The sequence below is a fragment of the Gopherus evgoodei genome, chromosome 1, assembly GCF_007399415.2.
Source record: "Gopherus evgoodei ecotype Sinaloan lineage chromosome 1, rGopEvg1_v1.p, whole genome shotgun sequence".
Taxonomy (NCBI): domain Eukaryota; kingdom Metazoa; phylum Chordata; order Testudines; family Testudinidae; genus Gopherus; species Gopherus evgoodei.
The window spans coordinates 120,472,655-120,616,833 of NC_044322.1; the positions used below are offsets into that span (position 1 = coordinate 120,472,655).

The 144,179-nt window shown below is 42.7% G+C and overlaps 1 protein-coding gene across 9 annotated transcripts; it reads right to left on the reverse strand.

The window, feature by feature from the left end:
* Positions 1–6,217: 6,217 nt before the first annotated feature.
* Positions 6,218–94,795, reverse strand: UBE3A (ubiquitin protein ligase E3A). 9 transcript variants are annotated; one of them, XM_030571001.1, is made up of 15 exons: positions 94,706–94,795; positions 70,720–70,787; positions 60,728–60,874; positions 59,968–60,021; positions 59,409–59,474; positions 56,184–56,228; positions 40,974–41,284; positions 31,654–32,909; positions 20,673–20,817; positions 15,784–15,989; positions 13,604–13,768; positions 10,386–10,541; positions 10,218–10,291; positions 8,229–8,372; positions 6,218–7,912 (listed from the first exon to the last, which is right to left on the reverse strand). In XM_030571001.1, coding segments are annotated over exons 6-15 (2,580 nt in total). In that variant the 5' UTR covers positions 56,186–56,228; positions 59,409–59,474; positions 59,968–60,021; positions 60,728–60,874; positions 70,720–70,787; positions 94,706–94,795; the 3' UTR covers positions 6,218–7,791. The 9 variants fall into 9 exon arrangements, with proteins under 9 accessions (XP_030426861.1, XP_030426853.1, XP_030426836.1 ...); XM_030570993.1 differs by having other exon boundaries at positions 59,968–60,082; XM_030570976.1 differs by lacking the exon at positions 59,409–59,474.
* Positions 94,796–144,179: the final 49,384 nt, after the last annotated feature.

The window sequence follows — 144,179 nt, forward strand, 5'->3', positions numbered from 1 at the left end:
ATCCAGAGAGGCCTGGAGGGAGGTTCTCGCTGCCTTTTTACCCTCCTCAAGTAGGGCCGTGAATTCTTGATGGGACTTCTGGGGAAGAAGCTCCGTAAACTTCCCCAAGGACACCCAAGTGTTAAAGTTATACCTGCTTAGGAGGGCTTGTTGGTTCGCCACCCTAAGCTGAAGGCCCCCGGCTGAGTATATTTTGCGACCTAGTAGGTTCATACGCCTAGCCTCCTTTGACTTAGGAGCCGGGGCTTGCTGGCCATGAGGCTCCCGTTCGTTCACCGATTGGACAACTAGAGAGCAAGGAGGTGGGTGAGTGTAGAGATATTCATACTCCTTTGAGGGGACCATATATTTTCTCTCTACTCCCCTTGCTGTAGGTGGAATTAAAGCTGGGGATTGCCAAATGGTGTCCGCATTAGCCTGTATGGTGCGGATGAACGGAAGAGCGACTCTAGTAGGTGCATCAGCTGATAGGATGTCCACGACCGGGTCCTCTATTTCAGGGACCTCTTCCACCTGTAAGTTCATATTCTGAGCCACTCGCCACAAAAGGTTCTAATCGGCCCTGAGGTCACTTGGTGGAGGGCCTGAAGAGGATGTCCCCGCCACCGCCTCATCAGGCGAGGAGGAGGAGGAGAGGCCTGGGACCAAAGGGTCCTGTGGTGGCTTCTGTACTTGATGGGTGTCATCTGCATCCGGTGGAACCTTGGCGACTGCAGATGGTATTGGCGCCTCATCCGTGCCTGTGTGTGTGTGGGGGGGCTTACTGTCACCTCTGGTACCCAGTGTTTTGACGGGGCCGACCGTTGAGCCACTGATGGTGCACCTTGGCTTTGGTGGTATGCCCACGGTGTCCAGAAGGACCAGTGATGAGGTCCTTGCTTGTGGCTCTCTCTCTCTGAGCATGTATGTCTGGGGACGTCAGAGTCATGCTCCTGATGATAGGATGCACTACCAGACTGCGATGACACCGATGTGTGTCTGGAAGGCCACGGTGGTGCCGATAGGCCCTGGGAGGACACCACTGGTTCTTGACACTCGGGCCCGGGGCGGTACCAGGGAGAGGTACCAGGAGCTATAATGGCACCGCGAGTGAGACCGGGACCTTCTACCATATCGGTGCTGGGAGGTCGACCGAGATCTCGAGTATCTTCATCTGGAGCGACTGCGGGATACATGGTGCTGAGATTGGTGCCGTGAGCCGGATCGGTACTAGGAGTATCTGTCTGGCGAACGAGATGTCGAACAGTGCTGTGAGTGTGACCGGTACCGCGATGGAGAGTGGTGCCGGGACTGCGAGCGGTGCCGGGAGTGGGAACGGCGCAATCGAGAGCGTCTGTGAGACTGGAATCCAGAACAACGTCTTTCTGGTGAACCAACAGAAGGATGCATTAACAGGTGTGTTGTAAACAAGACACGAGAAGTCATTCTTCCGCTTTACTCTGCGCTGGTTAGGCCTCAACTGGAGTATTGTGTCCAGTTCTGGGCACCGCATTTCAAGAAAGATGTGGAGAAATTGGAGAGGGTCCAGAGAAGAGCAACAAGAATGATTAAAGGTCTTGAGAACATGACCTATGAAGGAAGGCTGAAGGAATTGGGTTTGTTTAGTTTGGAAAAGAGAAGACTGAGAGGGGACATGATAGCAGTTTTCAGGTATCTAAAAGGGTGTCATCAGGAGGAGGGAGAAAACTTGTTCACCTTAGCCTCCAATGATAGAACAAGAAGCAATGGGCTTAAACTGCAGCAAGGGAGATTTAGGTTGGACATTAGGAAAAAGTTCCTAACTATCAGGGTAGTTAAACACTGGAATAGATTGCCTAGGGAAGTTGTGGAATCTCCATCTCTGGAGATATTTAAGAGTAGGTTAGATAAATGTCTATTAGGGATGGTCTAGACAGTATTTGGTCCTGCCATGAGGGCAGGGGACTGGACTCGATGACCTCTCGAGGTCCCTTCCAGTCCTAGAGTCTATGAGTCTACCATGGCTGGCTTGCCGATGGATTGTATGACCCACACCGGCGGTGCCAGGGGTTGAGGCCATGTTGACTCCATCACTGCGATGAGCTTCCTTGCCATGGAGAAGGTCTCTGGCGTAGAAGGGAGGGCAAGCTCAACCACAGCATGAGCTGGGGAGCTGTCGGGCACCGAACTCAACAGCCTTTGTGGGATCAGAATCGACGGTGCCGAGCTTGGCGGAGCCGCAATCTGCGGTGTCACAGTTGACGGTGTCGCGGCAGATGACGGTGCCGGACGAACCGTCTTGGAAGAGCGCTCCTTCCGTGGAGCTGAAGTTGAGGCACTATGTTGCTTCCCAGGTCTCGGGGACAGGGAGTGGTGCCGAGCACGTCGGTGCCGGTAGGGGTTGGTGCTGGGACTCCTCCTTGGTACTGGAGCGGTCCGGTGCCGAAGGGGCGCTCCTTACCGAAGTAGTCTGTTGGGCGCTCAGTGCCGACGCTGCAGGACTAAGTGCCGACTACATGAGGAGCTGTTTCAATCTAAAGTCTCGCTCCTTCTTCGTCCTTGGTTTAAAGGACTTGCAGATGCGGCACTTATCAGCAAGGTGGGATTTCACTAGGCACTTGAGGCAGGAGTTGTGGGGATCCCCTATTGGCATCGGCTTTTGACATGCCAAGCACGGTTTGAATCCCGGTGCCTTGGGCATAGGCCCACACCGGGGTGGAGGAAAGGGCCTAATCCCCAATCCCCCCTTAAACTATATACACTAACTATAAAGACAAGAACTAATACTAACTATAACTACAAGAACTCGAACTACAGACACAGTAACAGTAAAGAACTACGAGTAGCTAGGGATGTGGAGATCAGCAAAGCCGCGCTCCACAGTTCCAACAACCGTCATGGGCGGTAAGAGGGAACTGAAGGGCCATTGGGTCAGCAGGAGTATCTATCCGGCGCCATAACTGCGCCACTCCAGGGGGCGCCCGGCCGACCCAGCGAGTGTTGCTAGGGTAAAAATCTTCCGACGAGCGTGCACGTGGCATGCACACACCTAATTGGAATTGATATGAGCAAGCACTCGAAGAACAACGCTGATAATGGCAAGCTGGCAAAGCTATGGAATCCCCAAATACTCTATATTTGCAAGTACCAAAATTAGCAGTGTCAGAGGCCTGAGTATTGAGGCACTGAGTGAAGCCAAAGCTTTTCTTGTGTTGGAAGCGCTGACTCAGAATGTGTAAACTTGCTGCACTGATATCATAGCCCTGCTGACCTCATAGAAGACGAATGACTCAAAGTTGATACTAAGGGCTTCATGGTGTCCTTGCAGAGGACTAGGAATGACTGCATGTCACTTACTATAGAGTGATATGGGGAATGGGTATCATCTCTCTCCTCCTTTGTATTCACTGCTTTGAAGCAGTCAGGAAACTTCAATACGAGCTGCTTTGAGTTAGGAGTACTTCAGGGAGCTGCTAGCCCTCTTGGTGCCTGCCTTCTGTATATGTGATGAGGTAAAGGTCAGTGTGATACTGTCCCCCATATTCTTCATAGATTTTATTGTATGACAATTATTTTATGCAATATACATTATGTATCATTGGAAAGGGTATGATTTACTGAATATGATTATCCTATTTGTATGCATGTATCATTTTTGTATCTGAAGTTGTGAATATTGATTATGTATCTGTTACAAATGTGTTTACATATGGGGAACACCCACTAGACAAAAGATTCCCAGCCAGCCATTTACACTGAGAAAGTCTCATTCAAATTAATGAACCATTAGGGAGAACAACAGCCCATAGAAGCAGTTTATTGCTCCCCTGGGGGCCTTCCTGAGGATGCTACAAACAGGCTCCACTCCTCTGCTGTAGCCAGGGACATGTGATCAGGTCACCTGGTACTGGATTCCATCTTGGAATACCAGTGTTTTTCCATTGACTGGTGTGGGAACCAAGCTTTGAGATAAATGGTTCCTGTCATACACAAAAGCTATAAAAGGCAGGGGAATGACCTCCTCATGGTTCCTCACTGACTCCCCCACCCAAGAAGACTCCTGGAAACACCTGAGGAACAAAGATTGAACTGGGGTGTGTGTGTGTGTGTGTGTGTCTCCTGGATCCAGGTTAAAGGGATTTTTAGCCTGTGAATGGAACTGGTTTTTCTAAGCTGCAAGCCAGTGCAGCTTGCCCCTTAAAAGTATGCTTTATAATCATTTAGTGTGAGAATTTGCTATTCATATCCAACCTCTTTAGTATATTAAGCTTAGTTTGCAAGTTTTGTTCATTTGCTAGGTAATCTGCTCTGATGTTTGCTATCCCTTACAATCACTTAAAACCAATCTTTTGTAGTTAATAACTTGTTTTTGCTTTGTTTAAACCAGTGTGTGAAAATCATAACTCATGGCAGAAAGCTATTGTATATTTTCTCTCCACATTGAGGGAAGGGGGTGAACTTCATGAGCTTAAGCTGTGCGGTGCAAGATAGTATAAATTTTGGGTTTATATTATACCCCAGAGGCCTTTCCATCCACAGCTAAGCACAGCATCCGTATGTAACTGCAGCTGGGTGTGTCCCTACCTGTGCATGCTGGTAAAAACCCGTCACAGTTAGGGCTCTATGTTCCCAAATGTTGAGTGCCCACTTGGCAAATGTTTGAAGCACCTGAGCAACCTTCTTTCCTCTCTCAATCCCATGCCTGAAATCAATGGCCCATAGATACCTGGGCACTGAAGGAAGTGCTGGATGTTGAACCAAATAACTGATGAGCACCAAACAAGGCACTGAACCAGGACAGGTGTATCACTGTAAGATGTTCGAGTGCCTAGGATATTATGGTGTCAGTGTGCCAAGGACAATGGCAATGGTAGAGCTCTGTGAATCTAGTAACAACACCAAGGTGCTGGCAAAAAAAGAAGAGATTCCAAAATGCCCCCCACACCTTCACCTTGGGGGGAAAAAAAAAAGAAAAAGGTGTGCGCTAAAATACCTAGGAACAGGCATCAAAGTGCTGCACACGTGTACCCAAGTTCCCAAGCTAAATTTTGTAGGTCTTTACTGTACCAGACCAGCCTGGGAGTTAAGTAATGGTGAAGGATATTCAGTCAGTGTTCTTGAAATCCTGAATAGCTGAAGACAGAAAAGTCAGTCCTCCGAGGGAAATGCTTTCTTCTTGATAAGGTCAGTAAATGAAACTGAATGGAACATTTTAGGGAAGTATTTACAGTGGGCAGCTGCCAGTAAGGGTTCTGGCTTACTACCGCTACTTCTACTCCTCAAGGGTAAAAAAGCCTTTATATCTAGAGAATTCCATCAGTGCTGTGCTAAGAGAGAAAACTCAGGCCGAATGATCCGGTATAGGTGGTATCTTTAACATGGTATCTTTAAATGAGAAGTCTAGTAATTCTATGAAGTTCATATGTATCTGATAATGCCCCCTCAAAAGCAATTCATGCTTTTTGAAAGCTAGTACAATTATACATTATTTTAATGTTACTTTTTCTTCTGTAGTATAAAGTTCTCATCCATTTAGAATGTAATCAATTCAGAGCAAGAACTGTGTATATTTACCTGACTGTGAAATGCCTAGCACTTTTGGAGCTATATAAAAATAACCATCACCACAAATCTTACACCGAGAGAAACGGACATAAATATCATTCAGAACATTTCCTGGACAAATCACATTAAAGGGATATGATTTGAACAGCTCTAGAACAAACATGTGGTATCAAGAACTTTTCATACTCACAAACTGCAGCAAGGCAATCATGAACAGTGTCTATGCTCACCATCTAAAGCACAGGAAGATGGCGAGGTGCCCAAATAATTCAGTAAGGCAGTGTTGTAGTGAGAGATTTGCAATAGTTGATTTTTTTTTTAAAAGCCCTGGCTTCTGCAGATGTGATTAGGTGAGAATCTCAGCTTTTATTTAAACAAAAACAGTTTCCAGCCCACATGGTGGTAGAGAAAACCTTGAAAATGTATTCTAAGTACACCCTAAAGGCTCAAAACCAGATAAAAAGAATCAATTTTTTCAAATCTCATTAAAAAAAATCAATTTTTAAAGCAATCTTGATGGTTTGGGGCCTGACTCATGATTTTTGAACACTTAGGGTTGGCAACACTGTGTTATGTCATTTCTGGAGAGCTTAACGTTTGTCTCATCCTCGGCATATAATATATTTTAAAGGTTTCAAAATAAATAGTTTAATGATGCTCCATGTTAACTTATAAAAATAAGGAAATCACTGTCTTCTTTTTCACTGAACCATGGTGAAAAACGTCACTGTTTTATTCAGCATTATAGGTACATAACATTTGTCTGTTTCTATTACTAGAAAGAATTTATTAAAATAATCCTGAAAAGACATCTTTTCTCCCTCCAATGATTTCAAAACTATGCCTTTCAATGCCAATTTCACACAAATCATCAAATGGATTTGATCTGTAGGAGTCAGTTATAGCAATTGTCAAGGCACAAGCTCAGCTCTGCACATCAGCTGCTGCTTGCAGTGAAACGACATATGCCAATTATGTCGTCTTAGTTAAAAATGCGTAATCCCTTTATTTTACATTGCAACAGGAGAAGTTAACATTACATGTACAGATTACGAAAGGTAAAGAATTTACTTCTGATATGATTTGTAGATTTAAATTCAAATCCTATTGTATATTTTATGTAGCGGATGAAAGTAACCTTAGTATTTCCTTTCTAACAGAATATTAAATAGTTGGGAATAAACAATATAAAGTAAGCCTTAAAAGTTTTACTCATTTTCAATTTCTGTCTATTGTCAGATGAAAAATATTCCGTACAGTAGCCATCGCTTTTGATTACATTGCAACACTGATCATGTGCCTTGATAAGGGAACAACAGTTCACTAAATAAGGATGATGACATAACATGTAGGGAAGACTTTGGATTGTCTATTTAAAATGTCAATGTAATAGGCAATTAATAGTAAAACTTCAAAAATTTTAAGTGCACTTCCACATGCTTTTTGTTTATAATATAGCAACTTCCTATCCTTTTTTCAAACAAACTTCACTCTCTAGTCTAAAGCTGTTTGGCTGAAAATGCACTTTCCCCAGTAAACTTTTTTTTTTTTAAACAACGTAACTAAAAAGCCTACCCTTTCATAGACTAAGAAATATGTTTTGCTAATTAAAAGACAATATATTACAAGACATGTGAAGACAACACATAGTGAAATGAGTTTTAATTGTTGTGCTGTGGCTAAAGTAAAGTTCTCAAGGCTGCATTTTAACATTCCAAGTTCTCCCTTCCATCTTTATTGATTAAGATTTTGAACAGAAACTCTTTGGGGGCTAGAACAGCAGTAATTGCATCACACTGTTTTCCAAGACTTCAAGTTTCAAAAGCAAACTCTTCAAAAAAGTACAGTTCCTGATTTGATTAGATACAGGGACAAAAATATAGCACATACTTGAAGGTTACATGGTCTACAAATGATGGCAATATTTTCCTTGGGAGAGTACACTTTGTTTTCTTGTAAATACTCAAAAAGGCTCAACTTCAAGCAGTAATAAACACAAGCAAAAGTGATTTAACCCTTAAAATAAATATTCAGGAAAACCTCTCTGTACATACAAGTGAAAGAATATGTAATACTTTCACGCTAAAAGAAAAAATAAAGAATTTGTTCATATAAGCAGCTGAAATCTGCTGTTCCAGCCCAGTGTCCCCAGTAAAGAAGGGAGGCACAAACACAGGTGACTACTATAGCTCACTATCTTATGGCCTTTTTTGGACAGGGACATCACCACCACCAATTTTAATCCCTTTTGTTATATTTATTTATTTATTACAGCATGCCAAATCCTTTGGCATATGTGATGGCCTTCAACAATCTCTCTTTAAGCTTTTCTTTGTTTGAGTATTCCGGAAGCAAAAGGACATTAAAGCATGTGTGAGATGTAGGCAATCTGAGGAGAAACAGAAAAGGAAGAATTCAGTCATCAGAATGCACAGTGCATGCACATAAGCATCATCATCTTTGAGAAACACCCTGCTATTTCATCTGCTTACATATGCAAGAACAATATTCCAGTTTTGCTTTACAATTTATACCAGTTGTTTTCATGTAACCCTGAGGTCACAGTGTTATAAAATATTATGAAAATGCTATTAAAAATCCTCAATGTTAAGGTTTGACTGCGGGTATTTTCACTTTGCAGAATTCATCTTAATTTTTAGTAAGTCAAAATAAAATTTTTACCAAACGGAAGGTCAATATTTTACCTCTCTGTGTCTGGGCCATTTTTGGCTATAATCATTTTTAATTTTCCAAGCCCTCCCACAGGTGCTCTGTCCGTGCCTGTTGTAAACTGCAAAAATAGTCTTTTCTGCTCATCTGTAAATGAATGGACTATTTCCCAGAATTCCCTATTGAGGGGAAATTAAAAACAAAAAGTTGAGAAAGCAAGAGAAAAATATTGTTAAGAATATTTGAGACAAACAAGACCTCTCCCTAATTGTATGTAACTTTCCCAACTGCCAGAATTATGCAATTTGCAGCTGTTAATTGACACATTATCAAATATGGAACCATATTTGATCCTCTTAACACATCAGCATACAAACCGAGCATACAGAAGTTGAACAAAATTGCATTCAAACATCTGCTAACCACTGAAGTTTTGAAGCTACATCTGAAGTATTTCAAAATCCTTGAAGGTTAAAGTGTTAACTTTTTAAAACTGTTTCAGACTACTCTAAAATTAGCAAATAATTTGCAGATGCTGTCCATTTGTTTTCTATACTGTTCATATTTTCTATATTTTTCAATTATCCTTATTGCAATGCATTGTCTATTCTCTGATAATCTTGTTTCTCTCTTCCTCGTATTGTATTACCAAACATATCAATATTAGTTTGACTAAATAGTTCAAGTCACGTGTCAATTACCAACTGTGAGTTAAGATCAAAACGGAGGTGAAAATAAAGATCAGAAAAGGTGGCTTCTACAATATTAGAGGAATAAAAACAGTAATTCATCAAAAAAGTGTCAGTCTGATTACATGTAAAATAATCAGAGCAGGAGTTTTTGTAGCCCCTACATTTGTCTATAATCGTAACTATGGTAAATACAATATTTTGCACATCCTTATTCTTGACATATGGCATGGTTTGGAGGCCTTTTGTTTCGATAATATGTGATAATGAATGTACTCACTAATGGCCCATCAGAACAAATTATGACACTTCCACCCATCACAAAATCCTATTAGGATAATTCATCATTGAGCAAAAATCATTGCCATCTCTTTTTTCATGGTCCTGAAGATCATTTGAATATATTCTAGACTTATAAGAGAGACTACACACAGACTATTTCATTCAGAACTGGGAACCTCAATACAAGAATGATGTAGACAGACTGAAGAGGGATTAGAAGAGAAAGACAACCATGGCCTGGAGGAGAAGCAGACAGCCAAAGATGACAAGAACTATACCATCTTCTCCCAGAGAAGGATAGGAAAACCCTCCATAGCATTATTCCACTTTTGACCCCACAGGAAACCTTCTGTGCAACATGGGCTCTGTGAGTGAGAAGGATGTAGTTGAACACACATCCCCTAAGGGCAACCCCAAAGGACTCTGAACATTAATCTACCTGCTTCCCCTACTGTGTACTAAGGAACTTCTCCCTTGAAGGGTTGGGTAGTAAATTACAGGGGAACTTTATCAGCATGGCTCCTACAGATTCTCTCACACTAAGAGAAGGATTAATTGGAAATTCTGCAAGCAACAAGATGTGGAATTTCCTTTACCGTATGTGGGAGTAATCCAGGTCATTTCTTAGAGACGTATTTTACTAAACTAAGCAAGTAATAGGTAGCATAGTGTAAGAAATAATCCTGCCCAGTTGGGGGTTACCTAATGAGTCCCTTCCATCTCTCAACAAGAAAGCACACAAGTAAAAAAGAGCAAGTGCAAAGTAACCATCATTTTTACCCTTCAGTTTCTTCAACAGCTTTTGATAACTTTTCATTTGTTTAAAGAGTTTATTCTATAACTGCATATTAAGCATCTTATTTGCTGACTTTATTCAAATACTCATAGTGAAAATGATAGATAATGCAGTACCAATAATAAATGATGATATTTAGCTCTTGCTGGACTTCAGTTGTACTTCAAAACCACAAACCTCACAGATGCTGCCTCTTCATCATAAATTTGGTAAAATACAGTTTTCTTGTATATCCCTTGAAAAGTTAAAGAACTTACCTAATAATAAGAGAGTCTCTGCTATAGCCACCATCATATTCTGTAGTTTCTTCTAGTGCTTGAAAGTCTAGATTCTGTAAATGTAAGACATTTTATCACCACCCATAATTGTATCTTTGGGATAAGAAAACCAGCAATTTATTTTGTTGCACATTCCAGATTTCTTACCCTACTTCCACAAATAAGTAATTCAATTTCCTCTGGTCTAAATAAATATTTCAGTGGAGACTCATTGGTCACCATATGGAATCCTCTCCGAAAGGCTTTGAACTGCTTTTCTACTGATTTGTTGAGAATGTAGTCTGCATACAGATTGACAAATTCCTGTAAGAAAACAACCCCAAAACTTATTTAATAGTTAAAAGCCAAACCCAACCCTTCAAAAAGCCAGATACACCCAAACAAGACATTTTGGTCTAAAGTTTTAATTAGGGAAAGCAAGTACTTCATGGCATTTGTCTAAATTTGCTTTCTCATAACTGGAACCAAGCCAGAGTGTACCACTGGACTTTGCCCACCTACAATCAATCATAGAATATCAGGGTTGGAAGGGACCTCAGGAGGTCATCTAGTCCAACCCGCTGCTCAAAGCAGGTCAATCCCCAGACACATTTTTGCCCCAGATCCCTAAATGGCCCCCTCAAGGCTTGAACTCACAACCCTGATTTTAGCAGGCCAATGCTCAAACCACTGACCTATCCCTCTCCCCAATTTCAGAGGCAGCTGAGCTATGACTGGACACTTCTGTCAACTTCACATGTACTGAAATTTTTAAACAGAAATTATCCACATGCACACACAAAATAGTCGGTGGATTCCTTCCAGTTGGTGGACAACTTCATTTGAGAAACCAAGTTTATGGGCAAGAAAAAATTCTCTCTTTCTCCTACACAAACATCCACCAATCTGGAGGAATCTGGTAGGACACAGCAAGCAGTAAATAAAGTTTATGCCATCACAAACAATGGTAGGATTCAAAATCTAACACAAAAGCTTACTTCTACACAAAAGTATCAGAGAGGTAGCCGTGTTAGTCTGGATCTGTAAAAGCAGCAAAGAGTCCTGTGGCACCTTATAGACTAACAGACGTTTTGGAGCATGAGCTTTCGTGGGCGAATCTGACGAAGTGGGTATTCACCCATGAAAGCTCATGCTCCCAAAAGGTCTGTTAGTCTATAAGGTGCCACAGGATTCTTTGCTGCTTCTACACAAAAGCTTACTTCTACATGTATCAAAATTTTGTGTAGTCTATATTTGTATTAAACCTAAGCCCATTCAGCAGCAAGTTACAACTAAAGGAGACAGTAGATGATCTTTTGGTCTGTCACATTTTCCTATAAGATTATGCTCCGATGCTGAGTCCAAAATGTGTTTGGGGAGACAGACAATGTGAAGTCTGGTATGCACATTTCAATTTACTAGTTTTATAGCCAGTTTACTCAGCAATCTGCATATACATAGCTTAAATATCTATTCAGGATTCTGTTAACAGTTGCTTGTAACACTGGTCTACAATTTTTGAGACGTCGTCGGCTTCAGAGATAAAATGTGATATTTATTATGTATTTTGATGTGCTGAATTCAAATATGACAATTAAAACAACTGATTGGCTGCTGTTTCTAAGATATTTAAGTTTTTACATTTTATGTCTATGTATATTGTGTAGACAGTAGAGTTTTAATCATAAATTGTAAACGTAGGTCTTTTCATGTGTTTATGGTTGCTTTACATGATAATATTTCACCTGTCCTGTTTATGTAACACTTTAAAAATCAGCAAAAGGGTTATATCAATAAAATTTATTATGAAACAAAAGGCAAAAAACTATGATGTACATAGTTTAGTCCTATTCAGTGTCTACTCGGCGCTTCTTGACTTGTCTCTTGTATTCATTAAATGGAGCATCTCTTGTCACTGTCCAGCAATAGTCTGCAAGCATTGATGGGCTCCATTTGCCCTGATAGCCTGCCAGGAGATTCCACTGCTGTAGTCTGGAGCCCAACAGCTCTGCCTTACTCTTGGGTAGTTCCAAATCCCTGACAAGGTCATTCAGTTCACCTTGTGTTAGGATGTGTGGTTCAGAGGAGGAGGATGGGAGAAAATGTGGGTCCTGTGACACTGATGGTTCAGGACCAGAAGTTTCATCCTCTTCCTCGTCTGACTCAAGGGAGAATGATTCTGGTGCATCAGGAACCGGCAGTCCTTCTCCGTGGGATACTGGGCGTATAGCTGATGGAATGTTTGGATAATGCACAGTCCACTTTTCCTTCTTTGACACACCTTTCCCAACTGGAGGCACCATGCAGAAATAACAATTGCTGGTACGATCTGTTGGCTGTCTCCAAATCATTGGCACTGCAAAAGGCATAGATTTCCTTTTCCTGTTCAACCACTGGCGAAGATTTGTTGCACAAGTGTTGCAGCATATGTGTGGGGCCCACCTCTTGTCCTGATCTCCAATTTTGCAGCCAAAAGAAAGGTGATAGGCTTTCTTAACCATAGTGATTAGACTGAGCTTTTGTGATGCAAAAGTCACTTCACCACAAACATAGCAGAAATTATCTGCACTGTTCACACAAGTACGAGGCATCTCTGCTCACTTTGGCTAAACAGAAATGTGTCCCTTTGCAAAATCAAACACTGACAAATAAGAGAGCATGACACTGTATGATTTCTAGAGCTGATATAGGGCAATTTGTTCAGCAGAGTGATGTAAGCTTCGTTATGATTGCATCATCCATGACTTCTAGGAATAACATGATGCAATTCATATAATGTATGACGCAATACCAGCTTCAGATTGCATCATTCATTGTTTTGCCTCAAAGGCAAGTACTGTCCAAACCCAGTCATAGATTTATTCATAGATCCAGTCAAAGATGTATTTTAGTAATTTCTGGTTTAAACTGAGATCCTTTCCCTTTATAACTCACTTATCCTCCGCCATTCCCAAGTCAAGGGTCGTATATACTGACCTAATAGTATATCTTGAAAACTAGAGCCAATCAACAATTTTAAGCATCATTTTTGTTCTCAGTGACCCAGAATTTGTAAAGTTGGACTACATTTATTTCAGAAGCATTTTGGCTGTAGAGTAGTGTAAACAGCAAACATTAAAAAGGAGTCAAATATTTCTGACTTGTTATACATAAACATGTATGTTACAGCAAATGTATCTTTAACTGGTGTTCTCAAAGTCATACATGCAAGAGAATTATAGAAAAGTGTTTTCTTCTGCTTCTTAACCAAATTGGACTATTAGAATTTTAAATTTAACTATTTCTTTATCGCTAGCTGAAATTAATGTTTTAGTTACATGCCTGAAATTCTGAGATACATAGTAATGACAAAGATCATTCCACCGTTAGAATGCCATGTGAATTACCTTTCTGTTTTCATTTGTAATAGGGATTTTATCTCCATTTTCCTTTAAATCATGCATCATTGGATTGCCGAAGAGATCCGTATGAGATATTTGGAAAGTTATCATCATATCATCTTCCACACTTCCCTCATACTGTAACAAGTCTCTTAAACTCTGATAAAGAACCTAATAAAATAAAAACATTTGATGATAGAGTTGTAAAATATAAGTTCCACTATATATAACCAATGTTAATCAGAGTACGGCTTTAGATACTGACTGTCCAAAAACATACTTGGATTGGTCAGCTATATCTTTTGGGTGAGGTCACAACTTTGTACCAAATCCCAATTGTTTATTATTGGGACAAAATCACCAGAAGTGCCAGGAAAATATTTGTGCACATAATGTGAAGAGGAGGAAGTTAAAGTGTTGCTAAATATTTGACCCTCACTTTGAAAAATAAGCACAAGTTAGGGTCAGTAACTGTGCAGTATAGGTGGAATTTTAAAAAATGAATGCAAGTTGTCTGAAGGGCTTTAGGGAGCCCTCTGAGTCCCTGTACTCAAGCAGTAATAAGCCCCACACTTCTGAGGAATCCCCTAGTAATACCGCCCAGAAGCAGCAGATGATGTGCAGGCAGCAGCAGTTTAAGGGCTCCCACTAGGGGACAGAGGTATGAGCCGCTCAGGGACACAAACTGAAGGTCAGAGAAAGTCAGAGTGCTCTTTAATTAGAGAAAGTATAGTGAACTTTCCTTATATACTTCTTGTAAGTTTTAGCTGCAATCCTCATCCTCTCACCAGTTGTCTTCCTCCTATGCCCCACAAACACTTTCAAAAGGTACCATGTTAGTAAACACTGATTTAGGAACCACTACCTTTTAAACAAGATCTGGGTCTCCTGCCCTCTGAATTCTGGCCGTGGTACTCAACAATATCTTGTGTGGCCTGACTACTTTGAATTTTATACAGTTTTAAGACTCTCAATCAGCATTTAAATAACTTGGTCCGTTTAATGGAGTCTATGAAGGGTGATTTTAAAGTAGAGGTGAGAGTAAGACAACAGTGGAAGAGGAATGGAGCTAAGAGGTAAATTGAACTTTTAAATCCACTCGTTCCCTTCCCACAAAAATGAGATTGGTTGCCCCACATTTTGTAGCCTCTTGACAAGTTTGAATTCACTTGTTACTAAAAATAAAACTAAACTGGGAATCTGAAACAGCTCAATTTTGTTATTACAATAAAAAATGACTTTAAAGTAGCTATTAGGTCTCAAACTACAGCTGAAAGAGTGGCCTGAGTTGGCATACTGTTGTCATGAAAAACAATTTAAACAGACCAGGGAGTCTATAAAAAATTAAGTTTTTTTTTCTAATATAGTAAAATAAAAGGCATTTATAATAACCTTTATCCTATTCACTTTCTCTTTTCTTTCTTTGAACCATTTGTGATAGTGGAAGGATTTACTGCATAGCTCTTACAAATAAAAATGGAAAAAATACCCCAAATTAATTTAAATAAATCATACTAACAGCAATAAAACACACTAGGTTGCATGTTAGAAAGCTATTGGTGTTCTTTGGATGGTGGAAGGCACAGGACCAAAATACATGAGATGTGCTTTAACTGTTAACTCACACACATTTATTGTGGCTTATTGCTATTTTACAGCCCTCAGCAAAAGAACCCTCCCCCTCCACTTTCTCTTTCTAGTTTTTAAGGTGAGACAATAAAAAGCATGTGAGAAAACTCATAATTGCTTCAAGAATTTGTGAATAATCTCCACCTGCCACAACTGCCTTTCACTTAATAGAGTCACTACACCATAGCACTTCCATGAGAATTTTTAAAAAGCGTTTTACTAAAGATTGGTCAATAATATTCTCATTTTACAGACTGGTTTGTTGTGGCACAGAAGGTTAAGTGACTTGCCCACATTCATGCAGTGAGGCAGAAATAGGACCCACATACTATTGCTAGCCAATGCATATTCCTCCAAATTAGATGTAGTGGTAGCATCATGTACCAGTCCACACATTTTAACAAACAAATAACCCTATAATGTTTCGACTAACCTAACAGGGCATTTCACTTTCACCTATTCTGACAGTAAGCTTGTGTTGAAATCAAATCTTAATTAAATGAACACACATTTTCCACAACCTGTAGTAATAAATTCAAGGTACACAATGAACTTACAGGGTGAGAATCTGCCAGATCACGGAAAGTTCCTTTTTTGCCCATTAGCTTCCTGTAGACAACCATGGGAAAATGCACATCCAGTATACAGTTATTGTAAATAGCCAGACCCAGTACTATGCCAATCAGTGTAAACTGACCCTCAGTTTCAAAAGAGGATGGGTTAAACCAAAACAGTTTTGTAGACTCATCGTATGTGAACATACCTATAAGAAATTAATTTAAATGATTACTTTTATATTTAGAAAAACAACAAAAATGTAGAGCAAACAAAGTTTAAAAATTCACCTTCTAAATCCATCTGTACCAGATATACATATAAAATTACATTTTAAATTTAGAATTATATACTTTACCAAAATATTACATATTCATAGCATGAATTAATGTTTCGGGTTTCATAAATTGTGATGCTCACGCCTATAGGAACACGTACATCAGTTATAAAGCCACACATTTATAACCAATCTCCCAAAGTTTCCCTGCAATGGGATGGCACCCACCTCTCGTGAGTGCCTCCTGGTTGAGTACGTGTGCCTGCAGACTCTCAATTTGTGCTGACCTTTGTCAGTGGTTTCTCAGGAGAATTTTCAACAACTCAGCCCCGAAGCCAACTCTCTCACACAGTCTGTATGTCAAACAGAACAGACCTCTTCCAGGGTATACAGTCTAACAGGTGCCTATCCCAGTACCCATCTGTTGGTATCTCTGTAGTCGTCCCCAGACCTAGTCCTTAAATAATCCCAGGCCTGGTATGTGGCCATACCCCCAGGGCTTGCTCCCTGGACACACAGTCTTCCTGCAGCCCTCACTGGGCTCAGTCCTTATTCAGTCCCAGCAGGCAACCAGGAGCTCCTTCTTACTCCTCTAGTCCCTGCCAGCAACTGATCTGTCTGTGGTCCTGCTGCTCCTTCAGTCAGCCAGCCAGGAACACAGCCGCAGGCAGCAACAGACTAACTCTCGCCCTGCAGTTCCTTTCATGTGAGTCTGCTGGGCTCTGACTGGCTGCTTCCCCACAACCACTCTAGGCTGCGTAGAGGACTTCTCTTCTGCTCCTCTCTGGGACGGGGTACGATAGGACCCTGAGGCATCCAGCAGGAGCCTCTGGGCCTAGTGGACCCCATTACATTCCCCAAATCACAACATAAGATATCACACTCAAGCAACCTCCTGCTGACAAAAGCTGTAGGCCAACAAATTCTAGCTCACTTGGGCCAACAGGGTAAGTGAATTCCAAATCTAGGGTTGAGGCCCATTCACAAAAGTTGACCTGTCTGCAGGAATTTAGGGTTATAAAAGTGTTTTAGTAGATCTCAACTAGTGGAATGGTGAAGAGAGAGAAAAGCAGTTTTTAAGGGACTGTCTATATGTGGAATTACTCCAGAACTGCTATTCAGGAATAACTCCATATGTGGACTCTCCTTAATCCAAATTAACTTTGAAGATTTTCGCCTCTCTACTCTTGAATCTAATGTATAAGTCAGTGGTCCCCAATGTGGCGCCCACCTGGGCATTTATGTGTGCCCGCCTAGTGCCCAGCAGGGGACCTGCCGGGGACAGAGAACTCAGGCGGCGGGCGCAGTGTTCTCTGTTCCCAGCAGGGGCGGGGCCTGCCTAGTTCCCAGCAGGGGAGAGAAGCTGAGGCCCCATGCCTGCCAGGGACAGAGAACTCTCGGACTGCAGGCTGCGGGAACCGGTGTTCTCGGTCTCTGGCAGGTGTGGGGCCGCGGCTTAAGCTGGAGAAAAGCTGTGGCCCCACGCCTGATGGGAACAGAGAACTCTGGCGCTGGTGTTCTTGGTCCCCAGCAGGTGCAGGGCCCACCTAAGTGCCCAGCAGAGAAGAGAATCTGGGGCTTCATGCCAGCTGGGGACAGAGTACTCCAGAGCTGTAGGCACCAGTGTTCTCTGTCCTTGCATCTTTTCTCCGGCTTCTCTCTTGATTCATATATTATGTAATATTAATTTTTTTTGGTATTATTTAATGTACAAATACAAAATAAGCCTTGTAAAATTGTTGGCGCCTGCCACACTCTTCTGAAAACATGAACGTGCTATTTGCCACAAAAAGGTTGGGGACCACTGGTATACGTGCTGGTAATATGAATGCGATCCTTTTTGGTTGCTGTAGTTTTATTGTATGTACAACATGGAATATGACATATTAATTGAAAACATATTTCACTTAGTGGTGGGCGGGCCAGGCTGACACCTCTAAAAAAAAGGGAAAGCTAGATATCTCACTGTCAGCTCTGATGCCTGCCAAAGCCAAATGCTCCCCAACAGCAGTGTGCTCTCTGCCCTTCTGACTTGGCTAGTAACGATTTAGAGATGCATTCTTCCCTCCTTGAGGTTCCTTTAGGGTTGCTGCTGGTACTGGAAGCTTGTTTTCAGGCAGTTTAGCTGCTGACCTCACCAACGCTGACTGTGTAGACAACTGCCTAACTAAATGGCAGGGACATTTTTTCCATTTAAGGGGTGGGGGGGAAGGGAGGGAACAGTTGGATTTCAAAACAAGCTCTATTTACTTTTCAAAAGTGTGAATTTAAGGAAACAAAACATCCTTTCAGAGGAAGATTTTTAACACTCAAATATGTATCTTCACTGAATGGGTCATAAAGGGCATGAAAAGTCCACTGAAATGTGCAAGCTAGTGAAAGACTTCCTGAAATGTTTTAATTTTAAAACTTTGTGCACAATAGGTGTAAAAAAGTAGTTACGTACCAACAGTTCAAATTGTAATTGGTATGTTGAGACATTTTAATTCCTTTACTACATTATGCACTATAATAGTGAAACTGAAAGCACTCAAAAAACTTTTATTTTCTATTTATGTTGTCTACATATTTCATTGTTCTGACCTTTGCCAATGAAAACAGACTAGCCAATTTCATGTTTGTTTCTATTCAATTTCACTTTCAAGTTCTTATACTGTAGCACAATGATGCAATGATTCATTACCCAAATATTCTCCTGTTACAGCACAAATTATTTTGATTACAATTTTTAGAAGATTTTGGGAAAGTCTCTAGGGATCTTTTAAGTTTTGTATAAGCTTTTTTCTAAAAGACTAAATTTGGGGACAAACTGGACCAAAGTATCCCTTTAACATTTCTTCCTCCTCCTCATCCCTACATAACAATGTCCTTCTGTTATACTCAATTTTAAAGGGGAATGGTCAACTTGATAAATCATACCTGTCTGAATTTTTAAAAAGTTATAATTATAAGAAACTAGAGACTTTTTTCAAGTTCATTTTATGTTTTCAGCATAGAACTGTGTATCACTGGTTTCATTGTATTCCCTATAGTCAGTTCTCTTATCTGAGTGGCTCTTTCACACAGCAGTGGAAAGTGAAGGGAGAACAGGACAGAAAAAACATTTTAAAAAACCCACACACAAGGAAAATGTGATTGCTAAACCACAAAAACTGGTAGGGGAACTCAGGAATAGGTGTAATACCAGAAACGACTGCTAACTTTTGTTTGTAATTGATTTGCATTTGACAGTATTTCTAAACTTTCAACCAAAATTTAAATCAGCATCACTACTTGAGAACAAAGTTAACTCTTTTTCATATTGCCATTTTTGAAAACCTGAAAAAACCCCCACCACTTTATACAGGTTTGCCTTGGACACTTAGGCCATGTCTACACTTACAGTTTTGCAGCGCTGGTAGTTACAGCTGTGTTCGTACAGCTGTGTAGGGCCAGCGCTGCAGTGTGGCCACACTGACAGCTACCAGCGCTGCAGTGTGGCCACATTTGCAGCACTTGCAGCGCTGTTGGGAGTGGTGCATTGTGGGCAGCTATCCCAGCATTCAAGTGGCTGCAACGTGCTTTTCAAAAGAGGGGGGTGGGGTGGAGTGTGACAGGGAGCGTGGAGGAGACAGACAGAATGGATTTTTGGAGTTGACACTGTTCTCAGCTCCCTGCCTTGCAAGTTCTAAGGACTGGAAGACACACAGTGCCTACCTTCAATCATTTTAAAAGTTCTAACTCCCTTCCCCCACTCCTCTCTCATTCACTAAATGCAAATTATGTACTGCTAAATACCCATCAGACCAGATCAGCAACTGCTCATCACGGACTTCCCCCTGCCGTGTGAGAGTGCTGTTTCTCTCTTCAAGCAAACAGCTGTGAACATTCCAAAGTAATTCCCCTGCCTGCCTCCGCTCGCTCAGCAAACAGGAGCTGTGTTTGTTTTTTAAATAAGCAGTTTGGCTGAACTCCGAGCTCTCCCTTTCTTCCGGTTTGTTGTGGACAGGAATTCTGGGATACCTCCTTATACCCCGGAGGTCAATAAAAGCGCTGGTGGGCGTCCACACTTGCTGACCAGCGCTGGATCACCAGCGCTGGAATCCCTACACCCGAGGCTCGACCGGGTGTACAGCCAGCGCTGAAACCAGGGAGCTGCAGCGCTGGCCGTGCTTTGCAAGTGTGGCCACATCCTAAGTTGCAGCACTGTAACCTCCTCACCAGTGCTGCAACTCTCTAGTGTAGCCATGGCCTTAGTAAGAGAGATTTTTATTTCTCAGGTTTGATTACTAGCCCTAGAAGCAAAACTTGAAGCCAAGGGGAAAGCCGAGAGAAGGTTTAGATTCAAATTTTCAGAAGCGAGTAAAAATAAAAATATTGCGTTACTTGTCAGTGATCTAAATGTATAAGTGGTAACATTCACTTGTGGCAAAAAGTACTGCAGTCATTCCAGTTGTCCTTGGGATGGTGGCTCTGTCAGATGCAGGATCCCAGACTGAATCAGATGCCCTTTTAGCTCAACAAAGGATACAGAGGACCCTCAGAAAAAGAGTACCTATAATTAGGAAGTAGATATGGGGAGAAACTGTGTGTACATGCACTTCATAGAGATGAGAGAGTTATTAAATTGCATACCAATATCAGGGTTGAAAATTTCCTCCACAACCAGTTGAAAAAACTCTTTGGAAACACCTCCTTCGTCTACCCCTTGCTCTCCTTCAAATTCCACGTATAACTGCTTCTTCAAGTCTGCAGGATTTTCCATGGCAATCATCTCTAGCTATTGGGTCAATACAAACATGTCATTAGTATACCCATTTTACTAGAAAAAATGATGCATACAGAACAAATACAAGAAAAATTGAGAAACAGAAAGGCTGGTAGATGTCACCCACAAGTGTAAATATGGGAAGGTAATGAAAATCCAGAATCTGACTAAATGCATTCTGTAAGCCATGAATTTGGGGGCAAACGGGCAGAGGTATCTAGTGAGGACTATCATATCTTATCAATAGCACAAATGCTTTAGTGCCCTGTCTTTTACTTTCAGAATTTTTATTAAAGTTTTTGTTTTTGAGAAAGATAAAAAGACAGTGTAAATAGAAAACAGAATAAAATACAAATAAACTACAAAATTTATCAACGGAATAACTAAAAATTGGGATTATCATTAGAGTCAACTGAATATCATTTATGACTTTATATCATTTATGTGTTTGAATAGGAGTAACTCATTGTTCTTCACAATAAAAGAGTTTGGTGAAAGAATTATTTAAACAAATGTCCTTAACACTTTTCCCCCTTTAGATCAGTTTTCAGTTAAAGGAATCATTATATTCAATAGTCTGACATACCTATGTCTAGCTGCATGAAAACTGAAAAAAAGGAAAATAAAGGCAAAACCAGAAAGGGAAGAACTGAGAGTATCAGGCTCACCAGCTTCTCCAATCAACCTACCAGAGCACCCTTAGAAATCCCTTGGACTAATTTCTTTAACAAAACTAATGCATTGCTTTCATACATGTGTGAATTCATTAATCCTATAATTGGCTCTTTGTGAAATGTCCAGTCATTTCTACACAAGAATATTTGATAGGATGGTAAAAAGCGACAAACAGTCCTGTGGCACTTTATAGACTAACAGATGTATTGGAGCATGAGCTTTTGTGGGTGAATACCCACTTCGTCAGACACGTAGTGGAAATTTCCAGAGGCAGGTATAAATATGCAGGCAAGAATCAGTCCGATTCTTATGTCTGTTAGTTTATAAGGTGCCACAGGACTCTCTTGCTTTTTACAGATCCAAACTAACATGGCTACCCCTCTGATATTTGATGGGATTGCATCACTTTTCTGTCTAATCAGGAGTACTCTTTTGGCATAAAAAATAAACAATATTTAGTCTTCTGGATTACCTACACTGGAGTTTTTTGCACAGGGGATGCACACCATTATGCAGACACATGAAAGTAAGCAGTAGCTTGCTGTGGTACATCTTAGTGTATTTCCCACACCTGCATAAATCACTGTTTACACTGGGGGGGTTTGCATCAGTGCAACTATATTGAGTTTTTCAATGCTGTTACAAAAAGCTCAGCATAGACAAGCCCTTACTTTAATTTTTCTGGTTGTATCCATTGCCATACAACAGAAATATGTATGCCAGTAATACTTGCCTATAATCCCAGATATTCCAAATTACACCATTCATTCAGTTTGCTGATCAACCACAGGAAAAAATCCTAAATTTAATTATTATTGAAATTATTTACATTGTAGTAGTGCCTAGAGGTCCTAGCCCAACTGTGCTAGCCTCCCCTCCCTGATGCCAATCACCTCGCCCCAAACATACCCAAGACCACCTTCCCAGTCCCTATAAACTTACATAAAGATGAGGGGGCAGGACTAGGTAACAGTGAGAAAATTACAAGTGTACTGTGATCACAGCTTAAGAACTGCCTGGCCATTGTCAAATGTTTTCCAGGCATCACAGAAGAGATGAATGTTACTCCTGGGGGAATTCTGCACCAAAAAAATTAAATTTCTGCCCACAATATTTTAAAATTCTGCAAACTTATTTGTGAAAACAACAATGTAATCATGTCAGTTTCAATTATTTTGGTCATTTATTTCAAAATACTTGTCAACAAGTATGTCTGTAACAATACTGACAACAAAAAAGATTGAGGAAATGTTTTTGACAAATAGATTCATTAGTAGGCATATTAATACAGAACTTTGAATAATAATTCATTTAAGCTACAATATAGAACCGTAATCCCTGCACCCCTCAGAAGCAGTGCAAAGGCTTGGGGGGAAAAGTCAGGATTAACAGAGGAGCTGAGGGAGAGGGAAGTAATTGCTGGGAAGAAGCCTGGGTGTGAACCTTGAGGGTTGTTGTGTGTGGGTGGGAGAAGTATGGAACAGTTTTTTGGGATAGGGGAAAGGGACTGTTGGGGAGCCTCCACCATGCAGATCCCTAGTCTCTCCCATTCAGTCAGGCACCTCTGCCTCTGTCCCCATGTGTGCCTGCACCCACCTCCTGCCATCCCCATGTGTCCCTGCACCCCTACTCAGTCACCCTGTTCTTGGTGTCTCTGCACTCCCACTCCCATTAAGCCTCCCACCCCAGTCTGCCCCCCCACATACCCTTCTGAACCCCAGTCTATGTGACCCCTGTATACTCTACTCTCTGTCCATCCCCCGAGTATCCTGTGCCTCCTCACCTGGCCTAATGGACAGGGCGCTGTGAGGAACGCAGCCTCTCCTCTTCCCTATCAGCTGCTGGCTACTATGGCCGCTGAGCCGGCTGCCCTCTGTTCTGGTGCCACAGCAGCCCTTGGTGGGCAAAAATCGTAACTGCAGCTCCTCTCCAACAGAATGTATTTTCTGCAGAGAAAAAAAATCTGCGGGGACATGAATTCTGCACGTGCGCAGTGGTGCAGAATTTCCCCAGGAGTACAATGTGGAGGAGCATAATGTAGTGGCTTCGAGGATTTTTATGGAGAATTCCTCTCATGCAAAAGGGGCAGCATGAAAGTATGTAGATGTTTTCTGGATAATTTGACTAACTGGCAATGAAGGCAAGCATCATTGGTGGAGCAATGATGGGTACTGGTGGCTCCATACCATATATAAGAGGGGGGAGAGGGGGAAGAGTTAAGGCATGAAGGGTCCTAAAAGTGAAGCAAAGAGGTTAATGGAACTAAAAGAGGAATGATCAAATTTTATATAAAATTTACAGGACCCCAGGGTACACATAGTTGTGGTTTAGCTGAAAAGGACTGCCCATTTGGCTTCCCATATCTTCAGTAAAAATTAATTCATATTTAGTCTCAAAGGATCGAAATATTCTTGAAAGAAATATACTATCTTTTTTAAGTACTTGTGCAGCAAAATCCCATAGAGTTATATTAGTTTTATATTGGTTCTCCCCACAACTACACTATATCTACCTGTTGTGTCTCAGTTCAAATTTAGGACTCTAAACTTTTCACAAAAGAAAATCTTTTTTTTGATGTGTATAAGGGGTCCTGATCTGGGATCATATATGCTACTGCAATACATAGCAAGAATAAATATTTAAACCAAGTATGAAGTGTATGCAGCAATGATTTTCATAATATTATATTAAGAACACTAGAGAGTCAATATCACAGATGCTACTTTGTTACTCTGAAAAGGTCATAGCTGTGTTAATGAAGGTTTTGTCACAGATCTTCACATTGGGTAGATGGGAGTCCTCTTGCCTACTCCCTTTCCGTTTACAGTTGGCTTTAGTACTACCCACCTCATCTCTTTGTTGCCCAATCCTTTTTCTCACTGACAGCTAATCATGATGTATTGTTGGCTTTGGAGTAAACTGTTGCTGGCAATAAATACTGTATTGTAAGTTTTATAATTCACAGAAGTTACGAGGAACAATGCACAGTTTCCAAATAATTTCCTTCAAAACACTATCTTTTCACAGGCATGGTGCTGGGATTTTCTTGTCATATTAATGGATTTTATATTAAATGAGGGATTAAATCTGCTGATATGAAAGTTAAATGTTATTTCAGATTGGCCTTCTCAACAAGCCTGATTTTTAAGGAGACTGCAGACTGAGGTAGTAATTAAAACTACACTGTAAGAGTGAAGTTGGCTGGATAGCAATGGATAAAGTAGATTGGAAGTCCTCAGTGAGTATGTTTACACTTCAATGTAAGTCTGTGCTTGAGCCAAGGCTCAAGCCTAACTCCCCCTTGTGTCTATACTGCAATTGTCCAAGGTTTGGAATCAGGGTCTTGCATGGCGGGAGGGTCAGAGGTCGAGTTAAGCCAGGACCCAGGATGTGAGCTCTATTCTGTGTTCCCTGTAAGCTGTGTGCTTGGCGGCCGCACAGGAGAGATTTAAATGCTGCCCAGCTGATAGCAGAGTGTGCACAGCCAGCAGCATGTGTTCAGGTGCTCCTCCCCCCATGTTGCTTTGTCCTGAAGCTGCTCCTGGGACCCTCCTGCTGGCTGTGCAGAGCAGGAGGTGGGGGGGAGGGTGCTGATGTCAGGGTGTCCCTGTCCCCCGCAGAGGATTTAGGTCATAGAATGTCAGGGTTGGAAGGGACCTCAGGAGGTCATATAGTTCAACCCCCTGCTCAAAGCAGGACCAATCCCCAGACAGATTTTTGCCCCAGACCCCTAAATGGCCACTTCAAGGATTGAACCCACAACCCTGGGTTTAACCGGCCAATGCTCAAACCACTGAACTATCCCTCCCACCTATGCAGAGCAGGGCAGAGGGGACAGCCTGACTCAGGAGGACTCGAAGCTGCTGCAGTCTGAATGGTGAATGGCTCTCAGCTGAGTGCCTTTCTTAAAGAGACAGTGCACTGTTTCTGAGATATCCCCAGAAGCCAGCTCACACAATCTCTCTCTCTCAAACACAAACACACACACACACAGTCTCTGTCTCTCTCTCTCTCTCACACACACACACAGTCTGTCACCTCCCAACACATACACTTTTACCTTGATATAACGCTGTCCTTGGGAGCCAAAAAATCTTACTGCGTTATAGGTGAAACCGCATTATATCGAACTTGCTATGATCCACCGGAATGCGCAGCCCCTCTCCCCCGAGCACTGCTTTACCGCATTATAGACGAATTTGTGTTATATCAGGCTGCGTTATCTCAAGGTAGAGGTGTACTTGTATTACTGTTGTTGTTACTAGTTGGTACTTCCTGCAATGCACATATATTCTCTGTAATTTTATTATTCCAAAATGTTATTTTAGTGTTTAGACTGATCTATGCATTTTATAATTTTTATTTCGCTTACACTTACGTTTAATTCTTTGAGTAGTGTGTTCTAAAATCCCGAACCTGTCCTGGCTTGAGTAATTATCCCTATGGTAACTTTTAAATATTATATATTATATCTAGGTTTTTTGTTTCTACTGGTGGCGCACATACCTCAGTGCACATAAGAAAATTTATTCCATGCATGGATGGAAAAAATTAGAGGGAACATTGGCCCTATTGCTCTGCAGTGTAGACACAGCCTCTCTTGACTCGGGTCCCAGGAGTTAGCTGGAAGTAGCCTACAATTCCATGTGACAACTTCCTTAGTCCTCTCTATCCCAATAATATGTAATGCACTCTCCTGAAAATGGAAGTCACCCCTACATTGTGAACAGCAGCAGCTCAGGTCAGCATTAACTCATTCTTTTCAGATCAATGATCTGCAAGCACACTGTCATTGACTCCTAGGTTTGCAATGCAGAGAGAACCAATCAAGCCTTTTACAAATCGAGCTGCTTTCTGGTAACATGAAGGGCAGGCAGTACAGTTTTCCACAATGCCCCATGGTCCTAGGACTAGAGCAGCCACATTTTGGTGAGGAAGGGGATAGGGCTAGGAACTCTGGGATACGGTTACTTTGACTCAGGCCTGTGCACTGCAGGTTCGAGCACATTTTAGAAAAGCCTTAACAGAGTTAAAATATAATGGAGATGCTTAAGACCAGGGTTCCCTAACATGGGCCAGAGGACTTGAGTCCCAGAAACCCTGGGCTTACATTGCAGTTTAGACATATCCAGTGAAGGTCCATGAGGAGGTCAGCTGTAGAAGTGCCAAAAAAGGTGGGCTCATCTGAGTCACTGACCTGATTCCACGATATGCTCTAGGTTAGAGCAAGGTTAGGTTGAGTTAGGTTTAGGCAAGGTTCCTGGGGCAGCTCAATTCAAGTCTGCAGGGTTATTTGCTTCTAGGGTCAACCTTGTCCCTCAGACAACTGCTGTTTAGCAGGAAAAACAGCTCTTAGTAGAAAGCATGGATAACAGACCACGGCAGTCACTAACAGCAGTCAGTGAACTATATCTAAACTGCAATGGAGGCAAAGGAAAAACTATTTGACATGCAATAGCAAAAGAACATTTTGTGCTCTCAGATGCACAATTTATACGCTAGTCCTGTATTTTTTATAACATAGAAATTATTCAAATCCTTAATTTTGGAAACAGAAAATTCAGTATGTTTACAATTAGTTTTATTTTAATAACTATTACTTTTAGATTTTTTTAAAAATCAAAATGGTTTGTCAGAAGAAAATTCAGAATCTTGGAACAGAATATCAATATTCTCTGCCGAATGATTGTGGGAACACATCCAGCATAAGGAGGAAGTTGCACAATCACAGTAGGTCTAGAGTTTGAAGGAAAAGTAGAATCAGAGTCTGGAGGCATAGGTATTCTTAAGTATTACTTGCACTCCAAAAACGACCGTGTCACTGCATACTTTCATAGTTATCCCTTAATGACTCCAGACAAATTTGCTCTATTTACAAATAAGGACAGTTTTCTTAATGGCCAGTCCTCCAAATTTAGCCTGGAATTAGTCAAGCTGAGTTCTTTCTTGGTGTGGAACCATCAGCAATAAAGATTCTGCAAGTGGAACTTAATTCCATTCAAGGAGTATAAACTGGAGAGAAATTAAGGTTGCTCATTCATAGTTGTAATGACTCTGAGGCGGTCCATTCTAATCCAACAGATGAAAAAAGTGGAAGAGCTTCTCTACAGGTAAAAGGAAGTAGACTGAGCAAAGAGATGGAACCTTAATAAAATTTTGTATAAAAGGTATGTCTAATCAACAACAATCACTACCACCTTTCCATCCTTCCACGAAGAAGCAAATTAAAGCAGCTATCTAGGAAGTATTTCAACTACTAGTTTAATATATTAAAATACAATAGTGGGTCGGAAAAGTTTTATTTTTACACTACTTGACAGTACTCAAGTAGTGTGATCATGGAGTGGCTAGCAGTCTGTTTTTTCAAATGTGTAACAAAGTTATTTATGCTACTTATTAATAAATGATGCAGGAGATTTTTTCAGGTAACTAATTCTATGTACTTAAGCGGACATACTCCTCCTAACTCAATTTTAATCTAATCAATAAAACCACAGGCAATACATTTGGGGATGATTACTGCATGTCTCAACTGATGTTATGAGGCACCTGGTTGATGGAACTAATTATTCAAATGCAGTTATTCCATATAAGTGAATCATCATATGGAACTGAATTAATAAAGAAGAAATTAACTAAACCTGTATATTTATTGACTGTTGAGTATGTAATGACTTACTGTTGCTCAGACACTTAGTGTTCATAGCAATAAAAGTTTCATAATATGCAAAAATTCCAAGATAAATTAACTTGAAAGTTGCAAATTTGAATGTATAAAAGTCAAAGTATTAAAAACATTCTTACAGCAGCATTAACTCACCCATGAACTAAACACTATATATAAAGTATTTAACAAATTAACTATTAATCTAATCAGATCTGAAAATTTTCGTTTGAAAATCAGGGAAGCGATCCTACATAAGAACGGCCGTACTGGGTCAGACCAAAGGTCCATCTAGCCCAGTATCTGTCTACCGACAGTGGCCAATGCCGGGTGGCCCAGATGGAGTGAACCTAACAGGCAATGATCAAGTGATCGCTCTCCTGCCATCCATCTCCATCCTCTGACAAAACAGAGGCTAGGAACACCATTCCTTACCCATCCTGGCTAACAGCCATTTATGGACTTAACCATCATGAATTTATCCAGTTCTCTTTTAAACGCTGTTATAAGCCTAGCCTTCACAACCTCCTCAGGCAAGGAGTTCCACAAGTTGACTGTGCACTGTGTGAAGAACTTTTTATTTGTTTTAAACAATATCCATTTACTAATACTTTCAATCACACTCAAGCTTGTATGTGCCTAAGTCACTTTTGAAAATGGGGCTCAGAAGCCTACATCATTCAAGTGCTTTTAAAATTTCACCCCTAGTCTTACATTACAAATTTCCCTGATCATTATGGAAGTTAAGGATATTAAACTACAAATTGTTTTGAATACCAGTGAGGACAGAGAAATAAGAAGGGTCCTATAAATATTTGCATACAGACTGGAACACTTAATACTTGGTTGGCATTCATGCAATTGCTTTTTGTCAAAAGGCCTCAAAATGCTTTACAATGAGGTACAATGGCATATTATAGAATCCAGGTGACCCAAATCCCAGTTTTCCCCTCTAATTACTAGATAACACAGTTTTCCTGGTCCAGGGTTTTTATGTTGTTATGGACCAAGGTGGAAACCTTGGACCAGGAAAGCAGTGTTATCTAGTATTTAGAGGAAAAAACTGGGATTTGGTGCCATTCATATTTCAAACTGTAATGTATCAGGAGATAAGTGTTGTAACTAGTTTCCCTGACTTTGCTGTTATATAAGAGCCAGGCCAAGGTGTTACATTTTGTATTCTTGCACAGTATTCCTTAGGTCTATTGGATATCTTCATGTACACACCAGCCTACATGGGATCCCTTACTGTATCTGTTGGGGAGGGCACCCACAGTTCCCTTGCCTGACAAATATGAACCTTCACTTCCCTAATGGTAGAAAAAGGTCTTTATTTCCAGGAAAGGCCAGCAGCTCTTGTCCCAACTAACTCACACCACAATTCAATTCCGCTGGTCTTACCTGAGATCAGGTTTATTAGAAAGCAATCAAAACTGAGCCAGTTGAAAATGCACATGTTCTTCAGATTAACATTGGTAGGCAGGGAAATCAGTTCTTTTGTTCTTGTCAAAAGATTTTAATTTCCTTCCACAATAAGCAATCTCCTTCTAAGTCTTGGTCTACACTACCAATGTATGTTAGTACAACTACATTGCTCAGTGCTGTGATTTATTCACACTGCTGAGTGACAGTTATACCAACCCAACCACCAGTTATGTTAACAGGAGAACTTTTCCCGTGGACATAGCTACTGCCTCTCATCAGGGAAGTGGAGTACCTTCACCAATGGGCTCTCCCTTCAGCATAGGCAATATCTTCACTACCTTCACCGGTGTAACAGTGCCGCTGCTGCGCTGTAAGTGTAGATAAGCCTTGAGTGCTTTTTCACATATTTGCATATTTTATTCCTCCCCGATCAGTCCTCCCTGCATGAATTTACAACGTTTAATATTTCTTTGAAACTGGCTGTTACCTAGTTTTAGCCCATTCTCTCAGAGTATTATAATCAGAAAAAGTGTACTTTGCTTCCTGCTGTCCCCTAGAATTTAAGCATCTAGAAGCCACCTGGAGTTTAGGCAATAACCCATTAGGTTAAACATAACACCATACATTTGGTTATAGCTATAAACCCGACAAGCAGTGAAATCACTAAGCACATTCTTACTCAAATGATAAAATATTGGTACATGGAGTAAAGTTAAGCTTCACAACAACCTGGCTGTTTCTCAGGTGCTGAATGTCTCAGATGAGTTCAAAGGGAAAAAAAGCCATTTTCCCTCCACAAGTTCCGTGCTAGTACTTGAAGCAGGACTCTTTTCAGTTTGGTCATATTTATCACCACCCAAGAAGCAGCCACGCTGTTTGAAAGTTAAAATGTACTCACAACATTGAACTGGGAGCTTACTTGGGGGCTCTCAATTCTGCTTCTTCAGTAACAGTATAAACTAAATAAATTTAGTATCACCAATGTAGTTTATTAGTAACAGAAATTACAGGTAAACAGTAGCTGAGCACCCAGAAAGACTTGGAAGGGGAGAAGTGGTCTGAGACAAGCGAACCTTAAAAAAAGGTCACAGCTGTGTTAATGAAGGTTCTGTCACAGATCTTCACCTTGGGTAGATAGGAGTCCTCCTGCCTACTCCCTTTCTGTTTACAGTTGGCTTTAGTACTACCCACCTCATCTCTTTGTTGTCCAGTCCTAAAAAGTTAAGTTGTTATATTCATACGAGAAAATATGCTTATAACTTCTCTCCATTATATGTTATTTAATTACTATATACTATTTTTCATAGTGAATGACTTGCATAACCCACTAATTCCTTTGTGCTCAAAAGCGGTTCTAGCAATTTTTGCTTTTACACTGAGTTTTAATTTAAGAAGCCATATCCTTAGAGTAATAAGGCTTGTCAGAGTACATATTAGCAGGTTATTGGTGCAGTTTTCAGATGCTCGAAGCCACCCTTCCTTCTGCCCTACAAGCTGTGGTTTACTAATATACTTAGATGAAGCCACAGGAATATTTTAAAATGTAAGTTTTGCTCATTGTGTGTGCATTCAAAAAAAAATTTTTTTTTAAAGTAGAACGAGAAACTTCTCTCTTTTGTGGAACTCAATGTAATGGCTTTTGTTCAAACTCCCTCCTGAAAAATAAAATTCACCTTTTGACTAAGGTCAAGTATAGAACATTTCAGCCCCAAAAGATAATTTAAAGAAAGTTTGTTCCAGGGAAAATAAGGAGCTTCAATAGACATGAAAGGAGTTGGCATGCCAATGTCCAGTAGCAAGGGCTGCACTCAATACCGGATACCACACTACTAATGGACAAGATGTTTATCAATTTAGGTTCAAAGTCTGCAAACATCAGAGGGGTCATGCTTACTATCCAAAGTAGTCTCATGATACTGTACCATCAATAGCGTGTGCAGGATAGGACCTCAAGTTTGTATGATGCATTTCACCTTGAAGAAACCTAATAACTAATAAGTACATTTTTGCTTTTGAGGTAGTGAAGGGTTCTAGCTACTATTACAGTATAGCATGTTTAAGTTTTACACTGTTGCATGACTTACCCTGACAAGTGCATCATCTATGATGTGATCACGTCTCACTTTGAGTCGCAAATATGGGTTCAACTGCTGTCCTTGAACTAAACTGTACAGCACAGTTATGCGTCGTTCACTGTACATGCGGATTCTATTGTCATAATACAATCCCAGGTTCTTGGTAACAGCATTCAATATAAAGGGACATGTCATAAAAGAGAATTTGTTTTCTGTTTCTACTTTGAAGAAAGTGTAGTCTTTGTCCATTTCTAGAACATCATTCAGTGGTTCATTAATAAATTCTTCAAAAGGGATAAGTGGTTTTCGGCAATCTATAGTTTTTACACCAAGCTCAGTTTCCAGTGGGTCCACTCGAGGCCCTTTCTTATTTCTTCTTTCCTCACCCAGAAGCTCTTGAAGAGTTAATTCACTGGATTCTGGGAGGGGCTCTTCATCTTCTTCTTCATTGTGGTCTGTATCCACATCCCCTCCGACTACATTTGCATAGTAAACCATTTTCAAGCACTTTGAAGCAGCAACAATGGCATCATCATCATTCACTAGATTGCGACTGTTGAATTCATTGCTTATGACTTTGTAGGTGATAAGCTGTTGAAATGTTTCCATCATTCTCCGAATCTGCTCTGCACTGTACTTAGACCACAATCTGACTAGTTTTGCTTGAGCTGCAAGGGGTAGCTTGCTCATTGCTTTGCAAAACAATGGCAGTGCCATTTCCAGATATTCAGGGCTATGAAGATTACCATTCTCCATAACAATTACAAACAAATTCAGATAGTTAGGATCCCGAGAGTACACATTATGGTAAGTCAAGTCACATTCTACATTAGGTGACAAGTATACAAGTGCATTTAAAAAGGCAGTTTCTATTTTTTCATTAGAAAGTAATCTACTGTAGACCCGTCTGACTGCTTCAATATCTACAGATACTTCATCGGGGCCTAATTTTTGTAGGTTGTTATCTCCTTGTGTGTTGTCACCTACTCTTGATGAAGATGATGCTGCTGCTCCGGAATCTTCCTCCATCGCAGCAGCTGAACAGGCAGCTTTTTCTTTTTCATCTTCATCCTTATCTTCATCCTTTTCTTGAAGAGACTTCAGCTCTTCCTTGGTATGCTGCTTGGCTTTTCTGAAACTTTGTACCAATGCCTCAGCACTAGAAAACACTCTCCCAATGACACGAATTAGAGGAGAATAGTCCTCTTTCTCTCTACACAGTTCAAGAATTTCATCTACCTTCTCTTCTGTTAGGTAAGTCACATCTATAAAGTTAAAAAAGAGACCACACTTGAAATTTACTTGATACAGTAAATACATTCACTTTTTTATCAAGTTGCAATGATATACACAATTTTTTACCATTATCGCCTCACATTTAATACCTCCTACCATGACATTGTTGAATGAGTTTAAGACAAATTTACTTCGTAATTTCATTAACATGGAGAAACAAACTCATCTATTTACAGCAGATTCACTGTACTTGAATGTTTTATTCCTTACTTCTACGAAGCTCTGTGACCTAGGAGTCAATTGCAATAATGAGATAGCTTTGCAACAGAATTGCAGGAAAAATGAAATACATTTGGTAATATATAATGGTATTATATCCTGGAAACAAAGTCACTAAAATGTTTAAATGTGTAAAACTTTAAAAACCTTAAAGCATGAAGACCAACCCATCAACGTACTTGGTAAAACCGTCTCCATTTGATGTTACAGGACAGGATACCATTGTTTTTAATTCATTTTTTCACAGTCCTTAAAAATCTGTTGATCAAATGCCCATTAAAATAACTAAGCTGAAAATTACTAAAAGTATGGTCACTGCTCAGTAGCAACTATTTATTTTAAGGTACCATAAGAAATGTTAACTTTTTAAAAAATAGATTCTTCACAAGAGAGCTAGACAGTTGTTTATTCTGTGATACAGTAAATGAAGGATAATATAGTCATTTATAGTAGTAATTTCTGCAACAGTTTAAAAAATCTCATGAATATGAAACGTCTGAAAAGCATTCAGAAAAATATATAATCAATATTAATCTCAGAATTCATGCTGCAGTGTATCTGACATACACAATGGGTTTTGAATCAAAGGGGTTCTTCTGTATGTGCTGGGCCACTTTATTAGTTAAACAAACTAATAGATATTCTTAAAGTTGCCTACTAATGTTAAATTAAGTCTACACAAGTTGATTTTTAAAAAGGTAGTTTCAGTGGGTGCCAAACTGTCATTCTCATAGATATGAAAAAAATCTTATTTTGGTGAACGATTTATTTAAGATTTATCCTTTTTCCTCTTTACTGTTGCTGCTTTTTTCCCCACTCCTTCAGAAGCCTTTCTGAGGCCCTGATCTTGCAAACAGTTAAGTTGTTTGTAAGTTACTTATAAATTACTTTACCTATACCAATCTCATTGATTTCAGTGAAATTACCTATAACTATGCACATAAGTTACTACCATGCCTAAATGTTTATAGGATCAGAACCTAAAAAGGTTAATAGATCCAAAAGTTAGAAGGGACCATCGTGATCATCTTGTCTGACCTCTGGTATAACACAGGCCAGAAAACTTCCCCGAAATAATTACTTTTGAATTAGAACATCTCTTTTTAAAAAACACACCCAAACTTGATTTAAAACTGCTGCTGGTGGAGAATCCATCACAACCCCTGGTAAACGGTTCCAATGGTTAAAAATTTACACTTAATTTCCAGTCTGAATTTACCTAGCTTCAATTTTTAGCCATTGAATATTGTTATACCCTGGTCTGCCAGATTAAAGAGCCAAATATTTATTCCCTATGTAGGTACTTATAGACTATAATTAAGTTGCTCCTTAACCTTTTCGTTGTTAAAATAAACAGATTGAGCTCCTTGAATCAATTACTATAAGGCACGTTTTCCAAACCTTTAATAATCTTCATGGCTCTTTTCTGAACCGTCTCCAATTTATCAACATCATCCTTGAATTGTGGATGCCTGAACTGGACACAGTATTCTGGCAGCAGTTGCATCAGTGCCAAATATAGCAGTAACAGAATCTCTCCACTCCTTCTCAAGATTCTCGTTTACACAGCCGACGACTGAATTAGCCCTTTTGGCCGCAGTGTTGTACTGGGAATTCATGTTCAACTGATTAGCCGCCATGACCTCTAAGTCTTTTTCAGAATTACTGCTTCCCAGGACGGAGTGCCCCTTTTTGTAATTATAGCCTACATTTAACAATATTAAGACACACATTATTTGCTTATGCTCAGCTTACCAAATGACCCAGATCGCAGTGTATCAGTGACCTGTCCTCTTCATTATTCCACTACCTCAATATTAAGTCACCTGCAAGCTTTATAAGTGATGATTTTATGGTCTCTTCCAGATCACTGATAGAAAGTTAAATAGCATAGGGCAAAGAACGAATCCCTGTGGGATCCTACTAGAAACCCATCTGCTTGATGATGATTCCCCGTTTACAATTACATTTTGAGAACATCCTATCACTTTACAAGTTTTTAATCCATTTAATGTGTGACGTTAGTTTTATATTGTTGTTTTTTTAAATCAAAATATTGTGTGCTACCCAGTCAAATATTTTACAGTAATCTAAGTATATTACAGCAACACCATTATCTTTATCAATAAAACTTGTAATCTCATCAAAAAGATACACCAAGCTAGTTTTACAAGATCTATTTTCCATAAACCCATGTTGATTGGCATCAATTACATTATCCTTCTTTAGTTCTTTATTAATCGAGTCCTGTATCTGCCACTCCATTATCTTGCCTAGCATAAATGTCAGCGTGACAGGCCTATCATTACCAGGGTCATCCTCTTTACCCTATTAAAATATTGGTACAACATTAGCTTTGATCCAGTTTTCTGGAACTTCCCCAGGGTTCCCAGATGTAGTGAAAAATCATCATTAGCAGTTCAGCAAGGCCCTCAGCCAGCTCTTTTAAAACTCTTGGGTGCACGTTATCCAGATCCGCTGATTTAAAAATGTCTAACTTTAGTAGCTATTGTTTAACATCTGTGATATTATGCCCCATATTCTTCATAGAAATACTGTTATGATATGAATATGGCATAACTAAGATGTTTTATGCAAAATGGGTCATGTGAGGTATCACTGGAAAGGTGATGATTTATTGAATGTGATTATCCAATTTGTATGCATGTATCATTTCTGTATCTGAAGTTAGAAATACTGAATATGCAATAATTACAACCATGTGTATACTTGGGGAATGCCCACCAGAAAGTATGCAATCAGCCTGGATAGGCCATTAGGAAGGACAATAGGACTTTGAAGGTACTAATCTCCCACCTTCCTGAGAAGTTTCCTGGGATGCTGCTTTGACACTGCAGGGTCGTGTGATCATGTCACTTGGTACAGGTTACCATCCTGAAATGCTGGTACTTTTCCAAAGGAAGGGGGTTGGAACCAAACTAGGAAACAAAGCATTCCTGCCACATGCAAATCTTATTTAAGGCTGGAGAGCGAGTTAATCTTGGCTCTTCTCCACTGTCTCCCTGCCCAAGAAGGAAGACTGCTAAGAACTCTTGAGGAAAAAAAGGAACTAAGCTGGGGGAGGTAGGGATTAAGCCCAGGTGAGACAGACCAGATCAGCAGTTTGAGCATTGGCCTACTAAACCCAAGGCTGTGAGTTCACTCCTTGCGGGTGTCATCTAGGGCAAAAATCTGTCTGGGGACTGGTCCTGCTTTTAGCAGGGGAGTGGACTAGATGACCTCCTGAGGTCCCTTCCAATCCTGATATTCTATGATCAGAGAAAGAAAAATGGAAAATTAAATTTCTGAGGAATATGTTGCAGATTTAATAAAACTGGCAAAATATAAGGATTACAGAAGTGTGGCTGTGCAGAAAACCTAAACTCTAAATTTCTCTAATAATCCGTGGAAGTTCATATAGGAACTATGTTCCTGAAAATAGAGGAAGGACTCTGATCTTTAACTTCTTGTCCATGTGGAAAAAAGCAGACTCCACTCATTTGCATAAAAATGTTATTGCTAAAATACAAAGCTGTAGTACTGAATATACTTGTAGTTAATGGAATTACTTTCTAGTACACTTTAGGTTTGTTGCAGCATACATCTAGAAATCAAATTGTGATATAAAAAGAAAGTGATAGTCAACTATCTCAAACATTTTCGGTTCTATGCCACACGATAAGTCTCAAACTATGTTTATGAAGTACTAAATTCACTGGCTTTGGACTACAGAGGTTATTAGCTGTACTGTATAACAAATTGATCATTTTATGATAGTGATTATTGTTGAAATATACTGCAATTCAAATCTCATCCACTTCCAACAAGAATATATGTATAATATTCTTTTATGTTAACATCCGAAAAACATAAAACATATCTAATGCATGTTTCTGACCAAACAGCTTGCATTCCAGGCATTTAACACAAGTTTTATAGCTTCACACCTTATAAGCACAGTCCAAATGATCTGTTTATATATGGATAACATTACCAGTGACATAACTACCACCATACCAGGCCAGTCCAACATCTTGTCTCTAATAGTTATCAGCACCAGATGCAAGAATTCCCATAGCGAACAATTACAGAATAAAATGGCCATAGGAAAGTATGTCTATCACTTCCTATCAGTTAGTGCTAGACATATGAGGTTATATATCCCTTCTAATTTTTTTCACCTTCACCTTCTCTCATGCAATTATGGATGATTCACATTACCCATACAAAAAGATGACGCTTTTTAAAAAAAAGTATTAATCGCTTGGTCTCGATGTTTCATAGCAATGAGTTCCATTTGTGTGTCATGCACAGTATTTCCTTCTATCATTCAGTGTTTGCGCCTTTCAATTTCACTGAATGTTCTTGTGTTATGAAAAGGGTAAATAAGATCCCCAGATCCATCACTTTTGCACCATTTGTTATTTTGTCTCTATCATGTCCCCTCTTAGGAGTTTCCTTAAACAAAACAATCTTTTCAATCTCTTTATACGGAAGCTTTTTCAGGCCTCAAACTATTTGTCACTCATCTCTGGACATCTAATTCGGCCATTTTTTAATTTTTTTTTTTTTTGAGAGTGATCAAAACTGAATACAGCTTTCCAGATAAGAGTGTGCCTCTGATTTATATTGTGACATTATATTGTTTTGAGAAATATTTTCTAGCGCATACTTTATACATCTTCATGTTTGCTTTTTTGAGTGTCATTAAACATTGCATAGAGATTTGCACTGAGCTCTTGACCCCTCATCCAGATATTTTTCCTGCATGGTCACACTTTTTAGGACTCAGCAATATGAGTAGTTCAAGTTATTTCTACCAAAGTACATTATTTTGCATTTTCAACAGTCACTTATTTGCTACTATTTACCCATTTATCTAGTCTTGTTACATCTTTCTGATATTTGTCTCATTTAACTTCCACAATTGTGAGTCATGTCCTAATTTTGTCACCTCATTATTCATCCTGTTTTCCAGACCTTGAAGGTATACATATTAAAGAACAACAGAACATGGAACTTTGGGATATCTCACTGCCAATCTTTTGCCTTGTTAAAAACTGACCATTTGTTTCTACGCTGTCATCTGCGCTAGATGTTCTGTACTGTCCATGAGCAGAAACAGCATGGTGCTATGGCCATGGTCAGCAGCAGCAGCATAAAGCACCCCACAGAGAATTTTCAGCAATGAGTCAGCAGAAGCTCTAGCAGTAGTTGCCACAACTACTCCCCTGGCTGCTCTTGGAGCACTGCTAACTCCTTGGAGGGTTGCTCCTTTCTCCTGGGCTGACTGAAGAGACAGGCTGATGTGACTCCCTTCCTGAAGTGATCTGACCAAAAGGAAATGGTCTGTCTCCTTAACAGCAAATGAAACAAAGGTCCCCTACTTTCTTCTATGAATTGGGGCTGCAGCTTTTTGAGACTGCCCTGAGTTAGGGAAAAGCTCACTGTTGGGTTTAGGGTCAGTAGCACAGACGGCTAAGGCAAACCCATATGGTTGTTTAACAATGGATTTGGTGGGCTTTGTTTGGGGAAGCTGTTGAGCTTTTCAATTTAGTAGCTTCAAAACTGCCATTCAGAATCAAATGTAATAGCAGGCTGCTTACCCTTTTCCTTGGCATTCTAAAATTTGATTGCTGTTTCCCCAGCAACTGCAGCTGCAAAAGGACCACAGCAGTAATTCAGGATTTCAAATTCCTCAGAAGGAAATTTTGGTTCCAAAGCTAGTTGGGAGCCTCAAACAGACTTCAGAAGTTTTTTCCTCTAGGCACTAATGCTCTGCAGAGGATGGTCAGTCTGTCCAAGCAGCTATGGAGACAGGTCAATACTGGCAGGTTCTGCAGTGGCTGGGGCCTAGCCTGAAGCAGCGACTCACAAGATTGGTCTGCCTCCAGAGTTCCAAGGAAACCACTGTCTAGAATCTATGCACATAGCTGTGAAGAAGTAGAGAAACTAAAAACACCCTGTTAAATATAGAAAGATTAAAGATGTAGATTAAATAGAATTCCCTCACCACAAAAATGCAGAACATGACACTTGCAACAATCACTCTGTCTCGATGTTGGTTCCCTTTCCCCACCCTGTAAGAAATTAGGGGCCAGGTCCATCTCTCACTATGTTTTGTATACAGTGCCTAACACAAATGGTCCCCAATCCTGACGGGGGCCTCTAGGTGTTGTTGTAATATTACAAACAAACAGGATGGCACACTACAGGTGCAATACATCCCTTTATCCTTTGCTAAAAAGGTTATACCTTCCTTTTAGTTAATTGTTAGTGAATCTCAACTTGCATGTCTGCACAACCTGTTGCAACAGTATCTTAGTAATACTAATTTTGGAAATGTGATAGGCAGCTCCACAGTTAAAGGCTTTGGGTTTTTCAGTGAATGTGGGATTTCAGTCTTTGCTAGGGATGAAAGTAAAGTATTGGTCATAGCCAAAGTTACACAAGTCTGTCAGAGTACAGATGTAATTTTCTGGAAATGCAGAAGTAAATAGGTTCAACTGTTTTAGTGTTCAAAACACACTTATGGGACATTTATGGGATGCTGTATTTTTTTCAGATCTCTAACTTATAAATGAATTTGTCTTAGCATATGTTTTAGCTTTTATAGATGTAGGTCTAAACAAGATCTTTCCATAGACAGGTATTTTTTCCCGTTAACAACCAAGGCATTAATATTATACTTCCTTAGTTGTTTTTTTTCTTTTCTTTTTCTTTATGACATTAAGCCAGCAAATTTCTGTGTTTACTGTAGCAATCTTATCTGTAAGTTAATGATTTGCGCGTGTGGAATATCAACAGGCTCAGCAAAAAAGCCACAGTGTAAGAATTGGCTGGTTTTCTGGAGTTTGGCCATAAATCCTCGTCATCCTAGTACCAAAGGAAGGTGCAATTCAAACCCAGACTCTAGAATCGACTCTATTTTGACCGGCTCTGCCTCACCCAACCTTGAAAACCATGAAACCTAGCTGGCCCTTTTGCTGTTCCTTTCCTCCTTTACCTGTCTGTTCCCAAACACAATTCAGAGGCCAAAAATGAAAAGTGCAATCTTGAGAATCTATTCAACTGAGGAGTCATGTGACTGAGCAGTAAACTGGCAGTACTGAAGCATCTGTTACATTAGCACATGACAACACTAACTTTTGAAATTTTAAGACAAAACAAAAAATGTTTCCATAATAACCCAACCCACCCATATATTTTAGCAGGGATGTGATGAATATCCAGTTTGAAATCAATTCTGGACATGAATCCTGCCCTTTTGTAGTATTTGTAAAAATCTTATTCTAAAATGCAGCCCAAATACCGAATACTTAAACAGTTACGTAGCAACAGTCATGGCCTGGCTTCCTTCCCCTCCACACCAAACCTGCAGCTCTCTTCCACTGAGAGCCTTAGGTTCCCTTTCCAGCATTTTATCCACAGTGCTTGAATTCAATGCCTTTCCTTCCATATATAACCCCATCTTTTTCTCCAGAAATCTCCATCCAATTTCCCGCAATATCTAGCCTACTCCAGTACAGTTCTCTTTCCCTTCCTCCATACAGGCTACCAGTATCCAATGTTACAGTAGTGGTTATGAATATCCACCTACTTGCTATCCAACAATTCTGAACATCCTAATAATCAAATCACTAGTTTTTATTGCAGTATCTGCTTCCAATCTAGAATCCTGTATAACTGTTCACAGATGATACCCAGAGTTGTAATTTTAGATTTATATACTGGAGATGAGAAAGAAATCTTCAAGCTTCTAACGCCATCATTTTTAGGGATTTTTATTTTATAAAGATTCTATAATGCCTTACCTTTAAAGTCATCTCTCGGGCCTTGCATTTCCTTCTTGTTCATTTTTCTGTCAGTACAGGAGTTGTTATGGGCACCTTTGGAATTGTTTTCTAGGTAAGCTGAGCTCGTTCCTTTCTTGGAGGGATGAGGATCACAGAGTTTTGCATTAATCTTATAAAGCTCGAGGGCCTTAATGGCTGCTGCATTGTTATCCATACGGTGAAAAGTTGGACAGGAAGCACAAAATTCATTCGTGCAGGCTTCATTTCCACAGCCCTCAGTTAACTGGTGGTAGTAGCGTTCTATTAGATGTTTTGCAGCTGCTCGCTTCCTGTACCAAACATTCAAACAGTAAGCATAAGGATTAGTATGGCTTTCACATACAAAGGTCATTCAAATTATCATCAAAGCAGAGATTAGTCAGACACTGAAATAAAACACTTCTGAATCAAAGGACATGCATTAGGAGATTTTGAAAATGCAGGATTCTTATTCTGACAAAAGAAAGTATATTTAATGCACAATTTAGTTGCAGGTCATATGTAAATTGAAAGAAAAGCAGATTTTTACCATGTTTCTCCAGCACTAAAAGTTCTCAGTTCTACATTCAAATGTAATACTTAAGTTTGCTAAGAAAATTCTGCTGGGGGAAACTAACTCACTCAGTTAAAACTGAGGTATAAATTAACTGAAGCTAAGTATCTCGATATTCCAAATTTAGAATTAGTCTTCTGTCATGTTACAGGCAACATTTCACTTGGTTGGCTGATCAACACCTTGCATAAGCACTTGCATGACACTGTCACGCAATCTGAAAGTCTTGTAAGTTTATGTTTTCTTTTATAAAAATGCTAGAGTGACATTAAGTCTGTCCAAGCTGAAAAGCACCCTTTGATTAATTTAGGACCCGATCTTGTTAGGTGCTGAGCACCTTCTACTCCCATTGAAACCAGTGAGATATAGATCCTTTAAAAATTACATTTCCAGTTTTACAGCATTCCAGGAGCAAAAACGGAATTCTGTCCTATGTTTATTTACTTAATACTCAGAGCAATTACACTGCTGAGAATAAAATAAAAGTGGATCTGAAGCCTAAAAAACTATTTCCCCTGGCTCAAATAAGGCATTTGAACCCCTGACTATCCTTTCAACAGATCTTCCCTTCTCTTTTTTTTTCTGATTATATTTGGTGGTGCAGTACTTTCTAAAATAGATACTAACCCAGTGCCACGTACTGTCTCAAAGATACAGCTGCCTCCTTCCCCCTGCTTTCTTTTTGAAGTGACAAACTGCAAAGAGGAAACTCATCTGAGCCTAGCACTGTCAGTAACAAAAATCCTGTAACTGGGCAATGAATGATGCAGATACAGCTAGATACAAAGATGACAGTGGAAATATGTTGTCACCAGCACTGGCTGTGCGCCCAGAACAGCTGTAGAACCTCACTGCTCTGCACTGAACTAAAATCTTGAGTATCTGCTTCCATGGGGTGTCTGCATTTCATCAAAGAGTGAATGAGCAAGGTTCTATTTTATATTTTACCATTTAATTCTACTTATGCCTTCAAATAGTTCTGTAAGGCATTATAATCCTTTCCTAGAGTTTTACACTTGTCTAACAACAAGATTTAAATAAAACATTATCCATGTGAAAATGAAAGACTATATTTAGATACGTGTTACAAACTATAAATATTTACTCTATCTATCAAGTCCCGAGATCAGAATTCTGCCTCCCCATGTAATAGCTGATGACAAATACTTAAAACTGAATAAGGAACATTTTATTGCAAATGTTTAGATGTTTTCTTCAACTTTTGTAGAGAAAACATAATACTGAACTCAGGGCTTAACAAGCACTGTACAAGTTAAAGATGACCGACTTTTCAAATATTTCATTTTATAGCACAAGTGTATTCACAATTTGTCACCTTGATTTTCTGAAAGCCCAATTTGAGCTCAGAACCAAGAGAATATACAAGACATCCCAGATACATCACACAGAGCCTAAATGAGCAAGTAAAAAGAGATGTGCCAGCAAAATCAAGTCAACTATTGCAGATAGATAAGCCAGAAGCAGATTAGAAATGTTTAACTACCAGTCCAAAAAAAACAAACAAAAAAACCCCAACATAGGAAAACCTACCACTGATTTGTTTAAATTTTTTTCCACGTTGTATCCATTCACGTTACAAAATTAAAGCAACTTTTTACAGCCACCCCTCCCCCACTTTTGCAGACCTTAAATATAAAACTGTAAAAACGGGCCCACAATTTAGATACATTTATTTGGGAGACCTTAATGTCAGAAGTAAGGGATTTTGATGTTTGGAAGTGGATAGATACACTATAAGAAACAAAGATCAGTTCTAATTTCATGTACATGTGGTTCTTTTAAAACCAAACATTAAAGCTGCTTTTGGCTTATTAAGGAAAGTGCAGGCCTTGCCTTGATAACTCATTTGTTTGCTTCTCTTGCAATTACTACAATGCATTACTTTTACCACTTCCCATCATGGAACACGTACCCAAATGAAGTCCAAACCACTACTTCTTTCATATCTCATACCCCTCTTTAAGACTATTTTTCCATGATACATACAAGATAATTTTTTTACATAAAACCGTGATGGTCCAACAATAGCCACATAATATTATTGCTGTAACATTTGGCCTTCCTTAAACCATTCCCTGCAATGTTATGCTCACTTATTTAATCATGTCTAAATTTAGACTGCAAGATCTCTGGCGTAACCTTTGTTTTTTATAAAGTCCCTAGTATTTCTTTGGGTGTTATATACACCAGTATAAATCCTCCTTATTCTGAGAATTTGGATCCAGCCTATTTAGACTAAAGTGTAGGTTAGCATCTTATATATTTAAATGTAGAGGAAAGGATCAATTAAGAACATAAGAATGGCCTACTGGGTCACAACAATAGTCCCCGTAGCCCAGTATCTTGTCTTCCGACAATGGCCAATGTCAAATGCTTCAGAGGGAATGAACAAAACAGGGCAATTATTAGGCACTGGTCTGGTCAGATCCATGCACAACATCTCACTTTGGGAGGAAATGCTGTGCTTAGAAGCAGTCTGCATTGGGAATCTGCTCTTATGCCTGTGAGAGTAGGTTTTTTTACTTTCCTGTTGGGACTTGTCCTTTTTCTTTGGTACCAATGGATCCAGGACATGGGACATGTTCACAGGGATGCTCACTGCTGGAGACGGACGCTGTATTAGTGGTTCTGGTCTCATGGCTTCCTCCATCAAGTACTTATGGAGGCAAAGCTCTCAAGTGTCTTTGGTTTGGGGTGAGAAGAACCTGCAGATGGAGCAGTGAGCCGTGATATGTGCCTTCTCAAGGCAGTGAAGGCATCTCTGGTGCTCATCGCTCAGAGAGTGAGCAAGGGCAGGAGAAAATTTTTAAATCCTGGAATCCAGAGCATAGTCCTTATGGGTGGGGATGTTCCCCGAAGAGAACCACAATTTACTTATTATCTATCTCTAAAATAACAAAATACAACTATCTAAAATTATGAACAAGGAGTGGTCATTCTCAGAGCAAAACTAAGAGCATGAAGGAATAGGGGTTCCAACTCAGCGGGAAGAGGTAACTGGAGTGGTATTGATCTGCACTACCTATTATACCCTTGGCTAGGAGCAGGAAGGAACACACCACGCACATGCAGGTCAGTGGACACTACTGCGATGTGTGGAATACATCTAGGACCATCACTCAAAGTATACACAGGGTTTTAGTCTTAAATACTTGCACATCTCACAGAGTTATTGAAAGTATAATGACAAAATCTGATAACGATGGAGGGGCAATATAAATACCTATTTGGAGTTAGATCAGCAATGAAATTATTAATGTTGACACTAGGGACTGATCTACACTATTTGTGTACCAATTTAAACATACTCCTATTTTTCTATTTCTATTTTAACTATTTTTCTGTATCTAAACCCATATAGTTAAAATTGTGCAAAAAAAGTGTGTGGAAGTGACAAACTAAAAATGGAAAAAGACTCTTATTCCAGAATGTGTGTCCAAACAAGGAATTATACCAGTCCAACTAGAGTGGTATAAGAACGCCAGTAAATTTCCACACATAGACAAGCCCTAAGTCAAGCAGGACAATAGAAATCCTATGTAGACTCTGCTCAGTTTAAAAGTGTTATATAGTAATATTTACACCTGTACACTGTTTGAATGAAACAGAATATTTCATAGCATAGTACTCCTGGCACGTCTAGTTTCTTCCAGAAATGTGTGTGTGTAAATTTCTCCAAAATCAGAGACATAATTTTGCTTTTAGATATTACAAAGAAATATCTGAAATCTTGGTTTTTATTTTAAATAAATTTTAACTTACACTGACTGTTTTTGTAGAATAATGGAGAATGCTTACAGACATCCCTTTACAAATATGCCATAATTCAATTACAAATAACCACCAGTTCAGAGGTGTTTCAATTTTTATTAGGCACTAGCCTCATAAATTTGTCTGTCTGTCTGTTCAGTAGTATAATTTCGGTTGCAAGATCATAGCATATAGCATGTCCAAGGCTCATATGCAAATTGTGGAATAGATTATGGGGGATTTGTTTTACTGAACAATTCAAGAACAGTTTCTTCATAATAAAAAGAGAGAGTATATACTTTAAATACATAATAGCACATGAATCTGCATTTTTCAAATAACTCAACACTTGCACAGAAATGGTGAATAAACTAAACATGTAAGAGCAACACATACATAACTAGGCAACCAAGCAAATGAGAGCTACATAAACATTTTGCCAGCTTTAGAAGAAATTTAAAACCATATCTCTGTCTACTGCTTTATTTTGAATAAGGAATTCACAAGTAAAATTCCAAAGTTGTGTTATCTGGTGTTAGCCTAGGTTATTAACTTGTGCAAAAAACCCAACCTTTAGGTGTTCAAATTACATAACACATTTTTGAAAGAAGAATAATAAAAGATTTTGTAGTAATTTAGCACAACAACAGCATAGAGTATGGTGGGCATTTAAAAAAAAAGGATTACACATTATGTGCATGCTAACTTTTATACTTTTCTGCACAGAGCAGCATCACTATTTAATGCCTTTAGAAAAACATATACATTAATGTTCACTGAAGTTTACAATCTCCTATACTAATTAATTCAGTAGGAATTCAAGTACCAAGGCAGCATTATCATTATCTAATTCCTTTCTTTAACAAGCACAATGAAAAAAAATCTGCATTAGATTATCCCCAACAAGTGAATGATGTCAACAGGCATCACGTGGAAATTATGGAAGTAAAAGGAAAACAGTGCCCATTTTCTATATAAAAAATGGAAGAAAAATCATTTAAAATGTTGATGTTTTAATTCATGAATTACTGTTTCATTTATTTTTTATATAATAAAGGGCAAATAGGAGATCTTCTAAGACAAAACTTTAAATCACTGATACAGCTGCAGTATTTTTATAATGTACTTCTGGAAACAACTGTAGCTGAAACAAAACAACTAGCAGCTAACAGTGAAATGTATGTGGAATTTTGGAGGCAGGCATTTAGGGGGATTTTTGTCCTCTTCTTCCCCCCCTAGAAGGAGGGACTACAAAGTTAAGACAATGATGACTGCTGAGGCAACACACTAGAAGTGTCCCAAGGAGGAGAGGAGACAAAGAAGATGGTCAGATGTGGCAGCTGTGGCATGTACATCTGATGGAAGCTACTTATGCATAAACTGTTACCTGATAGAGCCTTCATGGCAGAAAAGATTCAAGGACTGGAGATGATGTCAGAATTCAGATGGGGAGCTGATAATTTAATCTAAAAAGAGGAGGTGGCACAAACAACTAAATATTTATTCATCAGGTGTCCACAAAAGGCTCTGGAGGGCAGACTACCAGAGAAGGAGGGTGATCAATGGAAGAATGTGACCATGAAGACAAGGAAAAGACCAGCTAGTGGAAGTGAAAGAGAGTTGAAGGAGGAGAAGAAACAGGCAGATGGGATGTCCAGGAAGAAAAGAAGGGCAGCCAGACCTTGCAGAAGAGAGAATGGAGATAGCCAAGGACTGGAGCCCAAGGAAAAATGAAGATGATGTACAGAGGACTGCAGAAGAATGTGAGATTCATACCAACAGGAAGAGACATGTCTATGTGACTAGGGACTCCATACTAAGAAGAATTGACAGTTCTGTCACTCGACCTAATAGAGACAGAAGAGTTCATTATCCATCAGGAACAAGGATCCAAGATGTGGACGTGAAGCTCAAAAGGATCCTGATGAGAGTGGGGGGAAAAAATCCACTGACTGCGCTGCATGTTAGGATGAATGACCTTGCTTGATTCCCAATGGACTAGATCAAGGATAATTACAGTAGGGTTGGAAAGATGCTTAAAGACGTGGAAGCTCAAATGATCTTCAGTCCCTACAGAAGGAGGGTGAAGATGTGGCAAAATAATGAAGATGAATAGATGGCTCAAGGACTGGTGCTCTGAGGAAGATTTTGGGATGATCGACCATGGGAAAGCGTTCTCAGAAAGAAGACTCTTCTCAGCTGATGGACTCCATTTGATTACCTGGGATACTAGCCTTCTGGAATCAAGACTGGAATGATTATTACTTTTTATTGATACTTTAAGAGATTACAAAATCAAAATAGGCTTCCAACTGCTGAAAGGTCTGTTTAGTTATTTAAAAAACATTTCAAGCATTTCCTCTCTGTTTTCTTCCTCCTCACCCTCTTCAGTTAGTAAAGTCTTCAGGAATGAGCACAAGACAGATAACTGGGAATGTTCTGAGCTCTAATCCTGACTCTGCCACTAGCTGTGTGGCCTAGATCAAGTCACCATCAACTTTGTCTCCATATGAAAAAGGGGGTAATATTTGCCTATTAACATCATGGGTTTGTGAGGATTAGTTAGTCTGTATATTGTTTATGGTTTTATAAATATATAAAATATTAAGTATTATATCCTCTCTATCCCTCACCCTCCATAATTTTTTAAAAGTCTTGTCTCCAGTATAAATGTAGAAACATTTTTCATGTGGTGTTTCAAAACTGAATTGGGCTGATGGTGGTCAGAATTCTCCCAAAGCAAACAAATAATATAGACAATTACAGAAAAATCACTCTTATATTTGTTATTTTCTAAAAATTTCTATCCTACTGAATTATCATGTCCAGGTCAGCTTACAGCAGCACTAAGCCATGTGGGAAACTGCACAGATGTTGCGTGCCTCCAAAACACCTATATGTGCTCTTTTTGAACGCCTCAGCCAACTGCCTAAATTGCCCCTTATGTCCTTGTGACAAAGTGGGATATGTTTGTATCAAATTATAGACTCTATTTTGTATTATGCATTGAACTTGTATTCTACACATGCCCAAGGCAAGCCTACTGAATTCTATTCCAGACAGCAGCCCTGCCCAGGAGATGTTTGCACCACCTCATTGAAGGACTATCACCGAAAAGTCATCAAGCTACTGGATTTGATGGTATCTAAGCTGCTGGCCAACTCCCACGGAACAGCAGCAGAGAGTCTTGTGGCACCTTATAGACTAACAGACATTTTGGAGCATGAGCTTTCATGGGTGAATGAATATACACTTCGTCGGATGCATGTCCCATGGAACAGTGTTTTTTCTATGGAGGGGGCCCACAGGGGATGCATATACAATTGAGGCAGGGGGCTGGACAGTTCCAGTGGAGTACATGGCAAGAACACAGGCTATTTAAGACCCGGGGTGGGAGGGAGCAACCATAGCCATCTGTAAGAACTTGCTGAAGAGAGGGTATCATAAACAGATAAGTAAGAGTTAATAGAACAGAAGTACTTCATATCTCTTTTGCCTGGAAAGGGTTAACAAGATCAGTGAGGCTGGCTGTCACCTGACCAGAGAACCAATCAGGGGACAGGATACTTTTAAATCTTGAGGGAGGGAAGTTTTTGAGTGTGCTGTTAGTGTCTGGTTGTTGTTCTCTCTGGGTTCAGAGAGTGACCAGACGTGCAACCAGGTTTCTCTCCAATCTCCCTGATACAGGTTCTTATAGATTCAAAATAGTAAGTACTAGGTGATAAGGCTAGTTAGGCTTATGTTTGTTTTCTTTATTTGCAAATATGTATTTGGCTGGAAGGAGTTCAAATGTGTATTTTGCTGAAAGGATTTAATTTGTACTTATATACTTAGGCTGGGAGGGTATTCCCAGTGTCTATAGCTGAAAAACCCTGTAACATAATCCATTTTAAATTTACAAAAATAAATGTTTACTGTTTGTTTTTTCTTTCTTTAATTAAAAGCTTTTCTTTTTTAAGAACCTGATTTTTTTTTTATTTTGGTGAGACCCCAGGGGACTGGGTCTGGATCCACCAGGGAATTGGTGGAAAGAAAGGAGGGAAGGGGGAGAGAAAGGTTAATTTCTCTCTGTGTTAGGATTACTTTCTCTCTCAGGGAAAGTCTGGGAGGGGGAGAGAGAAGGAAGGGGGAAGGTGAATTTTCCTCTCTGTTTTAAGATTCAAGGAGTTTGAATCACAGTGATCTTCCAGGGTAACCCAGGGAGGGGAAGTCTGGGAGAGGCAACAGTGAGGGAAAGGGTTTACTTTCCTTGTGTTAAGATCCAGAGGGACTGGGTCTTGGGGGTCCCCGGGCAAGGTTTTGGGGGGACCAGAGTGTACCAGGCACTAGAATTCCTGGTTGGTGGCAGCGCTACAAGTACTAAGCTGGTAATTGAGCTTAGAGGAATTCAAGCTGGTACCCCATCTTTTGGACGTTAAGGTTCGGAGTGGGGGATTATATCATGACAGAGGGCAAGAGGGACTTTGTTCAGCCTGAACAGTGACCAACCTCTGACTCACAAAAGGGAAAGCTCAGACATGGGGAGGGTGTGCCTTGGTACTTTTTGTTGTCTTCAGAAATCTGTAACTTTAATACTTTTAAGAGTAGAATTTCTGTGCTAAAGAAATACTTTTGCTAAGCCTAAGTTCTTTGCTTTCCTACTATATTGTCCCATGGGGGTTAGTTGAAGTAGAAGCCCAGTTGTCCACAGCCTAGGTAGAGCTTTGGGAAAGTGTATGTAAGCAACTGGGTGCTAGGGAGATATAAAGCACGGGTTTCAAGGTCTGGGGAGTCTGCACAGAAGAGTCTCACACGCCAATGAAGGACTCTGACAAGAGGTCTCCAAGTATGTTTGTCAGATCCAGAGCTAAACAGTTACTAGACCAGGGGTCGGCAAACTTTCAGAAGTGGTGTGCCGAGTCTTCATTTATTCACTCAAATTTAAGGTTTCGCGTGCCAGTAATACATTTCAACGTTTTGAGAAGGTCTCTTTCTATAAGTCTATATTATATAACTAAACTATTGTATGTAAAGTAAACAAGGTTTTCAAAACGTTTAAGAAGCGTCATTTAAAATTAAATTAAAGTCCTGATCTTACGCCGCCAGCCAGCTCAGCTCGCTGCCAGCCTGGGGTTTTGTTCACCTAGGCCAGCAGCAGGCTGAGCACAGCCTGCGGCGGGACCCCAGACCTGGGTTAGGGAGGTTCAGGGGTCAGGGCAGAGGGCTGTGGGACTGAGTTCAGGGCAGAAGGCTGGAGGCGGGGTTCAGGGATGAGGGCAGAGGGCTGGGGTGTGTGGGGGGTGTAAGGCAGAAGGGTGGGGGTGTGTGGGGGTGTAAGGCAGAGGGCTGGATATGGGGGGGGGGTTCAAGAGTCAGGGCAAAGGGCTGGGTGTATGTGGGGGTGCAGGGCAGAAGGCTGGGTATGTGGTGGGGGTTCAGGGCAGAGGGATGGGGCTGTGGGGATGCAGGGCAGAAGGCTGTGTGTGTTGGGGTGAGGGGAGTTCATGGCAGAGGGCTGGGGGGGTTGGGGGCTGCAGGGCAGAAATCTGAGTGTGTGTGGGGCGTCAGGGCAGAGGGCTGGGGTGCTCGGCTCATGGGGGTGCTCCCAGCCCCCTGCCCTGAGTGGCTCATGGCAGGGGGCTGGAAGGGATATGCCCTGTTCCACCCTCTTCCCCAAGGCTCTGTCCCTACCTCTCTCTGCCTCCTCTACAGAACTGCCTGCATGCTGCCGCTCTTCCCCTCTCCCCCTCGCTAGGGCCATCAGTTGATTGGCGCAGGGAAAGAGAGGGGGCGGGGCAGGAAAGCACCATGCTGGGGGAAGAAGCGGGGGAGGAGAAAGCTTGGCTGCTGCAGAACCAAGCTTCTGCCTCCTGCCCCCGCAGCGGAGAGTGGTGGGGCTGAGGGCCAGGACTGCGGCAGGCGGCTGCATGCCGCTCAAAATCAGCTTGTGTGCCGTGTTTGGCACGCATGCCGCAGGTTGCCGACCCCTGTACTAGACTCTGCCAAGACCCAGGTGATGCAAGATGCATGTGGGACATAGCAGTTAGGTACATTTGCAACAGACTGGTGTCCATACAGAGAGGATACTGGGACAAGTTTTAATAGTCCTAAAGTCAGATCTTTTTGAAAGCGGGAAGCAGAAACTCCCAAATAAAAAAACAACTAAAAAAACCACACAAAGAAAGACTATCCTATAATAAATTACATAACCTTCCAGAGTGTATATGGAGCAGGATTGGCGAGAGGTAAACTAATGATATATTTTAAATTTGCTTTATATTCATGTGCGTATTTCATGCAATGTGCTAGGTATATTCATATTTAATTTTGTACATCTGTATTTTAAAACAAAGTTTTCCACTGTAAATTTATTCTTGCAACTTCACGGCAAGATGTTAAATTATGCAATAAATTTTCAAAGAGCAAGAACTGCAAATAAGTAATTTGCTTTCTCCAAAAGATGCTCATCCCACTAAACTCCCACTCTTGGAAACCCAAAGGCTCAAGGATCGTCTCCAAACTACACCAAGGACTAATTTGGAAGTATGAAAACAAACTGTTTTAAAATAGGGAACTAATGTGCTTCCAACAATGAAAAATTGAGGATTAAATGCCAGAGATAGTCCCAGAATGAGAGTAAAGAGCTATTTCCAAACAAATAATACCTACTGGAGGGAGTGGGGAGCACAGTTTAAGCACCTTAAATGGGGAACAGGCTCTGTAACATAGATAATCCAGTAATGGATTCCTACTCAGATGACAACTTTGGGTAACAATGCTTCATAAAGGTGGCGGCTTTCCAAGTAACCTGTGCAGCAACACATTTTAGGCTGGCAGCTGAAGCAGCTCAGTCCTGAAGAGAGTCTTGACGTGACCTTCAAGCTTCTCTGGCTGTGGCAATGAGAATACCAGGCACTTAGTGGAGAATTACTGAAGTTGCTACCAGTTATCAAGAGCTGTGATGGCTCTGAGTTGGAAAGATGAATTGTGCTTTCCTGATGAATAGAGCATGACATTTCAAAGAAATCAGTCGCTTCCCCAATGCACTGATTTCCTCTGAATGCATGTGTTGCCTGGGTGCTGTGTGGAATTTCTAGTACAGACTGATGACTGTGAAAAATAGGATTGTGCAAGACTCTGATGTGGAAGTATTACTGTAGATATAGCCTCTCTTTAGATCTGCAAGAAAGGAACTGATGCCAATGAAGAGTCTTTGCATTAAATTTGGGTGTTTGATTCAGAGGCCATGGCCAGAGTGTTGAGCTATGTGTTGGATTTACTTGCATTTTTGGAAGAGACCGGGATGGCTACTGGCCACTCTCAGGATTGAAGGCACAGGGTGACATCTGAAAGCAGATGATATGATGTAAGACCATACAATCCTTGACCAGATAAGTAACAGTCATGCCTCTCTGCAAGGGGCAAACATTTGGGCATATTTTTGGAAGCTGCTGGAGTCTTCCTTCTTCCATTCTTTCAAAAGTGATAATACAACAGAAATGAAGCATCAAAGAGACAACTATGCACTAAGCACAACCACAAGAAAAGCTGTAGTGATGGAAACAGGAGGGCTCAAAATCCCTAGCGTTTCAAAGTCATGACACCGGAAAGAATAAGGAGAGAGACGAAGCGCCACAGAAACGAAATGTCTTGTCAACACCTGCCTTGAAAGGTTGGGAGAGGCATCAGTGGAGATCCGATGTAGTGCGAGAATCAGGGGAATAACCTGGATGTACTGAAGAGGCAGGCAGTTAGATCTTGCCACCCCAAATTAAGCTGGAACAGGCTTTGAAAGTAAGACTAATCAAAGCCGGAAATTAGAAAGGGATATTGTGTGAACTTAGTAAGTGGGCAGGAATGATGAGAACTCAGCTAATATCTGGGACAAACCAGGCACTTGAATGAGGTCTGTGAAAAGAAGAGTTATGACAAAAACTTGACAAGTATGAGTCAATTAAGTTGTACTGTGGAAGTATGGAACAAGAAGTGGGAATCCAATGAAACCAAAATATTTGGAGAAATGAAAGTTATGGGGACAAGAGCCCTGTTGCACTGGAGAGAGGGGAGGAGGAAATCCAAGAAAAGAGACTCAATTTTTTTTTTTTTTTAATATCAATTCTTGCTGTTTGGCAATCACATGAAGAGGGGAAAATATCAAACAAATAAAATGTAAGTTTTCCTTGTTTAACTGAAGTCAGTTACAAGCATTTGGCCATCTGTGATGCTGACACACAGCTTTAACAGAGTCTAGGATCCGAGTAGAGAAATTATAGTAAACTAAAGTAAATCAACCTGCATATTCACAGTGCAATTAGAAAACTGAAAAGTGATTATGAAAATCCCTGCATTCTAACAGGCTGACAAACTTTACTAGCTGGAGTACATGGACTGAATACTGTAGTTATTTTTCTACCTGTACAATGATTACGCAGATCAGATATCCAGAATCAGAGTGCCAGGAACTGAATAACTAAAACAAAGTGTACCATTTTGTGTATTAAGAGCAACTGTGTCTAGCAGACTGCAGAAATGCTGCAGTTGGTGATGCATAACCATATGGTTTCTTAGTTATGTAGTTCCAGGTTCTTCATTTCTGCAAGTGTAATATCTATAATCATTGTATAGTTATTGCTCAAAAATATGCAGATCCTCATAATCTGACTGGCTAACAATCAATTTTAGCCCAAGTGCAGGGATCTGAATAATCAGAGTGATTCCAATCACTGTCTCATTAGCTCACGTAACAAAATTTTTTAGTCTGTGTGTAAAACAAACATGGCAGCCTCATTCTCATTCCTTTCACTCCAAGTTCGACAAGGAAAAAATCTCAGAAAAACACAAAAATGGGGCTGCCAAACTGTTGAAAGGAAAACAGTTTTGATTCATTTCTCTTTCTATGCATGATAGTTATTTAAAAGCAGCAGACCATCTTGCAGTCTTTAATGCATTTATCCTGACAATACGAAGCAGAGAGACTGTCTAATGTGACAGGAAGTCTGTGGCAGAGAAAGAATTCAATTTAAACCTAACTCCTAGACTATTGCCCTAACCACTGAGTCATCCTTCCTCTATTAAATTCTTTTGGACCATCTCTCTTCATATGTCAGCTAGGCTCTTACACCTATAATGTGTGTGTGTTTCTTTTTGTATTCTGGAATTTTTCTTCCCAACTGTAGGAGAATTTAAAAAAAAAGTCCTGCTGAGAAGTGCCTTGCTGACCTGTAGAAAAGGAAAGTCCAAAAGAATTTATTTACTTTTCAATAGTTTTATAGCCTTTTTTAAAATTTCTTTTTCGTTTTGAAGTATGAACAAGCATTTCTGCATAACTAGACCATGCCTCCAGTTAACCTGAAAATAATCACACCCTGGGCCAATGAAATCAGCAACCCTGGATTCTACTCAGCTCTTACAAACAGGAACACATCTAATTATTACTATCATGCTGCTTTGGAAATTAGTTAACTTGCAAGCTGCAATAATCAATATGGAAAACAAGCACAAACTAGATGATACAAGTTTCCATACCAGGCCAAGGATTGTTCTCTCTAGTTCTGCAGCCCATTTCCCACAATATGCAAAACTTGATGTTTTCTATTTTGCTAAGTATTTGACTAATCAACTTGTTTTCAAATGTGTGCAATGAAATGTTAAAACTCTAGGAGTATAATTAGGGCCTTACCAAATTCACGGTCCATTATGGTCACAGGATTTTATAAGTCATAAATTTCATGATTTCAGCTATTTAAATCTGAAATGTCATGGTGTTGTAATTGTAGGGGTCCTGACCCCAAAAAGGAGTTGTGTGTGTGGGGGGGAAAGCAAGGTTATTATTGGGGTGGGGGGTTGTGGTACTGGTACTGTTACTTCTGCACTGTTGCTGGTGGCGGCGCTGCCTTCAGAGCTGGGTGGCTGGTAAGCGGCAGCTGCAGCACAGAAGAAAGGATGGCATGGTATGATATGGTATTGCAACCCGTACTTCTGTGCTTCTGCTGGTGGGGCACTACCTTCAGAGCTGGGTCCCCGGCCAACAGTCGCTGCTCCTCGGCTGCCAAACTCTGAAGGCAGCGCAGAAATAAGGGTAGCAATATTGCGATCCCCCCTAAAATAACCTTGTGACCCCCATGCAACTCCCTTTTGGGTCAGGTCCTCCAATTCGAGGAACACTGGTCTCTCACGGTGAAATCTATAGAATATAGGGTGAAAGCACCCGATACATCAGTTTTCACAGTCCGTGACGTGTTTTTCATGGCTATAAATTTGGTAGGGCCATAAGTATAATTTAGGGAGACAAGGTGGGTGAGACCACCTTTTATGGGATCACCTTCTGTTGGGTGGAGGAGAAACTTTTGAACTCAATAGAGCTCTTCTTCAGGTGTATAATTTGACATGCTATTAGGTCGAAGTGCAGGGTTGTAAATTTCAGATACTGTATTATGCTACCATCTGCTGGTGGTACTAAATTAAACTTCTAAAAAATGTTATTAGTGAGAATTATATTTCTACACTGAAAACCAAATACTACTCTTTCAGAGAAAAATACTAATTAGATATAGGTCTTGCAGAGACAAAGTGGGTCAGGTATTATCTTTTATTGGACCAACTTCTATTGGGGAGAGAGAGAGAGAGAGAGAGAGAGAGAGACACAAGCTTCTGAGCTACACAGAGGTAAAGATATTACCTCACTCATCTTGTCTCTCTAATATCCTGGGACCAACTCACCTACAACAATGCACAGGTCTTGCAAGGAGACAGCCAAGGATTTTCTTACTTGTTTTTAAATGTACACTTAAAGGTTTATTTTTGCAAAAAGCTTCTGTTGCATTTAGCTCAGAGGAGCTTTAAACATAATATACAAAACCCATCTAACTACTGCTTAAAGTACTTACATTCGGCTAGTTTCAATGTTTTCAGAGTGAGGTTCTCCTGGTGATCTGCAAGATGCAGAAAAGAAATGTCAAGCATCACTCTTTATTCTAAGAGATTAAAACATGCTGGATAGGAAAATCAGAAAAGGAAATGTTATCTATATTGCTAGGCCTATAATGTTTATATTACTGTTAAAAACTATAAACAAGCAACTGAAATATGACTTGCTTATTCATTTTTATTAGTTTAGTTAAACTCTGGGGGAAAACATGGTTTATGTAAATAGGTAATGACAAAGGTTGAGAATAAGATTAAGGCAGGAATGATTCTCTAGTGAGAAAGGCAATGTTTTCAAGGCTCATATGACAGGTAAGTATAATAGATTTTTGCTGGTCATTTTCCCCTTCTAGGTTTCACAGTCAACTACAGGCCAAATCATCACAGCAAATTCTGTAGTAGTAAGGTGCACTTAAGTTCCTTTATCACCACAAAAACAGCTCTGTACCAAATGGACTGATCTTGCATATGGTTGAACCTTGTGTGGCGAGAGAGACAGAAAAGTTCAACAGAAGCGAAGTGTGAAGCACCCAACACCTGCAGTAGCTGAACAGATTCTAGTCACCTCTCCCTCACAATGCTGTGTCTGTGAACTGCAGCCCTATGCTTGCTGTAATCCCACAGAGCTGTTAGTGGTGAGAGAGACTGGGGGAAGGTGCGGGGGTTACATGTATTTTTCTGATCTTCCTTCCCAGCTTAAATAGATTGATGTTTTAGAAGATGAACACCCCCAGCACCCTTTTCTTAATTACATTTAAGCCAGCCCAGCCCATTCAGGTCACTTCCACTCTATTGGGGTAAGGGAGAAACACTGCCTCAGCTAAAATCATTCTCCAGTACCAAAATCATTGTGTCAGCTATGAGAATTATCAACTCTCACAGCTGCTCCTGAGAGGGTAGGAATCAGCCTTTCCCAGATGAGAAGACGACTCTGCGATTGCATTATATAGCCTAGCAGACACAGGATTTAGTTCTAAATGCTTAGCTAATTACCATTATAGACAATGTTCCTGAGTAATTGAGTTTTTTTTTTCCTGGAGAAAAGTTTTAACATGAAACACACAAGTGAATTTTTAGTTACAAAAAGTTTGTATTTGAATAGTGTGCAAGACTCACCTAAAACTATAAAAAACGATAAAGCAAATGAAATACAATAAATATGTACTGCCAAATCACTCTACTGCAAATACAAATATCAGCCCTTATGTACTACAGTGATCTGCCACATTACAGAAAACTCAAGCAGAAAAACTGTCAGCCCATCCAGTTGCTTTAATTTTCTTTTTGTATTTACAACTGATTTTAATAATTTTATAACACTGTTTTGTATAGCTTTAATTCTGCATTTAATTACTTACATTGTACACATATAGCTAAAGATAAACCAAATATTTCCATACTGATTTTTATTCTGTAAGGAACTTTTGAGACTATTAACTATGTTTTAATGTCTCCTCTGGGGGATAAAGGTTGCTCTTCCACTCCTAAATTTTCTTACATAGAACATAGGGATCATTCTCATTACTCCTCATATTAAATATGAAGGGAAAGCCAGTGGAGATGATTATAAAGGGATAGCTCAGTGGTTTGAGCATTGGCCTGCTAAACCCAGGGTTGTGAGCTCAGTCCCTGAGGGGGCCACTTAGGGATCTGGGGCAAAATCAGTACTTTGTCATGCTAGTGAAGGCAGGGGGCTGGACTCGATGACCTTTCTGGGTCCCTTCCAGTTCTATGAGATAGATAAGTATATCTGACTGAAATCAGAACCTGCAGGAAAGTCACTGACTAAAACTCAGTCCGAACAAGACACAAGTGAACTTGACTGGGAGAACTGTAGCATCTAGAGGAATGGGCAGGGATTGTTTGATCTTTTCCAATAGGGTTTAGTCGGATGTTTTATATTAATCCATTCCTGCTCTTGAATTTTCAAGCAACAGCTGTCTGTAGCTTAATCCCTCTCCACTATCTCATTTACAGAATGACTAAAGGTATAGCTACACTGCAATGACAAATACAACTTCCTAATCTTCTACTCCCAATGAACAAGCAAGTTGCCTTTGTAACACTGAACCTCCAGCAGCTTTCTAGAAAAAAGCCTCAATATCTTTTCTGAATGTCACCTTAAAAGCTGCAATGTTGTCAATATCCATGTGCTAGCAGAATTAAACTCAAATTACACACATACACACTATAGTGAGCCAGTTCCATTCACCCCTATAAAGTGATGGGCAGACAAAAAATAGTTGCTGGTATTAAGAGAATTGAAGAATATCAGCAGTTTTCAATACAACATAATGCAGCAACACATTCAAAATGAGAAGGGAAACAGAAGAAAGCAGACACCAGGCAAACAACAACAACAAAAAATAAAACAAAAGGATGTAGGTACCAGTCTGGCACCAATTTGTTGAAGAGTAGATCTCTATAATCTATATTCATCCCATCTGGTCTTCCAGAGAGGTGACATCACTGGAGAGTAGGCACCCAACTCCAAGCTGTCCTACAGGCTGACTAGTTTGTTTATTTTTAAACTAATAGAGACCTTTAGGTTTATGAAAAAAATCAAGCAACTTCAGAACAAGTACAGGATCTCTCAAAACTGTTTCCATAGATACAAAGTGCAAAATCCCTATAAGTATTTTTTCCTAGGTTTCCAGTGGTCCTGTTTATAATATGATTTAGTGAATTATTAATTTTCTCATTAAACATCACAGATTAAAAAGGACAGGACATATTTTTAAAAAATAAAGGATGTAAAAATAATATCAAGTTTAAAAAAATTCAAGCTAAGCTTATAACACTCATTAAAACAGTGTGGGAAATCAATTTTATTATAGAACTGGAAGTTCACTAGTTTGCTGAGCAGCTATTTATTAATATCAAATAGAATTAACAAAACATAGTACTACTTTTCTAAATATGTAATATACTGAAGACACAATTACATTATACTTAAACTGCTAAGAATACATTAAATAACATGCTGAAATGTTTTCTTTCAACACCATTTTTAAAAAAACCTGAACAGAAGAGTTTTAAGTTACTTTACAATAACAATTTTAACAAGACCCCAGAGCAAATGCTCTTACAACTTTCAACCTTGAATTAGATTGCAGAAACTGTGATCACAAGACACCAACTAATCTGAATACTGCAGCATGAGCTAGCAAATTCAAATGATGGCTCACTTCCAACAACACTGGGAGCAACTTCTCCATTCTGCAAGCCACTCCTTTTACCTCCACTGTAACTCCCTAGGAGAGAAAAGTAAAGGTATGCAAGTCTACTGAATTTCAGTATCATCAAGTTTCCTGGACTAATGTTTTTAGCAAATACTAATTAAATGCATATTTTAATAAGATGCTGGCAAGATATTTTTCATCATGAAATTTTATACTGTTATAACAGTAGCTGGAGGCTTGAAATTGTGATCTGCTTCTTACCAATGCTTTTCTTAGATCTTTGGCATACAGTGGTTTCCTGTTGAGGGATGGACATGAGTCCTAGGATGCTGACATTTAAGGCAGCATAGGGGAGAATTACATGGACTTTCACATCAACACAAGAAAAAGTGTAGGTCAAAGGTTAGGTCTCGACTAACTGTCACACTGTCCTTTCAAAAGCTACTTGTATTACATTTATACAATTACCTTCAAAGTCATATGAATCAACTATTCTTTAAATTATTATACTAATGATAATATTTAGTTCATTCACAAAAATACCATTAAATCTTTTCATGTTTACCTTTTACAAGTTGTGGCCATTCGGTGACATCGGGGTGATCACAGTTTTGAGTCACTGATTAAAAACAGGTTGTCACACCAGTCGTTAAGTTGGACTATACCTAGGCTTAACAACTCTAAATAAATTAAAAAACAGTTAAAAGTCCTTAAAAGTTAAAATTTCCAGCCAGTACACTGAATAGACAAGACAAAGAGGTAAAATAATTACAGATGCTAAAAAATAGTTTTAACTGATAAACTTAAGACTATGCTGCTTAAGAGAATTATAGCGCCATTCAACACCAGCTATGATTTCTACTTTAATTCACTGTAACAGATGGAACTGGTCCATGTAAGTGAACTTTAATACTAACCCTGAAGTTTGTTAACTCAGTAAAAACAAACACACAAACCTCACTGATCAATGGAAGAGACTTCATTTCAATATAATGAACACTCAAAGATTTGGAAACATTACATAAACATGAATTACAGTTCAGTTCTCAGTATACTACTATATTTGATAATATGTTTCCTTAATATAACTCAATTTTAATTTGTTTCTAGAAAGATTGCTGGGTTTCAAGGAACTTCCGTATAGCTTATTTTTTGCTATGTTTTTCATCTAAAAATAAGCAGAATGATCAAAGTCCATGCATGAAACCGGTCTGATATTTTACAGGAGCAATAAACTTTACAGTGTTTGCACACCTCATTACAGTGTTAGCCCCATTTATATTACAGATTTTTTAGTCTTCCATTTAAAAAAACAATTATTTTACCTGTCAATTGTTTCCTGTGATCTGTCTCCACTGGCATAAATTGTAGGGTTGGTCCTCTACTCTGTCAGGCAGGTGGCAGCCAATGATAACTCAGCAATGCTCGTGCCCAAAGCACCCTGGGACCACCCCAGCTGATTACTTCCATGTCTGAAAAGGAACCAGTTAGTCTCTTACCTATTTCTATTATCTGTCCTAAACTAAAATTCCTGGATAAAAAACAATCCTCCACACTTAAAATCACCCCATTCTCTCCTCCTCCATCCCATTCCCACACTCCTAGCAGGACTGGATAGGAGTACAGAATACAAAAAAAGTGGATCCTATATCCTGTGATGGAGTCAGCTCACAAAAAGCAATTTAAAAAAAACAGAAATTTACCTACCATATATACTTGTTCATAAGTTGAATTTTTTTTTTTTAGTAAAAAAGGGAAGCACCAGAGAAGGGAGTCGGCTTATGAATGGGTATAGCAAGGGAGAGGTGGGACACAACGCCTCCCCCCCAACAGAGGGAGCAAGGAGAGGCAGCAGAGCCAGCAGAGCCAGAAGGGAAGAGGCAGGGCCAGAGTCTCTCTGCTTCTGTCCACGCAGCTCTCCTCCCAGCCTCCGAAGCAGCTGCAGCTCTGGGGCTGGCAGGCTGCAGCCATGCCGCTTGGCCCGGCCCCCCAGAGCAGGCTTTGGCTGCGCCGCCGGCCCACTGGAACATGCTGCTGCTGCACCACCTGGTCTGGCCCACTGGAGCAGGCTGTGGCTGCGCTGCCCAGCCAGGCCAGAGACATCCTCCGCTGGCCCTCCCCAGATAAGGTGGGAAGAGATGGGATGGAGAGAGTGTAGGGGTCCAGGCTAGGGATGGAGTCATGTGGAGGATGGTCACAGGGGTTACACTCCCCTGACACCCAGCTTCTCTCCCCAAAAAAGTTTCACCACTAGTTGCTATCCCGGTAAGCTGCTGGAGCGCTGGGACACTTGGTTTACTTAGGTTTACCTCCATGGCTGCTGACGCTCAAGGTAAACAAACCATCTCGGCCCACCAGCAGCTTATCCTGATGGCCTGGGAGCCAAAGTTTGCCGACCCCTGAATTATAAGGTGGGCTTATGAACGGGTCATAAAAATTTTCCATTTTTATGTATCCATCTTAGGGGAGTTGGCTTACAAAACGAACCAGGTTATGATCAAGTATATATGGTAAGTTGATCTCCTAATGCAGAAGGATTCATTCAAGACAAGCACTCCCTTTTGTTTAAACACACGTAATGTTACTACTGCACTTAGTGAGTGAAAAAATAAATAAATTTGATTTTAGTTTTTTCTAAAAATGGTTATCAGTTAACAACCAGTGGCCACACAAGTCCAGCACTGTGCAATAGCTGGGAAGTTTCCTTCAGTGAGCTCTCACTCTGACCTGTAGACTGTAGGGATCTAACTAGCACTATCTTCGCACACAAATGAACAAAGGTAAATGGCCTATTGAGCTTAAAAAAAGGCTTCAGCATTCTGTAGCAGACTACCACACCTGCTAATGACGAAAACACACACTTATTTGGTGAGTAATCAGGGAGTGCATGTGAAGGCTTGATACATGTCACCCAGCAAAACCCCTCCTTTTCAGCCGAACAGGTCACAAGGACCCTTGCAGAAGGGAGCGAATGTTGACAAGTATTAGCAACAGCCACCAACTCTCTTCACTGAAGTATACCACAGCTCATTATGATCCTTAAAGGCTTCAAACTTTTTGAAGTTTCCCAGCTCTACCGCTGACTCACAAGGACAACTCATTTCACTATTGGGCTTCAAATTCTCCATCTGTAAATGCAGTAATGATACTTACTACCTTTGTAATGCAGTTTGAGATCAATAGATGAGAAGAGCAAAGTGAAAATATTACTAATACCAATATCAAAATAGTGACATGACATTTCCTTCCCACATCTAGGGTTGAATGAAAGGGAACTAGGAAAGGTGAGCGGAAAGATGGGGGGAAAAAAAATCTATTCTGGAACTGCAGAAAGGGTTATTATCCCTGTTCTTCTGGCAAACCTAATGGCCACAAAGAGGGGAAATCTAAACCAATCTAGATTAACAGCTGCAAAACCTCTCAAGGTGTCTGAGTGAGGAAGGAATGATAAAAAAAATAACCTTTTCAAAATCAAATTAAGGCTCAAAATAGCTGGGGACCTAATGGTAAAAAAGAGTGGGATCTAAATGCAAATCACCATTTCCAGGAAGTTGGCACAAGGTTTAAAAGCCCATAGAATAGACTGCCACATTTCCCTAAGACTATCAATGGCAGAGATAGGAATCCTTAAGGTAGTGGTTCTAAAACTAATGTCCATGGATCAATTAGTGGTCCACACAATGAAATATCTATGATCCAAGCAAGAGGTGGTGATGCAAAACAAGATGAAAAAGTTTACATTATTCCTTTGCAAATGGCACAAGACCCATCCAAAGGTTGTCATGCCCTATCTTCTTAATCTGCTTTAGAGAAGGAAAAAAGCCCTAATCGGAAGCAATGTAATTTCCTTTTTGCTTCTCAGGAAAGCTGCCTGAACTGTGTATTTTTATTCAATTTTGCATGGGTGCAGTGAAGCAGGTTTGTAAAGATGCATTTAGAAATGAAAAATAAATTCATTAATAACTGAATTCTAGCCCCTTTTCTTAAGCTTAATTGGCATGCCTCTAGATAAAGAAGAATGCAATCTAATTTGGCTATATCCAGTACCTTTATTTTAGGTAACAAGCTGTGTGCCATGAGCCATGCTACAAATCTGAGGGATCTTGAACAGGAATAGAGTACTGACTTCATCGAAAAAGCTCTGTCTTTGGGGTCAAAGAACAGTAAAGGTTCTTTCACTGCAATATTCAGGTGGTCTAACACCACTAACCATCTTCACAATAATTGGGCTTTTTTCCTTCCTTTTAAAGGGCTGATATGGACAGGATGTCAAAAAACTTTCTTGGGGATGATGAATGCACACTGTGAGCTTCTCTCCTCAGTTGCCCTGATGCAGATTTATGGATTTAGATGCCCTTCCTCTCAACTATTTTGGCGCCTAGCAGATGGAAATGTGTGTTACACAGTTGATTTCACTCTGCTCATCTGAAGAGAACAGATTCCTCAAAAGACTATGGCTTCTCCATACTACATATAGGTCACCACTGGCATGGGTTCCATTCTGAATGGTATGTGTTCATAGGGACATACTTGAGTTACTCAACATAGGCTGGCTGAACAGCTATGAGCCCTAATACTTTTCTCTGTAGACTCTTCACCTTCTATAGTTAAAGAGTTTATTCTGAGAGGTTCCCTATATGTGCCCTGAGGATTCTGTCAGGCTCATGTTTGCAGCTTATTAGTGTCTAGCTCCTGGAGAATGGTGCTTGCTTTTGTGCATTGCTTGTTCAGCCACCAAGGCTTTCCCCAGAAAAGGGGCTGAGTTTTGCTTCCAGATTCTCCATACAGCGACACCTACTAGAAGATGATCTGAAGTGGTCTCAGTCAGGACAGGGCCTAAGGAATAAGGGCTGACAAACTACAGGTTGTGAGACTTTCTTGTTGGTGAAATTTGCTTCTTTAAAACCCTAATTAGAAATGACAATTTGACCATTCTGTCTGTTAGAAAAACTTTCCTTTCTGGAGTATTTTTACTATTGCCTCCAAACATGGCAGAGGCCCATTGAGGAAGAAATTATGTATGTTTGCTGCCAGGATCAAAATATGGACAAGATGAACCAATTGCCTAAACAGAGAAATCTTCTGGAGAGCAGTGAAGACAGCCACCTGATTTTTGTAAAGCTGCTTGGAATAGTGTCTGGCCCAAGTGGGAAGGAAATTAATTAGATAAACTGTAGCATAATTGGTCTTAAAAGTAACCTGTGAGTAAACTTTTAATTCACAAAAAAAGACACAAAAACTGCTCTTCAATTTTTTTTTGGCTTGCCTAATTATGCTTTTACACTTGGCCTGTCAGAGTTTACGCTCTATTCTATTTTCCTCACTAGGATTTGACTTCCAGTTTTTAAAGGATGCCTTTTTGACCGTAACTGCCTCTTTTACTCTGCTGTTTAGCCATGATAGTATTTTTGGGTCCTCTTACTCTTTTTTGGGGTGATGGAGGGAGGAGGAGATCCATTTAGTTTGAGCCTCTATTACGATGTTTTTAAATAGTTTTCAAGCAGCTTGTAGGCATGGCACTCGTGACTATTCCTTTGAATTTCCATTTAACTAGCTTCCTCATTTTTGTGAGATACCCCTTTTGAAAGTTAACTACTACTGTTGTGGGTTTCTTTAGTATTTTTTTCCCCTACAAGGTTAAGTTGAATTACATTATAGTTGCTATTACTGAGCGATTCAGCTATACCCACCTTATGGACCAGATCCTGAGTCCCATTTAGGACTCAGAAATTGCCTCTACCCTTGTGGGTTCCAGGGACTAGCTGCTCCAAGAATCAGTCATTAACAGTGGCTAAAAATTTTCTCTCTGCAACCCATCCTGAGGTGACATGTACCCAGTCAACATGGAAATAGTTAAAACTCCCCATTACTATTTTTCTGCGGATTTTCTGTTTTTGTAGCTTCTTTAATCTCCCTGAGTAATTCACAATCAAAACCATCCTGGTCAGGTGATCAGTAGTATAGTCCTATTGGTATATGTCTATTATTCAAGCATGGAATTTCTATTCACAGAGATTCTGCAGTACAGTTTGATTTATTTAAGATTTTTTTACTATATTTGACTATTCTCTTTTTCACATATTGTTCCACTTTTCCTCCAGTGTGACCTACTCTCATTCCTGTGTGTTTTGTACTCTGGTATTACTGTGTCCCATTGGTTATCATTGTTCCATCAAGTTTCTGTGATGTCAGTTATTTCAATATCCTCATTTAATAGCAGGTACTCAAGTTCACCCATCTTAGTATTTAGACTTCTTGCATTTGTATACAAGAACTTATAAAATTTATCAATATTTAGTTGTCTGCCTTCATGTGATGTGATTAAATGGGACTTGTTTGACCATTTCTCTTCAGTTCCTACCTGTCCTTTATCAACTTCTATCCTCTCCTCTTTATTAGGATATAAAGTATCCCCTTTAATAAATCCTCTCCTAAGGGATGTCTCTATCCGAACCGTGTGTCCCTCCGTATCTGTCTGCTTTCCTCCTGCCCATAGTTTAAAAATACCCTTTTTAATGTTACATGCTAGCAGTCTGGTTCTGTTTTGGTGAAGGTGCAGCCCATCCTTCCTGTATAGGCTCTTCCTCCGCTCAAAATGTTCTCAATAAACCTAAGTCCCTCCTCTAAACACCGTCATCTCATCCATGCATTGAGACCCTGCTGTTCTGCCTATCTAACTGGCCTTGCACATGGAATTGGAAACATTTCAGAAAATGCTACCAGGGAGGTCTTGGACTTTAATCTTTTACCTAGCAGCCTAAATTTGGCCTCAAGGACCTACCTTTCCTTATGCCACTGGTACCTATGTTTACCACGACCACTGGCTCTCCCTCAGCATTGCATGTAAGTCTAGCTACAGGTTTTGAGAGATCTGCAACCTTTGCACCCGACAGGGAATTCACTATGTGGTTCTCCCTGTCATCACAAACCTAACTATCTATATTTCAAATGATCAAATCCCTCGATAGTATTACCTGGCTTTTCCTAGTGACTGTGGTTCCCTTCCTAAGGATGGTCTCGTCAGTGAGAGAGGATACCATGACATCACCTGGAAAGAGGATCCCAACTATGGGATTGTTTTTGTCCCCTCCAGCTTGATGTTCTCCTTTGAATCTTTCATTCTCCTCAACAGCAGACGCTGATGGACTGGGGGTAGCACCACACTACTATGTTCCTGAAAGTTTTGTCTGTGTATCTCTGTCTTCCTTCGCTCCTCCAGTTCAGCCATTCCAGTCTCAAGAGCCCATATTAGTCTCTGAGGGCCATGAGTTGCTTGCAACAACTGCACATGTATGCCATCTGCCTACACAGGAGCTAATCGTATGTCGTGCATTCAATGCAAGAAACTTGATAGCCCTGCTCTGCCACTGGATTTCAGCATGCATTATTTTTACTCTTGTAGAGGTTGTTTGTTCTTTTTTTGAGGAGAGGAGAGGTGTTATTTGCTGAAGTTTAAAGTATGTCTTTTAGGTGTATCTGGCTCTCACATACCACTACAAAACTCTTGTTTGCTTCTCCCGCTTGGTAGCTCCCTCTGGATGCTCAGGAGTGGGCTTTTAAACCCATTTTCCATGAGTTAGCCATGCTCCTGTGTTAAGGGATCCTAAAAAAGCAAAAGGTATAGTGCAGAGGAACAAAAAAGGGGCAATCATAGAGCCCTGTGAATGGGTGCCAACAAAGAGGAGTGGGGAGAAAGAGAAACCACCAAATGAAGAGTACAGCTAGAGAGATGGCACTTCTACAAAATCCAAGGATGGACAGGATGAGATCAATATAGTTGAACTGCTCAGTAATAGTGACCATAATGTAATTAAATTTAACATCCTTATGGGAGGGAAAATACTAACTTCAGAAAGAGGAACTACACAAAAATGAGGAAGCTAGTTAAATGAAAATTAAAGGTTACAGTTGTAAGAGTGACATGCCTCCAAACTGCATGGAAATGATTTAAAAACACCATATGAGAGGCTCAAACTAAATGTATACCCAAAATTAAAAAGAAACAAAACAAACAAAAAACATAGTAAGAGGATTAACACAGTGCCACTATGGCAAATAACAATGATAAAGTAAAAAGCTGTAAGAGATAAAAAGGCATCCTTAAAAATTGGAAGTCAAATGCGAGGGAGGAGAATAGAAAGGAGCACAAAATCTAGCAAGTCAAATTAAAAAATATGATTAGGCAGGCCAAAAAAGAATTTGAAGAGCAACTATCAAAAGACTCAAAAACGAACAGCAATAAATAAGTCAATAAATAATAATAATAATAAAAAATTAAGTACATTAGAAGCAGGAAACCTGCTAAACAATTAGTGGGGCCACTGGACCATCGAAGTGCTAAAGGAGCATTCAAAGAAGACAAGGCCATTTCAGATAAGCTACATAAATTCTTTGTATCAGTTTTCATGCCACTGGACATGAGGATGATTCCCACACCTGAGCTACCATTTTTAGGTAACAAATCTGATGAACTGTCCCAGATTTAGGTGTCAACAGAGGTGGTCTTATAAACTTATAAACTTTATAACTTACAAATTAAAACATTAATAAGTCACCAGGACCAGATGCTTTCAACCAAGAGCTCTGCAAGAACTTAAATATGAAACTGCAGAACTATTAACTATGGCATGTTTCTTATTGCTTAAATCAGCCTCTATACCAGATGATTGGAGGGTAGCTAATATACAGTCCACCTATGGAACTCATTGTCCGGAGATGTTGTGAAGGCCATAATTATAACTGGGTTCAAAAAAGAATTAGATAAGTTAATGTAGGATGGGTCCATCAGTGGCTATCAGCCAAGATGACCAGGGATGCAACCCTGATTTATTTCTCTACATGAGGTATGTCCAGCCTTGCATTTCAGACTCTCTCCTAGGTTTCCTTTTGGATAGGTTGCTTTTACCTTAGGTTCAGCATGAACAAAAGCCATTTATTTTTCCTCCTATACCCTGTCCACTACCTCTGTTCATTACTGACAACACGAATATCCATCATAAACTGATAAAATCTGGGGGTCATTTTAACTCCATCTCTCACCTGCTCCATCTTTTTCATCATAAAAAAGAATCCATTCCTTCTTGTCTTTTGCAACAGCAAAATAACTTGTCTACATCTTAATCATCTCCATCACTATAAATTTCTTCCAGTCTTTGATACCCACAGCTGCTGTTGAAATTACTGTGCATATCAGCTATTAGACCATATCACCCCCTTTTAAAATCTTCCAATGGCTCCCTCTGGGCCTGTGTATCAAATTCCAAGTTCCTGTCCTTGCAATGAAGACAGTATACAGTTCCACTTCAGCCTTCACGTTTGATCTTTTGTTCCATCAAGCCTCTTCTCCACCTGTGATCCCCTCATTAGTTTCCTTCTCACATTCCTATCTTCTTCCCTGTTGCTTCTTATGCAGACTACCTTCCCAGTGTCTATTCACAAATCCTCACCATCCCCTGACCGCTCCTAAAAAACAAACTTCCTCCATGTTACCTACAGGATGGGATTGTGCTCTCTCACCCTCCTTCCCCCCCATCTCCTTTATTACTGGAACTACTAAAATGTGAAGATACTAGAACGGAATAACCATTTGATTATGTTCCTATAATCACCATCCTTGGTGTTCCCCACATCTAAAATTAGATTGCAAGTTCTAAAATTGGGTAAGGAACATGCCCTTATTTTATAAAGTGCCTAAATTGTTTAGTACAGATTCAGGGACTATGTTAAAAAAACCCAACCATGACAAATAGTTATATCATTCAGAGCAGAGTGGCCAGCAGGAGAAAAGTCAGCATAAAAGTAGTGGCCTGGATTTCAACAGGAGCGGTCACCATCCACAAAACTTTTTGCAACTGAAGAGCAATTTTCTGGAGAACAAGACGTAGGTGGGTAGTCTCAAAGGCGCCGTGGGTACAAAAATGACTGAGCAGTCGCTAGCTGCTACCTGCTTGACAGAGCAGAGGACCAATTTCTAAAGTCTCCCAAAAACAACTGTATTATGGAAAGGAAACATCACAGCTCTTGCAAAGAGTTACAGCCTTCACAAAAGCAAAATCTATAGTTAAGGTTGTAACTCAACTTTCATTATAAAACTCACCCCCCTCAACAGTTTTACAAAGTTTGTAAAGAGTTACGAACACTTTCCTTCTGGGTCAGTCCTTCCAATACTTTAGAACAGAAACTTTTTTGGGGAGGGGGGGGGGGAAGGCGTTGGCATTTAAAAAACAAAACAAAACAAAAAATCCTCCCATCTCCTCCCAGATGCATTCAGCAGCTCTTTAATTAGGAAAACCACCTCTTCTGACATTTAATTTGTTTCAAAAAAACATTCTGTACACTATTCAAAAAAGTGGCTGAAATTTAAAACTTCCACATTCCCATTCCATAATGTTAGTCTTTATTAATAGACAGTCACTCAGTAAACTAGAAAAAAAATGTAACAATGTTTAAAAAATCATTTCGGGCATGTGCAGTTCAAAAATGTTTTCAGCCAATTACTGGTTACTGCACTTGGAAATTTTAGAATTCTACAACTACATTTTTTTGTATCTATGTACAAGTGCAATTGAAAACCTAGATAGTTATGAAACTGTTTTGAACACTGTTTTTTCTTCTCTTGTCCATATTTTTTCCCCATTAAGTTTAAAGGTTGCATGATATTTTAAAATTAAAAGTTTAAAAATTAAAACTATTTTGCTACACTGCACATATGTAATATTTTCAGTTCTAGGTTACACTGTTAAAAGTATGAACAAAATGGACACCGTACGCAATATAACCACATTAATATTACTATTAGAACCTTAATTTCTGCATTTTCTGATGTTTCAATTTGTAATCTTAATACTATGTTAATATCGTTTTTTGCATGGAATGCTGTTGTACATCTTATTTAGTACTTTTAAATTAGCAACTAGAAATTTTGCAAATGTGTTCAGCAGTTAGATAAAAATTAAAAAAGTAGTCTCAATTCTGATTCAATCCACATAAGTACAGATATATAGTAACAGCAATATGCTAGGTTTGTTAAACAACTTAAAAGGGGGGTTCATAAAGGCTACATCACTCTGTGCTTCATTTACTGAATCCCTGAATGTCAAGTGACTGCCAACTATCAGAACTGTGTATCATAAGGGAAGAGATATTACAACTTAAATGTTTGAAAATAAAAGAATGTGTCTCAGTACTTCCCTTAAATGGAGTTTTTGTTACAACTTCCTCATTTTTATAGACAAGTTTTGTTAAGGTAACAACTACAACTCAAGAGACAGTTGGCAACAAGTTGCATATACAACACATGAAAATACAGCAGACATACCATATTTTTCCACAGCTTCAGAAGTTTGTTCTTGCAAATTACAAAATGGATTTCCACCGGTTTTGGACCTATAATACAAAACATCACATTTCAGTTTTTGCACTGCTGAACAATTTCAATACCAACTTGGAACAAAACAAAGCAGCCTTGAAAAACTAGTGTCATTTATTGGATGAACATCCTCAAACACAAAACATGTTATGTGCACAAAAACAAATACAGTATAATTCACAAATAGATACAATATTTACAAACACGTATGCAGTGTTAAGGGAAACCGTGAAAAATCAAAACAAAAAATGCCTTTTTCCACTCTCCTTGAGGATGTAAAAAGACATTCCCAAGAGACCCACCTAATCTAATATAAATATCCATTTCCTTCTCTTTGATGCAGGATCTTGGAAAAGCCTTTGGAGAGAATGAGATGTATAACTGCAAAAAAAGTTTAAGACTGCTGCTGCTTTGATGTGTAACAGCAAAGAAGAAAAATCACATTTTTTGTATTTTTGCTGAACATGTAATCTTTCAGGTTTGAAGGTACTGCTATAATGAACCCCTTTTTATGGAGTTGTAACTAGCAATGGAATCAAGCATAAAACTGACAACAAAATCTGCCTTAGCACACAACCTTATTTTATTCTATTTTACTTTTCTGGCAATTATACTACTAATTTTGAAATTTACTTTTGGGGGATTGGTGACAAAAATGTACTCAGAGTTAATGCTGAGTCTTTTAAAGCTGTGTTACTGTGGTTCAACAGATAAAAATGGTAAGATTGTTAATTTAGTACAAAATACCATCTTTGGGTACTTTGAAAATGAAATAATATTTTTTTTCATAGATTTTAAGGCTAAAAGGAACCATTACGAACAGCTAGTCCAACCTTCAACACAGGGCATAGAATGTCACTATGCAATTCCTGCCTCAAGTCCATAACTTCAGGTTGAGCTAGAGCACATCATTTAGAAAAACATCCAGTCTTGATTTAAAGATGTCAAGGGATGGAAAATCCATCACATTTCTAAGTAAATGGTCACTAATTACCCTCACTAAGTAGATTGTGTTTATTTAGGCTATGTCTACACAAGCGAGCTTACAGTGGCACAGCTGCTTTAAGACTCCTCATGTTAAACCACTCTACCCAGACGGGAGACCTCTCCTAGAAACATAATAAAACCACATTCAAGAAGTGGTGGTAGCTATGCTGGCAGGAGAGCGTCTCCTGCTGACATAGCGTTGTCCACATCAGCGCTTCTCTCAGTACAACTTATGCTGCTCAGAGGGGTGTTTTTTCATACCCCTGAGCAACATAAATTATACTGTCAAAAGTACTAGCGTAGACAATATCCTTAGTCTCACACTGCATGGCAAATTTTTCAAGACCAGACTTTTTTCCATACAAGCAACAATGAGTATCTGCAATTATTTCATAGTTCTTAATATTGTTAGCACACAGATTCACTTAATAAAGATGATTTCTCTCTGGTAATTTTATATATCTATGTCTATATATAGATATAGATAGATATATACACACACACACACTCAATTCTTTAGTGCCATCACACCTATTCCAGTAAAAGATTAGGTACTCACAAGTGGAACTTTGACCTCTTTAAGCTATGCAAACGACATGAAAATTTGTCTTAAAACTTTATTCAACCATGTAGCCCAGGGGTCGGCAACCTCTGGCACACGGCTCACCAGGGTAAGCACCCTGACAGGCAGGGCCAGTTTGTTTACCTGCCGCGTCTGCAGGTTCGGCTGATCGCAGCTCCCACTGGTCACAGTTCGCCCTCCCAGGCCAATGGGGGTGACGGGAAGCCACGACCAGCACATCCCTCAGCCTGAACTGCTTCCTGCAGCCCCCATTGGCCTGGGACGGTGAACCGTGGCCAGTGGGAGCAGCAGTCGGCCGAACCTGCGGACGCAGCAGGTAAACAAACTGGCCTGGCCCGCCAGGATGCTTACCCTGGCGGGCCGCAGGCCAGAGGTTGCCAACCCCTGATGTAGCCTGTGTGGCACATGAAACAAAGCTACTACTTTACTCAACACTCTTGATGATTACTCTGACATCCATGACATGTGACTGGGATTAGGAAATTAAGATTAGTCTCTTACAAGCAACAGTGTGCCCACATTATTATTTCATGTCAGAATATAAATTTTAAAAATGGATCATATGAAAGCACATGAATCCCTCAATCTGGAAAGGAATAAACGGAGGTGACTGTAATGTTTACAATTTTCCTGGAAGCAGGGGATAGTGCAGAGAATCTGAAACAAGCAAAGTTCTCCACACACTAAAACTGGCAGGTCCAGAGACATTGAAGAAGGACAGTATATTTCAGCAGTAGCATGAAGAGGATTACAAGCTACTAAGTCAGTCATTAAAGAATTTCAAGAATACTGTGACCAGCACAGGAATATCAGGTATCAAACAAAGTGGCTGGCAACCTGAAAAGATAAACAGCAATCTGCAAAGCCATACCATGCATATCAAGTTAATACACATGACGAAACTAAAGAAGACAATCTCTCTCTGTCTGAGGACATCCAGAATGCTGTGAACGATGTAGCATGTGCTAAGAGAAGTACCATAAATTCACTCAGTCACTGAACATTTATGATCATAATTAGAAGAGGGCAACTCCTGGAAAGCCCAATTATGACTGAGACCCCACCATGGTAGGCACTGTACAAAACAGACAGCTCCTGCCCCTCAGAATTTACAGTCTAAAAAGAAAAGACAAAGCAGGAGAAGTGGGGACACAGACAATTTGCCTAAGGTCACACAGACAGATAGTGGCAGAGCCTGGAACAGAACTCAAGTGTCCTGACTCACAGTATACCCCACGGTTTTTCAACATCCACCGCCACATCCAACAGCAGGTGGAATATGTCTCAGCAGCTGAACTGGCCACTGTAGAAGATCTTTGAGAAGTAGCTATATGATCAGGAAACAACTGAGCTTCAGAGTTCATACTTGTTCAATAAGAAGCAGAATAATCCTGTCAAAGTAGTTCATGACATTCACATGACCGCCATCTTAAGATACTCTATCTGCGTTTTATTAACTGGTAATGTTAGGTTTGGTTACATGTTCCATTCTATTTTTAAAATATCCAAGTACGAGGAGAGAGGGGGAGGGGTGGTGGTGAGGTAAACTAAGCCCTGGATTCAGTAGACACAAACCCCTTGTAAGTGACAGTGGTCTAAGACTTATGTAACCTTGACCCATGTCATATGACTGGAATCAAAAATCAAAAGATTAGTCTTACCAGCACTCCTGTGGCACATATCTTTACTATAATAAGAAACAAAATGACTTTGTACAGGATATCATAATGGACACTGCAAAAAAACCTGCTGATTGGAACTGGTCCAAATCATTGAGAAGAAAACAGTTGTATTGCATGAAATACCAATGAAGAATTTTAAAAAATGAAACTGATGCCCAAGCATCAAATCACATCACTTCATTCTGACTGGCACATTCCTGCTTTACCAACAGAGGACATTCACTCACCCACCAGTCTATATTCCCTGCCTAATGCATTAGAGTCACCATCAAGTGCAACTGCAACCAGCACCAAGCGGTTAAACAAAAAACTTCCAGTTACTTTAGAGGAAACTATAGACATATTGCTCAGTATTATGGATGTTCACATAAGAGTTGTGCATAAAAAACACTATACAGTTTAAAATACAAACATTAAAACAACATCCTAGTGGTCAACTTCCAAAGAGATATCTGGAACAAGCAGCACTGTAGTCCAACAATGGCAAATCATGTAAATCCTTTCCTAACAAAAGGATAAGGACATCAGAACTATACAAGTGGAATATTTCATGTTTACAATCTTACATTGGGCTCTACTTCCCAACATCACAAACGTAGTAGCTTTTTGGTAAAATGATACCTGATTGCAATAGACTAACAAATGTTCAGTTATAAACTTCAGTTTAAAATAACCTATGGCATTTACAGGCATTCCTAACCCTTTCCTTTAGCACTAAGACTTTGGACACTGGAACTGCTATGAAATAATCATAGAGACACGGTGGGTGAAGTAATATATTTTATTGGAGCAACTTTTGTTGGAGAGAGACAAGCCTCTGAGCTTACACAGAGCTCTTCTTCAGGCCTGGGAAGTGTACTCAGGCCTAGTCTACACTACAAAGTTAGGATGATGCAAGGCAGCTACGTTGACCTAGTTGTGCACATGTCTACACTGATTGCCTGGCATGATGAGCACACATAGTAGCTGTACATAGTTCAGTGCAATTGACCAGTTTTGATCATGCTGGCTACATGCTCCACATGCACTCCTGCCTGGAGTATACAGAAGATATTGGATCTTCTGGGCCTGTGGGGAGAAGAGGCTGTGTGGGCACAACTCTGGACCAGCCACATAAATGTCAACATCTATGAGCAGATTGCACAGGGGATACAGTAGAAGGGATGCAACAGGTGCCAGCAGCAGTGCTGCAGGAAAGTCAAGGAGCTGTGGCAGACATATCAGATGGCCGGGGAAGCCAACAATACATCTGGTGCCAAGCCTCAGACATGCCGCTTTTACAAAGAGCTGCAATGCCATACTCTGCTGATGCGCCCCATCTCCAGCACTGTGAAAAGTGAGGAGAAAGAGTATGGGGGACAGGCAACTAGGGGATCCAGCTGGGCAGTGAGTCAGGATCTATTTTTGACTGCACTGCAGTCCAGCCAGTTGAGCATAGGTGAGCCCAATGCAGGGGAAGGAACCTTGGGTAAATATGTAATAGAAAATCTATCTACAGGGATGCCTCCCTCCCCCCAAAGTAGCAAGACACATCTTTTGACTTTTCATTAATTTACTCACTAGAAGAGGTAGTGGCACAACCAAGAGAAGCAGAATTGTATCTGCTTTTCATTCCCCTCTAGAGTTATGTAGGGGCGTCATGTAGAGCCGTTTGTTTATGTACACAAGGATGTCCCTGGAATCCTCCTGAAAGATCTCAATGAAAATTTCCTCGAGATCCTCTGAAATCCTCTGCCAAAGGTTTCTAGGGAGGGCTGCCTTATTTCTTCCTCCATATTAGGACACTTTCTCACACCACTCAGCGATAACTTCAGCAGGCACCATTTACGTACCCAGGCTAGCAGCACACAGGCTCAGGTGGCTTCGGGATGCTAGCAGCAGCTGTGTTTTCTCTGTCTTTGCGACACTGAGAAATATCAGCTAAAACAACCACTGCCTACAGAAAACAATACCAGTATTCAATGCCACTGACCTACACTACTAGAATCATGCAACCAAGCAATTCCCTCCTCAATTCCCCAACCCTGGGCAGGCCATACTCACCATGGCTGGTGCTGTGCATAAACATTCCCAAACAGAAGTGAGAATGTAGTGCTTAAAACTTTAGGGAGCAAGAGGAGTGAGTTCAGCATCTTAAGTTTCACTTTCTGTAGTGAATGCGCTGACAATGGTACTTCCGAGTGTTTTATCTTCAGCTGCTACCATTGCACCCTTCAGGATCTCCCCCTCCACACCCGCAGAATGCCTAAGCCAGATAAGGAGGCGAAAAAAGGACTCAAGATGACGTGTTCCATGCAATCCTGCAAGCCAGTGTTGCACTGGACCCTGAGCACAAGGCCTAGGGGATAAATACTGTGGACAACTTGGAGAAGGAAACAGTGGAGAGGAGAAAGATCCAGGAGTCCAAGCAGGAGAAGGAAAGAGAGATACGCCAGGACATAATGGAGCTTCTTAGGCAGCAAACTGATGCTGCAGACTGGTCGATCTGCAGGTTCAACAATCCCTGGCTCGCCCCCCTCTGCAGCCCATTGAGAACTCAATACGGGGAAGTTCCTACACCATGCACCCCCCTCAACATTCCACATGGTATCAGGGTTGCTGCACTACCGCTAACACTCTACCCTGTGGGACATGAAAGACAATCACCACTTCACATGAACTGACCTGCGAAAGTCACAGTTGGTGTATGTGTAGCTGGAATGGACATGAACATTCTTTCCCCTTCATAAGTTCTGTTCTCTTAATTTATTAAGTTTGATTAAGATTTTAATGCGTTTGGTTGCTTTCAGAACTGCTGCGCATTTGGTTGCATACATTGTGAAATAATAAAGATGAATTATGTTCCAAATAGTATAATTTTATCCTCTAACAAAATCAGTGCAAAAAACCCCAACCTGTGTAATTTAAAAACAATTACACCTCTACCTCGATATAACGCGGTCCTCGGGAGCCAAAAAATCTTACTGTGTTATAGGTGAAACTGCGTTATATTGGGGTAACAGCGGCAGGGCTCCAACAGTGATTTAAAGGGCCTGGGGATCCCACAGCGGCAAGAGTCCCGGGCCCGTTAAATCACCCCACTGCCAAGATCCGGGGTAGCAGCAGCAGGGCTCTGACGGTGATTTAAAGAGCCCCGGGCTCCGGCTGCTGCGGGGAGCCCTGCTGCCGGATATAGCACAGTAAAGCAGCCCCGCCCCCCAGAGCGCTGCTTTACCGCATTATATCCAAATTCGTGTTATACTAGGTTGCATTATATCGGGGTAGAGGTGTAGCTGTAACTGCCTAATGTTAGGGGACTGGAGAGCTTCCATACAGGCTGCACCCTTAAACTAGAGCCCTGCAGCAGGACTGGGATCCTGCAGGTCCCACTGCCATAATAGCAGGAGCAGGTAAAACAGTCTTTGTTATAGGCAGAACTGGGCTGCCAAAACTAAAACAAAACATGCTGTGGTAATTTGCAGGAAAACAGTAAATCGTTCACCAGTCTGTCATAAACAGAATGTCAGTAATATAAACCAAGTTTTTCTTAATAAAGGTTTTAATACTTAAATCTAAGTGAGGGATATGATAGACATAAAATCTTCCTAACAGGAGCTAAAGTATTTTTTACATGGTTTAAGCAGTATTTGTTTTTATTCTTTTAGTGGAAAATTGTGTCTGAATTCAGTTTATAGACATAAACTGATTTTTTTAATAGCATGCGGAGATCTGTCTCCTGAGGGATTTGTGGTATCTAAGGTTTTTGTGGGTGAGAGCAAGATAAAAATGCAAGAAACAATGCGAGAGCAGGTGGGAGTGCAAATTGCAGAGCAGGGCGAGATTAAAAAAAATAGTCCCAGGCAAGGCTCTACATTAGACGCTCCAGAATCTCTGGAGCACTGCTTCCCAAACTGGGGTTCGCAAAATGTTACAGGGGGTTCTCCGGAAAAATTCCCTAATTGCGGACAGAACTGTCCCTAGGGACTCAAGACAGCATGGGGCTCCTGGACTTCCAAGAGCTAAGGAGATCAAACCAAGCATATCTATCACACTGAGGAGATTTAACCTTCAAGACTCCTTATAAGAAATGGAAAGGGAGGTGGATATTTTTTGCTGTTTTTTAAATTAAATAGGCAGCTAGTATTGTTTTTAAAATGATTATGAAGAACAAGTTTAAGCTTTCTTGTAACGTCTGTTGTTCGCGTGGACTGCTTGAGACCTGAATGCTTGTGAAGGAGGAACTCTGAGTTGGCTTCTTAAATACCTTTATGCTGTTTCACATCTCATACTCCCGGATGAAACATAGGAGCCCTGTGTTATAACAGGCTTATTCAAAGAGATTCAGGCTTCAAAAGTTAGATCTTGGAAGAGTTTTACCGTTTTCATAATGTAATAAAAATACTGTAATGATAATTAATAATAAATAGTGTGTAATAAGCATGTAATAAAAACAAATTTTATGCTTCCAAGATCACTGCTTTTATAATTTATGCTCAGGTAAAGGAGAAAATCCCTGGAAATATTCATTTTTAGGAGAGGGTTCACGTGACTTGACATTTTAGGGAAAGGGGTTCACAGGCTGTTAAAGTTTGGGAACTACTGCTCTGGAGTGATGCATCTTTACCCTTTTTGTTTTAATGTTTATCTTTAAGCGTGTGTTTCACATTTTCTGGCAGCAGGAGGAGCCACGGTTGGACATGTCTGGACATGTGGTGTATGCATGGGGGGGTGGGGTGGGGTGGGGTGGGGTGGGGGATAGCTCAGTGGTTTGAGCATGGGCCTGCTAAACCCAAGGTTGAGATTTCAATCCTTGAGGGGGCCACTTAGGGATCTGGGGCAAAAACTGGTCCTGCTAGTGAAGGCAGGGGGCTGGACTCAATGACCTTTCAAGGTCCCTTCCAATTCTAGGAGACAGATAATAATCTTCAATTATTATTATTACTAGGCACATAATCACAAGGCACATGCATAACTTAGCATATATGTTTAGAGCTTTCTTTGTGGCGTGTAGTGGAGGGGTGATAAATGCTAAACAGAGAGCAAGATTCATCCGCCCAAACTGGTACCCCTCACTGGACCACTCAGCAAGGAGCGAGATTGTTTACTTACTTGCTGTATTATAGCCTAGGATCACATATTTAGATTCTACTGTAGTTGTCAATAAATGGTTAAAATCCACTTGATCTCTCTCAATTACTCTGGGGTCGGGGATGAAAGGAAGGGCAGTTTGTAATAACTGATGTCCCATGTAATGACCAGTGGATCTTGTCAGATTTCAAAATTACAGTACTTGGGGTCAGGGACTGCAACCTTGCAATCCAGGCGGGGGAAGATATCGTAGTCTCTCGAAGACAGATTGTAGTGATCTGAAAAGTCTCTACAGAAGAGAGGATGGGGGAGGAAGAGGTATTCAGTTATATCTCCTCCAACAGCGGGCCTTACTGGTCCCAGGATGCCTTCATGGCAGACTCTCAATGATCCTCTTTGGGATTTGCTCCAAGAGCAAGGAGAAAGTTGATGGCAACTAAGCCTAAAAGAGTCATTAGGAAAAACACCCTCATTCAAGGATGCTGGAAGGCGAGCACTGAATCCCATGAAAGACTGAGTCAGATCCAGAAAGCCTTGAAGGATTTAAAAGTCCAATTGGTGGGACACTACCATGCCCATCAGCATTAGAGCAATCTGCAGGCTGCTCAAGCCTCCATTTTGAGCTCCTCAGTGACAATGGGAACAGTCACTAATGAAAATGTGACACTGTCCAAGAAATGCCAACAACTTGGGAAAAAAGTAGGGGAATCAGAGAAAGAATTGAACACATGTGATCTGTCCTTTGAGCTTTAATGCAGGAGAACCAGGGATGGAAATGGGCAGCCTTCCATGGTCACTGCAATCAAACCATTGCTAAATTACAAATCCAGTTGCAAGTGAGACGGGTAGGATGGCTTCCATTATAGGTTCCAATGCAACAGAGTTCACACCGTCTTCCTCACAGGAATGACAATGAGGAAGATTAATATCCCTCATATTATGAGTGTGATTTATGGCTTGATGATCCAGATCAGAGAGAATGTCAGCCTAATCCAGTGGTTCTCAACCTAGCCAATCAGCACACAGCTGTGGGCCATGTAACATCCTTGGGCCCATACAGGTAGCATTGGATGTGGCCCACAATGGTAAATAGTTTGAGAACCACTACCCTAATCCAATTGTCCCTGTCACTAGATGTCATCATGTCAGGTGGAGACCCACCAAAGGGGGACAATCAAAATGGTGCCGCAAAGAAGTGGTAAATGAGACTACTTTACTTTTTCCTGAACAACTCAAGCCATGGGACCTTTACCAAGAGCTGGCTTCTAAACTGGAAAAGAGAAACTCAAGTAAATGAATGGACAAATCAAGATTTTTGTTTAGTGGTTGCGGTTTCACTTACACCCAACCTCAAATTAGCTATTTCCACTGAGATTATAGGGAAGTGTCTAGATTAGAAACCACAATTCAGAGAAGCTAAAAATAATCTAGTGCCACACTCTTAGGGGAAAATAATTTGTAGAATAGAAAACAAAGGGAGTATGAGACCACTCAGCCTTTTGAAGCTCACCTTTGGAGAGGCTATGATTTAATCTTCCCAGATGCCAACTGTGATAATCTGGTCTACAAACATTAATAGTAGGATTCCATCCTGGTTTTAGGAATACAATTGCCTTGCTGGTCAATGCAAACAATACCCATGGCAAAATCTTCATTGCATATGGAGCATGGCAGGATAGCTCCGCTAGGCAGGATTTAGAGATAAAAGAAAAAATAAGATCTGTTGTGACCATTCAAGGGAGAAAGGAAGGAGAGGAGAAGGGCTTCAGAGATAAAAAGGGATAAAGGAAAAGATAAAAAGAGGCCTTCTTATTCTGAATTAAGGGACCATTTAAAAAACAAAATGAAGATGTCAAGTAAAGAATTCCATGCTGGAAGTTAATCATGACACTTTCTAAACATGAGTACATAGAACCCGGAAAGACTTTTTCTAAATCTGTACCTGCAAACACAATTAGAACCTTGGGTGGTGACCCAGGATTGGAGCCTAATGCTCCCTGTCCACAATAGGACAGCATTCCCCACCAACCCATGGAGGTTCTCTTATCCTGGGATTCCTGTGGGTGCCCCAATGTTAAAATCATGATAGGCAATACAAAATGTTCGTGGATACCAAGGCGACAAACAGTATCTTACCTGTAGAACCAAGTGCCCGGGGGTCCTTAAAATCCAGGAAACATGAACCGGATAGATACACTGATCAACCCCCTTTATACCTTTTAAAGGTAAAATTCAAATAATATCTGGGGAGCAGACCGACACAAAATTTGACAAACAAAATTTGGAAGATGATATAGGGATTCTTGGGAGTGACATTCTCCAGACATCCATGCTATCACTGATTATAAGAAACGAATTTCGTGTATTAGAAAAGGGAATAGAAACTAATCCTGATTCAAGTGAAGGAATGGAAGGCACTTACTACATGAGAGCCATCAATGAATCTATCCCAGTGCCTCAAGCAGAATCCCCCATGGGACCAATTAACAAGCCAATTCCCTAAATTGTGGACTACTCATAAACAAGACTGTGGAAAGCTCAGTGGAGAAGTGCTAATTGTGGGAAGTGATCCTCCACCGAAAAAGCAGTATAAATACCCTCAGGAGGCAGAAGAGGCAGGTACTCAAATTATTAAGTCCTTAGTGGACCAAAGGATACTAGTTCTCACAACAAAAATAAACAATTCTCCTCTTTGGCCAGTCCATAAACAGGACAGCTCCTGGAGACTAACCACCGATTATTGAGCATTGAATTAGCGTACTCCTGCAGTTGCCTCAGTGGTGGCATCCTAACAGAACGAGTAACTGATGGAAGGCAGCAATTTTCTGTTTTTGATTTAACTAATAGCTTCTAGTCTGTTCTTGTGGCCCCAGAAAGCCCAGAAATAGACGTTTGCTTTCATGCACAAAGGTCAGCAATTTACCCCAGGGGTTGGCAACCTTTCAAAAGTGGTGTGCCGAGTCTTCATTTATTCACTCTAATTTAAGGTTTCGCGTGCAAGTAATACATTTTAACATTTTTAGAAGTCTCTTTCTATAAGTCTATAATATATAACTAAACTATTATTGTATGTAAAGTAATTAAGATTTTTTAAATGTTTAAGAAGCTTCATTTAAAATTAAATTAAAATGCAGAGCCCCCCAGACCGGTGGCCAGGACCCAAGCAGTGTGAGTGTCACTGAAAATCAGCTTGCGTGCCGCCTTTGGCACACGTGCCATAGGTTGTCTACCCCTGGTTTATAGGGACCCTACTTCCTCAGGGATTTATCAACTCTCTCACATTATTTCATGCAGACATAACCAAGTTTCTGGCTCCTCTTTTAGAAACTGATAGGGTATTGGTACATGACGACGATATATTAGTTGCCTCAGAAACTGAGGAAGCACACAGAGAAGTCCTAACTTGGTTGTTTAAACTGCTGAGTGAGACAGGGTTAAAACTGAATGGGAAGAAGGTTCAGATAGCCAGGAATAAAGTATGCTTCCTGGGAACTGAAATTGGCCCTGAAAGCAGATAGCCCCTTCAGGAGTAAGTCCAAGTACTCAGAACATGAGTTGAGATCCTTTCTGAGATTAGCAGGATTCAATAGGGAATTTATTCCAGCATTTGCTGAAATTGCTAAACTGCTGTATAGACTTTTGAAGAAGGGAGATATTTGGGAATGGAAGTCTGAACACAATCAAGAGTCCAGGGCTTAAAATCAAAAATTGCCCAGATAGCTGCACGAGCATATCCTAACCTACAAAAAGTGACAGAGTCCTGTGGCACCTTATAGAATAACAGACGTATTGGAGCATAAGCTTTCATGGGTGAATACCCACTTCGTCGGATGCATTCACCCACGAAGGCTCATGCTCCAATACATCTGTTAGTATATAAGGTACCACAGGACTCTGCCGTTTTTTACAGATCCAAACTAACACGGCTACCCCTCAGATACTAACCTACAAGAACCTTTTATTTTAGAAGTGGGAGCTTCAACTACAGCTCTTTCTGCTGTGTTAATGCAGACTCAGTTAGGCAAGGATAAACCTACCACCTACGTTTCCCTGCTTGCTAGCTGAGTGGAGGAAAAATTTTCTGCAAGACAAAACAAAACCAAACAAGTTCTAGCAGCGTATTGGGGCATTCAGAATCTATTACAGGGTTAAACACATAGTCCTTAGTACTCTTCACACCCTTCTAAAATATCTTCTCCGGACAAATTAAAGATGGGCAGGTATCAAATTCTCAGCTGGCTCGCTGGACTTTAGCTTTAATGGATTGAGATTTGCAGGTAAAGACCCTGTTTGGATCATCTAAAACTACTTTAGGATTATTGGTAAGTGGGAAGCCCCAGGAGTGCCTATTTCTTCAACTAAGCACTCGAAAGAAATCTCTTTCTGGGGCTCTGAATGGGATGTGAAACCTTTTCCTGAACAAAAATCTATTCAGGTGTGGTTTATAGATGGTTCATTATACCACACTGATGGAAAAGCCTACACTGGCTTTACATTTACAGATCCTGGCAATTAGACAGTGATTGCAAGCAAATGTAATATACATTTGGCTCAGTAAGCTGAATTGGCTGCAGTGAACTTTGGAAAATGTTTCCTAAGAAAAAAAGATCTGTACTTGTGTTCTGATTCTCAATGGGTGTGCATGGCTCTAGTTGACTGGCTTTCAGAATGGGAGAAAAATGCTATATATAATTCAGATGGTAAACCTGTACTACTCACTGATTTATAGCTGTATATAGTTACCCTTTTAAAAAGGAGAAGAAATGAAACTTTAATTGGCAAAGTTAAAGCACATCAAAAGAAAGGACCCAAAGCAGAATGAAACGATCAGGCTGATTTTGAAGCTAAACAGGCAGCATTAAATATAACCTGCTGGGAAGCTCCAAAACAAAATGCTGTAGCAAGAACTCAAACATCAGAGTCAAAAAAATACAGTCTTGCTGAAATGCAGAACAAACAATCTCTCTACAAAATTTCTTTAAAAAAGATAACGAGGGAGGAGTTCCTCTTCAACTACTGCCTGAAGAGAATGGTCTACTCATAGCAAAGCCACAAAGCCAGCAGATGTGAGTAGTGCCTAAACACAAAATGACATCATGTATCTTGCACATGATCAAGGGGGGCACCAGGGCATTGCTCATTCAACTGAATGTCTATTGCAAACAGCTTGGTGGCCCTTGGTACAATCTGATATTGTCAGAAATTGCCATGTGCTGCTGTCAACGCAGATCAGGGAAGAAGCAAGATTCCCTTAACAAACCCAGAGGATATATGGTCCATGGATTAAGGTGCAAGTCGATTATACCTACCACACGTAGAGGAAATAAATAACTCTTGATAAGTGGATACTTTTACAAAATAGATTGATGCTTTCCCTGTAAAACTAACACTACTTTAAATGCGGCTAGGTGTCTCACTGAATATTTAATGCCTACGTGGGGAATTTCTATTATTCTTTGGATTTGTCCAGGGATCCCATTTCAAGGGCGATCTAACCCAATTAATATACAAGCTACATGGAATCTAGCAGAGAGTCCACATCCCCTCCCATACTCAGGCTAGTGGAAGCATGGAGCAGTCAAACTGCACAACTAAATAGACACTTAGCAAAATTGTCACTGAAAGTGGAAAGGACTGGGAAATTCTGATGGCTCCTTGAGCAGCTACTAATTAATGTCTCTACTGGATATAGCCCATTTGAATTAGTAACGGGTAGACAAAAGCAGGTGCCAGAGCTCTGGTATGCTCCTGTTCTAGAAGAATGAGAAGCATTAGTATCTGCTGATAGATTTCTGGACCAACTGAAAACTAGACTTGCTAAAGCGAGCAATGGAGCAGCTCAGCAGTTAGGAGAAAGAAGGCAGAAACTACAGAGGATTTCTCTTTAAGAAAGGACTAGAACTTGAAGTAGGGAGTCAAATGAAGGTAAAACATCTAAGGAAAGGGAACCTGCCTTCTCTCCTGCTGGGTGAGACCCTATGTCATTATTGATATGCTAATTTCCTCTATCAAGTATATTTACCTCAAAAAGGAAGACTGTTAAAGTGTTACCACGGGATAAAATGCTTTAAGTAAAAAAATCTAAAGATAACTTTGAGCCACAATGTATCTCATCATGGAATAGGAATTATAAAGTCTAATTCTATAATATGAGACAACATATTCATGTAATGTTTAAGAAAAGTTTTGTAAACCAGTTCCAAGAGTTCATGGATTACGGACCCAATCTTATGGAGTTTTAGGGGCTTCTGTATGAATTTTGGTTAATCTTTCTATCCACCCAATGGGACTCAGTGCTCAGTCTAGAAGATACCATCAGAGATGCTTAGTTTTGCAGTTCTCAAACCGTGGATTTGTTGTCTACAGAGATAACATGCTTGTTAACAGCAAAAATGTTTATTTATTAATAGACAGGGGTAAGAAATAACAGACCTCAATTCTATTGTCCCTCTGCAAATTTGTGTACACAGAGTCAATCCCTTACCTCTCTCTAAAAGTGCAAAGTTTCAAAAAGTTCAATGAACAGAAGATTGTTGACGGCAGAATAGATCTGGACAAGTAGAAGTCTGGAGATAAATGTGAGAAGGGAGGGACAGGCAGAAGAAACAAAAGTTAAACTGTTTTAAGAGCATATTCCGGAAGTCTTGAGGTCTTTCTGAGAGTAGCCTCCACTCATTTGAGATCAACCATACCATTCTCTCACTAGAAGGGAAAACCTATAATGGCAGCAGACCATAAAAGAGACCTAGTTTGGGAATATTTTCATTTAGTTCCTCTACCTGTGAGTAAGACAGGCATGTGTGCAAAATGCAAATAGTGCAACAAAGAAATGCAAGGCCTGGTTGCCCAAATGACACAACATCATGAGATGTGTTCCTTCTCAGGAGGAAGCTGCATTGAAGAAGATGAAAGGAATATGTCGGAACACGCAGGATCTTCAGGTGGCTAAACTTTTTTATTTCATACTTCTTTCTTAAGGACTGCCTGTCTTCCTTCTGGACTATTCTTGAATTCTCATGTGTGAGAAAAAATTTAGTTGTTACTCTATGGTACTATCATTTTAGATGCAGTTGTGATAAAAAAAATAGTCAAAACAGTCAAATCTTTTTTCTACAATTTCACCTTTAAAGTAGTACTGAGTGCCAGTGAATGCAATGAGTGATACTAAATGATCAGTATGGAAATAATTAAATAACTGCATTGACTTAGTTTGTTTAGGAGAATCCATCCTCAACATACAAAATTCTGAAGACTATCCACCTTCAAGATCACCATCATTTTCTATTGTTTCAGAGTTATCTACCAATGACAGTGTTTCAGTCACATCATGTATGTCACATAGCCACAATATATCACCTGTAGCAAAAACTCTCCATCATCCAGAAATAACCCTTGATAATTTTGTGATAAGAACCAGCACATTACAAAAAGAGATAATTGATGAAAAAATTGCCTGGTTTGTTTATGCAACAAACTCTCCATTCTGTATGATTGAGAATCCACACTTCATTAACACGGTTCAGTCATTAAGACCAGGATACAGTCTACCAAACAGAGCAGCTGTTGCGGGCAAATTGCTGGATAAAGTGTCTGAAAGAGAAATTGAGCAGTGTGCAGAAGGCCTAGAGCAGCGGTTCTCAAAGCCAGTCCATCGTTTGTTTCAGGAAAGCCCCTGGCAGGCCGGGCCAGTTTGTTTACCTGCCATGTCTGTAGGTTCGCCCAATCGCAGCTCCCACTGGCCGCGCTTCAATGCTCCAGGCCAACAGGGGCTGCGGGAAACGGCAGCCAGCATATCCCTCAGCCCGCACTGCTTCCTGCAGCTCCCATTGGCCTCGAGCAGTGAACTGCAGCCAGTGGGAGCCGCAATCGGCCGAATCTGCAGACACAGCAGGTAAACAAACCGGCCCAGGCTGCCAGGGACTTTCCCTGAACAAGTGGCAGACCAGCTTTGAGAACTACTGGTCATGAGGGTAAAATTGCTCTACCTATCAAGACTCAGGTTAACGATGTCCACAATGATCCTGTTGTATATGCTTGTGAGACAACAGAATAAGGGAATATCTTCCGTACAGAAACAACTGATACATCAGGAAATGCACACACAGCAGAATACTTACAAAAAGTAGCAGTAAAAGCTATAACAAACTGAAAAAAAAATCAAATGTCTAGTATGCAGCTTGGTCATAGACAATGCTGCAAATGTAGCCAAGATGAGAAGAAATTATTTAGACGAGTCCCAAGCTAATAACGGTTTCAGTGCTCATTTGAGGAGCACCCTCCTAGCCAAAGACTTCAGTGTTCCAGAAATAAAGGCTAATGTTGTTGAAATTGCAAAATACTTTCACAACCACTTTGCAGCAGCTGCTCTGAAAAAAGCTGGAGGAACCAGGCTAACTCTCCCACAAAACGTGAGATGGAACTCAGTAGTGGACTGTTTTGAGCACTATATCAAGAATTGGCCTAATCTGATGACAGTTGTGAACAAAACTGTGAAAAAAGAGATGGCACTGTCACAGCCAAAGTTCTCAACATTGGACTCACAAGAAATATTGAACACACACTGAGTGCCCTGAAGCCTATTTCTGTAGCCTTGAACAAAATGCAGGGAAAAAGCTGTTTTATTGCTGATATTGCTGAAATTTGGAAGGAACGGAGTGAGATCTTAAAAAGAGAAATATTCAATGATAGAGTTTAATTAAAATTTAATTTAAGCATTGAAAAAATGAATGGGACAAGAACTACCTCCATCTCATTTTTTTGCAAATATTCTCAACACTCAGGACTAGGGTCAAACTGCTGAAGAAAAGGAGATGGCTATGACAAGGACATGGACATCCAGCAATCATCCTTCCATAATGCTAACCATAATAAACTTCGGAGCTAAGGGTGAACCATTCAAGAAATATACGTTTGCCGATGACGTTTTAAAGAAAGTCACACCAGTGAACTGGAGGAAGTCACTTAAGCACTTGGATTCAGAGACTGTTGAAGTGATAATCTCACTTAAGAGCAGTAGCTTCTTCTGCCAGTGTAGAAAGAATATATTCTTCCTGGGACCTGAAAAAACAGGAAATCTTGTTTTTCTTTTCCAGATTATGAAAAAACAGGAAAATTAAGGTAAAGATGACTGAGTTAGCTGCAGAAGCCAATATTTTAAGTTTCTCATGTTGACCTGGCTGACAGTTGATTTAATTTGTGTTTGTTTTTTTTAAATTCATTTAACTATTTTCGTTGAACAATTTTAACAAACAAGTCTGAATTAAAAAAACTTGAATGTTTAACTAAATTTAAAAATTCATATGTTTGCTTTGTTAAAACATTATTAGTTTGCTGTTGAAGAAAAAAATCCAGAATATGTAATGTTGTTGTTTTAGTTAAATAAAACAATTTAAATGTCTGTCTGGTGATGTTCTCCTAATACAGCATGGCAAGAAAATCCTCCAAATATTAACGATTAACCTGTTGAATTGGAGATAGTTCACCTCCAAATGACTTCATAAGTATCTGCTTCAATTACTTTTGGTAAATGAAATAACCAATCATTCATTTTCTGATATAGTTGTAAAACTAATCTGAAAAGTTTTCAAAATAAATCACTTTACTAATGTATAGTGTGTACCTTCTAAAAATGAAACCTACATCTATCTCTGAGTGGTGAAGAATATGTATTAAGGTTATAACAATCAACAAGAATGCACTTTTATGTACAAATCCATGATTAAATCGAGTCTTTCTGACCAGTGGTTTAAATCATGATTTAAATCAAATTGATTTAAATCAAATCCACCCTGCATGTAACCATTACAAGGCACCTGCGTAACTTAGGATATATAGGAGGGTGTTAAGAGCTTCTCTGTGTGGTGGAGTAGTGACAGACTCTAAACAAAATAAAAAAAAAAGGTTAATTTGCCTGCAGTCGGTAAGCCTTGCTGAACCACTCAGGGAGTAAGATTGTTTACTTATTTCTATTGTAGTTTTCAAGAAATGGTTAAAATCCACCTGGCCTCTCTTGAATTGACTGAACTGCTCTGACAGAAAGGCAGTTCGTAATAATGGTGACACACAACTCATAGGAACACGCAAAGCAAAATAGGTGCACTGAATATTATATTTCTACATGTACAGTAACCACACGATCCTTACCAGGCCACAAAAAGAGCAGGGCCAAGTCGAGCACACACTACTCTTGCTTACTAAATTTCAACGCCTCCCTGAGCTACATAGCAGCATGTTGAGCTCTTCTAGTAGCCCTTGTACTTGAGTTAAAATTCAGCAGACAGCCAATCCACCTCTACATATATTGTGCAGGACACAGAAGGCAGCTCTAATCATTGGGTTATTTTTTTCACTGGAGGTCCAATCTTGTGAATAAACAATGTCAGTGACCCTTCAGATGACCAAATGCACACTCAAATCTGCTGAGATAGTAGCTGACTATTTTTGGTAAAAAAGCAATGTGTCAAAGAGCAGGGGTCGACTTATAAATGGATCTACACCAAAATTTGATGATTTTAAACTCTACGGAATCATTGAATTGAATATCTAATACACTGTCATTCTGTTTACCTGCAGAGTCTGCAGGCATGGAGCCGCTCGGCGGCCACGGTTCACCGTTCCCAGCCACTGGGAGCTGCAGGAAGCTGAGAGGCTCTGTGTCTGTGATGCTCCAGGTAAACAAAACGTCCAGGCCTGCTAGCGGCTTACCCTAACAGGCCAGGAGCCAAAGTGTGCCAAGCCCTGAAATATAGGGTCATCTTATGAAAGGGTCATACAGTTTTTGCTATTTTTACCTATCCATCTTGGGGGGATAGGCTTATAAACGAATGGGCTAATGAACGAGTACATGTGATATGGGTACTATGCAGAAATATGTTGCCTGTCTACTTACATGAATATCTACTAGGAGGGAACTACAAATGGATCTACTCCTATCACCACCAGTTGGTAGGAAAGACTTACTCCATCATGAGAATTTACATGTTAACTCATTATGAGCCTCATTTATACAGACCAAATCCCATGAGTACTGAGTGTCCTCAGTTTTCACTGATAATGTTTTTGAGGGATGGAAGGGAGAGAAGAAAAGTGCAGCCATAGTTTGTGTATGCTTTTACATAAATAGTTTACATTTATATACTTTACACTGTCTTGAATAGCAGAATGTCAAAATAATGTACATAATCATCTCAGAATACTCTAGTAAATTAAATATTACACCTATTTTACAAATAGGTAAATGGAGAAAATATATTTGCAACGCAGAAGAGAGGCAGTTCTCAGCAACTAGACTTCTTGATTTTTATGCATTCAAAACATCACATTTCAACAGCGTAGAAGTTTAATACAGAACTGAAGTTGATAAAAAAGCATTGAAGGGGTCACGTCCAAGGATTATTTAAGCTACTAAACAAGCACACAGGATTAAAATATCCCACCTACAGTGTCATGATGCATTGTACATCAACACTTATATTGTTAAAATAAAAGCAATGACATTAAACTGTATAGCACTGCATATCAAGTGTCTCAACTATCCAGAATATTGGACAAATTGGGGATTCAAGTCTAAATTAAGCTACTAAATTCTGTACACATCCCACAAAGCCTGCTATGATACATCATGAAACATATCACTGTGGGACAGAATAGGTAAGAAAACTTTGATGCAGAGAAGTGATCAATATCTCTGCTTTATTATAACAAAAAATGAAGCTGGAAAAATTGAGCCATATGCAAGATGCACAGCTTTTCTCGGCTCTATGAACTGAAAATGCAACCAGGGTGTATTGGTTTAGTTGACATAGTGGCTAAAACTCCAACAGCTTGTTTATGCTAGTATCACTACCAGGGAGTAGTTATAGTGGGGAAATTGAGAAGATAACCTAGTGTAGATAAATCTATTAATGTCTTGCAATAGCATTATGATCATGCTTTCTAACTTTTTAAACGTGAGCACTGTTGGGTTTTTTTAAGTAAGGGTTCTACTGAATAGCTTCTGAAATCAACCAAAATGCTACTACTACTATTTTTTTTTTAAACTTTGCATGTTAAAAGTGTAGTTTTAATTAACTTAAGAAATATCTATCTTGGCCAACAAGTTCTGTAATAAGTTTCAGCCCAATGTAAAATAAAACAGACAGCTCCTAAATCTTCTGAAAATAGACATTTAATGGGACAAATTAGGTAATGTGACAATGTGTGCCAATTTGTATTTGACAAACCTTAAATAGTATTATTTTTAAAAGGCCAATTAAAACTACTTACCGATTCTCTTCTTTCATTAGTTAACTAATGAAAGAAATCCACAAAATCCACAAAAATTGCCAGTCACAAGGAATATCATTGACATTTGCCTCTTAGCAACTACAGCAATAAGCAGAACGAGTTCTAAACAAACTTGTGTGAATTTTTAAAGGGAAGAGTGGTACAGTACGAAGCTGGAATTTCCACAGGACTGGGTTTATCCTATGGAACTCACTTCCACAAAAGGTAATAATGACTATGAACTTACCAGTTTCAGAGCTAAATATAAAACTAATGTCTTCAACCTAACTTTCCTTCTATAACTATTTTTCTCAAACACAGAGGCGCACACCCCCACTCACATTCAAATCAAAACACAAAATAAATTACAAGCAAATCAAACTATTTCTCTTAAAACCTAGCAATGAAGATTCATGTTTTTACTTAAATATCAGTAAAAGTCAAAAAAGCAAACAATGTTGGGAATTATTGGGAAAGGGATAGATAAGACAGAAAATATCATATTGCCTCTATATATATATTCATGAAATGCCCACATCTTGAATAGTGCATGCAGATCTGGTCACCCCATGTCAGAAAAGATATATTGGAATTGGAAAAGGTACAGAAAAGAGCAACAAAAATTATTAGGAATATGGAACAGCTTCCATATGAGGAGAGATTAATAAGACTGGGACTTTTCAGCTCAGAAAAGAGATGATTAAGGAGGGATATGACAGAGGTCTATAAAAACATGACTGGTTTGGAGAAAGTAAATAGGGAAGCATTATTTACTCCTCATAACACAAGAACTAGAGGTCACCAAATGAAATTAATAAGACAGGTTTAAAAAGAAACAAAAGGAACTATTTCTTCACACAACACACAGTCAACCTGTGGAACTCTTTGCCAGAGGATGTTGTGAATGCTAAGACTAAAACTTGGGACGCTGCTTGTGTAGAGAAAGCCCCTGGCAGGCCAGGCTGGTGTGTTTACCTGCCCCACCCGCAGGTCCGGCCAACTGCGGCTCCCACTGGCTGCGGGTTACTGCTCTGGGCCAATGGGGGCTGCTGAAAGTGGTGGTCAATAAGTCCCTTGGCCGGACCTGCCGATGGGGCAGGTAAACACACTGGCCCAGCCCACCAGGGGCTTTCCCTACACAAGCGGCGACCCCCGTTTGAGAAACCCTGCTCTGAAGTGTCCACAGCATCTGTTTTCCAGAAGCTGGGAACAGGCGACACAGAATGGACCACTTGATTATCTATTCTGTTCATTCCCTCTGAAGCACCTGGTATTGACCACTGACAGAAGACAGGCTACTGAGCTAGATGAACCATTGGTGTGACCCAGTATGGCTGTTCTTATTTTTAAACTCTTGGGAGGTACTCCTATTGTAATGATGGAAAACACCGGAGTAGACAGAACAAGTATCTTCTTTTAAATTCCAGTGTTATAAATAATGCCATATATTACCTAATACTGTGATAACCAGTTTTTCTAAGACTGGTTTATGTTGTAACAGTTGACACAAAATTACAGTTGTCCTGATGGAGATGTGCAGCTAAAAGTGACCAGAATAATCAAAATCTGAATAGGTATATAAGTCAGTATGATGGATGTTATGCGAGAAAGTTATTCAAATTTTATAATACACATTTTAGAGGTTTAATTTACAAGATGAATATGGTTACAGTTCACATGCACTAACAAACACTAACGTCCATAGTATTACGAAGTGATAGAATCTGTATCTTTAAATCTGTTTCCCAGCTTTTTTGCTTTTGGAATGCACATGATGTATTAAATTATTTGTTTTGGTAGCACACAAAATGTGCTAGCCACTTCTCATTAAATAAAAATAAAAATCCAAGGTCTCTGCCCTAAAACTGAGTTTTTGCCATAGATACAGTAGGTTTGATGTCTTGCACCAAATAAGACTCAGATCCAGCAAACTGATCCTTGAAGGCCCTTGCATCTGTAAAGAATCCCATTGAAGCCCATACACACCAGGCCTTCTTGCAAGCATCAGATCACAAGAATGGTGCCTAGTACACATTTCCAGCCCAAAGATGTTTAGAACCCAGGGGCAGTGTGTGTATTACACAGAAAGTGAAGAAAAGCTTTCCTTGACTGTAACAACCCTAATAAAATAGCATATATACACTATAAACACTTACAAACCTTACAACTAATCAATTTAATAAAAAGATTTCCACAGCTCCATTCATTTATCTCAGCCACTGGTACAACTTCAGAACATTTCACCTCAGTTATAACTTATAGTTAACTAAGTTATGTTATAACTTGAAACGTGATCAGAAAGAGTCCAAGGAGCAGAATCCAACCAATCTATTTGTTTTGGTTTTTTATTCTAAATACTGACACAAAAAGCAAAAAAAAATCCTGCAATCAACATTAACTAAATAAAGTGAACTGAAAAGCGGCTTGTTTATAGCTCAGGAAGTCCAACTCTTCAACCAGAATGACATATTACACAAGCAAATCAGCTTACCCCCTTGAATAGTCTACCACATTTATATGGCCCCCATCACAGTAGCATGTGAGCACCTCTTAATCTTTAATATTTGTAACTCACAACATTGTGTGAGATAAGAAAGTACTATTATCCACACTTCAAAGAATGGAGGCACAGTCTATACAGTGTTTTGGAACCCAGGAGAGCAAACTTTCTGGCCTGGGCACAGACTCAGGTTAGCACGGCTCCTGCTAGTGCTCTGAAAGTAACTGTGCAGACAGTCCTTTGAAGTTGTGGCTTAGGGCAGAGGCCAGAGTTTCAGAACCCCAGCTCCGGCCCACACCACAACTTCAAAGCGCTGTCTACACAACAATTTGTAAAGCACCAGAGTCACCTTGCTAGCCCAAGTCCATTGCCCTGGGCCCAGAACCTTGCTCCCGGGGGTTCCAAAATGCCGTGTAGACCTACCTAGAGAAGATAAGTGACGTGTCCAAGGTCACACAGGAAGTTGGTGACAGAGCAGAGACTTGATGTCTCCCCAGCTAATGCCCAAAGCACTCGTCATGCTTCCTCTCCATCCCCTGCTCTCAAAGCGGTAGCCCCATGTTAAGGGGATCTCCTACCCCGTGTGCCCCAGAGTACCCACGTACCCTGCCCCGTGGGCACCTCCCCCCAAAGAACAGAGGCCCCACCAGCACCTACTCCCTGTCCCGGGGGTCACCACTGACCCCCATCTCCTGGCACCCGGCAGCCGCCCCGCGCTCCATCCCCGCAAACCCCAGCGGCGAAACCGAAACTGTCCCAGCAGGGACACGCGGGCGGGTCGCGCCTGGGCCCGGTGGCGCCTGTCTCCGGGCCAGGCCGGGCCGAGCCTCCCTGCAACCCCCGTGGACGGACCTGTGCGCTGCGGCCTGCTCCCCGGCGCGGCCCTGACGCGATCGCTGCCGCTGCCGCCCGGGCTCATGCGGGGCCCGCGCTGCTCTCGGGGCGGGGGAGGCGGCGCCGCTGCCTGTGCCGAGCCGGTCTGCTGCGGGGCAGCGGCCTCGGCGGGGTCCGGAGGGCGGTGGGTGAGAGCGAGGCCGTGGGTCCGGTCCGGTCCGGGCTGGGGGCGCTCGGTCGGGGAGGTGGGCAGGGCCCGCGTTGCGCCTCTCTCACCCCGAACCCAGCGCCACCATCTTGGGAGAAACACGAATATCGCCGCGGCGCAGCCTCGGAGGACTCGCGGGCATAGCAGGGTATCCCGGCATGCACCGCGCTCGAGAGCAGGGCGCGCTACTTTCCGCCCCGAACCATAGAGTTCCCACCTTTCGCATTGGGCGGGGCGCGGAGGCGGCCGAGGGTCTCGCGGCGGACGCGGTCGGCACGCAGCGGTTAGCGGCAGTGCGCGCTGGCGGCCATGTTGGGGTCGGACAGTTCCCTACCGCCCCGTGGAGCCACACTCGCCCCTTCGGGTGGAGGAGGGGCGTTGAGCAGCACAGGAAGGGGAAGGAGAGACCGGGGGGGCTGCCAAGCCGAAGGTTCAGCCTGGGGTCAGCCCCCCCGTCGAGAGAGGGTGTAAAATCCGTGGGCTTGTGGCAGCACTTGCGGGGCGTTACACGCGCTGCATGAAGGCGCAGTAACAGGGTTGCAAGGTCGAGCCCTCCAAAGTGAGGAAAGGTCCAGGATTAAGGTTGCCCAACCATGAGCCTTAATTACCTGCCCCGCAGTGCAGCTGCCTTAGGATTCAGCCTTCAACTGGGTGATCAGAAGCTATTTCCACCGGACCTCCTGCCTCAGTTAGTGCTCGGGGAGGGAGTGATTTAAGGATGAGTCCTGGAGTGAAGGAGATTGTCTGCAGGAGCCTGGCCTGCTTTGTGAAGTCAAATCCTGCTGCCCTCCCACCCCAAGTGGAAAACTGTAAGGGACCAACTGCAGCAGAAATGCCACATAGTGCCTAGGCTGACCAGATGGCAAGTGTGAAAAATCAGGATGGGGTGGGGGGTAATAGGCGCCCATATTTAAAAAAGCCCTAAATATCAGGTGTCCCTATAAAATTGGGACATCTGGTCATCCTAGTAGTGTCTGCAGCTGTGGAAAATGAGTGGGAAAAGCTCATGCAAAAAGATATATTGGAAATGGAAAAAGTACAAAAAAAGGCAACAAAAATGATTAGGGGTATGGAACAGCTTCCACATAATAGATAAAAAAGACTGGGACCATTCAGTTTAGAAAACAGATGACTAAGGTGGATATGCTAGAGGTCTATAAAGTCACAAATAGTGTGGAGAAAGTGGATAGGGAAGTGTGATTTACTCCTTCATATGACACAAGAACCAAGGGTCATCCAATGAAGTTAAGGCAGCAAGTTTAAAATAAACATAAGGAAGTACTTCACACAAAGTACAGTAAACCTGTTGGAACTCATTGCCAGCGGATGTTAAGGCCAAAAGTATAACTGGGTTAAAAAAAAGAATTAGATATGTTCATGGAGTATAGGTCCATAAATGATCATTAACCAAGATGGTCTGGATGTCCCTCATGGTATGTCAACACAGCAAAGAAAAACCCACAGCAGTCCTACATTGCTCTGTAAACTTCCAGGCTCACACTGGAGCTTGGGCTCTAGGACCCTGAGGAGGTCCAGCCAAACCCAAGTTTTTCTTTGCTGTGTAGACATAACCTAAGCCTCTGACTGCCAGAAGCTGGGACTGGACAACAGGAGATGGATGCAGTTCCCAACTTCCATGCAGCAAATAAGCACCCTGACTTACACAGTAAGACAAAAATCAAGCTAATCCCATTTCAAAACAAGGCCAAAACAAGCCAATCCCTAAGATACCTCAACACTCTATGTGACTAGATCCCCCGGCATGCAGTCTGGGACTGGGGTGGGCCCCCATACACCCCTGACTCTCTCCCCAACTTGCCCCTGCTTGCCCCTTGCTCCGCTTGCCCCCTGATTACCTGGAGCCCATCAAAAAAATGAAGCAACAAGCTACAAGCCAAACAAGCAACAAGCTAAAAACTAGCCAACATGCAACTCATAAGACAATTAAGCCAAAAACAAGTCCAATTTCTGTGTTTTTTCCCACAGGTTTGGCATGTTTGGAGATGGATCATTTGATAATTACCCTGTTCTGTTCCTTCCTCTGAAGCTTCTGCCACTGGCCACTGTGGGAAGACAGGGTACTGGGCTAAAATGGACCATTAGTCTGAGCCAGTATGGCCATTCTTATGTATTAAAACTTATAAGTATCATTTTAAACATTAAATTGAAGCTTCTGATAATTGCATTGCATACTTGAGGGCAGTAGAAATGTATACTTGAGAGAAAAATACATGGTATGCTACGGGAAATGCTGTTTCCCTAAAATGTCCCTTAAAGTAAAGCACTGTCTCTTATTTTGTGTGTGTTTTCCCCTTATTTCCATCTAACAATGGTGACCACCTTATACCAGACATAATCTGAATGTATTAAGTTTAGGGATGAGGATTCCATTCTTTGGCTCCTTGCCCTTTGAATGTATTTGTTCATAGCTATAGAGCTATAAGTTTTATCATGGACTTTAGAGAAAGCATACCCGGGTCTTAGGCCCAGAAAGGGACTTAGGCATTGCAGAGCTGAGTGTCACAACTCCTAACTTTTAGGCACTCAAAAAATCATTGGGGATAACACTGCATTCCACAAGACCTAGTGCCTAGGCTTTTATACAATGCATGTGGAGCCAGATGCCCAAGAATGTGATCTCCAAAAGCCAACACACTAGGCATGGACCCACCTAAACAAGCCAGTGGGAGATGTTGACAAAAGGAGTGTGTTCTAGGCCTGCCTCTCATGGAATCAGGTGCCTAAATCCAGGCACCTAACTCTGCTAGTGATCTATAGCCAGGAAACTCTCTCCTGGAGTGAGGTACTTTAGACACCTAAAACATTTCTTGTGAGGAGTTATGTGCCTGTTTCATTCCACACAAATCAGCTGGAGGAAGTGTAGTGCCCATTTTATAACGTTTAGCTCACTGATTAGCACAGTTATGTGGAAGCTCCAGGTTCAATTCCCCCCTCTGCTTGATGGATAGAAAGGATTTGAACAGGGGTCTCCCACCTCTCACAAGCATGCGCTAACCCCTAATGTTACAGGATATTCTGTTGTGGGGCTTTCTCAACATCTTCTGCTGAAGCTGCTCCACTTCGGGTATATCAGGGGTCGGCAACCTCTGGAACGCAGCTCGCCAGGGTAAGCACCCTGGCGGGCCGGGCCGATTTGTTTGCCTGCCACGTCGGCAGGTTAGGCTGATTGCAGCTCCCACTGGCCGTGGTTCGCTGTCCCAGGCCAATGGTGGTGGTGGGAAGCCGTGGCCAGCACATCCCTCGCCTGCACCGCTTCCTGCTACCCCCATTGGCCTGGGACGGCAAACCGCAGCCAGTGGGAGCCGCAGTCTGCCAAACCTGCTGATGCGGTAGGTAAAGAAACTGGCCTGGCCTGCCAGGGTGCCTACCCTGGTGAGCCGCATGCCAGAGGTTGCCGACCCCTGGGGTATATGATAAAATAGTCTTTAGAGTAGGAGGACTGGACCCTTGGTCTTCCATCTCAGAAGGAGCAAGTTTGGGACAAGCAAGAAGCCATAACGTAAGGAAAGGTGCAGCTAACTTTTCAAAGCTGGTCAGAGTCTGAGATGAAGCCCATGTTCTCATTGTTTGCAGAAGGTCCATATATGATTTCACATGCAATGAAGCATTCATATTTTGCCACAAGGTTCAGATTTTTCCAATAGCAGGTTAATGCCACTTGAAACAGTTAACGTCCTATCAATTTTCTGCTGTAATTAATTTTGTTTTTCCATTGTAGCTTCTGTAGCTTTGCTCTGACTCACACATTTAATCAGATCAGACACCCTTTTGATTGTGCGGCTCATATGAAGCTCTTATATGGGGAACCAATACCTTTAAGCTGGTATGTTAGTATACCATAATAGAAAATACTAAATAGAAAGATGAAGCTCCATCGACTTGCTACAGTTTTTGTTGTACAAACCATAGAAATATACAGCCTAGGAACACACAAGGCAGAAACGTGCATCCACTAGAAAATGTACTGACTCTATGACTGGGCTGCATGTTTGCTTCCATCACATAAGCCTCCAATTAGCCTAACTTCTTGCTGCAAAGGGGAAACTTATGAAACAGCAGCAATGATGTCAGGAGAAAGTGTTACGACCCTTACTCTAGTAGCTGAATTAATTGTGTTTTTGTTCCATCTTGAAGAATTGAAGTCTCATTGAAGGGAATGTATCCTGTATGTATTTCTTGCAGGTATCTCGACTCTAAGAAACAATTATTCCCCTACTCCAAGGTTTCTCAAACAGGGGTCGCCGCTTGTGTAGGGAAAGCCCCTGGCAGGCCAGGCTGGTGTGTTTACCTGCCCCGTCTGCAGGTCTAGCCGATCGCGGCTCCCACTGGCCGTGGATCGCTGCTCTGGGCCAATGGGAGCTGCTGGAAGCGGCACAGGCCGAGGGACATACTGGCTGCCGCTTCCAGCAGCTCCCATTGGCCTGGAGCAGCGATCCATGGCCAGTGGGAACCGCGATCGGCTGGACCTGCGGACGCGGCAGGTAAACAAACTGGCCCGGCCCGGCAGGGGCTTTCCCTACACAAGCAGCGACCCCTGAGAAACGCTGCCCTAGCCCCCACTCCCACCCAAGGGACACAAGGGGTCTTTTGATAAAGCACTGCATTGGAATTCAGGAGATTTGGGTTCAATTTGCAAGTTTACTGCCGACTTTGTTTGATCCTGGGTAGGTCGCTTCACCTCTCAGTGCTTCAGTTTTTCATTTGTAAAATGGAGACAGTATTTCCTTTGTCTGTCTTGTTGAAGTGAGTTCTTGAGAAGAGACTATTCCTCACTATGCTTCTGTACAGTGCCAGCACACTGGGGCCCTGATCTTGGTTATGGGTTTACTGTAATACAAATAATACCACCACATTTGGGAGGTAGGGCAGAGAAAGTAGCTCACACCCTGCTCTCTCTGGCAGCAGACCTGACGTGACGAATAACCTCATCTCAGCGATACTGCTTGAGAGAGCAGAGCACAGATTTTCCTATACGTCTCCTTTAGTGATGGCATCTTCAAAATCCTTCCCCTGTAGACAAGGTTTAAGTCTCATGGCTGACTACCCAGAAATTTTTCTTTGGACATCATTGCAGATGAATTGTAAATGCTTCACTATTTTTCAGCTTTCTCTCTCACACAGTGTGCAGTGAGGATATATGTTAGCATAGAATGCCAGTGCTGCAGACACTTCCAACCCCCATTTTCACTGTCTTTCCATTGCCTAGTGTGTTACGGCACACATTTTCCTAAAGTTAGGAATGTACCTCGGTTCAGCTTGGTGTCCAGTTCTGAAATGAACTCATGCGCAGTTACTATATTTAAAAAAGATGCATAGAATCAGTCTCTGTTTCCTCAGAGATCCCAAGCTTTCTTGCCTGCTTTTATCAATCAATATGAAATCTATACTGATTTAGCTTTGTTTATATATTGTTGGTAGCTAAAGACCAGAGTACCAGTAAACCTACAAGCAGCAAAGAGTCCTGGGGCACCTTATAGTCTAACAGACATATTGGAGCATGAGCTTTCATGGGTGATGCATCCAACGAAGTGGGTATTCACCCACGAAAGCTCGTGCTCCAATGTGCCTGTTAGTCTATAAGGTGCCACAAGACTCACTGTTGCTTTTACAGATCCAGGCTAACTTCTTTACTAACCTACATTGCAGTACTTAGAAATAAATGGGACTGAAACTCATTAACACTCTAGAAGTGTAAAGGGGCCTTTAAGTAGATGTAAAACGAGCATTGTAAAGTGGTCTTAGTGTAAATAAAAATCAAGCCCAAATAAATATGGTAAAACTTAATTGTGACATAGTCAATTTTGACCAGTAAAGGTTCAGTCCCCCTACAGCTTAGCAATTACAGACAGAAACATGAAGCATTTTGTTGCCATGTTTACACTGATATGACTCAGACCAGAAGTGATTCTGTGCCTTTGGGATTATATCATAACCCTGAAAGGTTAAGTTGACCTTCTGTTAAGAGAGGCAGCAGGTAATAGACTAGTACTTCTGCACAAGTGGCCAGGGATTTAACAAGCACCTCATTTGGAAGCTTCACTAATTTAAAACAGATGTTGAAAATCAATGTATACATTACCAGCATTGGAAGAACATCTTACTGAGCTATATTATATTGCCAGAGATCAGCCATTTACTTTCAGTTTTTGTATGGAAGTTTAGTGGTGGATTTAATTTTTAGTTAGCATTTTAGTTTTTTGCATGAGGACAATTAAATGCTTGCAAAAATGAAAAAGGTCAGCCAAAGCACTGGTAAATCTACATCTGAATGATTCTGAACCCAAAAGCTGCTGCTTGTAATGACAAGAAGGGAGGTGAAAAGTAAACATTGATTGACCTTCTTGTTGGGGTCAAAGTCTAGAAAAATGTATTTCATGAATCAATCCATTTGACAGCATGCAGATCTATTTTACACTGATATTTTCTACTCCATAGTGTAAACTACCTTGTCTCACTTGAAATTAAAAACAAAACAAGTGGATGATGCTAAAGATTTTCTTTTGTCATAGGTAGGAGGAGGGACAGCTCAGTGGTTTGAGCATTGGCCTGCTAAATCCAGGGTTGTGAATTCAATTCTTGAGGGGGCCATTTGGGGATTGGTTCTACTTTAAGCAGGGGGTTGGACTAGATGATCTCTTGAGGTCCCTTCCAACCCTAATAATCTATGATAGGTGAGGAATAAAACAATACATTGCTTCAGGTCAATATTTACTTTTGTACAGTTCATTCATTAACAAAAATATCTAAATTAGTGTTTCTATATTCAATATGTTATTATTTTGCTAAATGAAATGTTCCCTGATTCTCAATTATTATTCTGATTAATTCAGTTTACACTGATAGTTATATGCTTCAACATGAAATTGGAAAAAACAACCCCCCTCCCCCAAAATAAAAAAAGTTAGCTTTTTCCTTATTGGACCCAAAGGAGATGTACACACAAACAAATCTTTACCAAGGAATTAAAATGCTTTGGTTTGATTTCTTTGCCAAGGCTCCCAATTTCCCAAAACCATAATTACAATTAAATAGGACTTCTCAGTTAAAATTTGCTTGACATAACAAGTGCTTGTAATCACTTGTGAAAACTGGAATCAAGGGGTGCTAGGGTAATATGTAATACTATTTACTTTTTAATGTTGGCAACAATACTTTTATAGATACAGTATTTATAAGTGAGCCATATGGGTTACTTACTTACTAGATAGGAAATATTTATCCAGAATACTGTATCTACCATGTCTAAATTATTCTTCAGAAAGAACATTCATTGGTAGAATTTATGGTTAATTTGTGAAATCGTGAACTGAATGTCTCAGTGCAATGAAGGTCATTTTAAACTAATTTTAATATTGTTTTTAAACACTCAGGGCCATATCTGTGGTATGCTGATTTACCCCAGTTGCTGAGCTGACCTCAGTCCCACTTTGGCAATAGTCATGTTTATGTGGATAGGAAGGGATAATGGAACAATTCTTCATCTAGAATTTTCATAAAAGAAACAAAAGATCATTAACATTAGTCATTTAAAAAAACCCACAGGGCAAACAATCTTTGTTTGCTTTTCACAGACGACATGTGTTATTTATACCAAGGGAAAAGCAGACAGACCATCTCAGTAAGTGATGCCCAGTGACAATTCATGTATGTTCTACATTACCATTATTGTGCTGTTCAATGAAAAGATGTACTTACCATGACAAGTGCTATATAACATGCCAATTTAATTGTAGACTATTTATGTAGATCAGGGGTCGGCAACCTTTCAGCAGCGGTGTGCCGAGTCTTCATGTATACACTCTAATTTAAGGCTTCACGTGCCTGTAATACATTTTAACGTTTTTGAGAAGGTCTCTCTCTAAGTCTATAATATATAACCAAACTACTGTTATATGTAAAGTAAACAAAGTTTTCAAAATGTTTCAGAAGCTTTATTTAAAAATTAAATTAAAATGCAGATCTTATCAGTTTAGTGTGATCCTTGCCCTTGCTTTTCCTTGCCGAGTTTTCCAACGTCTGGCACGTATTTCGATACTTTAAGCTGCACACAGGCTTCTGAGTGATCACTTGTTAACCGGCTGGAACCCCAGATCAGCAGCTGAGGTGAGTGGAGCTGGCGGCTGGTAGGGCTGAGCAGGGCCAGAAGCCTCGACCCTATCTGGCAGAGGGCCTGTGCTGGAACTCCAGCTGGAACCAAAGTGAGTGGGGCTGTGGCAGGGGACCCCGGCTGGCAAGGGGCCAGCAGCCAGAGCCCTGGAGCAGTGACTGAGCGGCTCAGCCCACCGCCATCACTCTGGGGTTTCAGCTGCTGGCTCCTGCTAGCCGGGGTCTCAGCCTGCTGCCAGCCTGGGGTTCCTTGACCCAGGCCAGCAACAGGTCCCAAGTGGCATTTTGGAGTGGGAGACACTGGCTGGCAAGGGGCCAGCAGCGGGAACCCCAGAGCAGTGGTAGGCTGAGCAGCTCAGCCCACGTAGCCGCCCAGCCCACCCCAGCTCTGGGAGTTTCAGCCGCTGGCTCCTGCCAGCTGGGATCTCAGCCCGCTGCCAGCCTGGGGTTCCTTCACCCAGGCAGGCAGCAGGCTCTGAGTGGGACTGTAGCGGGACCCTGGGTGGCAAGGGGCCAGCAGCGGGAATCCCACTGCTCTGGGGTTTGGCTGCTATTTCATTGCTGTCTCCGGCAGCTCTGCTTCTTGCACAGTTTTATGTAAAAATGTCTGGTCTCCAGAAGTGATTGGATGAGTTGCACTAGATGGTAGTGATGCATTACATCATAGCCTTTGCCAAACAAGTTTTGATGGCTGACTGTATCGTATGCTGCTGTTATCCTCTGACCCTACACCCTGTATTCTTCATAGAGATATGCTTATGGTATGAATATGGCATAACTAAGATATGTATTATGCAAGATGGATCATGCAAGGTATCACTGGAAAGGTTATGATTTACTGAATGTGATTATCCAATTTGTATACATGTGTCATTTCTGTATCTGAAGTAAGAAATATTGACTATGTAATAATTACAACTGTGTTTTCAGCTAGGGAATGCCCACCAGATAGTATGCAAACAGCCTGCATGGGCCATTAGGAAGGACAATAGGACTTTGAAGATGCTAATTTCCCACCTTCCTGAGAAGTTTCCTGGGATGTTGCTTTAACACTGCAGGGTCAGGTGATCATGTCACCTGGTACTGGACATCATTTTGGACTTTTGGTATTTTTCCACTGGAAAGGGGTGGTGGGTCAAACTAGAAAACAAAGGATTCCCACCATATGTAAATCCTATTTAAGTCTGGGGAGTGAGTTAATCTTGGCCCTTCCCCACTGCCTCCTTACCCAAGAAGGAAGACTGCTGAAAACACTCCAAGAAACAAAGGAACTAAGGCCTGGTCTACACTGTGGGGGGCGATGGGGGACGGGGGGGGGGAAAATCGATCTAAGATACGCAACTTCAGCTATGAGAATAGGGTAGCTGAAGTCAACGTATTTTAGATCAAATTAAAATTACTTACTTCGCATCCTCACAGCACTGGATCGATGGCCGCGGTTCCCCCGTCAACTTTGCTTCTGCCTCTCACACTGCTGGAGTTCAGCAGTCAACAGGAGTGTGATCGGGAATTGATTTATCATGTCTACACTACATGCAATAAACCAATCCCCAATACAGCGATCAATACCCGCCAATCTGGCGGGTTGTGTAGACGTACCCTAAGATAAGGGAGAGGGAGGCAGGGGCTGAGCCCAAGTGAGAAAGGTCAGCCTGTGAAGGGTTTACCTGTAGATTTAAGCTGCAAGTTTACCTTAAAGAAACTCTGCAACCTGCATAGAACAACATTTAGGGTGAAAAATTACTATTTGTAGACAATTTCTTTAATGTAATAAGCTTAGTTTATATGTTTTATTTGCTCAGTGATCTGTATTCTGTTTGCTATCCCTTATAATCACTTAAAATCTACCTTTTGTAGTCAAACTCATTTTTGTTTATTCTATAACCAGTTTGTGCAATTCCTAATGGGGAGGGAGGGGCAAAAGCTGTGCATATCTTCTCCCACATTGAGGGAAGGAGCAAATTTCATGAAGTTATGCTGTGTAGATCTCAATACAGTATAAAACAATATAAAATTTTGGGTTTACACTCCAGAGGGTGTATGCACCAAAGTGCTGGGAAATTCCCTGAGCTGAGTCTTTCCACATAGAGCTGATTGAAAGCGTGTGTGTGTGTGTGTGTGTGTGTGTGTGTGTGTGTGTGTGTAGAAGGACAGGGTGAGAAAGCCCAGGCTGGTGGAACGAGCAGGCTCACTAGGACCACAATACAGCAGGTGGCACCCTAGAATGGGGATCCAACCCATCATATATCCCTCTCTTGAATCCGTCTTCCATATGCTGGTTGATATTTACTATTTGGCCACTTTCCTGGTCTAAATCTGGCTCATTCTGGTACTCGTTCTATTTGATATGAGATGAGAGGCGATTGAGGATAAGACATTCATAAAGTTTATAAAGATGGCATAGGAGTGATATTGACCTGAAGTTCTTTGGGTCAGAGGCATCCTTCCCTGCCTTCAATAGCTTCAGCAACTACTTGGTGAAGGAATCCATCAGCTATTGCAACTAGGAAAATCTGAGCCCTATTATTATTACTAGCGCTTATCCTCCAGTCTATATCTGAGAAGTTAGAGTCTCCCATGATCACACAATTCCCATTAGTGTTTACTTCATTAAAAAGGTCTCTATGCATATCCAAGTCAGATCCTGGTGGTCTATAGCACACCCCAAGCACCATCTCAGGGGAGGCTCTAGTAGCTTTCTTCCCCAATGTGATTTTTGCCCAGACAGACTCTGTCTTATCTATTCTATCCCTTCTTATTTCTTTACAGTCTACCTCATCATTGATATACAGTGCTACTCCACCACTTTTGCCTTTATTTCTGTCTTTCCTAAACAGCACATAGCCTTCAATACCTGTACTCCAGTCATGACTACTATTCCACTATGTTTCTGTTATCCCTATAATATCCAGTTTCACTTCCTGCACCAGTAACTCTAGTTCCTCCACTTTGTTACTTAGGCTCCTCGCATTGGTGTACAAATATCTTAATTCTTGCTGTTTGGCTTCGCTCACATTCTTTATCCGATTAGGCACAGATATTCTACTGACAGTATCACCTATTAGACTGGTATCTACACTACCCTTCCTCCTTATGTCCATTCTCCTTCCCACGGCTGCATACTTTCTTACTTCATTTCTTTCCCTCAGTGTTAAAATCTGGCATGGCGATTACCTGGACATCTCCCAACCATCTCCCCCCAATTCCTAGCTTAAAGCTCTAAATCAGTAGTGCCAGCCTCCATCCTAGAAGTCTATTTCCTTTCCCTACTCAGGTGAAGTCCATCCCAAGAGATCAGTCCTCTGTCCATGAATGCCTCCCAGTGGCCATATATCCCAAAGACCTCCTTATAGCATTACTGCCTGAGCCATCTATGGATCATCATAATCTTGTCACATCTTTGTTGCCCTTCTCTAGGAACAGGCAGAATCCCACTGAAGATCACTTGAGCCTCGATTTCCTTAAGCGTCTTCTCCAGCCTGGCATAGTCTTCCTTGATACTAGGGGTGAAAGTAACTCACAGGACTTACCGGTATGGCCGGAGTCCTGAGGGATGTGGCCTAAACTGGAAGAGGCCTGGCCTCAAGATTTAAAGGCCCTGGGGCACCAGCTGTGGCTGGGAGTCCCAGAGCCTTTAAAATCACCCAGGGGGCTCCCAGCTGCAGAGGCAGCTTGTAGCTCCTGGGGCGAACTAAAGGGCCCGAGGCTCCAACCGCCATGGAGCTCCGGGCCTTTAAATGCCAGCCCCAGCCTGGCTGCAGCCAGGATTTAAAGGGCTCCTCCAGGCTCCCTGCTGCTTGGCCCAGTGGCCGGGCTGGGGCCAGGATTTAAAGGGCTCCTCCAAGCTCCCCGCCATGGCGGGAAGCCCGGTGGAGCCCTTTAAATCTTGGCCTGCTGCGGCAGCCAGGCTGGGCGGCAGGGAACTCGGAGGAGCCCTTTAAATCCGAGCCCCGGCCGGCAACTCCTGCTGCCAAAGCTGCAGCTGGGATTTAAAGAGCTGCTCCAGGTTCTCCGCTGCTGCGGGAAGCCCGGTGGAGCCCTTTAAATCCTGGACTGGCGGCAGGGAACTCTGAGGAGCCCTTTAAATTCTGGCCCTGGCCCTGGCCGGCAGCTTCAGTTGCCAAAGCTGCAGGCGGGATTTAAAGGGCTCCTCCAGGCTCTCCCCCATGGCAGGGAGCCCGGAGGAGCCCTTTAAATCCCGGCCCCAGCCCAGCCGCTGGAGCTGTGGCCTAGGATTTAAAGGGCTCGGGGAGCCTTGAGCCCTTTAAATCCCCACTGCAGAAGCCGATGCAGTCCGGCACGGCGTACTGGCTCTTGCCAGTACGCCGGACTGGACCGGACCGGCTTACTTTCATCTCTGCTTAATACGTTCCAGCGAGAATCTAGCCGCATCATTCATTCCCCCATGAAGACAATCAATCAATTCTTTCCCGCTCCCGTTAGGATCCTCTTCAGCCTCAGGTCCACATCCTGTATCTTAGCACCCGGCAGACAACACATCCTTCTGTTCTCTGGATCAACTCTGGTTACAGGGCTGTCTATTCTTCTCAGTAAGGAGTCTCCAATCACGTAGACCTGCCTTTTCCTGGTGACAGTGCAATTCTCTGGTCTATCCCCTGTTCCCTCTGGCTGCAAGTCCTCTCAATTTCTATTCACCCTTGCAATCCTCCGCAACCCATCCTGTATCCTCCTGGGGCTTATGTTTGGTGTTGTCTCCATTGACTTTTCCCGTCTTCTTATAGAACTAGCTGTTCTTCTTCTTCTTTGCCCTCTCACCGTCAGTGACCTTCTGCTGTGCCCCTTCTTCATTTTCCAACTCTGCAAACCTGTTCCTGAGCTCTATTTCTCCTTCACTATCCGGTCTTTTCCTCTGCCTGGTTCACTTAGTCACGTGCTTCCACTGTCCACTTTCCTCACCCAGCAGTCTCCCCTCAGAGTTCTTTGGTCCTGCTTCCATCTGCAAGTCTGAGTTTTTCCATTTGGACTCCTCAGGTTTTTGCTCCATCATCCGCTCAAACCCCCTTCTAAACTCAACCAGCATTTCCACATGCATCTCCAACCCTAGGCTCTTTTCTTCCCTGTTTACAACTCTGTTTGCTGGCTCCTGTGGTGCTGCAGCTGTCTATGCCTCTGCCTGACTGGCTGGCTACCTTTTATAGGACCCCTAGTCAGAGAAGCCCTGCCCCCTACTCAGGGCTCAGCTTCTCTCCCAGCACACTGCCCCTACCAGCTTCTATGACACTCCACTTGATTTTTCCCATTTGTCAAGCAGAGGCTCTTGTTCCTTTGAGAAACTTTGATTGCTCCTTTTGTGATACATCATAGTGGTTGATTGTTCTATACTTACTCAAATGCGATAGAAATAACCAAAGAAGGGTATTATTCAGATTCTCAGAGTAATGGAGTAGATATAATAGTATGAAGTTAAAGAAGGATAATTTAGTTGAAGAATTAGGAAAAGGTTTTTACATAATTAGAGCAATTGGGCCGTGGAACAGACCACTAAGAGCAATGGCTGAGTTGGGAGCACTGCAGATAGTCAAAAAGAGATTGGGATGCAGGGCTGCCCAGAGCGGGGGCAAGTGGCGCAATTTGCCCCAGGCCCCGCCGGGGCCCCTAAGGGAGTTTTTCAGGGCCCTTGGAATGGGGTCCTTCACTCGCTCCAGGGGCCCTAGAAAGCTCTCGCAGGGCCCGGGCCCCCGGAGCTTCTTTTGCTCTGGGTCTTTGGTGGTATTTCAGCGGCGGGAGTCTCTCACTGCCGAATACCCCAGGCCACCTGAATCCTCTGGGCGACCCTATTGGGGTGAGATTTCCAAAGCTGTTGGTCTAACAAAACTCCCATTTGGTGTCAGTGGGAAAATAATTTGGGCAATACTGAGCATTTCTGAAAACATGATCATTCCTGGCAATGATATCGCTTGTATGTAAAATTTCAAAATTTGTCCTGAGAGCATCAGTGGAGAAGTCTAAGCTGGCAATGATTACGTAAGAGAAGTATTTCCTTCACATCTTTCTAACATACATTTTCCTGGACTTTAAAGGGGTTCAGACAGGACGACCCAAGTGGCTTTTTTCCAGCCTTATAATTATAGTTTAAGGTTCTATGATGTCTGTGCAGAATGCCCTTAACATTAAATCTTTTAATGAAGCAGGGAAGCTTGCCTGGGTATGTTATTAGACACAGGGCTCAAAGTCAAGTACTAGTAAGCACCCAAACACACTGCTTTTTCAAAATATAACAACCCCTGTTGTCATTAGAAAGTGGTTTAGTATTTTGATTATGGATAAACTAGACCAAAAGGCTTGAAAAGGAGAAGTCTTTGAAAAAGGAGATTCTGACAGAAGGAGGGAACAGAGATTTCAGAGGAGATAGTGTTCTCTAGTGTGCACAAACTTCCCTGTTCATTCTTTGCAATTGGTGATCCCTTCTGCCTTATTTTCCCCACTCCCAGTCAGACTTTTTCCTTTCCCAACCATTCCAGTTCTTTCGACCCCCAGCTTTGTCCCCACTCTTCTTGCCCAGCAAATCCTAATTTCAGCTCCTGCTCCTCATTTGATCTGTCTCTTCCCCTCCCCACATCCTTCCCCCCATCTCATTGGTTCCAGTCCCTTGTCTCCCCCTTCCTCCCAACTCCCATTTATCTTTTTACCCTCCAGCTTCCAGTCCCAGTCACATGTCCCCCACATCCCCTCCCAGGATCCTTGTCCCAATCTAGTCAACCCCTACCTTGTGTCCTTCCACCAAGTCTTGCTCTTTTCCTCTCTGCATTTGAATCAGGCATATTCCTCCCTCACGTTGCCTGGGGCCCATAGGGGGGTAATTGAAAACACAGGAAAGAGAAGCTCCTTCCTTTTATATCTGGCGCCCATCCCCAGCAACCCAGAGTTGCAATTGCTCTACACTATTTTAAAGAGTATTACTTTGGAAAGCACTCACTCACACCAGGAGGTCCACCGAAATCAGTGGAGCTACTCCCATGAATAAGGTTTGCACCATTAGGCCCCTCAGATTAGATTTACTAGCATGTTATGCAGGGTATGAAAATATCTAGTTAACTAATATCTTCTGTGGCATAAGAAATGGTTCCTAGGTATATGGCTCAAGGCCAAAAGCACATCCAGTACATTGCAAGAGTAGGTCAACTGAGGTGACTAGAATTCTCAGGAAGAGAATTAGCAAACATTTGTACGAGTACCAAAGGCCTTGTTTTCACATTAGGCCCCAGTTCATGCAGCTTAGTTGCCTGTAATTCAGTCATGAACAATATGATTAAATTGTCCCTTTCTATGGGAAATCTTGCAGTGGGGGGGGGGGGGGGGGATGATGGAGTGGGAGAAGTTACTTGAGAACTCTATGCACTTCACCTCCATAGAGTTTCTCAAGACATCACCCCCACAGGGGAAATGGGTTTACAGGTCTACATAAATATGCATTTGTCTCAGGTTTTGTGGGAAAAATCCCATGGATCTTAGGACATCTATGCAGAAAAAGGATCAGTCCCTGTCAACTGCTGTCTAGGGCACCTTCTCATGTGATAGCCAGTTTTTTAAAACAACCGTACTATCACTGGCTTCCAGCCTGTATTTACCCCTTTCCTCCAAAAGAAGAGGACATAATACAGTAAAAGTCAGTATTAAGTTCCAGCTGGAATTTCCAATTTAAATTCTTTGAAATGTCTGAGGGAATGATGTTGCATAGTACTCTTACAATTGACTTAATCAGCCTCCATCGGCCACTCCCCCTCATCCCAAAGCCACAACTCCAACCCGGTGGTGTGTGCACGGAGAGTCATGTACTGATTTGGTGGAAGGAGAGTGGGGAATGGATGACATTTCAACACTACTGCCTTCCTTCCATGTGAACCAGCCTGATTCTGCTTTCACTTCTGTAGATAGGAAGGAGGAGAATATGGCCTGTAGTTCTGTTAATTGATTTTTAAGAAGTATTTTAGGATGCAGCTGGATGAAAGTCATCGTGTGAGTATAAGAGCAATATATCAGAGGACAGCACTGATGTACTGCCTTGTGACAAAGTTCCTCCTCTACCTTGGTGGGTCCTGCACTTATTGGTAGATTTTCTCACCTCAGTGATCTTCCCCACAGTCTGGATCAACTCCTCCTGTGTCTGATCAGGAGTAGGGAGATTTGGCTGGACGGGGGGGAACCCGGGCCCGCCCTCTACTCCTGGTTCCAGCCCAGGGCCCTGTGGATTGCAACTGTCTATAGTGCCTCTTGTAACAGCTGCATGACAGCTACAACTCCCTGGGCTACTTTCCCATGGCCTCCTCCAAACACCTTCTTTATCCTCACCACAGGACCTTCCTCCTGGTGTCTGATAACGCTTGTACTCCTTAGTCCTCCAGCAGCACACCCTCTCACTCTCAGCTCCTTGTGCCTCTTGCTCCCAGCTCCTCACACACACTTCCTCTCTTCTGGCTCCTCTTCACCTGACTGGAGTGAGCTCCCTTTTAAACCCAGGTGCCCTGATTAGCCTGCCTTGATTGGCTGCAGGTGATCTAATCAGCCTGTCTGCCTTAATTGTTTCTAGCAGGTTCCTGATTACTCTAGTGCAGCCCTTGCTCTGGTCACTCAGGGAACAGAAAACTACTCATCCAGTGACCAGTATATTTGCCCTCTACCAGACGCCTGTACCCCACTGGTCTGGGTCTGTCACATATCCCTCCCCCCTGCTCAACATCAAGGGGTTGGGCAGCTTGGGAAGCCAGACAGTGCACACGTGACAAGCCATCAGCATTGCCGTGACGACTCCCTGCTCTGTGTTGCACACTGAACTGGAAAGGTTGGAGGGATAAGAACCACCTGGTCACCTTTGTGCTCTTCTCCTTGTTCCGCTGCATCCATTGAAGAGGGTCAAGATCAGTCACAAGGACAAATCTGCGCCCAAGCAAGTAGTAGCGCAGTGCTTCCATGGCCCATTTTACGGCGAGGCACTCTCTCTCCACCCCTGCATATTTTTGTTCCTTTGGAAGGAGTTTCCTACTGAGATAAAGAATTGGATGTTCCTCCTCCCCGATCATCTGTGATAGAACAGCCCCCAAGCCTACTTCTGATGCATCTGTCTGCAGGATAAATTCCTTGGTGAAATCAGGGGCTATCAGTACTGGGTTACTGCAGAGGGCAGTCTGTAGGTCCGTGAATGCTTCCTCTGCTGCATCAGACCATCTCACCAGATCAGGTCCACGGGCTTTCACTAGGTCTGTCAGGGGGCTTGCCCTTGTGGCAAAGTGGGGGATAAATCGGTAATACCCCACTACACCTAGGAATGCCCGGACTTGTTTCTTGCGATGTGGTCGGGGCCAATTTTGGATGGCCTCCAACCTTGTTCCCTTGGGGTTTTATCAGACCTTTTCCCACAATGTAGCCAAGATATTTGGCCTCTGTAAACCCTACAGCCCACTTGGCAGGGTTTGCTGCAAGGCCAGCTCGCCTGAAGGTATCAAGGACTGCCTCCACCTTCTCTAGGTGGGTTTCCCAGTCTGGGGTATGAATGACCACATTGTCCAAGTAGGCAGCAGCATAACTGTTATGTTGGCATAATAGCTTGTCCATAAGGCTCTGGAACGTAGCTGGGGCCCCATGTAGTCCAAAAGGGAGGACAGTATATTAAAAAGACCTCTGGTGTAGAGAACACAGTCTTTTCCTTTGCGTCTTCTGCAAGGGGAATCTGCCAGTACCCCCTTTGTCAAGTCTAGAGTAGTCAAGTACCAGGCATTACCCAGACGGTCCACTAGCTCATCTATGCGAGGTATGGGGTATGCATCAAACTGGGATACTTCGTTTAGTCACCGGACGTTGTTGCAAAACCTTGTGGTGCCATCAGGTTTGGGCACCAGCACAATTGGGCTGGACCACTGACTGTGGGATTCTTCGATGATCCCCAGCTCCAGCAGTTTTTTTTACTTCTGCTTTTATTTCCTTCATTTTGGCCGCTGGTACCCGATAGGGCCTCACTGTTATTCTGGCCCCAAGGTTCATGACGATGTGGTGATATGTCTCGGTTGTTCGACCCGGTTTTGTCGAGAACACATCTTGGTTCCGGAAGATCATCTCAGACACCTCATTCTTCTGGTCTGGTGTTAAATCGGGAGACTCTCACCTGTTTGGAAGGCTTGTTTTCCTGGGTTAGGGCTTTTTGGACAGTTATGCACGCCTCTTGTGCATGCCAGGGTTTCAGAAGGTTGATGTGATATGTGTTCTTGTTTTCAGCATCCTGGCTGCCGCACCTTGTAGGTTACTTCCCCCATGGGTTCAACCACCTCATAGGGTCCCTGCCATTCGGCCAGAAGCTTGCTTTCTGCCATGGGTATCAACACCATCACCCGATCCCCTGGTTGGAACTTTTGGACTTTTGCCTGGCGATTGTAATGGGTTCTCTGGGCTCCTGTGCCTTTTCCAAATGTTCCCGTACAATAGGGGTGACCGGGCTATCCGGTCTCGTATCTGTATTACATGTTCTATTATATTTCTCCCCTCATTGGGTTCCTCCTCCCAGATCTCTTTGGCGATATTGAGTATGCCACGGGGGTGACGCCTGTATAACTCCTCAAAGGGGGAAAACCCAGTTGAGGCCTGAGGTACCTCCCAGATAGCGAACATAAGATAGGGTAGTAGAGTGTCCCAATCCTTCCTGTCCCGACTTACCACTTTCCGTATCATAACCTTGAGGGTTCGGTTAAACCTTTCTACCAACCCATCAGTCTGCGGATGGTAGACTGAAGTTCTCAGGGTATGTATATGGAGCAGCGTACAGAGGTCCTTCATTAGCTTTGACATAAATGGGGTTCCTTGGTCTCTTAATATCTCCTTTGGTAGCCCCACTCGGGCAAAGATCCCCACCAGCTCTTTGGCTATCGTTTTAGAGGCTGTGTTTCGCAGGATGACAGCTTCTGGGTAGCGAGTAGCATAGTCCAAAACAACAAAGTATATATTGGTGGCCCCGAGCCGTCTTCTCCAGAGGTCCCACTAGGTCCATGGCTATTCGCTCAAAGGGGACCTCTATGATGGGAAGGGGTACTAAAGGTGCCCTCAGGTGGGGATGGGGACTGTGCAGCTGACACTCTGGGCAGGACACACAGTACCTCCGCACTTCTTCATGTACTCCGGGCCAGAAGAACCATCATAGGACTCGTGCCATAGGTCTTCTTTACGCCCAAATACCTCCCAAAAAGATGAGTATGAGCAAGACTTAATACAGCGTTATGGTGTTTTTGAGGTACTAGGATCTGCTGTACCTTCTGCCCCTGTACTGGTGCAACCCAGTATAAGAGATTCTTCTTCATTATGAAATAGGGTCCTGGTCCCTGGGTTTTCCCTTCCACGGGGACCCCATCTATTTCAGTCACCTCCTTCCTAATGTTGTCGTACCTTGGGTCTTCAGCCTGGTCCCGTCCAAAATTTCCTCTCCTGGGGCTAATCTGCCCAACATCTAGGGGCCCAGTCTCTGTTGCCTCTACTGGTTCAGAAGCGTTAGGGTGGGGGTCAGACTCAGGTGCTTCTCCCTCCTGGGTGGCCTCCTTTTCAGCTGCTTGGGTTCGCCTACCGACGAGAGCGACCCTCTGGCTATGAGTCAGTATTCGGGTTCCCAAGGCCTTAGCTGCCCTCCTTTCCCTTTTTGACTTTCTACTCTGTTGGGGAATGGAAAATAAATCTGGGGATATTTCAGAGAAGACTGGGGGTTGACAGTCTACTGTGGATGCCTCACTAACTTCAGGATTCCCCTTTTCCTCCAATCATCCTACTGAGAGTAAGTTTCCAAACCCTGGGAAGTCCCTCCCTATGAGCCCCGGGTATGGTAGTTTAGGGACTACACCTGCTGCTAACTCAGTAGTGTTCCCCTGAATCTCGAGTTTTACTGGGATGGTGGGGTAATAACCAACTGTCCCATGGACGCATGTTATCCCTGTATGCTTAGCCCGCAGCAGCTGATTACACTTGATGAGCTTCCCCGAGACAAGCGTGATAGCACTCCCCGAATCAACCAGTGCCGTGGTCTCTACCCCATTTAGTTTCACTGGTCTGGTGCACATATGTGGGGTTAGTGAGACCCCCCACAAGGTGGATTAGGGAGCATGGGTCTGCCCAGTTCCCCAGGTTACACTGCATCGGCTCCTCAGCATTGGGACACTGTGCAGCTATATGTCCCCTGTGACGATGCAGTTCTGGCGGGACCCAACTGAGAGTGCCAATTCAGGACCAATTGCTCAAACAGGGCAGTCACAGCCCAAGACTGGGGTTTTTCCACCTCTAAGGCAAACCAAACCAGCCAGACAAAAATGACTTCAGTTTTACCCCACTGGCTGACCACAAGTCACACAAGCAATTTCCTTAGACACTCCAGTCTCCCAGTATCACCACCAGTGCCACCCGTCCTGGGGATGAATGGTTATGAAAACCCCCCCAGTAAAAGAAAAAGGTTCTCTCGATCCCAAAGGACCAAGCCCCAGACCCGCGTCAATATACACATCAGATCTTACCCACAAATCACGCTGTTGCCAATCCTTTAGAATCTAAAATCTAAAGGTTTATTCGTAAAGGAAAAAAGGTAGAAATGAGAGCTAGAATTGGTTAAATGGAATCAATTACATACAGTAATGGCAAAGTTCTTAGTTCAGGCTTGTAGCAGTGATGGAGTAAACTGCAGGTTCAAATCAAGTCTCTGGAGAACATCCCCCGCTGGGATGGGTCATCAGTCCCTTGTGTAGAGCTTCAGTTTGTAGCAAAGTCCCTCCAGAGGTAAGAAGCAGGATTGAAGACAAGATGGAGATGAGGCATTAGCCTTATATAGGCACTTCCAGGTGTAAGAACACTTCTTTGTTCTTACTGTGGAAAATTACAGCAAAATGGAGTTTGGAGTCACATGGGCAAGTCCCTGCATACTTTGCTGAGTCACAAGGCGTATCTGCCTCCTCTCAATGGGTCAATTGTGTAGCTGATGGTCCTTAATGGGCCATCAAGCAGGCTAAGCAGAGCTAACACCAACTTGTTTGGGGTGTTTTCCAGAACTGCAGCACCAATTTGAAATAGAAACAGTATGCAGCCAATACTTATAACTTCAACTACATAAATGATACAGACATACAGACAGCATAATCATAACCAGTAACCCATAACTTGGTCTTAGACACCTTATATAACCCCCTTTACATAGGATTTGGTGCCACTACAGGACCTTGGTTGCAAACCATGTTCTATATGGTCCCAGTTTATATGACCCCCTTTACATAGGATTTGGGGCCACTACAGGACCTTGGTTGCAAACCATGTTCTATATGGTCCCAGTTTATATCAATAACGTCAGATCCCCACTCCCCGCAGGCATAACATCTGTATGGAGCCCTAGGCATTCCCCAGTCTCTTGGTTTGGGCAATCTAACATCATTATCCTCTTCTCCCTCCATGCTCCGACTCTTTGTGGCCTCTGGTGGGCCTTCAGCCCCTCTCTTTTTCCACCTGGGCCCTCCTGGTGGCCCAGTCACTCGAGCTCTAGGGCATGGTGCTGCTAGTTTAACCTGGGGTGCCTCTTCCTTAACTGGTCAGGTCAGCTCCCTCACTGTCCATCTCTTTACCAGTGCAACAACCTCATCATAGGTGGAGGGTTTGTTCTGGCTTACCCAGGCACAAAGTTCTGGCAGTAGTCCCCTCATGTATCGGTCGATGACCAGAACCTCTAGTATCTCTTCTGGACTCTGGGACTCCATTCGCAACCACTTTTGTGCGAGATGGATGAGGTCATACAATTGGGACCGCGGGGTTTTGTTTTCCTGGTACCTCCACTCATGATACCGTTGGGCCCAGACTGCGGTTGTTACCCCAGATATGGCCAGGATCTCTGCTTTCAGCTGGGGGTAGTCTGCGGCAGCCTCTTCAGGCAGATCATAGTAAGCCTTCTGAGCCTCCCCACACAGGAATGGGGCAAGGATGCCAGACCACTGATCTCAAGGCCAAGCCTTCTGTAGGGCTGTCCTCTCAAAGGCCAGAAAGTATGCCTCTACATCATCCCCCTGCGACATTTTCTGAGGTCAATGGCTGGGCTGTATGATCTGCGTCCCATCATTGCCGCGGTTCAGCTCTGTAAGGGTCTTTACCTGGTTTACCAGTTCCTGCAACATAGCCCAGTCTTAAAAAGTATGGTCCATCAGCAGGTGATTACCCTTTTGCTGCAGCCGCACTGCCTCTTATTGGGCAGCTGCTTGGACATGGGTAGCCTCCTGCTGGGCCGCTGTAGCTTGTATCAATGCTCGTACTAAATCATCCATTGTGGTGAAAAAAAAATAAACCCTCACTTTTTTTTTTTTTAAATCACCCTCCTTCTTCTGCCGCACTGTGCACACCAAATCCCACTTCAGACACCAGTTGTGACAAAGTTCCTCCTCTACCTTGGTGGGTCCGGCACTTATTGGCAGATTTTCTCACCTCAGTGATCTTCCCCACAGTCTGGATCAACTCCTCCTGTGTCTGATCAGGAGCTGCGAGGTTTGGGGGGGAACCCGGGCCCGCCCTCTACTCCCGGTTCCAGCCCAGGGTCCTGTGGATTGCAGCTGTCTATAATGCCTCTTGTAACAGCTGCATGACAGCTACAACTCCCTGGGCTACTTCCCCATGGCCTCCTCCAAACACCTTCTTTATCCTCACCACAGGACCTTCCTCCTGGTGTCTGATAACGCTTATACTCCTTAGTCCTCCAGCAGCACAGACTCTCACTCTCAGCTCCTTGTGCCTCTTGCTCCCAGCTCCTCACACGCACTTCCTCTCCTCTGGCTCCCCCCCCCCCACCTGACTGGAGTGAGCTCCTTTTTAAACCCAGGTGCCCTGATTAGCCTGCCTTGATTGGCTGCAGGTGATCTAATCAGCCTGTCTGCCTTAATTGGTTCTAGCAGGTTCCTGACTACTCTAGTGCAGCCCTGTCATAAACAGATAGCTAAGGGTTAAATGTTCTTTTACCTGTAAAGGGGTAACACCAGTAACCTGAAACACCTGACCAGAGGACCAATCAGGAAACAAGACTTTTTCAAATCTGGGTGGAGGGAAGTTTTGGGTGTGAGTTCTTTGTTTTGTCTCTGACCCTCTCGGCTCAGAGAGTGATCTTTCTGTCTCCTGGCTTTCTAATCTTCTGTTTCCAAGTTGTAAGTACAAAGATAGTAAGACAATAAAGTTTATATTGTTTTCTTTTGTATTTACATGTGTGTAGTTGCTGGAACGTTTAAATTGTATTCTTTTTTGGATAAGGCTGTTCATTCATTTTTTTTCTTTTAAGCAAACGATCCTGTATTTGTCACCTTAATACAGAGAGACCATTTTTATGTCCTTTTCTTTCTTTTGTATATAAAGCCTTCTTTTTAAGACTTCTTGGAATTTGTCTTTAGTGAGGACTCCAGGGAATTGAGTCTGCAGCTCACCAGGGAATTGGTGGGAGGAAGAAGTCAGGGGGAAAATCTCTGTGTGTTAGATTTACTAACCTGACTTTGCATTCCCTCTGGGTGAGGGAGGAAGTACTTGTGTTTTCCAGGACTGGAAACAGGGAGGGTGGAGTCCCTCTGTTTAGATTCACGGAGATTGCTTCTGTATCTCTCTCCAGGAACCCAGGGAGGGAACACCTGGAGGGGAGGAAGGGAAATGGTTTATTCCCCTTTGTTGTGAGACTCAAGGAATCTGAGTCTGGGGGTCCCCCAGGGAAGGTTTTGGGGAGACCACAGTGCACTGTATAGATCCCTGGCTGGTGGCAGCTTTACCAGGTCCAAGCTGGTAACTAAGCTTGGAGGTTTTCATGCTAACACCCATATTTTGGACGCTAAGGTCCAGATCTGGGAAAAATGTTATGACAAGCCCTTACTCTGGTCACTCGGAACAGAAAACTACTCATCCAGTGACCAGCATATTTGCCCTCTACCAGACTTCTGTACCCCACTGGTCTGGGTCTGTCACATGCCTGTATTTCAACAAGGTGTGCTCACCATGTCCTTTCACCTTAGCTGGTGATTAAACCCTTATTTCAGGACTGTGTGGAGGGGTGAAGGAATGGGGAAACTTTATTTTTTTTTGCCTATTAAAAACTTAATAAAATAAACAAGACACTGTCTTATAACCAAGGAAAGAGCAATCAGTGTGGTAGAGAAACACATTAATCTGCACTTATTGCTGGCAACATTTACACCTTGTTTCTGAAAACTATATATAACATTGATAGTACAACATGTCCAATTTGTGTAATTTGAAATGTGGGAAGGAAGTTAGACTTCGAACAAAGGTATCCTCCAATGGAAAAATGTATTGAAAATACCTGACACGGGTGCAATCTAGTTTATTCCAGAGGCAAAAAATAAAATTGCTCTTCTGAAATATTTATGAGTTTCAGAGATAGCTAAATCAGGCCAGACATTGTTTCTAACAAGAGTGGATACACTCCATCATTAGCAGAGAATTCATTGCAACCATCTATTCAGTTTGGTTGCAGAAGTTTAACCAAGGGGCAATAAAAACCCTACAAAGCCCTATCAAGCACACCATGTCAAGGGCTCATAAATTAGGAAATACCAGATTTACAGTTGCCTCCAATCAATGCATTGAAAGATACAGGTTTTAATCCACAGAATCCCTGTATCATTATGCAGTTGTTCAAGGGGTAAAATTAAGGTTTCATGGGAATGTAGCGAGGGGGCCTCACTCCCCGTCGTGCCTGAGAGGAATAGGCCAGAACAGGTGAGGCAACGGGCGGAGCCACCACCGCCTGTCCCCGCCCTCCGGAAGTCAAGGGGCGGGGCAGGAAGTATAAAAGCCCAGCCCCAGCGCTCAGTCGGGAGGAGGCTGCCGGAAAAGGCAGACGCTGGGGCCCGAGCTCCCGCTGGGCCCAGCCTACCCCGTGCTTGGTACCCAGAGGAGTGTTGGCCTGACCTGCCCCGTGCTTGATACGTGGAGGAGTACTGGCCGGATCTACCCTGTGCCTGAGCTTCCCGACGGCCGGCCTTCGGAGGAGCTGTCGGAGCCGACTGACACCCAGTACCCAGAGGAGTGGGCTGGGCCTCCCGATGCCCGGTATCCTGAGGAACCCATGGTCTGGGACCCACCGGATGACGCCGGTGGACGGCAGGTACCCAGTGAGGGGGAGGTTGGAAGTGGCCCGGGGGCAGCCGACTCCAGTCAGGCTGCAGACTCACCTGAGCCGATGTCAGTGAGTTTCGGTCAGGATCCCCCACTGACCACCAGCGGTGTTGACCGCTACTAGGGCCCCGGGCTGGAACGCAGTGGAGTGGGAGGGCCTGCGTTCCCCCTGTCACCCCTTCAAGGGTGGCAGACTCCCCCTCCTCCCTGGCCTGAGGAGGCGATTCCTGGTGTTTGTCTGCTCAGCCCTGCAACCAAGGGCCTGAGCCACCTGCTAACTGTGTCTGTTTGCTTAGCCTTGCAGCAGAACGTCTGAGCCCTAAGTGACAGTGGGCGGCCGCCCAGCCCCAAAGCAAGGGGCGGGCCCGGGCCAACGGAGTGCAGTCAGCCGGTGTGGCTCCCCTCTGCCTTCAAGGAGGGTTGAGCCCCGGCTCCACTCCGCTACACGTGGTACCGGAAGTGGGGACTCACTGCCCGAGATGTGGGCATGAGCCCTTGACCCCTGTGAGAAGGGTGCAGGGGGAGACTGCTCTCCCCCTGGCGACACAGACCTAACCACGCTCCTCATGGCTTGGATGGAGACCCAAGAGAGACAGCAGGCAGCCCAGCTGCAGCAGCAGCAGCAGCAACGACAAGAGGCCGCCCAACTACAGCAGCAGAAACAGCTGATCGAGCAACTGGGGGTCCAGCAACACCAGCTGATGCAGGATCTGGCAACTCGGACTCAGGAGTTTCAGCGGCAGTGTCTGCAACAGCTAGAAGGTGCGCTTCCCTGCGGCCCTGACCCCCAATTGGCGGGGTCGGATGGGACCCCGCGCCTCCCTCTGTCAGTCCGGTTGACGAAGATGGGCCCCCAGGACGACCCGGAAGCGTTCTTGGTGACCTTCGAGCTCGTGGCCCAGGTTGCCGGGTGGGCCCCGGATCAGTGGGCCACCCTGCTGGCCCCATACTTGACAGGAACGGCACAAACCGCACACCGAGGCCTCTCCGCCGAAGACGCCAAGGACTATCCCCGGGTAAAGGCGGCGATCCTGGACACGCTAGACGTCACCCCAGAGACCTTCCGGCAGCGATTTAGGGGCCTGACCTACGGCACCGGAAGATAGCTCAAGAGCTGCGGGACTTGTGCAAACGGTGGCTCCAACCCAACCGGTGAGGCCCTGCAGAACTGCTCGAGCAGATTGTTCTGGAGCCGTTTCTCCATATCCTTCCATCCTGGGGAAGGGCCTGGGTCCTCTGACACCGGGCCCCAATGGTGGCGGCCACCGTCACTCTTATGGAAAACTTCCTGGTGGCCGAAACCTCGGCCAGGCTGACCCCACGAAGTCACCCGGCCGGGTCCGATCGCCCCACTCAGAGAAAAGGGGGAGTGCCCGTGACGAAGCCCAAACCGCTCACCGGAGCCAGGAACCCCACCTGCAGCGGCCCAAGGGCCTGGCTCGTCGCAACCTCGCAGGCCCTGAGACCCAACCAGAATGCCCGCAGTGGAGCCCCCCCCCGCGAGCCAGAGGAATGGGTCGGCCCAGACAGGGCTGCCCGAGATCGGTCCGTGCTTTTCCTGCGGCAAACGTGGACACCTCCAACAGGACTGCCCAGCAATAGAGTGCGACTTCGGGCAGGTATGCGCCGGAGAAAACCGGGCCCGATGCCCGCAACCACCCAAGGTCACCGTGCCCGTCGTAGTTGGCGACTGCCAGACGCGGGCCCTGGTCGATTCGGGCTGCAGGCAGAACTTAATCCGCCAAAGCCTGGGCATTGCTGAAGACCCGTGACTTGGAATGATCCAGTTGCAGTGCATCCATGGCGATGTGCAGCCGTATGCCAGCGCCCGAGTCTCCCTTTCAGTGGCTGGGGTCACACAGACTCTGGTGGTTGGCCTGGCCCTGCGACTCACCTACCCTGTGATCTTAGGGCAGGACTGGCCTGAATTCGTGGATGTTCTGCGGTCCCACCGCAGGAGAGCCCAGAGGTTACTCCCGCCTGCGAGGGAGACAGAGTCGTGGAAGGTGCTACAGAAGGGACTGACAGGACGGAGCCTGACTGCCAGGCCGATGCAGTAGATGAACCCCGACTGCAGGTAACAGAAAGGCCCGAGCTTACCATGGATTTCTGCCAGGATCAGAGGGAGGACCCCACCCTGAACCACGCATACGACCAGCTTGGAGCGGTCGACGGTGCCCCGATTGATCTCGGCCGCGCGCAAAGCTGGCCCCACTTTGAATTACGGCAGAACCTTCTCTACTGCGTGGACCGGGATCCCCGTACGGGGGAGGTCCGGATGCAACTGTTAGTACCGCGCTGCCATCGACGAACAGTAATGAGGCTGGCCCATGATGTCCCTGCGGCCTGGCACTTAGGCCAGGAGAAGACCCTCACCTGGATTGTGTCTCGCTTTTTCTGGCTGAGGGTGTACCAGGAGGTGCGGAGATACTGTGCCTCCTGTCCAGAGTGCCAACTGGCCACCCCTTCGCGGACGACCCCAGCCTCCCTGATCCCCATGCCCATCATGGAGACTCCATTTGAGTGGGTGGCCATGGACGTAGTGGGACCCCTCCCGAGAAGCCGGGCTGGGTTCCTCTATAGTCTGGTCATTGTGGACTATGCCACCCGCTTCCCCGAGGCCATTCCGCTCTGGAGCATCACCGCCAGAGCCATTGCGGATGAGTTGATCAAGGTCTTTGCCCGCGTCGGCCTGCCCCAGGAGCTTCTCACCGACCAGGGGACCAACTTCACCTCCCGGTTGCTGTGGCAGGTCTGCGCACTCCTCGGGGTCAAGTAACCGCGTACCTCGGTTTACCACCTGCAAACTGATGGCCTCGTGGAGCGGTTCAATCGGACACTAAAGAACATGATGCACAAATTCACCCCTGAGGATCTGCGCCGGTGAGACCAGTTAATCCCACCCCTGCTCCTGGCTATCCGCGAAGTGCCCCAGGCTTCCACCAAATTCTCCCCCTTCGAGTTGTTATATGGCCATCGCCCAAGGGGGCTCCTGGACCTCATGCGGGAGACCTAGGAACAGGCCCTGTCTCCCACGCAGGGACTTTTGCAGTATGTCTTCCAGCTCCAAGATAGTCTCAACCAAGCTGGGGCGCTCGCTTGCACAAACTTGAAAGCGGCCCAGGGGGCCCAAGCCCAGACCTATAATCGGGGGGCGCAGGTTCGTGAGTTCCAACCCGGAGACCAGGTGCTGTTGCTCTTGCCCTCTACGGAGTCCAAGCTACTGGCCCGCTGGCAGGGGCCCTATGAGGTGATTCGGAAAGTCGGGCCGGTCACCTATGAGGTCAACCAGCCCGACTGCCGTAAAAAGACCCAGAGGTATCATGTTAACCTCCTGAAACCTTGGCAGGAGCGAGAGGGGCTCCTGATCGACCCCTGCCCCCCTGAACCAGAACTGGGGCTCCAGGCTGGCACGCCCAACGACCCCATGACGCCTCGGCTCAGGGAGACCCTAACCGAGGAGCAGCGGAAGCAAACGGGCTGTCTCCTGCAGGCGTTTAGTAAAACCTTCACCGCCTAGCCAGGCTGCACAACCCTCAAACATCACACCATCCAGATAGAGCCCGAGGTGGTGATCTGGGAGGTGACAAGGTCCCTACCCCATCGGATGCGACTCGTCATAGAGGAGGAAGTACGGGCGATGCTAGAACTGGGCGTCATCGAACGATCGCAGAGTGAGTGGCGTAGCCCCGTGGTCTTGGTCCCCAAACCAGATGGCACCCAGCGCTTCTGTATCGACTTTCGTCGTGTCAACTCCGTATTGAAATTTGATGCGTACCCGATGCCGCGGGTGGACGAGCTGCTGGACCGCTTGGGCGAGGCCCGCTTCCTCACCACTCTCAATCTCAGCAAAGGGTATTGGCAAATCCTGCTTGATCCCGCCTCCCGGGAAAAAAACGTGTTTGCCACACCCTCGAGCCTCTATCACTTCACCCGGATGCCCTTCGGCCTCCATGGGGCCCCGGTGACGTTCCAGTGACTTATGGACCACCTCCTTCGCCCGCACCACGAGTACGCCGCCGCATACCTCGATGACGTGGTTATTTACAGCAAATGCTGGGACAACCACCTAGAACGGGTAGCCGCGGTCCTGCGGGCCCTGCGAGACACTGGATTGACTGCTAACCCAAAGTGCCGGATTGGTTGGCAGGAGACCACCTACCTCGGATACACTATCGGCGGGGGACAGGTACGGCCACTCGTGGGAAAGCCCTAGCTGCCTGCCCACCCCCCACCACGAAACGACAGGTACGCCGGGTTGGTGGGCTATTATCGGAGGTTCATCCCTAGCTTTGCGTCCATTGCAGCCCTGCTAACGGACCCCCTCACTAAAGAGGGCCTGCGATGGATAGAGTGGACCCCTGCGTGCGACCTGGCCTTCCAGACCCTCAAAGACTGCCTCTGCCAGGAACCTGTCCTATGCAGTCCGGACTTCTCACGAGGGTTCGTCCTCCAGACAGACGCCTCCGAGGTAGGGTTAGGTGTGGTTCTGTCTCAGGAGGTGGAGGGCGAAGAACACCCCGTTGTCTGCCTGAGTCGGAAATTGTTTCCTCGGGAACGGCACTACTCTGTGACAGAGAAGGAAGCCCTGGCTGTGAAGTGGGCCTGTGATGCCCTCCGATATTACCTCCTGGGGGGCACTTTCCTACTGGTCACAGACCACGCCGCGCTCCGCTGGCTGGCGCAAATGAAAAACAATATGCAGCTCACGCGGTAGTACCTAGCACTGCAGCAATATGCTTTTACCGTCCGCTACCGGGCCGGTAAAGAGCATCTTAATGCCAACTTCTTGTCCCGCCTTGCGGAAATGGAGGGGCCTGACCCCGATGGATGGGTGTCAGCTTTGAGGAGGGGGATGTGTAGCGAGGGGGCCTCACTCCCCGCCGTGCCTGAGAAGAATAGGCCAGAACAGGTGCGGCAATGGGTGGAGCCACCACTGCCTGTTCCCGCCCCCCGGAAGTCAAGGGGCGGGGCAGGAAGTATAAAAGCCCGGCCCCAGCGCTCAGTTGGGAGGAGGCTGCCGGAGAAGGCAGACGCTGGAGCCCGAGCTCCCGCTGGGCCCAGCCTGCCCCGTGCTCGGTACCCAGAGGAGTGTTGGCCTGACCTGCCCTGTACTCGATACCCGGAGGAGTACTGGCCAGACCTACCCTGTGCCCGGTACCCAGAGGAGCTGCCTGAGCTTCCCCATGGCCGGCCTTCGGAGGAGCTGTCGGAGCCGCCAGACGCCCAGTACACAGAGGAGTGGACTGGACCTCCCGACGCCCGGTATCCTGAGGAACCCATGGTCTGGGACCCACCGGACGACGCCGGTGGACGGCAGGTACTCAGTGAGCGGGAGGTTGGAAGTGGCCCGGGGGCAGCCAACTCCAGTCAGGCTGCAGACTCACCTGAGCCGATGTCAGTGAGTTTCGGTCAGAATCCCCCACTGACCGTCAGCGGTGTTGACCGCTACTAGGGCCCCGGGCTGGAACACAGTGGAGTGGGAGGGCCTGCGTTCCCCGTCACCCCTTCAAGGGTGGCAGACTCCCCCTCCTCCCTGGCCTGAGGAGGCCATTCCTGGTGTCTGTCTGCTCAGCCCTGCAACCAAGGGCCTGAGCCACCTGCTAACTGTGTCTGTTTGCTTAGCCTTGCAGCAGAACATCTGAGCCCTACGTGACAGTGGGCGGCCGCCCAGCCCCAAAGCAAGGGGCGGGCCCCGGGCCAACGGAGTGTGGTCAGCTGCTGTGGCTCCCCCCGCCTTCAAGGAGGGTTGAGCCCCGGCTCCGCTCCACTCCAGGGAACCATAAGTCTTGTATTTCCTGACTTAAAGTGCTTCACATTGCAAACAAAATAACTTTAACATATCATTTTTATTAATACTGAAATCAGACATGTGGAGCTCCAGTTGTGGACTAAGAGCCCACTGTGCTAGGTGCTGCACAAACACTAACAAAAAGCTGGTCCCTAGTCAGAGATCTCAAGGGGGGGGGGTGTTGGTATGTAATTTCCTAGGTATTGTTTTTTAAAAAGGAGAGAAGGTTAAAAAAATTCCACTATTTGCTACTGTAACTACCTCCCCATCATGAATAATCATCAAAGTTTGAAACCTGAATCTCTGGCACTGCAACACAGACTGCAACCACCAGAATTACAGGACTAAATGCATTCTCTGCACACAAACGTTGTGCTGCTTTGACTATGCTGGTATAATTAAAGTTGCACAATTTCCCTAGTGTGGGCTCAAGCACATTCATACCTCTGCCCTATTTATACCAGTGTAGCTTATTCCTGTATGGGAAGGGGAATAAGTGATACCAGTATAAAGGCACCATTCTACTAGTATAACTGCATCCACATCAAAGGTTGTGCTTATTACTAAATGGTATAAATACATTTAAAAAAATTACTTCATGGATGTTCAGGCCTTAGCTCTTTTCCTTCAACATGCCTGGGTGAGCTTTCCTGGTCATGCCACTCTAGTTCTTCTCTCTGCCAACTCTGGCTTGCTTCAGAGAATGTGAGCAGTGGGGCTAAGAGTAGCCCTTGGCCTGTGTGTCTGCCCCCCTGTGTGCACCAGCTGGCAAAGGGTCCAGGGCTCAGCACAGCGTCCTGGACTGACATGCTCTGGTCTGGGCTCCTGGGTCTTACTCCCTGAGGACTGTGCTGGCCCCCGAGTCAGGCCCTGCACCTGGGCGGCTCTTACGGGCTGCAAGCAGTTGAAAGGTGGCCACAGCTCCGAGGCGGCAGAAGGACAAGATGGGGAACAGTTGCAGCTGTCTGCACCATAACATCAGCTAATGCAGCAGTTGCCTTACCCTGCCTGACTCAGGCTTCCAGCTTCTGGCCTCTGAGAGGGCCATGGGCTGGGGCCTTGGAGGGAAGGAGGCAAGGCTGGCACTACACTGAGGAGGAGCAGGGGGTGAAGCCACAAGGTCTTATAGCAAGGGTGTTGCAGCTGACACAATAGTGGGGGGAGGGATAACTCAGTGGTTTGAGCATTGGCCTACTAAACCCAGGGTTGTGAGTTCAATCTTTGAGAGAGCCATTTAGGAATCTGGGGCAAAAAATCTGTCTGGGGATTAGTCCTGCTTTGAGCAGGGGGTTGGACTAGATGACCTCCTGACATCCCATCCAACCCTGATATTCTATGAACTGAAATTGTTTATATAGGTACAAAAATGTGCTTAAACCAGGGCTAAACTACATGAGGTAGCAGCAGGAGAGTTCTGGACAGGAGGAGCCTAACCCATCTGTCTTCAGGAGGCAGGGACTCCTGCTCCATGTAGTGCCCTAAGAAGTAGGGGATGAGGTTTTTGGGGCCTGGTGCTGAGTCCAGGGTCATCATGACCCAATCTCTACCTTGTTGGATGGCACAATGAAGGAACCATTCTGCATCCTCTCTCAAGGTAATGTAGCCATCATGCCAGTGTGTGGTGTCCAGAAACCCCCAGGAGAAATTCTGGGAATGTCAGGTATCAGAATTTGTCAAGTGTGTGAACAAATATAGGATCATGCAATTTTACGTGTACAGAAGTGGAGGATGGTAGAGGGCTTGCTGATGTTTGATCTTTCATGCTTTTGATTTTCCAATGTCGGTAATTTTGTTTAAGTGGAAAACAAAGTCTGGTTATTTTAAAAAAACTAATGAACTGGCTACTGCGTGTGCAAGTGCCACTGTCCTATAGTGCGTACAAGAATAGCTCTGTGCCATAGATCCCATACCGCCAAGAGTTAAAGACAATTCTCCACCTGATCAAGTAGTAGAGGGTTTTTGCTATTTGAAAAGGAGGCTCTGAATTCTATCCCTGCCTGCATCAAGATGTTCCAAGTGATCATGATGTGAAGTATAGTGGCAACTAGGATGGATACATATATATGGCCATAAACATGTTAGAATAAACTATCCATAATATTGTATTCTGTTTTTAAATATCATAGTAACACTAAACACACCACAAGAAAGTTCTTTGTATTTTTCCGGGCTCACACCTGAGCAACTTTCATACATACTTTACATGCACAGCCCTGCAAACAGTGGCAAATGTCAAGGGAAAGTTTGAGACATATTTGCAGGTTATGGCCAGAGAAACAGCAGATGAAATCCTGGCTCTAGAAGTGAACTGTGCAGTATAATTCTCTCTAAAAGCTGACTGGACCTTGTAAAAAAGGTGCTTATCTATACAAAGTTTTGGCCTGGCACCAAAAGCACTGTTATGCCTAAGCTAACTGCGTGTCAATTAAGGTTAGGCAAGAAAGTGACTTTTGCTGGAATCTTCTCTGATTATTATTTGTATGTAGTGCCTCAACCCTCTCCCCAACCCCAACCAGGGATCATGCTCCCATTATGGTAGGTGCTGTGCACACATAATGAAAAGACAGTCCCTGCCCCAAAGAACTAACAGTGCACATATGATGAGAGACACAGGTGGATACAACAAACAGATGGAGAAGCATAAGGTAGCACTGAGAATGTTATGACTAGAGCAATAAGCAGGTCATCAGAGCCAGGGGCGGCTCTAGACACTTCCCCAAGCATGGCGACGTGCCGTGGGGGGCGGGGGGGAGGCGCTCTGCCGGTCGCTGGTCCTGCTGCTCCGGTGGACCTCCTGCAGGGGTGCCTGCAGAGGGTCCGCTGGTCCCGCGGCTTTGGTGGAGCCACGGGACCAGTGGACCCTCCACAGGCATGCCACCGAAGGCTGCCTGCCTGCCACCCTCACGGTGACCGGCAGAGCGCCCCCCGTGGCATGCCGCCCCAAGCACGTGTGCTGGGGCCTGAGCTGCCCCTGATCAGAGCATACCAGCATGCTTGGAGGGCCACATCCTCAGATAAAGTAAATCAGCAGAGTTCCTCTGACTTTGTCAGTTTACCACTGTTTGGGATTTCCCCACAGTGGTTGCAACCTGTTGTCTATTCTAATGAGTTCCATACTAATTACTTTCTGCATAAAGAGGGTTCTACTAATTTCCTTAAGTGACTGTCCAGTTTTTATGCATCTGAAAACAGCACTGTTGCTGAGTGTAAATTCCTAGCATTTCCTTTTAGCTTTTCCTTTTCTGCTCAGCCCAGGTCTGATCTTATTTATCCACTTGTTGACACTCAGCAGTTTTTTCTCCCTCCATTTTTTTGTTTCAGCAGTTCTATTGGATCCAGAGATTTGCGTTTCCTACCAGTACAGAGAGATAAGAGTTTGAACTTTCACATCAAGCTTTTCATGGCAGATCTAAAGGGCAAAGCCAAGCTCAAAGAGCAGGCAGGGTGCCAGACAAACAGCAGAAAGCTCTTGAACTAAAGACATCCGACTTGTCTCATTTCATTTTTAGTTTTGAATCTGCATAATATCTTGCCAGCTTCAGCAGAGAAGTCTGAGTAGGCAACTATCATGTAAGAAAGCTTGTTCCTTTGCATTTTTCCAACTGTTGTGTCTGGTCTGAGTGACATCCTTTGACAAAGGATTTTTGTGGGTCACCCTATGCATTACTGATACGTATTTGCAGTTTTCATGGATGCATGATACAAAGGCTCAGTCCTGCTCCCATAAATGGACTATGGGCCTGATTCTCATTTATACAAGGCCCCTTTACAATAATGGCAATGTAAAGACCTCTTTCTGCTCAGTGAAGCAGTGACACCAATAATGTGTCATTGTGATATACCCATTTAGAAGACTAAGTTACTGGGGGGAGAACACCTTCACTATGAGGAATATGTATGTGTCACTATTGAGTCAGAAGTGGTAGTAGTGAAAGAACACTTAAAAAAAAGCAGGCTATTTTTTGTCTTTTCTATGACTATTTCAAAAAACAAAAACAAAAGTCACAAAACTGTCCTGGCTTTTGATTTTGAAAATAAAGTCACTTTATGATCCCAATGAAGTGAATAAGAGTTTGATATGAACTTCAACAGATCCAAGATAAACCCCCAAAGTCTAATCTCAATAATCTCATAATGAGATGTATAGAAAATAGCTCTGTTTTTCAGTTTCCTGTTTGAAATGGGATCTTTTTATTTGAGATGCAGGGACTAAATTTCAATATTTTCTGTAGACTCATTAAAAAAAAATTTCTTCCTTTCACAATCACCAAGGAGCATTCTCTTCAAACTGGTGCATTACAGTCTCCCTTCTTCATATTTGCCTTCTGGTTTTCAAAGTCGTGGCTTCACCTTCTCGTCCTTTCTGCTTAAAGAGAAAGGCTGATGGGTGGCCAGCTTGGTTCATTTTTAGACATGTGACACACTCACTCAATTTTTAGTTAATGAATCATGCTGTCTACTAGGTAGAGAATTCTGTTGTGCACAGGGTACAAATGGTGCCACAGCCAGTGGGAAGATATGCAGTGTCTCTGGCAGATAGAAAAAGAACAATCTTAGCCATTTTTGCTACTTCCGGAGAACCAAATAGCAAATATTCCTTTGGCAAGACCCCTAAAGTGTAAATCCAAGTCACAGAAGATGGCATCTCTCAGCAGAAGGAGCAGATACTGGAAGTGATACCACCTCAAATTCTCCCCTTCTCCCCCCGCCCCCCATCTCCACCATCTACCAGGACCACTTCAGTCTTATCTAAACCGAGTTTCTAATCCAAGCTCCAGTCTCAGGCAAACTTTAGGAAAACAGTGAAACCCCACCGTCCAGATCATATGAAATGGTCACACAGAGCCAAGTGTCAGAAGACGTACAGCACTTCAGCCCGAGTCTTCTCATTTCTGTCCCTTAGAAGTCCCACATATACATTGAATCAGATTTTGCAACACCCACGAGTGAGCTCACAGGTCACTTAACATTACTCTCATTAGCATGCCACTTGATAGTGCAATATTTCTGTATCTACTTGAGGCCTAGACAACTATTTTACAGGCTGGTCATTGTCCAATACCTATATTGCTTACAAAGAAGTCATGAACTTCTTCATAATTGTCCTTGGCCCAGATCAGCGCTTATGGAAAAATTCACATGAGGGATGAATAGGTGGCCCTCAGTTGTGTTCTCTTTTCTGCAAAATTTTAAAGTGTCCAAAGGAGTGATGTACATTCCTCCATTCGCATTCCTGAGCCTATCTCCACTTCCTCCCTCAACACAGGTACTGTACCACATTGAGAATGGGAGGGGGGAAAACCATGCTCAGAAGCAGCTGAGCTACCCTTCTTTATGGAAGAGGGACTACTCGTATACAGAGGTTCCACTTTGTGCATGGATCAAGGGGGAATGATCTGGTTATTTGCAAAAGCAATTGTAACAGATTATGAACAAGGGAATAGATCTTCAAGAGAATGGAAAACTACTTGAAGATGAGTGTTTGACTCAAAGATAACTTCTATTTGCTACCCAAAAAACACAGACAGGCAGAGTGTATAACTAGACTGATTAAGGTAACAGCATTTCATCCAGTCCTTTAAAAGAGGTCATCTAGGGAAAATTGATTGCTTAAAGACCTGTAACACTTTCAACGTTTGGCAAAGTACTAAGCAAAGTTAATACAAGAATAACTGCACCATTCATGGCTAACAGTATAGTGCATCATAAATTCAGGACAGAGAAAAGTAGTACATGCATAGTGCAAACAGTATATGGAGAAGTATGGAAGTACAATAGAACCTCAGAGTTACAAAAACACCAGAGTTACGAACTGACCGGTTAACCACACACCTGGAAGTACGCAATCTGGCAGCAGCGGAGACCAAAAAACCCGAAACCCTCACAAAAAAACAACAACACCCACAACAACAACAACACAGTACTGTGTTAAACATTAACTACTAAAAAAAAAGGAAAGCTTAAAAAAACATTTTACAAGGTAAGGAAACTGTTTCTGAGGTTGTTGCATTTAAATTAATATGGTTAAAAGCAGCACTCTTTTTCTGCACAGTAAAGTTCAGTTGTAAACTTTTGAAAGAACAACCATAAAGTTTTGTTCAGAGTTACAAACATTTCAGAGTTATGAACAACCTCCATTCCTGAGATGTTTCTAACTTGGAGGTTCTACTGTAGTTTGAATAGCAATTCCTTTCCAGGTAAATAAAGGATATTAATAGGACTCTATGATAACAAAAGAATTGTGAGGGTGTGCTCCTCTTCAAGAAGAAAGAGAACAGAAGACCTTTAACCTTTTGAAAAGTAATTAGCAAATGCATGAAATTAGTGATTACTTTGTTGGAGTTAGCACAGTTAAGGGTAAAATGTCCATGTTTATTCTCAAATACACTGAAAATCATAATACCTGTATATAAGTAGTCAAAAGAAATAGCGTATGTCAGGAATGTAAGCTCATACAACTAAATGACATGAGCTGATCCATGTGTGGATGTGTAAAACTGATTAAATTACTGTGGTGGCTATACATCATTGTAGCTTAGGTCGACTTAATTTTGTGGTGAGACTTGCCCATAGTGAAACTTAGCCTCTAGTCAGAATATGCTATAGAAGATGCACAGTAATCTTACAGTATAGCAGTAACAGGATTAACTCAGTTATTCCATTGGAATTGTTCCTAAAGTATATTCCTTAAATAAAACCCGGTAGAAATACCACAGTGGTCCCTCAGGACCAGTCACAGACTCTATACTAGAGCTGGATTAAATTTGTTTTTTTTAAAAAAAAAAAAAACAAGTTATTCATTTTTTAAAAATTCAAGTTCAGTGAAGTCAAGCACTTTTGGGGGGATGGGAGAGAGGACACAACTCCTGTGAAGTGCAGGAGGTTTGTGCATTTTTCAACCAAGGAAAACATGAGAATCTAAGGCCTGGTCAGCACTACAAACTTAGGTCAACATAAGCCACGTTAAGTCAATCTAATAACGTCTGTGTCTACATACTACCAAGTCCCTTCCACCGACCTAAGTGGCCTGTAAAGTCGACTGTACTCCACCTCTGCGAGAGGCATAATGCTTGATTCGACATCCATGGGTCAACATGGGGATAGTGTACACACTGTGTTGTGTAATTCGAATGAACTGGCCTCCAGAAGGTATGAGCGTATGGCCCAAGCCAAATCCCTGTGGGATCCCACTGGAAACACAACTGCTCAGTGATGATTACTTGTTTACAATTACATTTTGTGATCTATTACTTAGCCAGTTTTTAATGCATTTATTGTATGCCGTGTTGAATTTGTTCATTCTAGTTTCTTCATCAAAATGTCATGTGGTACCAAGTCAAATGTCTTACAGAAGAATAAGTGTGCTATAATCAATATTATTTCCTTTCTCAATCAAACATGTAATCCCAAGACTGCTTGCTAACTCACATCTAAGTAGTTTGACTATATCCATTTCCGGTAAACCCATGTAGATTGCCATTAATTATATTACTCTTCTTTAATCACATCCTGCACTGGCCATTCCTTTATTATGCCTGGGATTGATGTCAGGCTGACAGGCCTATAATCATCCAAGGTGATCCAGGGACCTTTTGGTCCCAACTAGCAGAGAATACAGGTAGTACATAGGGATAAGTATAGGGATCCCCTAGCTTGGACATATGCATAATAGTTCACCGAAGGGTGGCATGTGAAGTCTCTACTGAGAGCCAATAACCCACCCGTTCACAGTCATTACAAAATGTATTTTTATACTGGAAATTGTATAGAAAGATCTTCGAGTTAAGGCAGGTTACAGGACATACGTTGGAAATGTTCCTGTCTGTTAGGAGTTAGCAGACACCTGTCTTCCCATCTGGTCATTTGGGTATTATATGCCTCATACTGTAGGCCTGTTTGTGTGTATGTGTATATACACACAAACAGGCCTACAGTATGAGGCATATAATACCCAAATGACCAGATGGGAAGACAGGTGTCTGCTAACTCCTAACAGACAGGAACATTTCCAACGTATGTCCTGTAACCTGCCTTAACTCGAAGATCTTTCTATACAATTTCCAGTATAAAAATACATTTTGTAATATATATATATATATATTATATATATATATATATATATATATATATATATATATATATAGGCATAGAGTCAAAGTTTAAGGCCCTAAGAGACCACTAGACATCTCGGCTGATCTCCTGTAGATCACAAGCCACCAGCACCCACACACTAAACCCAACCACAGAAGTGAGACCAAAGAAAATGAGACCCACAGGAGACTAAACAGTTATCTGCCACCGAGGAAGAACAGGAGGGACTGAAGTGCACCAGTGTTTGAAGCTCCTGCAATGGAAGGGAAATGAGTACATGGGATATACCCAGATAATCCTGGTAAGTGACCTGCACCTACATGCTGCAAAGAATGGCAGTGACTTTGGGGTTTTTTCGCCTATCTGACCTGCAGCAAAATTCCTTTAGACCCTTAGCATGTGAGCAAGAACCAACTAGCCAAGCACCCAAGAAAAAGCATACTCAGTGCCATCTCAGAGTCCTGGCCCCCCCTGCCAAATGTCCCATCTCCAGCTAAGGCCATCCTGATGCTTCAGAAGAAGATTAAAAATACATCGGGGAAGGGAAATCCTTTCCTGACCTCTGCAGGTGGCCAGATGAAACTCTGAAGGATGAGGTTTCAGGAACATAAAATAAACTGGAAATGAGCCCCAGGCAGAAGGAGAGACTGCAAAATCTACACAAGAGGAAATTCACAAGATAAAACAAACAAGAGGGGGTGTCCTGTTTATGACTCAAGACAAAGGATTGTTAGGGTATATCTGTAGAGGCAAAAGAACCTATGGGGTCCTTCACTGAAGAGACAAGCTGACAGCATGCCTGTCTCATGAAAGGCAGATCACAGCTAAGCCTGGCTGTAAAATGCTGCAAGGACTTTGGATGGGCAATACTCTACAAGACATGAGAGGATCTAGTTAGTTTAGTCTAGGTTGTGGAATGCACGTTATGATTTTATTTCACATGTAACCATTTGTTTCCAATACTTCTACTGCTGCTACTGAAATCTCTGTGCTTTGTTAAATAAACATACACTTGATTTCATTATAAACATGTCGGAGTGCTGTGTGTTAAGTGGAGCCAGTGCTCTGAGGTGGAATGGGTCAGAGGAGGTGCGCTCTTTCTTTGGAAGCAATGAATCTGTGAATACTGCGAGTGTCCAGAAGAACAGGGGCAGGACACTCAGAGGGCTGGGGCATGCCTATAACTAACCTGTAGAGTAACACTAGGGCCGGCGAGGTCTAGAGAGGAGTGCTTGTGTTGCCTGTGGAGCTGGGGAACAGATCCCCAGCAAGGACAAATAAAGCTTCCTTGCTCTAAGGACAGGTGGTAGTGACATGCCTCACAACCCTGGGTACTCATGGGAAGCATCACACTCAGTCATCCCATTTATCCTCTTTACATATTAGCACATTAGAGTCCTTCCAGTCCTTTGAAGCTTCCCTAATCTTCCATGAGTTATTTGTGGGGTGGGGGGTGGGGGGTGGTGAAATCAGCATTAATGGTCCAGAGAGCTCCTTGGCCATGATCTTAAGACTCTTGGATACAAGTTATTTGGGCCTGCTGATTTTAAAATGTCTAATTTTAAAAGCTGCAATTTAGTGTTCTGAGTTGCCGCTAGAATGGAAATATATGAATATTAGTGTCTGGCTTTTTCCCCAAATGCAGAACATAAATATTGAATATTTTTGCCTTTTCCAATTGTTATAAAGGGTAGAACTATCTAATAATCTACCGATATTTTTAGGGTTCCCTTTGATCTTTATATATTAAAAATCTTTGTCTTTAATTCTGTTGGCCATTGATTTCTCTTCATGTCCTTTTTCTTCCTTTATCAACTTTCTACAGTTCCTACCTTCCAATTTATGTTCATCACGATCAGCTTCTCTTTCTCCCCTTTGTGCATACACATGTACACACTTACTTTTGCTCTAAGCCAGTTTAACTCATGTAGTCTTCTCTCGCAGTTGTGGGATTACTGATTTTGGGACATTAGTAAAATATTCATAAATAAAAATGTGAATCATAATTGGGAATTATGTCCAATTTTTTCCTCTCAGCTGATTTGCCTAAATTGTTTTCAGCTTTGTGAAACTGGCCTTTTTAAAGCACCAAGTATATATAACTGGTTGGGACTTTACATTTGTGGTGGGCAAAAAACAGAATCATCAAGTCATGAGCACTTGCACCTAAGCAATCGCTAACTTTTAGTTCTGTGAACAATTCTGCTTTAATCTGTCAAGAAGAGATCTAAAATTGATCCAACCCAGGGGCATTCTAATACTTGAGTGTTGTGGAATAGAATTTTCATGTCAAATAGTTTAGAAATTCCAAGGTGTTTTCAGTACTAGCAGCATGAGACCTCCAGCATATGACACTCAGATGGAAGTCCCCTGTGATCATGTAGTTTTCCCCCTTACACATAGGTGCTCAAGGAGCTGTTCATTCTGTTCTCTAATATTCATTTCCCATCTTCTGCTTTGTTCATTATTGATCCATAAGCATTCAAGATATTTTCTTTGGACTTGTCACTCATTTTTGGCCAAGTGCCAGTCCCTCTCCCCTTTTGCCCACTTGATCTTTCCTAAATAAGTTATACCCAGTGACTAACATTCCAGTCATGCAAATCTTCCCATGGAGGTTTCAGTAACGCCAACTAGGTAGAGTTTATACTTGTAGATGAGCAAGTCCAGTCCTCAGGTTTACTACTCAGGCTGCTTGCACTGCCATATAGGCAATTAAACATTTTCTTCTTTAAGGAAACCCTATGCAGTTACACAGAGCAGCACAAGCCATCTTTGCTTATTCTGGAGGAGGAGGAGGTACTGTTAGTGAACAGTGCTGAATTACTAGTGATAGCATCACTGTAGCACCTAGCAGCCCGAGTCATGGACCAGGTCCCCACTGTACTAGGTACTGTAAAAAAAAAAAAAACTGAATCTATGTCACACAGCCTTAATAAAGAAGTCCCTTTATATTAAACAAATCCTGTTTCATCTCAGACTTGATGCACGCTACCTACAGGAGAAGCTATTTGTGGAATTCTCCACCCCTACACCTGACATGTTAGTTATCCCACTGGTTTCCCATTCTTAAAATTATTTCAAGCAGAATTAACTTAGTTCATGTTTCCCACCTACTGTTTTGCCTAACCAATGAGGTGACTGGCCTTGCTACCAGGTGGGGGAGAAGGGAAATGGAAGAGCATTCTGGGGCTGGCCCCTTCCTAGGAGTGACCCATACACTGCTTCTTGGCAAGACAGTTTGGGATGAAGAACAACCACAATTTATCCTGTTCATTCTACAAAATACTTAGTTAAAAAAAAGTTCAGCCCTAAACTGGAGTATTCTGGGAGCTGTGGACTCACTCTTATAAAAAGAGAGACACTTGTGGTGGCAGGAGAAATATATGGGTTGGAAATAATTGCCAATGGCTGTTGGGCAATCTTTGCGAAACAGCCACATGATCTCAGCATGGTTACTATTCTACATTCCAAAGTCTACCACCACCACAGGTTTATACATTGGGGAAAAAAAAATTGGCTCTGCCAAGCCTAATTTTGATGATTCATAGTGATCTTTATTTTTAAGATTTGATTTTTAGCTAGTTTTATTTATTTGTTTTCTCCCAGTTGCTGGAAATTAAGTGAGGGGAAAGGCTGGGGTTAGGGTAGTGCTGGCAGTGGGGCTGCAGGCGGCTTCCTACAAAGCGGAGACACCCAGGACACTGGGTCACAAGATGCAGAGGGGGCTGTGGTCCTGGTCAGCAGAGCAGAGAGTCCCAGGCAAAACTGGAAGGAGAAGCCCCAGGCCGCAAGGGATACCACCTTGCTGTTGAATGGTTCTTGCCTAGAACAGAGCCTTTTGGCAGTGGAATGGCCTTGCTGTAGCCACAGCTTGTCCTCCTCCTCCCCCCAGTCCTGACTGGGGGAGGGGGGGTTCTGCTTCTCTGTGCCAGGACTGCAGCCTTTCCCACATCTCCTTCCTGCAGGGATGGGCTGTCAGCGGCCCTGCGGCAGTACAGGCAGCGCTCTGTAACCCTGCTGCCATGGGGTGAGGGAGCGGGGCCATGACAGCAGAGCTGCAAGGGGTGTTTTTGCTGCCACAGGGCCGGTGACACCTGATCCCTGCAGGTGCAAGGGAGTGGGCTACACTTTCACTGTTACCAACTACCCCCCCCCCCCAAAAAAATCGATTTCAGTGTGTGGCAGCTGAAATCAACATTTAGCAACCATTGAATCCTGCCAGGACTATTTAGTCATTCTTGTTAACTGAATGGATAGAGACCTAAGTACCATCTCAGCCCTAGAGGAGGTTTCCCCCCCCGATGGTGTGGGGCAGGGTGAATTACAAGTGTACTGACCGTGCTCAGGGCAGCCTGTACCTGTTCCAGAGATAAAGAAAGAACCCAAGTCTCTGGGTTTGTCATTGTGGCACTTTTCACAAGCACTACATCCACTTTGAATAATAAAAAGCCAATGCCTTTCCTTCTTGCTCACGGCTCAAGCTGCTACTCCATCACCTTCTACATTGTGTTGATATGGCAACAGCCTGCACGACTTTAATCAAGATCAACACTGCAGCACTTCCTAGCAATTTATGACCATATGCCACCTCTGAAAGTCTCTTCAAAGCTTCCCTGCTTTCTATTAAGCCCCAAGATTATTATTTTTATTCTTTAAACATTCACTTTACCTTTATGTTATTTCCTTTTCCTTCCTAGATCACACCAGTTTCTTCCCTCAGATACAATACTGGTCTGTCGCACCTTACGCGCATTTAACATGTGTGATTTCAGCTTTATGCAGTAGGCAAAAAAAAGAAAAAGAAAAAGAAAAACAATTTAAATACTGTTTCTGGAGTGCAGGTGATTCTGCCCGCCATTCAACTCAATGTAATTTTGACTATATGCGGTTTTCGCTTTACATGCTAACCGCAGAACGGAACCCCCGTGTAAGATGAAACTTGCCTGTATATACCCCTTTGAATAGACAGACTGTACTAATTATTTTGGAAACATCCTGAGTAGAGCTGAGCACCTACAACTTTTAGGCCAATATGTGGTAAAGCAACCCAGCTGAACAGTTACTAAATTCTTTCTAGGATTTCACAGAAGCAGCACTCGTCAAGATGATTTTTGTATGTTTTACCTTATAAAGACAAAGAGGGTCAAATATGGGTAAACAATCTAATATACAACTCTACCAGGATGTGTGTAAGTTGGATTCAAGGACCTCATGGAGATAAGATGGTTATGCTTGTTTAATCATTAAGCCATTGGCTTCATGGTGTAGCTGAGGAGGCTAAGTCATGTGCTAAGTAGACTCAAAAGCATCATTTGGGGATGAATGGAGAAGAAATTCTCCAAACGGCACTTGAAATTTGATCCCTGATCCAAACATTTTTGCAACTTAAAAATTCTGCTGGTAGATGCAATCCTGCTGATTTAGCTGTAGATGCTTTTGGGAGAAAGTTCCAGAATGCAGGAAAAAATTCAGAAGAATCTTCACACAGAGGCCAGGGTGGTATTCTCTCACCCAGGTGGAAGACTGCTAGTGCTCTGGGAAGTCCAGAAGAAAAGCATTAACTATGCATGAGTGAAGCATTTTTTTTTTTAAAGTGGAACATTTCTCTTATGGAATCCATAGGAGAAAGTCTGAAATTTGTTTGAGAAAATTTGTTTGAGAATTCTGTGAAGCAGGTTTCATACCCACTGCATGCCATCTTACACTGATAGTCTGGAATCATGTTATTGCAGTTTTCTGTCTCCATTAGTGTCAGACTCAGCCTTGTCTTTACATGTACTCATGTTGGAGGCCTCCATCTCACCCTCTGCAAGGGCTAGGAACAGTTGCAGTGACAGCATTCAGGAAGATGAAGGGTCAGCTCCTTCCTTACACCCACAGGAGTGAACAGCACCCTAAACAGGGGGCACAGAGGATACACAAGGCTACTGCCCTGTTCCCCCAGCTCCACCCTAGCATCAGCTTAGGGAACAGGACCCATGCATATGAGCAGGTCAATAAATGAGTGTAGCAACAGATCTGCTCCTCTATGTGCTGGGGAACTCTGCCTCAGGTTCCTCCTCAAAACATTTAATGGGGTGGGTGGGTGGGCGTGCCTCTGCACTGCCTCTTTGGTGCACTGTGCCTAGCTGGCACAGACCATAATTTGCACTGTTTCTTTTCTACAGAAATACTCTTTGTATGCCTTAGTCTGTACAGTGTGTGTGTGTGTGTGTGTGTGTGTGTGTGTGTGTGTGTGTGTGTGTGTGTATCTTTCACCAGTTAAATAGTAATTAAGTTTGGGAGAAAAAAGTGTTTGCAAATGCAGTTTTGAAAAACTCTGTATTAATATTGTTACATAGTTTGTCAGTTTTACTGATGATTTTAAGTCAGACTTTGATAGATGGGGAAAGAGGAGTTCAGATTATGGTATAAGCAATCCTGACCCAATGAACCAAAGCTTCAGGGTTCACATTTTACAAGATTAGTGTTCATTTCCTCATCGTATTTTCCTTATTGTAATCCTCAGAGTTAAACTAGAAAACCTCATATTATATATAATTTTTAAAAAGGCTGATTTTCAAAGTCCATTAACTGCATCTTCGAAACCACCAACTCAAAAGGTGAAAAAACCCACCTACATTCTAGGAACCTCTGAGACTAAGTTGGATATAGAAGCCACAGATGTAACTGAGTTCAAATGTCTGATCCAGCCTTACATAAGGTCAAGAGACTGGATTAATCTCATGCATGCTGGGAATACTTAAGAATGTTAGATATAATATCCATGTTCATCCAATCTTTGCTCATGCCAATTTTAACTGCTCTTTCATTCACACTAGATCTTTCCAGTGGTTTTGAACATTTAATGACTAATTTTAAAGTTAAATCACTTTTTGTATTTTAGAAGTCAAAACCTAATAAAAAATGGTTACCTACCTTTTCGTAACTGTTGTTCTTTGAGATGTGTTGTTCACATTCATTCCACATTAGGCTTATGTGTGCCACATGCATGGATGCTGGAAACTTTTTCCCCTCTGTGGCTCCCATTGGGTTGACTGTGGAGCCCCCTAGAGTGGCTCCATACTGGTGCATATATACTCCTGCCGACCTGACCCCCCTTCTTGCTGGTGACTCCGAGAGAGGGGAAATAGGCTGGGAAGTGTAATGGATGTGAACATCACATCTCGAACAACAACAATTACGAAAAGGTAGGTAACGTTCTCTTCGAGTGCTTGTTCACATCCACTCCACATTAGGTGACTCACAAGTTTACCATAGAAGGGTAGGAGTCATGGAACAATTGATATGGCAGACGGCAGGGCTGTTCTCCAGTCATCTCTAGCCTGCTGATTGACCGCATAATGGGCTGTGAATGTGTGCACTGACGACTAGGTGGCTGCTTTACAAATCTCCTGGATTAGGACTTGCGCCAGGAAAGCTGTTGAAGATGCTTGCACCCTAGTCAAATGGGCCTTGATCGCCGGGGCTGGAACCTTGGTGAGCTCATAGCATGTGCGAATGCAGTCTGCAATCCATGACAATATATGCTGCACTGAGACTGGAAAAGCCTTTCATTCTGCTGGCTATGGCAACAACTGCATCGATTTGCGGAAAGGCCTAATCCACTTTAAACAGAACACCAGAGCCCTTCGTATATCCAGAGTGTGCAGGCTACGGTGACTCATGTCCGTGTGTGGTTTAGGAAAGAACACTGGTAAACAAATGTCCTGGCCCATATGAAATTGAGAGACTCCCTTCGGGAGGAATTTACCATGTGGCCTGAGTTGCACCTGGTCCTTATAAAAAAGACTGTATAAGGTGGTTCTGAGGTGAGGGTCCTCAACTTGGACACCCTCCTTGCGGACATAATGGCCACCAGGAACGCCACCTTCCAGGAGAGGTGGAGGAGAGAGCAAGAGGCTCGAACAGAGGGCCCATAATCTTGGAGAGGACCAGATTTAGGTTCCAGAGTGGGAGCGGCAGGCGAGAGTGGCAGGCGTGAGTAAGAGAACTGTCATGGTATAATCCCCCACTCTGAACCTTAGCGTCCAAAAGATGGGGTATCAGCATGAATTCCTCTAAGCTCAATTACCAGCTTAGTACTTGTAGCGCTGCCACCAACCAGGAATTCCAGTGCCTGGTACACTCTGGTCCCCCCAAAACCTTGCCCGGGGACCCCCAAGACCCAGTCCCTCTGGATCTTAACACAAGGAAAGTAAACCCTTTCCCTCACTGTTGCCTCTCCCAGACTTCCCCTCCCTGGGTTACCCTAGAAGATCACTGTGATTCAAACTCCTTGAATCTCAAAAACAGAGAGGAAAATTCACCTTTCCCCCTCCTCCTCTCTCCCCCTCCCAGACTCTCCCTGAGAGAGAAAGTAATCCTAACACAGAGAAAATTAACCTGTCTCCCCACCAATTCCCTGGTGAATCCAGACCCAGTTCCCTGGGGTCTCACCAGAATAAAAAAACAGTTAGGTTCTTAAACAAGAAAAGCTTTTAATTAAAGAAAGAAAAAACAGTAAAAATTATCTTTGTAAATTTAAGATAGAATATGTTACAGGGTCTTTCAGCTATAGACACTGGGAATACCCTCCCAGCCTAAGTATACAAGTACAAATTAAAATCCTTCCAGCCAAATACACATCTGAACTCCTTCCAGCCAAATACACATTTGCAAATAAAGAAAACATACATAAGCCTAACTCCCCTTATCACCTAGTACTTACTATTTTGAATGTATAAGAACCTGTATCAGGGAGATTGGAGAGAAACCTAGTTGCATGTCTGGTCACTCTCAGAACCCAGAGAGAACAACCACCAAAATCTAACAGCACACACACAAACTTCCCTCCCTCAAGATTTGAAAGTATCCTGTCCCCGATTGGCCCTCTGGTCAGGTGACAGCCAGGCTCACTGATCTTGTTAACCCTTTCCAGACAAAAGAGATAAGTAAGAGTTAATAGAACAGAAGTACTTCATATCTGTTTATGACAGGAACACCCTCTCTAGTCCCTTGAGGAACCACACTACCATAGGGTTAGAAAACACCAAACACCTGGATGGAATGCTGAGATGTCTGCCAGATGCACCCTGATCAAGGAAGGGGCAAGACCTTCCCGCTTGAGGTGCGGGAGGTATTCTAGGATGACTGGAATGGTGGCCTGGAGTGGATGTACCTGCTTAGGCTCACACCAGCAGGAGAATCTTTTCCATTTAGCTAGGTAGGTCGCCCTAGTTGAATGTTTCCTACTGCCAAGGAGAATTTGCATTACCAGAAGAGAGCACTGGTTCTCCATAGCATTCAGCCACAGAGTTTCCACACCATGAGATGCAGAGACTGCAGATCCGGGTAGAGCAGGCGCCTGCAGTCCTACATGATGAGATCTCAGTGCAGGGGCAGGGTAATCAGGGTGGCCACTGTCATAACCTTAGTCCCAGATTTGGACCTTAGCGTCCAAAATATGGGGGTTAGCATGAAAACCTCCAAGCTTAGTCACCAGCTTGGACCTGGTACCTGCTGCCACCACCCAAAAAATTAGAGTGTTTTGGGGCACTCTGGTCCCACTGAAAAACCTTCCTTGGGGACCCCAAGACCCAAATCCCTTGAGTCTCACAACAAAGGGAAATAATCCTTTTTCCCTCCCCCCCTCCAGGTGCTCCTGGAGAGATACACAGACACAAGCTCTGTGAATCCAAACAGAGTGACTCCCCCTCTCCGTTCCCGGTCCTGGAACAAAAAGGACTTTCCTATTCCCCCAGAGGGAATGCAAAATCAGGCTAGCCAATTCAACACACACCGATCTCCCCTGATTTCTTCCTCCCACCAATTCCCTGGTGAGTACAGACTCAATTTCCCTGAAGTAAAGAAAAACTCCAACAGGTCTTAAAAGAAAGCTTTATATAAAAAAGAAAGAAAAAATACAAATGGTCTCTCTGTATTAAGATGATACAATACAGGGCTAATTGCTTAAAAGAATATGAATAAACAGCCTTATTCAAAAAGAATACAAATCAAAGCAAAGCACTCCAGCACTTATATTCATGCAAATACCAAAGAAAAAAAACCATATAACTTACTATCTGATCTCTTGGTCCTTACACTTAAAAACAGAAGACTAGAAAGTAGAAACTACTTCTCCAAAGCTCAGAGAAAGCAGGCAGCCAGAAAACAAA

Bases quoted from the DNA above. Each gene is read 5' to 3' on its own strand.
- UBE3A (XM_030570984.1), bottom strand. From the start codon at position 59,987: ATGGCCACAACTTGTAAAAG. The intron at 41,285-56,183 runs GTAAGTACTTTA...TGTTTGGTACAG, and splicing joins AACATTGAAACTAGCCGAAT to GAAGCGAGCAGCTGCAAAAC. The intron at 10,542-13,603 runs GTAATTCACATG...GTTTTCTTACAG, and splicing joins TTACAAATGAAAACAGAAAG to GAATTTGTCAATCTGTATGC.